At 41.2% G+C, this 144,179-nt stretch overlaps 3 protein-coding genes across 7 annotated transcripts in view; 2 read left to right on the forward strand and 1 right to left on the reverse strand.

The window, feature by feature from the left end:
- Positions 1–39,104: 39,104 nt before the first annotated feature.
- CAPRIN1 (cell cycle associated protein 1) lies at positions 39,105–70,091 on the forward strand. Of its 5 annotated transcripts, none has more exons than XM_044436894.1 (19): positions 39,106–39,288; positions 39,753–39,956; positions 53,647–53,709; positions 54,512–54,598; positions 55,923–56,161; positions 56,284–56,366; positions 57,493–57,630; positions 58,192–58,244; positions 58,329–58,415; positions 60,835–60,990; positions 61,185–61,293; positions 61,990–62,051; positions 64,844–64,954; positions 65,485–65,634; positions 65,831–65,984; positions 66,520–66,714; positions 67,493–67,593; positions 68,120–68,183; positions 68,905–70,091. In XM_044436894.1, exons 2-19 carry the CDS (start codon positions 39,759–39,761, stop codon positions 68,967–68,969), a joined length of 2,115 nt encoding a protein of 704 aa, XP_044292829.1. In that variant the 5' UTR covers positions 39,106–39,288; positions 39,753–39,758; the 3' UTR covers positions 68,970–70,091. The 5 variants fall into 5 exon arrangements, with proteins under 5 accessions (XP_044292832.1, XP_044292831.1, XP_044292829.1 ...); XM_044436898.1 differs by having other exon boundaries at positions 66,520–66,567; XM_044436895.1 differs by lacking the exon at positions 39,106–39,288 and adding an exon at positions 39,456–39,515.
- A 5,951-nt stretch (positions 70,092–76,042) lies between these two features.
- On the forward strand, positions 76,043–107,190 carry NAT10 (N-acetyltransferase 10). The gene is made up of 29 exons (XM_044436893.1): positions 76,043–76,353; positions 78,095–78,217; positions 78,730–78,821; positions 79,489–79,660; positions 81,741–81,863; positions 83,841–83,902; positions 84,366–84,480; positions 84,698–84,805; positions 85,443–85,576; positions 86,817–86,910; positions 87,453–87,551; positions 88,399–88,535; positions 89,514–89,638; positions 90,536–90,686; positions 91,775–91,871; positions 93,072–93,188; positions 93,704–93,805; positions 93,932–94,006; positions 94,858–94,974; positions 95,082–95,215; positions 96,092–96,140; positions 97,997–98,093; positions 98,397–98,507; positions 100,292–100,464; positions 101,605–101,724; positions 102,836–102,934; positions 103,594–103,667; positions 105,007–105,090; positions 106,775–107,190. Exons 2-29 carry the CDS (start codon positions 78,110–78,112, stop codon positions 106,863–106,865), a joined length of 3,060 nt encoding a protein of 1,019 aa, XP_044292828.1. The 5' UTR covers positions 76,043–76,353; positions 78,095–78,109; the 3' UTR covers positions 106,866–107,190.
- Positions 107,191–123,632: 16,442 nt separating this feature from the next.
- The window catches only part of ABTB2 (ankyrin repeat and BTB domain containing 2), a 169,758-nt gene continuing 149,211 nt past the window's right edge, over positions 123,633–144,179 (reverse strand). The window contains exons 7-17 of the mRNA XM_044436323.1: positions 144,011–144,112; positions 140,379–140,475; positions 139,355–139,490; positions 138,079–138,305; positions 135,432–135,610; positions 134,576–134,681; positions 134,362–134,464; positions 132,541–132,631; positions 131,284–131,352; positions 127,600–127,713; positions 123,633–124,651 (exon numbers count right to left, since the gene is read on the reverse strand). Of these exons, the coding sequence (XP_044292258.1) occupies positions 124,454–124,651; positions 127,600–127,713; positions 131,284–131,352; positions 132,541–132,631; positions 134,362–134,464; positions 134,576–134,681; positions 135,432–135,610; positions 138,079–138,305; positions 139,355–139,490; positions 140,379–140,475; positions 144,011–144,112 (1,422 nt within the window). The 3' untranslated portion in view covers positions 123,633–124,453. The remainder of the gene's footprint in view (positions 124,652–127,599; positions 127,714–131,283; positions 131,353–132,540; positions 132,632–134,361; positions 134,465–134,575; positions 134,682–135,431; positions 135,611–138,078; positions 138,306–139,354; positions 139,491–140,378; positions 140,476–144,010; positions 144,113–144,179) is intronic.

Below are 144,179 nucleotides of genomic sequence, written 5' to 3' on the forward strand. Positions count from 1 at the left end.
CCAGTCACTGACTCTCAGACCAACCTACCTCACAGGGTTGTCATTGTGGGGATAAGATTGAGAGCAGCAGGAGGAGAATGATGTAGAAAAAGCAGAAAAAGTGGGACCTAAATTTTATAAATAGATATATAAATATCCTAGCTGGTTCTGCTTTGCTGTTTCTCATAAATTATTGTGCTGAGTTGCAATTCTATGCATGTTTAGACAGAAAAAGTCCAATACTCCCAGCATCCCTCAGCAAGCCTGCATGGAAGCGGGCCCATTTGCACTTACATCAGTCTTAGCACCGCTGTCTTAGCTGGGAGGCCATGGAAGAGGGAAAATCGCTTTTACCTCTCACTGAGAAAACATCACCCACCTTTCCTGCTCTATTACCTAGGAATCTGCTAAACAGAGATGGTCAACCTTGCTGATGCTCATTCATGCACAGCTAATACTAAACATTTTAATTGCACTTAGGATAAGAAACCACTGGAATGGGCAATGTCCTATAACAACATTGATGTGTGGAAACAGAGACTATAATGCACTAAGTGAGGGCAAAAATACCCAGGAAACTGCTTTTACCTATATTCTAATAATCTTGTGTTTCTTTAGTACAATCCTAAGTGCAATATTTTCACCTAGCACTTTCCCCTGCAGTCTGCCCTGAAATGGGCTGGATTTCAGCCTATATACATACCTGATCTCCTTAGAGAAGGTCTGAGAGATGACAACTCCCATAATTCCTGACTATTGGCCATGCTGGCTAGGTCCTAAGGGAATTGCGTTCTAAAATATCTGGAGGGCACCTGGTTGCCTACCCCTGCCTTAGAGAGAGAGATGTCTGAGCCTCGCCTCATTAAGCATGCTTCAAGCAAAAGCTCAGGTTAAAGAAACTGCTCAGAAATGCAGCTCTTATGGGTCAAAGTCAAGAGCCGCTTTGCTTATTTTTAACAGGCAAATGGGATGTGAACATTAAAGAAAGTAGAATATGAATTAATTTTTGAATAATTTTAGCAACTGAAACTGTGTTTTACTTTATATAAATATGAAATATAAATTTTATATTTATATAATATATATTTGATATTATACTGCAAATGTGAATATCTTTTTGTACAATCAGTGGTATAAATATAAAACATTATATTTTGTTCCAGAAAATTCTGCTTCAGAAATGCAGCAAGATATTAGCAAAAGATTATGCAGCAATGACATTACAATAAAGATCAGTCGAGAAGAAATGATGAGACTTGATGGAAGCAGCCTGAATGAAGAACAGCAGGAAAAATCTGGTGAATCAGTAACCTCAGTCCATCCTACATCTGTATATTATTGAGAACTCCCAGCAATAAAAGTTGAGAATGCCCAAGTTTGCACTGCAAACAACATGCTTTCTTCAAGATGTGACATAATTTATTTGTTCATTCAAATTTATAGCTAGCCTTATATAAAGTTCTCAGCAAAACATTGCCTTCTTATATTTTCACCACCCTTTGATTTAGGTTAAAGCAAAAGGTGAGTGCACACCTCATGACAAATGAAAAATCAAGCATAGCACAAACCTAATATTTATTCAAGAGTCCTGATGTATTTAAGTAAAATATCATTCATATTAGAATTTACATAATCAAACTTCAGGTCTGTCTTTGATAAGAATTGTTCCATCACCAAGGGCAAGTTGAAACATGCTGAAACTCTGAAATAACTATAGTTTGGCACCATTCTAAATTTCACTTTGGTGAGAATGAGATCTACTGGTGACTCATTTTGAGGGATATAGTCTGATGGCCAAGCCCACAGGCCTCATCTAACATCACACAAGCAGACTGCTTGTCATCCAGTGGGTCTGTCCAGTCTTCTATTTTCTTTGCAGCCCCTGTGTGCCCCCAAACTCTGCTCCAGAGAGACAGTCTCTCAACCCTCCTCAATGGACAGACACATTGGATTTCTCCTTACCCCTCACTATCAGAGAACATACTCTGCATGCATAAACTCCCAGATTCAGTCCCTGGCAGGCAGTAAATGATGGGGAAGACCTCTGCTTGAGATTCTTCAGTTCTGCTGCCAGTCAGAGTACAGTGTGTTGGCCTAAACTGACAAATTGGCAGCCATTGATGTTTATATTCTCAGTCAGCCTGCTTTAGTGCTGAAAAGTCAGTCTTCCATTTGCTGCATCTTTCCATTTCCATTTGCCTTCTCTTGCGGGAATTCCTGTGGTTCTGTGGCTGTCTGGCATGCCCAATATGCACCTCATCTTAATAGCCTTAACATACAGAAAGGACACACATATTCACTCAGGGTGTCTTACAGCCACGGGATTATTCAGAGCTCCAGCTTTGACCTTGAAAACTTGCTCTACTGGGAGTGCTTTGGCTGAAGTCCTGAGGCTGCAAGAGCAACCTGGGGACTGGCTGTTGTGGGCGTCTGGGGAGATGAGGAAAGGAGCAGACCTGATCCAGCAGTATGCATGGAATCATGGGGGCACCTCAGCCTCCTCTCCTCATGCTCGAGGGCAAAATACTTAGATGGCTAACCAGCCATCCAAGTGTTTTGCAGGGTGGGAGTGGTGCAGAAGAAACCTGCAGCTCTGTGCTCCTCTTGCCCTCATAGGACACTCATAATTCTCTGAATTCAGAGGTTTACGGGCAGCCTCATAACAGTGCAAATCTTGCAAACTTCCTGAGCCTAAACTCAGGCAAATGCTTTTCGCATGGATGGTTATAAAGAGAACATCAAGTAACATAATAGACAATCTCCTCAGTAACCGTTTTACAAAACTCACAAGAATACTGTTCAAATGGTAATTTCTCATAATAGCCTTCTAAGAAAGCAGGGGGTACACCGTTAAATCTTAATGTTGAAAAAGCATTGCTATGTGGAGTTACTGTAATAAGACACAGATAACTGGCTTTCTGATTATCTGTCTGTATTAGTCATGGCTCTGCAAGAACGAATGATTAACATATCACTCAGAAAGTATTTTTTGAACACGAACCATGCTAACTATGATTTGGGCATAGTTAGCATTATCTAGATTGGAAAACGAAATTTGGATACTATATATTTATGTTTAATTTAATGATAGGAAAGTAGGTGTATGCTGCTCTTTCTTCAAGGCACTGGAAGCCTAAATGTATCAGCAATACCAGTGTGGAGGGTGTTCCTCTTTCCCAGAGTTAAGGGGTTTGGTCAGCTATAGTGTCCATGACAAAACTCATTAATATTCAAATTTACAATTATGCAATACTTCAGGGAGCAGGAGAAAGAGTTTAGTGATTCATTGGGAATAATCTCTATAGTAGATATAATTTAGGAGATCCCTTTATTGGGAATAGCTAGACTCATCACAGGCCTGAGTTGCATAAAAATACAAAAATAACTAATGGTAGTGATTTTCAAGGAGATGCTCAATGTGCTTCCATACAAACCTAGGTATGGATAGCAAAGGTATGGCTTACAGAATTCTATATGAGGATCTAGCCTTATCTTTATTATCTTCTTTTTGGCATTATTTTAGTAACGGTCTACATTTTTCCTTGACTGTATTTTGTTCATGAATGCCAACCAAGCACATGTTTGAACAGGCTTCCCAGCTGGAAATGCTACATGGAATGCAAAAGATGTTCTTATTTACATAAGAAAAGCCCTGCTGGATCAGACCCAAGGTCCATCTAGTCCAGCACTCCGGACACTCCGTGGCAAAGCAGCTGCCCACAGGATCCCTCAAGCAGGACAGGTACAAGACCTCAGTCTGCCCTAGTTCCTCAGCAATTGGTGTACACAGGCATGCTGCCTCTGGTAATGCAGGCAGCACAAAGCCAGCAAGGCTAGTAGGCACTGATAGCCTCAGTGAGACAATTTCCAATTATGAACACTGCACAACTGCATCTATATTTATATTTAATACCAGGTGGATGATGGACATCATGCTATGCCTACCATTGGTAAGGCTTGATTGTTCCTTAGAAACTATCTATTGCTGTCACCGCAGGAGATGAGTGTACAGGCTTAGTTTCCTTAACTCCATAGTGTTTATGGCATATAATGCCAGATATGAATCCAGTAGATTGCCATGCTGGTAGATTGCGGAATAATTTTGCTAGTTTAATTGAGTTAAAGTGAAGGTTTCAGTTGCACACAACATCTGCTAACAATGGATTTCAGTGGCAAAAAAAAAACAGCACACAGAATCTTTCCCATTAGTTTGCCCAAGCACTTAATATTTTATTCTGCTCATACAGAAAGAGTCATGAATAAACCAAATTCAGACACAACATGTACTAACAGGGGAGCAATCAAAGCAGCAATAAGGAATCAAAACCATGATGCAGACTGAATTCAAGGACGATTACTATTTTCTTGCACCTAAAATTGAAATCTCAACTTTGTTATCAGAAATGAGGGAGCTGGGCCTTGATGAAAACTAAAACCTCAGACTATTACATCCACCAGCCTATTTGATAGCCATATGCAATCTGCTAGCCAAAAAGCAAACCTAAACCCATCCAAACATATCCTGAAGATCAAATTAGATGAGATGCCAAGAAAACCGTGTTTAGATTTCCTGCATTACCTTGGGGAATGATGGGAGCTGTAGGGTTTCTCCTCTGTAAATATGGGTAGGATTGCACCCTAAATCTCACTTCCAAAACTATTTGCTGTTCAGAGGAAAACATGGCAGGTATGTGTATGTTTTTACCTGAAAGGAAAATAGGCTGTAAGTATAATTTTAATTGGAAAATGGTATGTGTGCATGTGTTTGGGAGCAGGGGGCGTCAAACATCCATTTCCTGGCCAATTCTGGAGAATGTTACACCTTGGAGGAAATGACCATATGGTCCCACAGAGAATCTCTGAGGGCCATAGGTCAGGTAGTTCAGATTCCTAGCTCCAATATCTCAGCTAGGAATCAAAGCTCCAATCTCCTTCTCTGAAGGAACTGGGCCCACTTTTCCTATGGTTGAACATTCCAAGGCTGTTGAATCAGATTCTCATTTGGAGGAGAAGGGGGCAGAATTTACAGCTGAATTGCCAAGGGACCCAGATAAAAGCCAGCCAGTTGGTGAGGGCCATGCTGATCCGCAAATCAATAGATAGAACTTTCATTGGTTAAATCATGCAGTCATTGACATGTAACCAGGTCTGAGAAAAATAGTCTTTTCTAGAAATCAGCACGTGTGTATTCTTGAAATGTAGCTGACACTGACCAGACACTATTCCAGAGAAAACTAGTTGGCACTTGATAGATAACAACAGCTCAAAGGGCAATTCACACCAATCCACCCTATCTCCTTCTCTTCTATGTAATAGCACCCCATCATCCCCTCTTCTTCAGAGCATCTTCTTTGGTACGTGAGTGGGAAAGATCACACCTTGTAACTTTTTGCTTCTATAACTTAATAGAAAATGTTAACTGTATTATGTGTAGCCCTCTAATGATCAATGTATATAAGGGCCAACTGAGGACAGTTCAGATGCACCATCTGGAACAATTCATCAGTATTCAGTTATTCTTGAGAATAAATCCTTTAAAAGCAAACCTTCCCCTGTTGTTTATCTTGGGCCTTTTGGTCAACAATACCATTTCCAATTCTGTGGAAAACTTTGGTGAGGAAACTGATATGGGAGGGGTTAGACCCAATATCTTTAGTCTGATCATATGGCATCAGATTAAGAGGGAAGACCAACTGAGAAGCATCAGCTGCTCCATGTAGCTGTCTCTTAAGCAGCATGAAGGTGGGGTTAGTTCATTTCAGTTTGGAAGGGAGAGTTTAATGTGGAATCTTCTTCCTGTCATTAAGCCATATTTGTCTAATTGCCTTTGCTTGTTTCTTTTGCTATTACTTTCCTCTTCTGTACTACAAAACCAGCCTAGCTGGCCAGGTTTAATATATTCAAGGCTTTTAATTAGAAAGCCTTTGTTCTGATCTGTAGACAGTATGGAAAGAACCATCCCAAGTCCAACTTGAGTAACATGAGCGACTCGATTTGGACTCGTCTTGGGAGCAATGAGTGAATGACAACTTAAGTCGAGATTTCTATTGTTTTTATGACTGAGTCACTTTTTGGCACAAGGGAAGCAGTGGGAGGGAGGGATAAGGGGGCTGGGGGCAAGGAGAGGGGGGTTGTAATACAGGTAGTCCCCAGGTTACATACTTACGAACTCGCAGACTGCTATAAACCCTATATTAATATCTCCAACAAAAAGCTGTGAATATCTTTAGGGAACTACGCAAGACATCACGAGTGGTCATGTAGTACCCTGAAGATATTACCCAATACTATAGATAGATAGATAGATAGATAGATAGATAGATAGATAGGATTATTTTCTCTGTTTTGTTTTAGGTTTGGTTTTATTTGGAACTGTGGCATTTTATTATTCTCATGGTTTATTGTAAATTAGCAGATTGACTCAGAAATATATTCAGAAAATGAACAAACAAAAAGCAAAAACAACATAAAGTACTTTAAAGTACTCAAAATGCTTCATAGTCATGATTTTGTTATGATTTATACAGGAATGGTAGTGAGCTAGCAAATCTATAAGACACTGCTTCAGAAAGAACATTCTAAACTCTTTTAAGAACTATTTCTTTTATTTGGTTTTTACAGTACAGTATACACACACATACAACCTGTAGTTACTTTATAAGTACTGCATTATTATCATTATTAAAATACTGTATTGTGTTTAAGATGTTTTAGTGAATATGGAAGTATTTCCTAAGTGTTTTATATGCAGAGAAAGGCAAAATATATGCATATACTAAGACAAATATTTGGCTTACTCATGTGATCCACCTTACATACAAATTTGACTTAAAGATATTCTCAGGAATGGAACTCGTCCATAAACCAGGGACTACCAGGAACAACAGTGCTTCTCCAGCCTGCTGCCTCTACTCTGTTTCCTGCACATTTCCAGGGAGAAGAGCAGTGTCAGGCAGGGGGCCAACCACTTGCCTACCTTCTTCAATCACTGCATCCCGCCCACCACAGACCAGCGCACAGGCTAGCTGTGCCCTCCCCAAGTACTCCATCTCAGGGACCCCCTAAGATGAATGCCACTGAGGAGAGGCAGGGAGGCAGGGAATGACCATGAGCAGTCAGCCAGGAACAGGGAGCTGTGCTGCACCAGGTCTGCCCCTGGGTGGCGCCTCGAAGACTCGGCCCTTTTCTTGCAGATGCCTCCAAGGACAGCAGCCTTGGGTGGCAGCTGCACGGTGGATGCCAAAGGGCCTCACTTGTTAGTGCCCATTTGGGCCTGTTTGGGCTACCCTGCTTGCTGCGGAGCAGGTGAAATGCTGAGATGGGGTTGTGGTGGCTGTGCCAGCTAGCCAATCTGTATTGGTGGGTATGGGGTTCAGTGCCGAGGGGGAGGTGATGGTTGTAATTTATTACTATTTAGCACTGTCTATTACATTATTGTACTGTCATTTTGCTGATTATGCATTACTTTATAGCTAAACTTATTTGTAGTTGTAGTTGTATTTGCTTGACCACATTATTGTGTTTATATTGTAGTTTTTGTCTTGCTGTAAGTTACTCAGAGAGCCCTATGAGCTCTGGGGTGGCATACCAATGTAATCCATCATCATCATCATCATCATCAAGAAAATACTTTTTCTAAATTGCAGTCTTGATAAATTCAAATAACAGCACAGCTTTGTTTAAATAAATTTTGGTTAAAGTAAATGCATCACTGAGAGAATGCATCACTGAGAGAAGTGGAGGTGGGAACATTGTGGGGGTTTGCAACTCTCTCACCCCCCTCCAAACCCACCACGACCCAAAATGTTTTGCAAGTCTTGGAGTAAAGGACTTGAACACATCACTGGAAAGAGCCAGGCTGAAAATGGCTATTTAGTGAAAATGCAGGGTGGGAGGTAAAGACCCCTGTGCAGCTCTTCTCTGCATTTGGTGGATGAGCTCCTTGGGCAGATAAGCTTTTCCTCCATCACTCATACTCATCTTCATAGCATTGTGCCCTAAAACCATCTTAAAGGCAGCTTAGCTAGGAGAAACACTATCTTTCATGGGAGGAAATCCCGTAGGGTAAGGCCCATCACTGCTCACCAACCTTACCAATGGTGTTAATGGGTCGATGAACAGGGTCTCTGAAGATTTATCTTAAAATATAAACAGGCTGATACACTTGTAGGTGACCCTTCAAATAACCTGGACCCTGACTTGTGGCATTTGCAGTAGGAAAAATAAAGCATTTATAGGAAAGGGATTAAAAATAAAACAATAATATAATGCCATTCTCTAAACCCATGGGGCAACTATATTTAGTATATGCCACACTGCTCTGATCATTTGATCTCAGGAAGCCCATCATGAAAATGGTTAATGAGTTGGAGTACCATGCCAAGGAAGAAAGGCTAAAGAGGTTCTTTAGTCTAGAGAGAAAAAGGAAAATTAAGGGGTAGGGAAAATTAGAGAGACTTTCAAACACTTGCAGATGTGGCTTTCATGAACACAAGCAAAAGTTATTTCCAGTGTGAATACTAATTTCTAATCTGGCAATTTAATTATTATGATCTAACTGATGTGTGCTTTTCTGTGCCTGTGAAATGTCTCAGTCTTAAAACAGGTGACTTATCACCAGTACCAAAATATCCATGCTTCCCCTCCAAAAGTAGAGAGGTGGTAGAAGGGAAGGAGTGCGAAAACAGGCAGGCAGGCAGGAGGCAGGCAGGCAGTTCTTGCAACACTTTGCATTTCTTTCATAAAAGTACAAGAAACCACTGCCAGACTGGCCTCGAGCAGGGAAGAGAGGAGTAAGGCATACACTGTCTAACAAGGAATCCTAATTCCTAGCAAGGAATTCCTCCAGCCCCTCTCCTCATGAGTCAGTGTAAAACAGTTAGATGACCAATTGAGGCCATCTAAGTGTCTGGGAGGAGTTCTGAATAATCCTCACCCTTGTGCTCCAACTGCCCTCTACCAGGTGCCCATAATCTTCTGAGTTTGGAGGGTTTGGGATAACCACATAGGATGGTTATCCCAAGTCTTGTGTACTTCCTCACAAGGAGGACAGTCTAAGGAGCTAACCAAGCACAGTATCTTCGCAAAGCTCCATTTCTCCCCTTCTTACCCTTCAGAACACCCACCTAGTGCCAACTCTGAGGTCAGTCTCATGATCTTGTAATCACAACCACCATGGTGGCAATGAAGGCAAAGGGAAGCCACTTTGGATGCAAATCCCAGCTCTAACCTCGCATCACATTTATGAGGTCGGAAATCAGACCTGAATTTTCCTATGACTGCCCAGACAGCACGTAGCAACCGTAGGACTATGCCCTAAGAGTCTCATGATATCATCTCAAGTCCCTTACGTGCTGCATAGATAATAAATGTTGTGTTGAATATCATCTTCATTTCTTAATTCTTTGACAGTAAACCCTGCCCTTCCTCCAAAGGAGCACAGTGCAGCTTATAATATTAATTTATCCAGTAAAACAATAGCATCCTGCCATTTCAATAAAAAATTAAAATAGAATAATAAAATTTAAAAGCACAAAACCCAACAACGGGTGCTATTTGTTTTTTAAATAAACGGTCTTTTGCTTGCATTTCAAAGTATACACAGAGTATACTTTGAAAGAATACACAATTAAGTCTGCACATTTCAAAGTATACATAATTGCACATCTCCTGGATGAGAGTTCCACAACCTGGAGGGCTGCCACTAAGAATGCCCTGTTGCCCCACATCACTACCTGCCACATCTCATTTACACGAAGGGCACTGAGTAGGGCATCTCCTGCAGATCAAAGGGCTCTAACTCGGATTATAACAGTGAGCAAAAGAATGACCCTTCTCTGCCACACTGTTGCTGGACAACACCTGCTCAGAAACCAGATCCAGCCCTGCAGCTAAGGCACTAAATTTAGCATCATGAGTCACCCAAAGACCAGCTCAAAGAAAGTTTATTAATGTATTAAGAAGGAGAGAATGGATACAGAAAGAAAAAGAAAATGGGCAGGTGTATAGCAGCAAAATTATACATTATTAAGAGAGTACAATGGTTTAACCCCACACATACAAACTCCTTGTTAAACCACAGAAATAAAATAATGAAGCTAGCCCTAAGCTACTCTTTACCTACAGTAGGTCCCCTGTAATGAAGTCTTCAGTGCTTGGACCTCACACCAGGTTGAAACCCAATAGGAGACAAAAGATTCTCTCTAGTTGGGAGCTTTTAAACACGGTCACCTGGCAGATGGAATGATGCCAGCCTGCCAATCTGAAAGGCTGCAATTTTCCCAGCTGCTGGCAATTCACACTGTTACTGCCCAAGGCCAATGGTTCTCAGCCAGGTGTCCTTGGGCCCATCTTCAGTGATAACTTGGGGGTGCGAATCACTCCCTCAGCCTTGGCAGTTGACATTTCACTGTTTACTTAAGAGTTTAGTCTAACCCTTCCTGAGCCGTTGGTACAGAGATGGTGCTTTTTCAGTTACCTGAGTCCTTAGATCATTAAGGGCTTTATGTGCTAAAACTAAGCTGTTAAATTGTCACTAGCAACTCACTGGCAGCCGGTGCAGTGCTTTCATGATAGGTGCAATAGGTTTTCTCTAAACCATTTCTGCCAGCAGCTGGACAGCTGCATTCTGCATAACTGCAGATTCAGGACCATCTTTATTTATTGTTCTATTTACTAGATTTGTACTTTGTTTTTCCTACTGAGAAAATGGCACTCAGGACAGCTCAAGGGGAAGCACTTACGGGGACCCACACATGGAGCAGATTGCAGTAATCAGAAATGTTATCAGAGCAAGGACAACAGACTATCTTGAAGAGCCATTAACTAATAAGCTATCAAGATTTGGGCAAGAAGTACCCCCTACTACTGCAGCCACTTGGGCCTCCAGCAGCAAATTGGAATCCAATAGCACACCCAAGCTATGAACATGTTCCTCCAATTGGAGTCCTTTTCCACACTTCATCCAGAACAGGCCATCTAGCAAAATCCTAGACCAGAGGTTAGTCAATAACACCTCATTCTTGTCTAGATTAAACTTTAGTTTATTGGCCATTTATCCAGCCCATCGTTACCTTCAGACACTGGCCCAGTACCTACACAGCTACTCTTGATTCCATTGGAATAGAGTGATAAATCTGAAGACAGGTCAACCCAAAACTCTAGATAAAGGCTTCTGGAATTTTCATGCATATCGTTCCCATTTTCAACATGGGAAACTGGATGAATCCTTGTAGAATTCCACAGTGCAAGTGTCATGGTGCTGGACAATAATCTCCCAATGCTTGGATTCCTGAAAGTCAGATTACAACATGGAAAAATGGTGTCCCCAACTCCCCACCTGCAGCTTCAATCCAGATGGATACCAGAGTCAGTGGCATTGACAGCCATAGCAAGATCAAGGAGAATCAAGAGGGTGACACTCTGTATGAGTCCAAGAGAGCAAGGTCATCGACCAGAGTTTCACAAGCTTTTGTGCCACCCCTGTCTGAGACAAGGCTGGAATGGGTCTAGATAAAGGATTTCTCCAAAAATGCTGTAGTTATACCGTCACTATGCTTCTGAGTACCTTGCTCAAAAAGGGAATAGTAGCAACTGGGCAGCAGTTATCCATTATATCCATATATGTATAAATCGCATGTCGTACATTAATGGTTAAAATACAAATCAAAAGTTAAAATAAGATAAATATGTGGGACTGACTAGGGTAAACTTTGTTGTTGTATGAATAATTAACTTCACCAATGTAAGTTATGCCAGGCTACTGCCGCAAAACTAATTATTTTTACTACAAAAACACCTTGTTCACTTCAGGAATGAAACAATTTCATTCACTTCTGGGGAAGAGTATACTTTCTGCACAGATATTGTCTCTGGAAATATAAGAAACCCCCAAATCAAGGATCACATTTATAGCAGTAATGCTTTGATTAGAAAGCATGAAATCTGCCATATCTAAAAAGAATATTCTCAGCAGAATCAGTAAACAAAATGATTAAAATACTTAATAGTGTTAATATTGCCCATGCTCAATTCTTCCCTAAGTCGATGGGGTATATTTAAAAGGTTCAACAGAATATGACTTGTATGTTTATTTATGTGCTTTTAAGTGAAATGTCAGCAAAGAGAAGGGGTTTATCATATCGTAAATATTAATTTATCTGTTTCAGATTTCTTCATGTACAGAGAGAGTTAAAACTGGTGTCTCAGATGTGTTTGCTTGTCCTGTACTTGGCTTAGTACATCTTCCACAGCCCCATAAATCATTATCAGGCTTCCAAATAAAGATGCATAAATTAGTTCCAAAATTGATACTATATTATATATATTTACCATTGTCAAAAATAATGAATGTTTTATGTCTCTGTGATAAAGGGATTAAAATTTATAGCTACACTACTGAAATAATTAAGATTAATTTGCTGTTGAGACACATTGGCATGAACCAGTTGACAGTATTGTCAGAAACACGGTCATTCTGCCCCAACCATGGAGTTAACTCTCTGTGGGCAACTGGACATTTCAATGGCCGGGGATACATTTCCAGAGGGGTACGGTTCTGTGACAGAACTGTAACTTGCCCTTCCCTTCCCATCCCAACCCATAATCAAAACCTGAATATGGAATAGGGAAGATCAGCATTCTCCTTCTAATAAAAATGATCTATGTGATGTTTTAGGAGGGAGAAGATTAGACATCCTGTTCAAATGAGTCTTTTGATTTTAGTACTCCAGTTCACAAAGCCTCCTTGTTACATCGGAAGGAGACACTCCTGCCACCATCCCAAACCTGCTGTTGGCATTCCAGTGCGCTTAAGAGCTGAAAGGCAACATTGTCCGGCATGTCAGGGGTGAGAAAGGCCTCTAGTTCATGCAGTTGCCATCCATGGGAGAGCAATTATTCATCTGTAGCAGAGGAAACAAGGGAATGCCGTTTCTGTCCTGGCTGGAGCAAGCCTGCAGAGTGTACGGATTGGTGATTTCACACCAAGGAACCTAACCCCACCTCAACAGGGTGCTTGGCCTGTCATAGTGATGCCCCTCCAAAACAATATTTTTGGAATAAGAACAGAATATTAGGCTATGTCCGAACACATGGTCTGAATGTACTTAATATATCAACCATACTGAAGCTAAGCAAGTATGTACTTGGTTAGTGTGTGTGAATATGAGACTACTTGAGAATCCTGTTTAGACTGCCTTTTGCTCAGTAGAAGAAAGACAGAATATGAATATAAGCTATATGATGAATAAAATAAAGGGGCCCAACAGTGCCTCTCTTATAAGCAATATAAATTGCCTAAGCATGTTATTACTTAATACAGTTTACCAATGTACCAAATTTCAAATTGGTACACTTAATAATAAATGATTAGAGCTATGGCAAGTTTAACTCCAATGTCCGGGCAGGTATATGTCTTCAAAACTTAATGTTTTCCTGCCAATGACAGCAAGTGTTGACAAAATTATGCCATGGGTACTCAGTTTCATTTTGAAATAGCATGGCATCAGTATTTCAATGTTTGCAAAGGGATTCTATGTTGCAAGGAGATCTAATAGATCCTATGTGCAATGCCTCCATTTAGCTATGGAATGTTACTTGCCAGGGTCAAGCTACACAGTATTACATGGATTCGGGCTCTAACATGGGGAGAATAGATGGCTTTCATCCTGAATAGTGGCAGGCAGGCTGGAAATTGAGGAGGAAAGAAAACTGATCCATTGACTCCATTCCCCCTCTTTTTTTGCTTAGGGGTTTACCTCAAATTATACAGATATCTGACTTGTTCCTATTTCCCTTTTACTTCTTTTTTACTTCCTGATTTAGTTCCTGTGAACATTTTTTAAACTTCCATTAGCATTTTAATTCAATTTTTTTGAAGTTTCATAGTGGGGCTTTTGGTGGGTAAATATTTTTAAACACTAATATACAATTGTTATAATAGTTTATGTAGGGCTAGTAATTTTTTTAGATACCACAATCCTGTGCAAGCATAGAGAAGGGGCCTTCTTAAATTACAGGCTCCCCAGAAAGAGTCTTCAGATTTAGAGGAAGAGATGGAGGGATAGAGGGGAACAGAGGACCTGGCAGCTTCAAGGTTAGCAACTGAACATACTCAGGCAGAGCGTGAGAATCAGAACACCTTGGAACAGGAGGGGGACATTTCAGAACTGGGTGGGGAGGAGACTGAGAGGGAATTCAATCTGTAAGAACTGTGAGGAGACAAAGCAATGTGATAAGCAAAGCAAATGGACCAGTTGTTTCCGGTGTTCGACCATCTAGCCCTCCAGCGGAAGGTACCATTCTGAGAGTAGAGTCAGCATCTTTCTGAAAGGGAGGGAAGGAAGGGATGGTTCAGTGTGGATTCATTTCTTTCTATGAGCAGATGCTTTCCTACACCTCAAAAAGAACAGCTTTTAAAATGCATCCTGTTTTGTAACCTCTAATAAAGGACCATGCCTGTAAAGGTCTGCTAAGAGGGAAAGGTCTGTGTGAGAGACAACCTGTTCTTCAATGAGTGAGGAATTTCAGATTTGCTCAGCCCAGCTCCCTGGACTCTAGTCTGCCTTCTCTAAGCCCATCTCACACTGAGCATTCATGTGGGCATCTGGCAGGAAGCAAGTCCAAGGGAGTTTGTGAGGCTGTTTTGCACGCATGCCACTCACATGCCCGTCATGCAAGCAGAGTTCTGCTTCTGCACACACGACTTGTGGGATTTGCATACTTTGCGCAAAGAATGTCAATACTTTGTGTACTCTGCATACCCTTGTGCAAAGAAGCCACAAGTGTTCCTGAGCATTTGTGGTCTTGGTTTTATCCCAGTTTGCTTCCTGGCTAGGACCAAGCACAGGAAAGAAGTCTGCTAAGTGTAAGAGAGTCGGATTCCAGCCCGATCTTCACATCCCTACTCCTGACACCAACTATCACTAATACAAAATGGCCTCAATTAGCTGCAGTACTTTTAAAAGCAATGTTTGAGACCACAATCTTATTCATGTTTGGACAGTAAAAAGCCCGCACTTCCAGCTTAACTAGGGAATGCTCTAAGTTGTAGAAATATGTTCTAAAGATGCATAGCAATGCAGCACAAATCATGCTGTCATGAGATTTTAAATGAATGACAGTTTAGAAAAACTTTAAATAAATAAATACCTTTGAGGTAATCCATGTGCATGTAACATATGAATACCAGTTTTCAAAGTCATTCCTATACCACTAGGTTGATTTGAAGATGAAAAACATGTAGGCTGCCTTGAGGAGTTTCCCTGAAAAAGAAATGTGGGATAAAAAAATTTGGAGTTTTAGAAGGAATTTAATGTATACTCAACACATTCACTTTATTCCCAATTATAGCTCCTGGTTTGTAGTTATTAAATTGATCATGCCTAGTAGAGTTCCTCAGTATTCTGATAGAGAGCTAATAAAATTGGGAAGTGTGCATATAAAGAGAGACAGAAAACCACCTATTGACTAAAGAAACCATCATGATAATTATACTGCAAAGGAGCTTCCTCTTGTTAACAGCCACTAGACTTATTGGTCAAGGATTAGGAGTTAGAAGAAAAACATTAATGAGCTTGAAATGATTGTAAAAATTGGACCTTTCTTTTTGAATGAACAGCAAATAGACTAAATTTCATTGCTAGCAGCTCACTGTTTTTCTTTTTTAATTAGTTTTTAGAAGGCAGAGTCCAATCAAATCAACAGGATCTGGTTATTACAGAAGTCAAGAATGCGCCATGCAGTGCTCTTTTCAGAGTTCTGACAGCAGGGAAGGAGTAGCAGGAAGCTGCCAACTCTTATATGTGCAGGATCCAAATTATCATGTAATAGCAGTTATACCTCCGGGTTATAGACAAAGGGTATATTTTAACCTGTTCTGCATCACAGAAGTGAAGAAACCCATTTGTCATACTTCGTAAAGAAATACAAGACCAGGATAATGTAGGGCCTCTCTGCTGGTCCCAGATCCTCTATCCTCCTCCTCTGAATTTGGGCATGAAAGTTCACAGAAGTGTGGTTACTGGGAGGGGAAGTTGTAACTAAGTGCAATTTGTGACATTATACACCAACCTTATCAGAGGGCATGTTTGTTAAGCCAACAGCTTTGACTTCTAATTGGCTTTTGGGATCAATAGACTTAACTCCTCTCTTAAACCACCAGGTGTTATGATCACTGAGTATAATAGAAAGCATAAACTGTACAGATGTTGGCTTTGAAACTCATGTGAAAGAGAGATGAAGACCATGAGACTGCAGGTCTTGCCAAATCCTCTAGATTTTTCCAAAAACTGCATATTTGTCCATTTGTGAAACATTCTCCACCTCTGTTTAAACATTTATTAAAGCGACAGATGAGACTTTCAAGATTCTGATTCTAGGTCACTTGAAGAGAAAAACAGCGAAAACAGTCCTGCTTACAGGCATACTATGTGCGGCAAGAATTGCTAACCAGCTGAAAAACAGCTTCTATAGAAGATATTCCTGCTGTAAATAGATGTCTTGGTGTGTCTATTATCTGCAGCAGAATGATAATGACACGACAGCTATCCCTTCTCTCAGACATCCTGCCATCCCAGAACTGAGGATAAGAAAACAGCAAAGGAAGAGGAAAAGGCTACGTGGTCAAACTGGGAGTGGCAATTCTATGAACCGTCATGCCATTATCAATCGTAACACAGACAAACACTTACCATGAAGAAAGGGGCTTCAAAAGCAATAGAAACTGAAGAGAGATGCGATATCATGTTGTCACTTGAGCAGAGCACAGGGGTGTCTTCTTCCCCTCCCAGCCCTGAACAGCCAGCAAATGAAAGTTGCACAAACTAATGCTAGAAACACTTCAGCTACTTAGCTCTCTTCCACTTGTGCAGCTGAGGTGGCAAAATGTGTTTCAGCAAAGATGGTTTAATTTACTTCAGCATGGGAAAATATGTATGGCTTGCCAGTTAGTAAAAGGGCATCTAACAGCATGGCGTACTGGTTAAACTGAAAGGCAGTATAGCAGACGAGCATAGCATAACAGTTAGACTATAGGACTGGGACTAGGGAAACTCAAGCTTAAGCCCCCTTGAGGCCATGCAGCTCACTGGGGACTCAACCTAACCTACCTCACAGAGTTGTTGTGAGGATAAAAATGGTGAGAAGGAGAAATATATGAACTGTTGGGTTACAGGAGGAAAAAAGCAAGGCACAATTAAAAAAAAATAACAGTGCAATTCTAAATATGTCTATTCAGAGGTAAATCTTACTGAGTTCAATGGGACCTACTCCCAGATAAGTGTGAGTACAATTGCAGCCTAAATACCCAAAACAATTTATCTGCCCTCCTCTCACTTTTCAGAGAGACATATTATTTACAGGTTGTGGTAGAGGCACATGGTCCTGTTAAAATCTGAAATGATACAGTGCCTAATTTGCTTTCAATAAAATTATACTGGCAGAAAATGTTTAGTTTAAAATCCCAAAGAAACCAGAGAGCTCAGTGATTTCAACAAAGCACTGTGAACAAGAAAGTATAAGTTCAGTTCCACTTACAACCTAGGAGAATTAAGAAGAGGGAAATAGTGGGATTGTCGCACTGAGCTCATTTACCATATTCTATCTTCAGTTATAAAAAAGCTGTTCTGAGATTTAAAATGAGGAAAACATAAGGTTGTTTAAAACAGTCAAGGTGGGACAATTTAGTTTCAAATGAAAATATGTGCTATTTCTTTCAAGTTGTGGATAAACAATTTCTGTATCAGTCAGTTTTTTAAGCACTGTGAAATCTTTGGGATGAAAAATTCAGAAGGGATGTAATAAGATGGTGACATTAAACGAACAATAATGTCAAGGATATTCTTGTGTTAACTTCATATTCCATGTAATATTCTTGATCATAGTGCAGATAAAATCTTGTAATAGATGAAAGATAGGAAACTTTCACTTATATGAAAATGAAAGGGAGCTACATAGAAAACAGGATTTTTAAAAGCCTTAACATTATATATGGCTCAAATGAGAACACCAAAGTAAAAACAATACAATACAATAATATGTTCCACTCTTTTTTTCCAGATCTACTGATTTAGGCCAACACCACCTGTACAGGTCAACAGAAAAATGGTTATTGTATTAAATTATGCCAAATTAAGATGTTGGAATAAAAATATGATTCAAACTAATTAACTTTTATTATGAAATGTCATCAAAGCAAGAAAACAAAATGAAAGGGGAAACCAAAAAAAGGAGTTACATAAATTTGAATCTATCAGTTTCATGTGAAATATGTATGTGTGTGTGCACACACATGCCTGTGCGCATACATATACAATAAAATATTGCTAGGAATTATAAATAAACTTCAAAAATAGTAAACCAAATATCCAAACATGAGTTCATTTGTTGGAGGTATCTGTACACCTCCAGTGTATAAATGCTGAAAGCACTGAAAAGCTCTGATCCATTACATTAGAGGAGATGAGCATTTATCCTTCCAGTGTCATAATACAAGGCTTCAAAAGGGCATGAAATATCGAGCATGTATTAACTTACAGGAAGCAAGATTTTAAAAGATGGTTTTAAAAAATTTGTATCTAGTAAATGCTAAATAGCCATATGACCTCCCAGAAAAAGGCAAATATTGGGCATTGTTAAAACATATAATTAAAAGAAGCATTAGCTGTGTTACTCCTTCAACAATTGGCCGACTTACACAAACATTCAAGATCTGTTGTGGAGACAGAACAAGTGTTTTTGTTGATTAAGGAATAACCATTTTTAAAGGAGTAACCTGAAATCTATAGATTCTTCAGATGCAGACAATAAAGTAGTGATCCACTGATTACACAAAACTACACAGTCTGGTTCCATATTCCATTCCTGCTTAAAATCCAATATCTTATTTATTCACTAATAATATTTATGCACATGGATCATGAGTCAGTATAACTAATCAGCCTTAATAAATGTTTCCAATAGCAAAGTAGACTCTGCAGATGCAGAAGCAGCAGAGCCAAATGTAGAGTCTTTGTTGCAATTCAACCACAGCAAAAAGTTGTATTTGAAACACAAAACCAAGAATGACAAAAACTCATCAACACCCACTAGTTGATCCAGGGTTCAAAAAGTCAATTTATTTATCCAAGACTGCCACTGAAACATTTTTGTACTGATTTAAAACTGAGTTTCCCCACAGAGTCAAGTTAGCATGCGAACACAGATCAAAATGCAATTTTTATGTCACTATAGGTGACACATCCCTAGCAGCTGTAACTGTAGGAGGAACCCTATCCAACTGAATATGCTGAGCATCATCAATTTAGAGAGAAGATCACAGCATAAAGATTCCAAAACTGAGCAAGGGGGAAACTCTGATCTCAGTGGAAAAGCCCAAAATTTAGTACAGGTCAACAGACTTGATTATATAAAGCAAGATCTGGGAAACCAAATGTATATCCTCTAATTGGAAATTTATTCTTTAAGGATATTAATGGTGGGGAGACACTCCACCCTAATTTACAAAACAGACCATTGACCGAGCTTTTGAAAATGTTTGCTAAGTATAGATAAAGGAATACTACATATAACTTAATTCAAGGTATAGTTCTAATCTTGCATGGATTTATTTTACTCCATAAACTCAACTCTAAAGATGTCTAACTTGTTGATTTGAGATATCTCTCTTGGAATAAGCATTCTGAAATAAGTGATAAGATCTGGGCACCACTGAATTGCCAATTAGCTAATATACTATGAGATACAGTATCTCCAATCAGCTTCAATTTAGATTTTGACCAATTAATTGAATAGCCAGATGAATTACCAGAAGTATTAATCAGCTGCATCAAAGCAAGGACAACTGAAGTTTCAAGATAAATAATAAAATATTATCCACATAATATTTTTCAAGTCTAATTTTGCTACACACAGCCAATAAATACTGCTATTCTATCTAAATGCACAAGCCAGCTGTTCCAAATATAGATCAGATAGCAAAGAAGAAAGTGGACATCTCTGTCTAGTACCTCTCTCAACTGAAAACAAACCTGTAAAAACCAACAGTTATAACTTTAGGTCTTATAACATTCTAATTTATTTCAAATATTCTGTAGGAAAGTCAGAATTATTCCATGTAGCAAAAATAATTTTTCAGTGAATTTTGCAAAAGCTGTTTTCAACACCCAAACAATGGCTGCTTGCTCTGTTTTATCACTATTTAAAGCTATCAGATCCACAGCTAATTTAAGGTTATGAGCCTCCTATGTTTAATAAATCCCACCTGATGTGCTCAAACTGAGGTAGTGATAACTTATTGCAAACTATCAGTCAAAATTAATATTTCAAAATCTCTGTTAATAAAATAGGCACCACAGTACAGTAAGGATGATCCTTGCCTGGCTTATGAATCGAGTGACATAAGCACCAATAAATCATGAAAAAAGGAAGCCTAATTAAAAAATAATAAAGACAACAAAACCTTGTAACTAACAGGTTGGGAAATCATTTCTACCAGTCAATTGGAAAGCATCTAGATGAGGTGATCCCCCAGTCTTCATACTCCTAGGTGCTTTCATACTTTCCTCACTACACATGGGATTTGAGAGAATGTAAACATGGAAGACCAACATAAGAAAAGAACAACATGCATGTCCTGCTCCGATATTTCACTTCCTGTGCTACACAAATTGAAAAAAATCTTTACAATGGTGAATTTCTATCCATAGAAGAGTTATATACCATATCACTTTCATCTTTGATAGCTGAAATAAAGGTTAAGTTTCTTTGCGCATTGTTGTTGTTAGTCGCGAAGTCGTGTCCGATCCATCATGACCCCATGGACAACATTCCTCAGGCCTTCCTGTCTTCCACCATCCCCCGGAGTCCACTTAAGCTCACACCAACTGCTTCAATGACTCCATCTAGCCACCTCATCCTCTGCCGTCCCCTTCTTCTTTTGCCATCTATTGTTCCCAGCATTAGGCTCTTCTCCAGGGAGTCCTTCCTTCTCATCAGGTGGCCAAAGTATTTGAGTTTCATCTTTAGTATCTGGCCTTCTAAAGAGCAGTCAGGGTTGATCTCCTCTAGGACTGACCGGTTTGATCACCTTGCAGTCCAAGGGACTCACAGGAGTCTCCTCCAGCACCACAATTCAAAGGCCTCAGTCCTTTGGCGCTCAGCCTTCCTTATGGTCCAGCTTTCACAGTCATACAATGCAACTGGGAAAACCATAGCCTTGACTATACGCACTTTTGTTGGCAGGGTGATGTCTCTGCTTTTTAGTATGCTGTCTAGATTTGCCATAGTTTTCCTCCCCAGGAGCAAGCGTCCTTTAATTTCTTGGCTGCAGTCCCCGTCTGCGGTGATCTTGGAGCCCAGCAAAATAAAATCTGTCACTACCTCCATTTCTTCCCCATCTATTTGCCAGGAAGTGAGAGGACCGGATGCCATGATCTTAGTTTTCTTAATGTTGAATTTCAAGCCAACTTTTGCGCTCTCCTCCTTCACCTGCATCCAGAGGCTCTTTAGTTCCTTTCTGCCATTAGAGTGGTATCATCTGCAGATCTGAGGTTGTTATTTCTCCCAGCAATCTTAATTCCAACTGGTGATTCACCTAGCCCCGCCTTCCTCATGATGTGCTCTGCATATAAGTTAAATAGGCAGGGCATCAGTATACAGCATTGCCGAACTCCTTTCTCAATTTTGAACCAATCAGTGGTTCCGTGTCCAGTTCTCACTGTTGCTTCTTGACCCGCATATAAGTTTCTCAAGAGACAAATAAGATGGTCTGGTACTCCCATCTCTTTAAGAACTTGCCACAATTTGTTGTGATCCACACAATCAAAGGCTTTAGCATAGTCAATGAAGCAGAAGTAGATGTTTTTCTGGAACTCCCTAGCTTTCTCCATGATCCAGCGTATGTTGGTAATTTGATCTCTAGTTCCTCTGCCTCTTCGAAATCCTGCCTATACTTCTGCTAGTTCTCGGTCCACATACTGCTGGAGCCTAGCTTGTAGGATTTTGAGCATAACTTTGCTAGCATGTGAAATGAGTGCAATGGTGTGGTAGTTTGAACATTCTTTGGTATTGCCCTTCTTTGGGATCAGAATGTAAACTGACCTTTTCCAATCCTGTGGCCACTGTTGAGTTTTCCAAATTTGCTGGCATATTGACTGTAGCACTTTTACTGCATTGTCTTTTAAGATTTTGAATAGCTCAGCTGGAATACTGTCACCTCCACTAGCTTTGTTGTTGCTCAGACTTTCTAAGGCCCATTTAACTTCACATTCCAGGATGTCTGGCTTGAGGTCAGTGACCACCCCATCGTGGTTATCAGGGACGTTAAGCTCTTTCTTGTATAGTTCTTCTGTGTAATCTTGCCACCTCTTCTTAATCTCTTCTGCCTCTGTTAGGTCCCTGCCATTTGGGTCCTTTATCATGCCAATCTTTGCATGAAATGTTCCCTTCATATCTCCAATTTTCTTGAAGAGATCTCTGGTCCTCCCTAGTCTATTGTTTTTTTCTATTTCTTTGCACTGTTCATTTAAGAAGGCATTCTTAGCACTTCTAGCTATTCTCTGGAATTCTGCATTCAATTGGGTGTATCTTTCTCTTTCTCCCTTGCCTTTCGCTTCCCTTCTTTCCTCAGCTATTTGTAAAGCTTCCTCAAACAGCCATTTTGCTTTCTTGCATTTCTTTTTCTTCGGGATGGTTTTAGTTGCTACCTCTTGTACAATGTTGTGAACCTCCATAGTTCTTCAGGCACTCTGTCTATCAGATCTAATTCCTTAAATATATTTGTCACCTCTACTGTATATTCATCAGGGATATGATTTAGGTCATAACTGAGTGGCCTAGTGCTTTTCCCTAATTTCTTCAATTTAAGCCTAAATTTTGCAACCAGAAATCTGAGCCACAGTCAGCTCCTGGTCTAGTTTTTACAGACTGTATAGAGCTTCTCCATCTTTGGCTGCAGAGCACATAGTCAATCTGATTTCTGTGTTGACCGTCTGGTGATGTCCATGTGTAGAGTCGTCTCTTGGGTTGTTGGAAAAGAGTGTTTGCTATGACCATTGTATTCTCTTGACAAAATTCTACCAGCCTGTGCCCTGCTTCATTTTGTACTCCAAGGCCAAACTTGCCTGTTATTCCAGTTATCTTTTGGCTTCCTACTTTAGCATTCCAATCCCCCATGATGATAAGGACATCATTTTTTGGTGTTAATTCTAGAAAGTGTTGTAGGCCTTCATAGAACTGGTCAACTTCAGCCTCTTCAGCACCAGTGGTTGAGGCATAGACTTGGACTATTGTGATGTTGAATGGTTTTCCTTGGATTCGAACTGAGATCATTCTGTCATTTTGGAGATTGTATCCCAGTACTGCTTTTCCTACTCTTTTATTGACTATGAAGGCTACTCCATTTCTTCTGAGGGGTTCTTGCCCACAGTAGTAAACTTGATGGCCATCTGAATTAAATTCACCCATCCCTGTCCATTTTAGTTCACTGATTCCTAAGATGTCGATGTTCAGTCTTGTCATCTCTTGTTTGACCACATCCAGCTTGCCTTGATTCATGGATCTTACATTCCAGGTTCCTATGGAGTATAGATCTTTGCAGCATTGGACTCTCCTTTCACCAACAGATACATCCACAACTGAGTGTCCTTTCGGCTTTGACCCAGTCGCTTCATTCTTTCTGGTGCTACTAGTACTAGCCCTCCGCTCTTCCCCAGTAGCAAACTGGACACCTTCCGACCTGAGGGGCTCATCTTCTGACATCATATCTTTTTGCCTTTTAGTACTGTCCATGGGGTTTTCATGGCAAAGATACTGGAGTGGGTTGCCATTTCCTTCTCCAGTGGGTCACGTTTTGTCAGAGCTCTCTGCGATGACCTGTCCACCTTGGGTGGTCCTGCACGGCATAGCTCATAGCTTCATTGAGCTATGCAAGCCCCTTCTCCACGACAAGGCAGTAATCCATGAAGGAGCGCCTTAGGACTTCACAATTTTCCCAATCCGCCTTTCATAAACAGGTTAAGCTAATTCTGCCCACTGTAAAAATATTATTTTAATATTTTTATTTTTATTAATATTTTAAACTCACATTTAACATGTTCTGATAAAATTGTAGAGTAGAGCAAGTGACACTCCAGGATATAACAATTTCAACTTCTGAAAGATATTTGTGTTTTTCTTATAAAAAACGTAGGTAATAATTTGGCTCCTTAGAAGAGCTTTACAGCCCTCCCACTCAATCTCTCAAAGTCAACTGTACCCTCATTAATTATGAAATATTCGAGTAACCTAGCAGAAATCTGTAAGATAAACACCTCATAATTAAGAAGATAAAACTTAACATGCCAGAAACCAGAGACACTTGTCAAATCTAAAAATTGTGATTCCCAGCAAATTGCAGCATGGTTTCAAACTACCAGCCTCACTACCAATTATGAACATTTACTTGCTGTAGCAGAGATGGAGAGATCAAAAATGTATCTAATCAAAAACAGTTAGTATGACATACAAATGAAGAACTCTAACTGATGGCAGTTATGATGTGCAGTCGAAGTAAAGGTGTAGCCAAATTTTTCAAGCATCAATCAAACCAAGCCAGCCATCCATAATATTTATATTCTGCCAGGCAACTGGCATGGTCTTTATCCTCTCCCTTGTATTCTCACTGAAAGGGACATTAGGCCCAAAGTCACCCAGTGAGTTTCACAGCTGAGTGGGGTGAAAACCTTGATCTCCCAAATTCCAGTCCAACACTCTAACCACTATACATACTGCCCTGAAGTGAACATCTCAACCTGGTTTGCCTCTTTGCAGCAGCTGTCCACTTACCCAGCTATGAGTCTAAAAACTCACACCCACAATCAAATAAGAAAGATTGACCAATTTGATAAAACATTCATGAAATGCAACCAGAGAATCATGCTTAGTCCCATATAGATTAATCATGCCAAGCTGACTTACTATTTTTATTTCAAGTGACTTTGTACACGAAGTATTGCAGGTTGCAGTAGAATCAGTTGCTGACAAAAAGAAAGGCTAATGTACAATATTTTATTAAAAAGCCTACACAATTTGATTTCTAGAAGCACAAACCTAGGCATGTTTAGACAGAAAGCAGTCCTACAACTCCCAGAATATCCCAGCTGGTTCAATTTTAAAATACTGAACTAACCTTGTAAATTTTCTGGCTCACTACAGAAGATGTGTCTGACAGAAATACAGGGATGGGGACAAAAATGTCTACAAGCTCCTTTCCAAAGACAAAAGTTAAAACAATAACAAATAGCACCTTTGCTACACATGCTGATGTTTATACTTTTCTGATGATGCATACTGCTTAACCATTAATGGATGTTACGGAAAAATAAGAACATAGAGACAGAGGCCTTTACTGCTAGTTAATACAAGAAGTTTAGGAATGCATCCCATGTCATGGATTTGCAACATGATCAACTTATCAGAAGATGAAAGTCTAAACTGAAAACCTGCCTTAAGTAGCTTTGACTACTAGGTCATATAGAAATAAAATAAAATAAAATAAAATAAAATAAAATAAAATAAAATAAAGCTAATTGGTCTTTGTGGTGACATGGCAGATTGACAAGTATGAAGTCCAAAGTTCCATAGAGAAATTCTCTTGATAAAATAAATGCTCAGAGCTGCACCTAGCATAGTAGAAAGGCCAAATTCACATCATATCAAACAGGATGCCTGAGCGTAAGACAGGGAATAATCAAGTCAAGTTGTGACAACCCAGATTGAGGCTGGACATCAGGAAAAGCTTCCTCACTGTCAGAGCAATATGACACTGGAGCCAGCTGCCTAGAGAGGTGGTGGGCTCTCCCACACTAGAGACATTCAAAAGAGACCGGACAGCCATGTGAGTGGGATGGTGTAACGTGGTGTCCTGCACCAGCAGTGGGTTGGACCCTTCATGGCCCTTCCAACTCTACTATTCTATGATAGGACAGTAATATGTTTTCAGAAACAAACAAATCTATGAGGCAAACATGAGTGGGATGGTTCCTATTCTACCTCAACAAGTGATTTCAAGAAGGTTTAACCTTGCTTCAGAATTTATCTGCTGGTCAAAAGAATTTTTTAAAAAGCTTGTAGCAGGGAAGAGGTAGATAAAAACAGTTTGGGTTTCCCAACCATTTCTTTTCTGGTATCTGGCAAACCAGCTTTTGATATAAAGAGCATTCAGACAACAGTTACACATATTTGCATGTAAGTTGCAGCCTAGTCCCTAGCCCACATTTCATTAGGACATTCAGACATTCAAAACAAAGATGCCACATTTTCCTAAGGTCAAGACTTGGTTTTATAATTTAAACACTAGTGCCACCTGGAGGTCAACAGGGATTTGGATAACAAATAAATAAAACTTCCCCTGTTCATTTCATTAATGAGGCAAAGTAGAAACAGCTGCTTTCACTAAGCTGATTACAGCTACTAGATTTCAAAGGGGAAAATACAATATGGTAGCACCAAACAACTTGTTTATATTTTCTAACATTTGCTACACATATCACATATCAATTAAGTCTCACTGACTTGAATGCAGCTGACTCCCAGGTAAGGCTGCCAGTATTGTAGTCTTAACTTCCATCATATTTCACACAAGCCCTAAAAAGGGCCATTTTCAGTAACATTGTCATTAATCATTATTTAATTAAATAGCAAATACATTTGATAATTGTAGAGTTAGGATACATAACCTACACTATAAATATACATTAGAATTTTCATCATGCACTGAAAAGAAAACTTTTTCTCATGGGAAAATGATGTAATATTAGTTTGGCTATTAAAACAGTCTGACTAGAACATTTTGAAATTCCTGCTAAGATTATCCCTTCTATTAAATATCCATTAACTGTAGATATATTATAATGTCTGAGTGTCACTATGGCTCGCTCTTTCTCCCTCTCCCTCTCCCTCTCCCTCTCCCTCTCCCTCTCGCATGCATGTATATATGCATGCTAGACAAACTTGCTACCAAGGGATGAAAAGTTGCATAACTATCTTGTTGCCACACATTTCAAAGCTAGCCAGCTACAATCGCATTAGCAAACTCAAATGCAAGGTCACTATTCCTGCTGAAATACAAAGTATATGCATTCTGAATGTGTCAGAATATTCTATTGTTTTCCATATGGATATCTCACCCTCTTGTGGCAGAAATCAGAATGTATCCTGCTTTAAATTAAACCATACAAACTTTCTTTGGGGGAAAAATTACATTTTAATTCTTGTCATTAATTACTGGGCACCTGAACTGAAGCTTAGTACTGTATGAAGCTATTGGCTTTAAATTCATGTGTGCAGTTTTATAATTAATCATGAATATAGTGCAAGATGGCAAAGATTTACTTAGGCCAACTGACAAAGTCCAGATATAGACTTATATTCCTTTTTGTTCTGTTCACACAAGCCAGAAGTATTTTTACTACAAATTATGGAAGCTGAGGGAAGTAGGTTTTTTTAGGAAAATATGACTAAGCTTCCGCTTTCAGAAGTCTCCATTAGCCTAACAGAAAATGCTAAGTTTAACTGCTCAGCAGAAAAGCAGAGCTGAGACACAACTAAGTCATCCACTTCTGAAAATCTGGCAGCTTCAAACCCAAAATACAAGAATAAAGCTGTGGACAGACAGTAGACAGTAATAACAAATGTCCTTATTGTATTATTATTATTACATTTCTATGCTGCCCCTTGCCGAAGCCTCGGGGCGGCTTACAACACAATAAAATACATTGAAATACAATAGAACATAATAAATTACCACTAAATACAAAAATACAAAAAATACACTGAGATACAAACATAATAATATAAAATTAAAATTAACAGTATAAAATAAGTAAATAAAGAATATAGGAGGAGGAAAGAGAAGGAAGAAGAAGTTGCCCTGGCCAGATCATATGTTTTAACAATTAAAATGATGTTTAAATAAAAAGGTCTTTACCAGGCGCTGAAAAACCAGTAATGACGGTGCCAGGCGGACCTCTTTGGGGAGTGAATTCCATAGGTTGGGCACCACTGCAGAGAAAGCCCTCCTCCGAGTACTTACTCTCCTAATTTCTTTCATGGAGGGTTCCCGGAGAAGGGACTCTCCCGCAGATCTCAAGGGGCGGTCGGGCATATACGGACGTAAGCGCTCGTTCTGGTAGCCAGGACCCAAGCCGTTTAGGGCTTTATAGGTCACAACCAACACCTTGAATTGGGCCCGGGCTTCAATGGGAAGCCAGTGAAGCTGACAGAGGACTGGAGTCATGTGAGCATAATGCCCCGTCCCCGTCAGCAACCTGGCAGCTCTATTTTGCACCAATTGAAGTGTTCGGACCGTCTTCAGGGGAAGCCCCACGTAAAGCGCGTTACAGAAGTCTAGGCGGGAAGTCACCAGCGCATGTGTCACCGTCGCCAGGCAGTCGTACTCCAGGTAGGGGCGCAGCTGATTAATCAGCCGAAGCTGAAGGAAGGCGCTCCTTGCCACCGCTGTCACCTGAGCTTCCAAAGAAAGCTCCGGGTCGAGGAGTACTCCTAAGCTGAGGACCTTGTCCCTAAGAGGGAGTGTTGCACCATTCAGGACCAGGTCAAATCCACCCTCTCTGAAGCCCGATCCGCCAACCAACAGGACCTCCATCTTGTCTGGATTGAGTTTATTGGCCCTCATCCATTCCATTACCTCGGCCAAGCACCGGTTCAGCACAGCCACTGCCTCACCTGGATTAGTGGAAAACGAGAGGTAGAGCTGGGTATCATCAGCGTATTGATGATTCCGCAGCCCACACCTCCTGATGACCTCTCCCAGCGGTTTCATATAGATGTTAAATAGCAGAGGGGATAGAATGGAGCCCTGTGGTACCCCATGGCATAGCTGCCATGACGTAGAGACATGGTCCCCCAGCACTACCTTCTGGAATCGACCGTTGAGATAGGAGCGGAACCACTGCAAAGCAGTGCCTCCGACCCCCAATCCCGCTAGCCTATCCAGAAGGATACCATGGTCGATTGTATCGAAAGCCGCCGAGTTTTAGAGATTATTAATATTTGGCACGTCTCTGAGTATGTCCATGAATGCATTTTCATTCACAAAACTTTTGAAATCATCAAGTGAAACAATTATTTTAAAGCTCCAGTCTCTGCATATTCCCCATCTTTGTAGATTGCTTTGATTTTTTGAAATACTTCTCCTGTATTTGGACTTTGCCTGGCACATTCTTAATGTCATCACAGTACAAATTACAGATGATAAACATCTTTGGAATCAAGGGAAACTACATTAAGTTTGGATAAAAACTTGACAACAAACAAAGTGGCGAGTTGATTTAAGGTCACAATACAAACTTACAAAAGAGTCTATATAAGGCATCAAACTTACATTTAAGCCTTTTTTAGAAGAAAAAAAGCACATTTCTAGCACAGAATAATGAAGATAGCAATCTAATGATCCCTGATAGCATACCAGGAATCTTAGAATTCTTCAGACTTCCCGCTGAAGCTGTAGAGACTGTTCCAACCTTGGAAAGGGGCCCTAAAAGCCAATCTTTCTTGCAGGTCTTTTACAACTGCCATCGAAGGAAATGTGCTGCCTGCATTACGAGGTCACAAAAGCAACCTTGAAGGACATTGGAGAGTCCTTCAAAGGGAATGTTGTCTGTGCAGGGAAGGGAGGAGAGAAATCTATAACCTGCCCAGCCTCAGATGCTCAGGCACCAGCCTAATGTTCTTTTTTAAAGAAGGATGGCGAGGCTGTGGATAGTAGTCTAACAGGGCATTAGGTATTTGGAAGTTCCTGGGATCAGAGGGTTCTGTCCAAGGAGGGCATAACCCAAAGGACTGCACTTTCAGCTGGCTTGCATAAAGTAGGGAAGAACTCACTGACTAGCTACCAAATCTGGTGAGATGACACCTTCTAATTCCTATTCTCTTTGTGTACATGCTAATAGGTTAAGAAAGTCACGGCTGTTCTTTCATGGCAACATATTTATTTATAAAAATGTTTGTATAACATTCACTCAGTTCTGTTGGCTCTCTGAACAGTTTACATTCAGTAAAATACCAAACAGAATACCATATATTAAAACACAACAACAGTCAATAAAACATTCTAATTAAACTATAAAAAAAGGTAAAGGTTTCCCCATGACATTAAAGACCAGTCATGTCTGACTTTTGGGGGAAATGCTCATCTCTGTTTCCTAGCTGAGGAAGCCAGTGTTTGCCAGCAGACAGTCTCCGTGGTCATGTGGCCAGCAAGACTGAACACTGAAGTGCATGGAACGCTGTTACCTTCCCACCAAAATGGTACCTTTTTATCCACTTGCATTTGTATGCTTTCGAACTGCAAGGCTGGCAGGAGCTGGGACAGAGTATGGGAGCTCACCCGCTCTGTGGATTCAAACTGTTGACCTTTTGATCAACCAGCCCAGCAGCTCAGCGGTTTAACCCACTATGCCACCAAATCCCAGCAATTAAACTAAAAGTACAGTTAAAACAGAAAAATGAACCCTAAAATTTTGTTCGACACAGCTGATTTGCCTTTAGAAATTACGAATACATATCTGTTTTTAGCTGTTTACAGTCATAAGTTATTTTAACACACACATCAGCTCTAGCAGAGTCTAAAGCATGAAAATGAAAGAGGTGATGCTGTGGGGTTCTGTCAACATTGACACATTGGTGATGAAGCAGCACTCAATAACTCAAACAAAGCTTACTAATTAAATCACAGTCCAGTTTCCACATTGTTAAGCACTTATCAGATACAAAGTGATGACATAAAATTGACTCTTTCATTGGGCCAAGTTTGGGATAATTTTGCACATGAAATTGATTTTAAGGAAGAAATCCTATGATCCCTGGGTGATCATCACAGGGACAATAGGATTGCTCAGAAAAACCCTTCCAAGGATGGAGATGGTACATCACTCCTGGAATAGGGAGTCAGAGATCCAACTTCTGCCTCTTCAAAGCTGGTGTGGAAATACCCAAGCTTACTGCTCTCTGAGGCCAGTTTCCGTTCAGCAGGGCATAAGACTCACCAAAGTCTTTGACTTTGGCTGCACCAAGGATGCAAAAGACAGGATTATGAACTTAATGGCTCCAGAAGAGAACTATGAAGGATCAAATGAATGCCCCACCTAGTTCAGCATTCTGTTCACACAGTGGCCAACCAGCCACCTGTAGGAAAATCAGAAGTAGGCCACGAGTACAATTGCTGGTTTGCCTAGGCATACGGCCTCTAATATTGGAGGCAGCATATAGCCAACAGGACTCAAAGCCATTGATAGTCCCCCTTTCTATAAATTTGTCCAATTTTGTTTTAAAGCCAACCAACCAGTGGCTGTCATTACATTTTGCGGTAGCAAATTCTATAACAATGTCTGCATGAAGGAGTGCTTCTTTTTATCTGTCCTGAATCTCCTACTAAGCAGGTTCATGAGGGGTTTTAGATTCAGCTTGGACAAGGCAATATTATGCAACACAATAAGGAGCACTTCTGTTCTAACTGTAAATATTTTTGACCGATGTTGTAATAAATGGTTCAATGCTGGGTTACATGAACCCCCTCATATTATAGTTCAGAGAAGTACATACCAAAACAGTTGGCTTCTTTGTTTCTGTAAAAGTCTTGAGATTAAACTTTCATCATACCATTTAACTGATGTTCCCATTGAATATTATCATCCCTAATTCAGCTATTTTAGTGAAAGTGGTCTATTTTTCTCTTTCTAATGAAACTTTGTCTTGTGGAAAAGATTACAGTAGGCTGACAAATGTAAATGTGTAACCAGGCCTAAGATAAGCACGCCAGTATAAACAAAGACATGACAGCTAGTCTTTAGAGTGTTGTGTTTTCATCTGATTGCACAAGAATTTATGGATGCCAACATTAATGATTTTTTCTTCCAGTGGAAATGTTGGTGGCACTTTAAACTGATATTCCAAGAAAGGTTCTGTTACATATGTCAGCTATATGTTTCTCTACATGTTTCAGTTTCCTTTGTGCAAGAAAGGTATGAATAGAACTTTGTTTTTGTTTGTACCATGTATGCAGATTATTACACCTTTGTATAAGCCAAATATGTGAAGTGGTCTCAAGATTTAACACTCATGGAAAGCATTAATCCAGTTCCTTAGCATATTACATTTATGAAATAAAACAAATAAAGAGTACTTTGTAAGTTTTTCAAGGAACATGTCTGGTTCAATCAAAGCATGTTTCAATAAAACTTGTTAGTTAAGAACAATGCAATGCAAACATTCTTCTATTTTGTAATAGGTAAAAGCACAATATTTGCTGGAATAAAAACAACAGAGCAGAAAGATATACTTATCAGTGCAGAAGTGAATGGAAGCAAAAACAGCTGAAGTATAATCTAGGCAGAATATATGTGCTGTTGGTCAAAGTTCTATTAATCAGAAAGTAGATATATTTCCTGTTTTGGAGTTTCACTCATCCTGAAAGGCAGAGTAAGGAACTTGGGCAAGCTCCTGGACCCAGTACCATTGTAAAAGTGGTGGCCAGATCATTTTACTCGCTTGCTCCAACTTGTTACCTGTTCATCATGTATTCAACAAAAATAAAAAATAAAAAGAGCAAGGCCCTTCTAATTCTCATGGACTCAATTCTGCATGCACATTCTGGTAGTCTGACACAGTAAGGCAATTATCTATATGTTCATAAGTAATTCCACAGCACTCCCAAGCTAATAACTATAACTATGTCAGAGATTTGGACTACTAGGGTTCCCTACTGAAATCTCTTCAGCTCAAAATAAGGGACAAGGGTTTCAATTATTCTTACAATTAGCTTTCTAGAAAAAGACCTTGACAAATCCTCAAATGAAGAGGTTTAATCTGGTTGGAATCTTCCTGGGGACCATAGCATTATGTGGCTCCAGGTATATCACATCCAAGAGTCAAAACAATATGTCAAAGTCAAGAGTAAGTCCAGAGTACTCCCTTACTCACAAAAATTGAAATAATCACAGCGTCCATTTTGAATTCTCCAGGCTATATGAATCTACACAGAAAAGCCTGAGTCAGGATCAGTGCAAGCCCTTTGGCAACTCTGGGCTATCAACAATCCGCAACAAACAAAAACATTCTCTGAAAGGTGTAGCAGTATTTTTATGGCAGGTTCTTCACACTACTGAGTTTTTTTTATGTATGTATTCATATCTCACCTTTTTTCCTTCCGAGGAACTCAAGGTTGCTTATATAATTATCTTCCTCCTCTGAACCTTGCCCTCACAACAACAACCCTGTGAGGTAGGTTGGGCTGAGAGTCTGTGAGTGCCCCAAAGTCACCCAGTGAGCTCCATGGCTTAGTGTGACTGGAACCCAGATCTCCCGAGTTCCAGTCCCACACTCAACCTCTGTACCACACTGGCTCTCAGGAGTTCCTGAAGAGGCTCCAACAGTCATAAATCCTGATAAGATTTTAAGTAGTCAAGAATGTTCCTAGCACAGGGCATCTGTTTTACAGTGAAGGTGTAACTGCAAAAGCTTTCCTCTTGAACAATTAACTGACAAAAAATCTAGCCTATCAACAACGTGTTTCCCTTTGGCCCTCCTGTATTTCACCCTGCATGAAAACCTCTGAAAACTATCCACATCTTCTGTTAGGCTCTCACAGAGTGGCAGTCGGCTTTCTTTCCTGTGAAGGCTGAAGCTAGCAGCTGGACAGGAATAACTGAACTCCTGCCTGCTTTCCTCTGAGAATGTTGACAGAGATAAGCCCAGCCTGATTCCAATGTTCCATTGGCTGAAGAGGCCTAAACGCTTCTGACCCACTTCTGATCAGATTTTTCCTATAAACTTTAAGGCCAGTTGCAGCATAGGAGCTGGACCACAACCCTTCTTGCAAAAGCCACATACTTCAATGGTATAATCCTGTGCATGGCTGATTCTGATGCTGGCTGAGGCATGCTGGGAGTTATAAGCTTTAGGCTTTTTTTTTTTGGTCTAAACATGCATAACATTACACCTGTAAAAAATTAAACTATCTCACTGATTAAAACCTTTCTAAGCTTGTATAAATAATAAAACATATGATCCAAATTAGGTATAAATCTTATAGTTGTAGGCTGTTTTGCTTTTGCAATCATAATTTTTAAATAAGTTACTGTATCTACTATCTCAGAAGGCCAGTTAATATGGCCTTCTTCTTAGAATTACTATGAATTAAGGAATGATCCTAAAATTTACTCATACTAGGTGTAATAACAATGTCTCCAATTACTTTGGAGTTGTACAGTCACTACTGGCAAGTCACTGCTTTTTGCCATTGCTGCAGCAAGCACTAGTTATATTGCATGTTGGTTCACATTTGTGTAATGCCACGAGTACTAACACTGGATGGATGATATCCAGTAATTTAGGGCACTTCTCACAAAAGGATACCTCTTTATTCACCTTGTAATCAATATGACTGAAACAAGAGCCATTTAGTAAGGAAGCATTTTTCAACTGCTTAGGAACTTAATGTGATTTTAGGGGTCTTTCCCATGTCAGATTCATTATCTGTCACATATTTATTTCATTTCCAAACCAACCAATAGCCAAAGCCCTGTTGTGCTATAAACAGACAACACTTGGGGTAGCCAGAGTCTAAATTTGTCTGATTTTAAAACGTCCCTGTGATACAAATCAGAGGTGTTGGGGGCAGGTGTATTGTATGGCCAGAAGCCCACGTCACTCAATAAGATTCACATTTCTTTAATACACATATAATGTCTACCTATAGCAATGGCTAGAATTTGATTGTGAACTGAGCGACCAATCGCTGGCCGTCATTTTTTGCTGTGTTTGAGATGTTGTAAAACAATTTTCTTCCCTCCCTCTGCAGGTCCAACAAAATCTTTAAAGTAATTCCCTTACCTCTTCACTGCCCAAAAACAAAACCACCCCTACTTCCTCATCTGATGCTTGCTGCTTCTATACATTTTAGCTCCCCTCAATTGGTACATTTTGCAACATCTGTATTACTAAAGTTACTAAGATACTGATAAATAAAAGAAAGAAAACAGCACCTATAAGCAGCCTTCATACTTGCCAACTTGCCACCTCCATTTATTTAGAATGTGTGGAGGTTCCAAGTATCTACATCAGGGGTCCTCGAACTTTTCCACCAGGGGGTCAGGTGAAAAGTGCTGGTGCTGGTGCCGGTGCCGGGCGCAGGCAGGAAAGGTGGTGCTGGCGGCGCGGAGGCAGGGGTGGCGGGTGCGGTGAGGGAAGGGGAGGTGAGCGGGGGCAGGCACATGCCACAAGGTGGGCGCACGAGGCAGCGGCTTGCTTGGAGATCGTTTTCTCCGAGTGAGCAAACTGCTGCCTCCCCGTGCGCGGGGCGAGGTGGGCAGCAGCAGTCGCACACGCGGGTGTGCAGTGGGTCCAAATGGGCATGGCAGGCCGGATAAATGGGCATGGCGGGCCAGATCCGGCCACCGGGCCATAGTTTGAGGACCCATGATCTACATGATACGTAAAGCACTACAAGGATTTCTCAGATGTGTCTGTCTCCCTTTTTGTTTGAACCATTGAAGTCATGTTGTGACTGGCTCAGGAATAGACTAAATCAGAGCTTTATTGATTTGCTATTGCCACAGAATTGTTTCTTGACTATTCAAAGCACTAATCATTTAAAAGATTACATATTACCAGCTTCGGACAAATGTAATGAATGAGCATTTGTGCCAGTTTCAGCAGTCACAAGAAGGTGTTTCTAAAGCTCAGTTCCTTTACTGAATCTACTGTTAAAATGTTGGCCCTTTTCTGCCAGCAAAGGATTTTTTTTTCTTTTTCTTTTAACTATACACATTGGGTTAATCCTAAGGAGTCAGTTCCACTGGCATCAATGATGTTGCACTAGTAGAAGCCCACTTCCAAACTATGTGCAATGGAAAAATCTAACTGAAGTTTGGCTTGTAGACCTTACCTTTACAAAGCACATAGCACTACAAACCATCAGTGAGGGTGTTTCGGGAAAGATTGGACAACCACATGTTGGGGATTACATGAGCAGAGATGGCTGAACCCAGGGGTCAGATTAAATGGCCTGGAATCCCCCTTTTGACCTTTTTTCTATGTTTCTGTGTTTTTCTATGTTTCTGCAATAGCTAAATGAAACAGAGTTCTGCTAGCACGGCAATTTCCTCTGCTAACAGTATTTAGGCCTGAACAATTCTTTGACCAAAGTCCCCTTCCCAGAACTACTGACACGATGCCTACATTCAGTTAAACAATATACGATCAAAGGTCATTTTAGGACCAAAAACTATAAAACCTGATGTGAGTGTTCACTTTACTGCAATGTAAGTTCATTGTTTCACCACCTATTGACTCCATTAAAAGGGAACTGGTTCCCCAAACGTTCATTGTCTTTATAACTTCTATTACGCAACTATGCCTACAAAATCCTTTAAGAACCATCTATCTAAATCATGCTTATTTGTCTTAATTATTTACATCCACATACCATTCTTTTTCCAAGGTCTGTGGAGTATCATTCTGAAAAATCTCAAGGCCAACAACCTTGAAATTATTACACTGAGATACTGATTTGCTCAAGATCACGAACTCCAAAGATACAAACAGATATAACCAGTGCTTTTTTTGTCACAGAACACACCAGAACAGGGTTCTGGCACCTTTTTTCAACAGATTTTCCAAGTTTTAAAAGTAACTTTTGAAAATTTGATGTTTGGTCCACATGGATTTGAATCGCCCTGTCAAGCATAGCAGGTTGGCGGCAAAATCATTAAAACAGTGCATGTGGGCTGCTTGTGTGTCGAATCCGATGCATGCGTACTTTGTCCGCGCTGGTTGTGATGGTGCTGCTCGGCTTGTGATTGGTCGTGCGCTGAGTGCTTACTGCGGGCAGCAACCCTTGTGTTTCGTTACACAACTGACATTTGTGGGTGTGTGTACAGTGATTGTCTACGTGCGAAAGGTAAATAATTTCATGAGTTCTGGCACCGTTTTTCTTACAAAAAAAGCACTGGATATAACCCTGTTGCCAATGGTGACATTAGTTTGAGGAGCACTACTGTAGGCTCTGAGGGAACAATCCTAAGCGGGTGTTGGCAAAATCTAAGCAGTCTCCAGTCAGCCATGCTGACAGGGTAATGCTGGGAAAATGTGACTTTTTCCTGTCTAAGCACACATAGGCTTGGGCCTTCAGGTATTCCCAATAACTTTTCAAGATCCAGGAACAAGCTATATAGCACCTTGGCTTCAATAGCTTTTCTAAAGAAGCAAGCGGTTATATCAGCCTCTCTAAGAACACCATCTCCAATGCTTCTGCCTGGACCAGTCCCATTCGAACTTGGCTGCTGCCATTTCACAAAATAAGACCACTCTCTTCCACCCCTACAACTCTATGGAAAAAAACAACAGGCACCAATTAAAGAACTAGTGGGTAGGGTCGAGCCCTCAGCAATTTAGACCACAGGCCTATACCCACTTTTGCACAAGCTTAGAATCATAGCAGAGTTGGAAGGGGCCAAGAAGGCCACCGGGTCCAACTCCCTGCTGATGCAGGACACCAAGTTACACCATCTGACTCATATGACTGTCCAGTTTCCACCTGAATGCCTCTGGTGTGGGAGAGCACAGGACGCCTTACTGGTTCTACTGTCATGTTTCTCTTTTAGGAATTTTTTGATATCTAGTCTGAATATGGTTTGCCGCAACTTGAATTCATTGTTCCATGCCCTACAGTCTGGAATGAGGAAGAAAGATCCTGTCCTTCCTCTTTGTGGCAGCCTTTCAGGTACTCATAAAAGTGCTACACTATCCCCCCTCAGGCTTCTCAAGGCTAAACATGCCCAGATCTCTCAGTCTCTCCTCATAGGGCAGTGTTTGCATCATCTTTGTTGCCCTCCTTTGAACTCTATTTTTTTCTGCATCTTTCTTAAACTTTGGTGCCCTGAATTGGACACAGTATTCTAGATGAGGTCTTACTAGTGAGGAGTATAGGGGAACTACTACTATTCATGATTTGGAAGTGATACTTCTAGTAACGCATCCCAAAATAGCATTTGCCCTTTTAGCAGCTACATCATGTTATTGGCTCATATTTAGCTTGTTGTCCACAACCAAGATCTTCGTTTTTTGCAGTACCGGTGAGCCAAGTATTCCCCACCTTGTATCAATGCATTTGGTTTGTTTTTCTTAGGTAGAAGACTTGGCCTTTCCTCTTCTGAATTCCATTCTCTTGCTTTCAGCCGGGAGTTCTAGCTTATCTAGATCACCCTAGGTCTTCTGTCTTCCAAGGGGGTTGGCTATTCCACCCAGTTTTGTGTTATCTGCAAATTTAATTATCGTTTCTCGTATTCCTTGGTCTAGATCATTATTAAATATGTTGGAGTGCAGTGGGCCCAGGTCTGAACCCTGTGGCACCCCCTAATTACCTCTGTCCAGTTTGAGAAGCTGCCCTTGAGCACTCATCGAGTAAAAGGTTTACCTCTCCATCGACACTAGACTATCCCATAGATGTAAACTAAATATATTTAAGTGATACCTATCCAAGTGTGCAATCCTATGCATGTTTAGACAAACAGGAATCCTACAACTCCCAGCATTCCCCAACCAGGATGGCTTTGGGGGAACGGTGGGAGTTGTAGAACTTATTTTCTTTTAAAACATAAATAAGATTGTGCCCAAATAACTCGATCTTGTACATGTGTGCTCTGAAATCCCACTGAGTGAATTGGAATCTCTTTTTAGGTAAGTAAATATAAAGAACGCATGTACATCTGAGGAACATTGCAACTCTCACAAAAAGGCCCACCCTACTTCCCACCACGCAGGAGCGAGGCTCCAACTTGCAACTCTAGGGAAAAAGGGGCAGCTTTCCCCAAAGCAAGCCGAACCCCACCCCTGGGTCCTTCAGGGCGAACAAGCCTCTCCCCCTCACCATTGTATTCCGTGCCTAGCTGGCCGCCGCGCCTAAAAGATCGGCCTTGGGAGACTCGGGCTCTTGCCAGGCTAGGAGAGACCGGGCATGACGTCTTCTACCCTTGCCAATCAGGCATTCTGAACAGACAGCATCAATGAATGAGGACCCCATCGCAACCCTGCCCGGTCCGTCTTTCTCGCGCGCGCGCGCGCTCCGCCTTCTCGCTCTCTCTTCCCCCCCGTATCTCGGTGCAGAGGTAGCAGGAGGCGCGGTGCCAGTGACGGGGCTGGAGTGGGCAGAGGCCGCCTTCCCCCCACAGCAAGAGTGCACTTAGCCATTCCCTTGTCCCTCCCGGGATACTCAATTCCGTTCAGACACACACGCGCGCGCACGCTTCTCACACGGTGAGGAGGGGAGTAGGGGGGGAAAGCAGGATCGGGAGAAAGCAGGGGTGGTTCTTAGATGACCGTTGGAGAAGGGAGTGGGGGGAAGAGAAAAGAATGGGGGAATAGCGCTGCGGCGGGGCTGCCAGTCACGTGGTCGCCGAGCACGCGCCCGCGCGCGAGGTTTTGCCGGCGGACCTTACGAATCTTAATCGGGTTGCCTGGAATCGTTGGGCGCGCGCTGACAGGTGCGGTCTGAGGCACGCGTTCGAAGAAGGGCGGGGGGACAGAGGGGATGAGTGCGGGGCGTGGGAAAATCAAGGACGTGAAGGAATAGCAATTCCTTCCCTCTGCCAGCTCCGCGTTGTGTCCCCTCTGGCGGCCCGTCAGTTCATCCGCTCTGCTTCCTCTTTCTTCCCACCCACCCGCTCCCCCTCCCTTTCCTCCTCCTCTCCGAATCCCGTAACGCGTTGTTCTCTCTTCAGTAAGCGATGCCCTCGGCCACCAGCAGCGCGATGGCGAGTAGTGGCAGCAAAGCGGGAAACGAAGCTGCGGCATCGGCGGCCCCTTCTCAGGCGGCGGCGGCGGCGGCGGTTCCGGGAGGTAGTACGAGTTCGGTGCAGACTGAGGCTATGAAGCAGATTTTGGGGGTCATCGACAAGAAGCTGCGCAACCTGGAGAAGAAAAAGGTGTGGAGACGCCGCTTTTCCCTTCCCTTCTTTCCATTTGGCGCTTGTGGACGAATGCTGGGCCGCAGGCCCAGAAATAGAGACGGGCACCAAGTGTCCTTAAACTGGGTGGCTCCCGAAACGTCACAGAGTGTGGGGAAATCCCTTTCCCTGAGGACACCTTTCGCGTGCCCCTCCCGGCCTCCGCCTTTTGTTTTCGAGGCCGAAGTGGGGGAGGGGAGACGGCGGCATGGCCCTTTTCCTTTGTTCTCTGGGCCCGGACGAGCGTCTTCCGCGTCGTTTGGCCCTGGAGGCTTTCCTTCCTCCCAGCCTTTCCACCCGTCCCGCAGCGGGGCTCGATTGCAGCTCCTTACGAGCGATCCGCTCTCGCCTCTCTCAGCCTGTCTCTGCCTTGCACATGGAGCCGGCCAGGATCCAACATGGCGGCGGCGAAAGGCAGCGGCTTTTCTGCCAGGGAGGGAGTCTCATTGTGTGATCGGCTGCTGCACAAAGGCCCGGCTGCCTGCCTTCCTACTGGAGACGCAGAGCTTTCGCTCTGTTTCTGTGCGCTATCCCCACTTCAACCCACCCTTTTTAGTTACTATGCCCAGTAGTAGACAGGAAAAGACAGCCGCGCTGCCCCGGGTGAACAGGCATATTAATTACCTTCGGCGTATATAACGCTTCCGATAGTTTAGTGGACGCTTCAGATTGGATATGGGGAACTTCAGACTTATTTGTGGAAAAAAGCAGCAATAGGTGCCAGGAAAAAGTGTGTTACATCAAGAATAGTTTGTGTATGGTGTTTTTGAAGGAGTTGCTATTAAATGCCACGTTTGGGGTTGCAGTTACAGGCTTCTATTTACGAACCAGGAATACACAGGGAATTGTTCTCAACTCAGCATGCATGGAATCTAACTTTATAACAATTCTAATGATTTTGTGAAAGCTTGATTAGTATTGGGCCTTGACAGCTATACTGACACTGCCAGAAAAACTTTTCATGCTGGAGAGTTTTACTTCTCTCAGTGGTGACTCTGCTGAAAACTGCATATAAATAAAATGAAAAGTATGCTTTCAATCCAGAATTCCTTTCTAAGAGATGGAAGAGTTTTCTGTCCACAGATGTCTTCTGATTCAGTGGAGATATCTTGTTGGTGGAATGGAGGAAGGGACAATCTTTATTGATGCTTTCTTTCACCTGTATTTCCTTATTCCTGTCTCCATGTGCTGTGAGTAGTTGGAAGACCTTTGAACAGTGAGAGAGATTGTTGAGGGCTCCAGAGGGATGGGGTGAGGGATCAGCGAAAATTGCATCACCTCTCTTTCTGCTATTGGGAACATTCTGAAGTAAACTTCCCTTGGGGAATTCTTTCACTTAAGGAAAAATAGCTAGATCTAGCCTTATGAAAGCTTGCATTGGCATGGCATACGATTACTGTCCATAGAATCATGTAGATTGCTGCATGTTGAGTATACTTTGTTTGACCATCGGTGTTGCAATGTAAAAAGTTTGGGCTGAAGTATTCTAGTTAACATGCTTGATATAATGCTTACTGAAATTGGAATTTGGTATCAACCTCTTAATTTTCATATTTATTCCCTGCCATTTCTTTGTATCCCAAATGTCTGTACTGTCTTACATTGTGGTGAGAGGTGAGTGGATTGTCAACGAGGGTGCTCTTGCACCAGCCCTGTTCAGACTTAGTGACAGGGATATGCCATGAGTGTGAGGTACTTCCAGTTTCTGGCAGTAACCTATGAATATTACATTTGTAGGTGGTTGCTGTGAAATCTGAGTCCAAGCTCTTCATATTGTTTGTGGGCTAAACAGTTCCAAGTGAATGCAACTGAATTTGCTTGATCTTGATAATAAAGTATATAAGCAAAACCATGTTTAGGCTCAGATACTAAAAGTTAAACTTTAAAAGTTGAATATTTTCTCAATATGTTTCAAGAGACACTTTACCTTTTAAAATGTAATTTTCTTCTTTTATTGCTTTGCACAGCAAACTTTAGTTTTTGTACCTGACTAATTCAGTTTTATTGTGAACAAATACATAAAAGTTCAAAATTGCTACAGATTTGTAGATGTATAGATTATTCTTTGTTATAGATGTGATCTTGCAGACCCTGCTTTTCAGCATAGTATTTGGTGGAATTTTCAGTAGTTCTAAAAATTGCAGTTACGGTAAGCAGTGCATGGAAATAGCCAAAATAATATCAAGATTGGCTCAATTAATGCTTAGGAAATTAGAAGTTAAATACCGTATTTTTCGCTTTATAAGACGCGCTTGACCATAAGACGCACCTAGTTTTTAGAGGAGGAAAACAAGAAAAAAAATTCTGATCAAATGGGCACATAATCACAGGCACATTCCCCATCACTTCCCCATGGGCTGCACATCTGACAGACTTACTGCACACACATATTCACTCTATAAGACGCACAGACATTTCCCCTTACTTTTGAGGGGGGGAAAAGTGCGTCTTATAGAGCAAAAAGTACGGTATATGTGGTGGGAAACTGAATATGTCTCTATGCTCAAATCAGCCCTGCTAAATTTTTCCAGTTTTACTGCCCCTCTGCAGCCCCTATTCTGCCTAATCTGTTCCAGAGCTCCCTTTACATGCAGGATCAGCTTTGGCATGTGTCTGTACAAGAGGTCTATAGTGAGGCCAAGAGAACAGTCAGGGTCTGTGAATGGAGCTACAGGTCTGTTGCTTGATGAAAGCCGTAATGCTAATTAGATATGTTAAGAGTTGAACCTGAACAAAAGGTCTAAATTTTCTATTTCCTCTTGGTAACTGTGGGCTGGTTTGAATGTGATGAGTTCAGCATTGAAATATAAGGAGTAGCCTGCCCACTTGCATATTCCCACGTCACTTTCTGGCATAGCTGTGAGGAGGTGATTTTGAAAACTAGCTTATTGTGTCTGGAACTTGGACAGGCTCTGTTTAACTACCAGTAGTGGAAATTAACCAGCTTCAAGCCATAGTTTACAGAGTGGTTTCTTTTCACTTACAGTTAATCTCCTTGTAACTGTACTGTAGTAAGGAGGAGGGGTGAGATAACACATGCCTGGGTGAAGCTTGGACAACATGTTAATATGGGCTGAGATGGGAAATGTGGATATGTGCTGAGAAAATACTATCTTTAAAGATTGCATTTTCATGGGTGGGCATGTTCCTAGAGTGATGGAAATGCAGGTATCCTTGAAATAGCTTGAAAGGACTTGGTGTGAATTGTTTCATTAAATGCCAGGAAAGCGAAGATGACTATATTTTTATGACTTATTACACAAATACACTATTTAGAAATGATTAATAATTTGTATTACTTATCATTACTGGTGTAGAGTATATTTGATTGACCTGAGCAATGCCCACTTGATTGACCGGAACAAAACTTAGATTTAGCCTATCAGCTTTCTGTCAGCAGTTCCCCCAACTAAATTTCCAGATCGATAGCACAGGGTTTGTATGAATATACCAGCTCCCAGGATAGTCTCCATTGTGTAAGAAATGGCATATAGCTTAGTGATAATTATAAATAGTCCCTCAATGTAGGCACAGAACCATTTTTTAAAGGTAAAATCGTTTCATTGGCAATCTAACAAAGTAGAGTGGGGGTGGAGATTGAATCCAAACCACATCCTCCAAACAAATGGTTGTCATGATTTTAGCTCAGATCCTAGGTGAGACAGGGGAGCTACACAGTCAATACTTAGTTCTGCATAACATTCTCTCCAGGCAGGGATATTCTCATGGAAGCTTATTACAGTGTATATAAAACCTGCCCTCTCACAGGGGTATTGCTATGTGTTTTTTTACCATTGTTACTATGGATATACTAATTTTACATTGTAAATAAATATAGTTCAAAATATCCCTGAAGAGGAACAAGTACCTTGTTTTAATTAATTGCCAATTTTTTCCTGTGCAATCAGATATGACCAAAATTATAGATTCATTCGCTGAACACTTGGGATAGTTAGAAAATGTTATGTTACATTTCTGTTTAAAAATTTATAACTTATTGAGACAGACTACATTGATGCTAATAGGATTTGAACTAGGTACCAGTGTACTAGTTCTAGGTATGCTTGACTGTATCTGAACAAGTGAAAAAAGTATTTGTCAAAGTTACGCTGCTGTGAACACAGAAGTATTTCCCTGAAGTAGAGACTTCCTGTGCAAAAGTGCCAGTGTTCATTATTTAGTTAGGGATGAAAGTGGAATGTTTAGCCCAATGCTTTGCTATTATGTCTTCATGTTTTCAGTGTGTACCCTAAAATGTAGAATATAAACAAATATGCATGATCACCATAAGATCATGCAGGTATGCCTTTTATGAAGCCAGTATTAGCATTGGTCCTTCACTTTGTAGAGCAATGCAGATGCATATTTTGGGCACTATTACCATGTGCAGGATATGTTTACCTTTAGATCGCAAGAGATTGCAGCAATTAGTAAAATTACTAATATGTACTTAGTACATTTTGAGGGATTACATCAGAAAAACAATCAAGCTAAATCTGCCATGCTTGGAAGCCAACAAAACTGGGAAGGTAAAATCAATTGTGCTGTTAACATGATTTCATTCTAGGGTGAATTAAATTCTGACATTTATCCTCTAATTCAAAGGTGAAGAAGCAAATCTTTCATATGACAACATTACTGTTTTTATTGCATGGTATCCTTTCTTAGGCATGCCATTTTCTGCTTACCTAATCAACAGCTTGAGAGAGAGGCAGATGATAACCATCTCCATGCAACACTGATATAATGAATTTTACCTTACAAGTTTTGTTGGTTTCAAAACACTGGAGATTTTTCTAACTCTGCATCAAGTGATGCCCATGTAGTTTGGTATGAAAGCTAATTTTCTTCTGCTTAATAGACTGCTTCCTTCTTTGCATAAACATTTTATCTTAGTATATTTTATTAAAAATTACACATTTCTGCCCCCCTTCCCCCATAGCCAAGCTCTTTGGGCAGTTCATAACTGTCTCAGTAACACAGCTTTGAATCTACTTGAACTCTAATAATAATTTTAATAATTAATTTTGACTGAAAGGTATGAGAACAATAAAGAGCTAATTATGAACGTAATGTTAAAATTTATACTCAGGAATTTACATAAATATTTATACCCTATGTTTTCATGAATTATATCCAAGGATAATTTTAAAAATCAATAAAGCAAATAGAAGACAACAGCAAAAGTATCAAATGAAAAAAGTAGCAGAAAAATAACAGTAGGAGCAGTTGTGAGGACACACAATGTATAGTCTTGACTGATCAAAGACCTATCAGGAATGTTTCAATAAGTGACAAAAAGCTATCAATGAAGGTTGAGTTGCTCTAGAGAGAAAGTGTCACATTTTGAGGTGCCATTGAAAAAGCGCCTTCTCTTATTCTTGCAACTCAGAAAATGGTGGGACATGCAGGAAAGCCTCTCTGTATTCAAGTCTGCACAATTGTATAGGTTCTTAGAAGGAGCAGGTATTTTACCAAATGTCTTAAGAACATAAAAACAGCCACACTCATCTAACCCAGCTTTCTATCTACATAGTGTGAACTTCTGTACACCTCTATATGTCTTGATATTTTCTAAAATAAACCATTCCAGCTGTTGCAACCTTTCCTTGTAGGAGAGTTGCTCCAGCCTCTTGATCATTTTAGTTCCCCTCTTCTGAACTTTTTCCAACAATACAGTATTCTTTCCTAGCTACAGTGCCCAGAATGGTACACAGTATTCAGAACTATAGAGAGTATTCTAAGTGTGGTTGCACCATAACTTGTACAATATTATTACAAGTATAATAAACTTGTATGATATTGGCAGTTTTGTTTTCAGTCCTTAATTATGCCTAACATGGATTTTTTTTCACAACTGCAACATACCAGGTTGATGTTTTATCAAATTGTTTATCACAACCCCAAAGTCTCTTTTTTGGTCAGTTACCTCTAGCTCAGATTCCATCAATTAATACTTGAAGCAGCGGGGATTCATTCATTCATTCATGTGGCCCACAATAGCTCTGGTTGGTTGGGGATTTAACATCGGCTTGTGTCTGAAAATGAACTGAAAGTTGGTGCAAATATAACAAGGCAGTGACATCCAAATAATTCTGGTTAAGAGTCTGTCTCTTTCTGTACCAGCTGAGGTTTCTAGAAACTGACAGTTCCCTACTTTGAAAGGCTGCAACTTTGTGCAGTAGTTCATTTTGACTATAATAAAGGCATGGATCACTGGGGCCATCTGTATGAATACATGTATTTGGTGCATTTGTCTAAGTTGGGCAAAGGCATTCCTGACTGCAGCTGACACCTTGGTACCCAGGCTGAAGAAGTAACCTAGACTACAAGCTTGAGTCTTCAGGTGGAGTGCAAAGCCATGCAAACAGAATTACTTTCTAATAGAAGAACCATTATGCTGACCAGGAACACTTTTGCCTGTCTGGCTTAGGTTTCATTTTGTTCATCTTCATTCAGCCCATTACTGACTCCAGACACCAGTTCAGAAACTCAATAGCTGGTGTAGAATCAAATGACACGAAAGGGAGCTAGGTGTCTTCAGTATACTGATGGAACCACACTGTAAATTGCCAAATGCTGTCAGCTTTCTATATATATGAAGGCTTTCCATAATTTTTCTAAGGGTTATGAGAAAATGAAAGTGCACCTAGCTGCTTGTGAGTGGCAATAAGTTGTTGTGTTCCTGTGTGCAATGATTTAAAGAATTATGAATGTATTTCTTTAAATGTTGGTAAGTTTCAGAAGAGCCAAGGGGGGCAAAAGAGAGGGTGAGTGAGTGCGATGATTGGCTGGTGCCTGAGAAGAGTGTGTGGGTGTGGGGGGAGAGAAATAGATACTTGTCAGTCAGCAGTTAACAGAGTTGTGGTCTGTCAGCAGTCTACAGAACCTGAAGAAGCAACTTTCTCATTAGAATATCATATAGTGCTGTGAAAAGCACCTAAGATTCAAAAGGAAAGAGAAGGAAGTAGAATGCAAAGGCATTCCTGACTGCAGCTCTCCTGACTAGGGAGAGGCAAAACCTAATATTGTCAAGTATTACAAGGGTGTGAGAGATAAAAGCTGACAGACACCTGAGTGCAGGAAGGAAAGATTGATCTGAGATAAATAGAATACAGACTGGTCAAAGAACATTCAAAAGAGAAAGGATCTGAGAGTGAGGAGTGATTGCGAAGGGAAAGAGTGAAATACCTCAGCCAGAAGTTAATATATAGTTTTATTTGCTAAGGAAATAAGTGGTGGAGCAGTGGTTTAAACTGCTGTGCTTCTGGACTGGTTGATCAAAAGGTCACTGGTTTGAATCTGCACAACTGGTTGCATCCCCGTTGCTCCATCCCAGCTCTTGCCAACCTCGCAGTTCGAAAGCATGCAAATGCAAGTAGATAAAAAGGTACCACTTTGGTGGGAAGGTAACAGTGTTCCGTGCACTTCGGTGTTTAGTCATGCCGGCCACATGACCACGGAGACTGTCTGCGGACAAACGCTGGCTCCCCCGGCTAGGAAACGGAGATGAGCACCGCCCCTGAGAGTCAGGCATGACTGGACTTTAATGTCATGGGGAAACCTTTACCTTTACCTTTTAAGTTACTGGGCATATTGAAACCAATACACTTATTGTACAAATAAAGTTTTATTTTATTTATTGTTAACTCAGAGTCATAGTCTGTTTGAATGCCAGTGTCTCATCCTCAGGGCCACATAGTCCAACAAAGGAACCTTATAGCTTGGGCACAATGTTGAGGAACAGGTGAATTAATAAGATTGGAATTAAATTCCTGGTGGCAGCAATACTTACTGAGAAGAGAGGACAGGTGTAAGATTGATGACCTCCCTTATTCTATGTGGAATTAGTAAGTTTGGAATTAAATTCCTGGTGGCAACAATACATACCGAGAGATTGAGAGGGAAATATCAAGATGGTTAAAGACACAATATCTACATAAATTATAGGAGAGTACTTGTGACCCCGTGAATTAGAAATGTGATCAGCCAGTACCTGGATTCATCCATAGGGTGTGCAGTAGGATAATAAAGCAAGCATACAGCCAAAGTTGTATTCTTGAGTTTGTGTAAATAGAACATCCACAATTTTCCAACAGTAATTCAGAGATCTTGCTACAGTTTTACATGCTTTGCCTGTTCTCCCACAAATTTTGTATTTGCAGTGAGCTAGTTATGTATACTGATACATAACCTAGTGACTGCTGTGCAGTAGACACAAACACACATACACACACCCCTATGCATAGTTTATCTCTGACCACAGGATGGCAATAAAACAGTGTACTAATACTCAGGATACAATACTCAGGGACAGAAAAAGGGCCTGCAACTTCTAGCTACTTACAGCATGCCATGGCCAGCCATGCTAACCAGGCTAAGCTGGAAACTATAGAATATTTTTCTGTCTAAACATGTATATGGATGGGCCCTTAATAGCACTTAACCACAATTGTGCTCATAAGCAGTGGCTTTGTATATTACGTATTTAAAGTAGTTGGCTAAGATTTGTAGACCTCTGCTGCATGCCCAGTATTTGTTTTTAACTGAGTGACAGACATGTGCTATATTACAAACTGCTTTTGAATATTTTTTTAAATACATTTACCTTATGGCATGTTGTGGGGAGAGAAGAGAGCTCTCATTCAGGAAGCAGGAGTCCAAAGCTTTATTGTGGAGAATTAATTTTGTGGACTTTCAGAATCAGACCCATAATAACTGGAAAAAGATTTACATTTCTTACCTTTAGTACTTCTGGACTGTAGTAAAATTGAATCTGGCATCTAAGGAATGGATAAGCTACAAATTGCTAACCATGAAAGCTTTTAGATAATTTTAATCAGGTATTCCTGGTAATTGATTCATAGGTCATCACCCATTGTGTGCCCGTTTGGTGGCTTGCTGGGGCCAGAATTTTAGTTTGGGCTAGACTAGGGGATAAGGGCTTTGATTTTAGTATAACAATTTTGTGATGTATGTAGAAGTAGAGGGGAGGCTAGGAGCATGGCCATCAGGGTGGTGATAGGTAGGGGAAGATATTGCGGTGGGGGATTAACAGGTCCACATAGAAGAAGAGAGGTCAGCGATCTTACATCTGTCCTCTCTTGTCCCCCCCAGCCAAAGGGTTCCAGCTTAGGGGTACTGTTATTAAATGCCAGGTCAGTTCAAAATAAGATTTCCTTCATCCACACTCGTGGATGATGAGGCCAACCTGATGTGTATCACCAAGACCTGGGCGGGAGAAGTGGGCAGGGTTTTCCTCTCCCAGCTATGTCAGCCTGGGTACTCAATGCAGTACCAACATTGCTGATGTTGGGCCAGGGAGGGCCATGGTTTGTAAAGGCTCCCTCCCCCCAACTTCCTGTTTGCTTGGTTCCAGGTCTAGAGTGCTTATAGCTTATGTTGGGCCTCCAAGACAAGTTAGGGTTTCTGCTGGTCTCCTGCCTACCCTGCTGTCCAGCAGTCTCCCTGCCTGATCTGACAGAAAAGGTCTCAGACTTATTGTTGAGGACTCCCAGAACCTCAACCCTGGGGGACTTCAACATCTACACCAAGATCATGGTCACCATGAAAAACATCAGGCTGTCTGAATATATCACTGGCCCAGTGCATGAGAACAGGCACATTCTCAACCTGGTTTTCTTGATTGGGCAGGAAGATGGTGGTCTTGATGTGGAAGGGTTAGTATTGACCCTGTTGTCATGGTCAGACCACTTCCTGGTGAGGTTTAGACTATTGGTTCCTTTTTTCCTCTGCAAGGGTTAGGGACCTATTAAGATGGTCTGCCTTCAGAGACTAATGGATGGTGTCTGGTTGATATGATTGGTGCTTCTGTTAAAGCCTAAGTCACCTTGTGGAATATGGAGGTGACTCTGTCAGTCTGACACGACTGCATCTAAGTGCATTCTCTGCCCCTGCAGAACCTGACCAGCTCCATGGTATACTTCTGAGCTTAGGGCAATGAAGCAAGAGGGGAGATGGCTAGAGAGTGGATGGAAGCGATCCTGCGATGAGTCTGACTGAACACAGCTTAGAGCTCATTATTGAGCCACTATTTTGCCACCTGTATTGCATCTTCACAGTGTTGTCTAGCTGAGTTTTTTTAAGTAGTATGGGATCTTTTACATCCTGGGCCAGTAAATTACATCCTTCAGGGGCTTGCTCTGCCAGATTTGCTCGCTGTTTTGAAGATAAGTCACTTGGATCCACTGTGAATTGGACTCCACAGCTGATCTAGTTCCTTTAAGTGGTGTGTCCAGAGTACCATTTAGTCCAGTTTTAATGGATGAATTTCAGTTATTGTGGCCTGATGATGCAGACATGATACTTAATTCTGTTCATCCTATCACCTGTTTATTCCATCCTTGTCCATTGTGGCTTATTAATAGATCAAGAAAGGGGGTGCGCACCTGGGTCCAGGAGGCAATCAAGACTTCTTTAAGAGAGGGAGCAGTTCTAGCTTCTTTAAAGGCAGCTATGGTAAGACCACTCCTGAAAAAGCTGAACCTGGATCCAGGTGATGTGATCATTTATAGACCATTAGCAAACATCCCCTTTCTGGACAAGGTGTTCAAGTGGTTGGTGGCCAAGCAGCACCAGGCACTCCTGGAGGAAACAGATTTATCTAGATCCATTTCAGTTGGGCCTCGGGCCTGGTTTCAGAGGGAGACTCGGATGGAGACTGCCTTGGTTGCCCTGTGATATGACCTTTGCAGGAATGAGGCAGGGGAGTGACATCCTGTTGATTCTCCTGGACCTTTCAGGAGCTTTGGACACCATCCACCATAGTGATTTTCTGGATAGGCTGATTGGGTTGGGAGTTGGGAGCCCTGCATTGTGGTGCTCCTGCTCCTGCCTGGCCTACGATATCCAGAAAGTGATGCTGTGGGATATTTGCTCTGTGTGATGGCATTTATGCCATGGAGTTCCTCAGGGCTCTAAACTACCCCTCATGCATTTATATGAAACTGCTGGGAGAGATCATCTGAAGGTTTGGGTTGAGATGTCAACAATAGGCTGAAGATACTCAGCTCTACTTCTCCTTTACATCAAATCCAAGTGAGGTGGTATCTGTTCTGAACCAGTGCTTGGGCTCAACAATGGAATGGATGAGTGCCAATAAACAAACTCCAGGAAAGATGGAGGAACTGTTGGTGGATGCATCTTCTGACAGGTTAGGAGCCTCCAATCTGTTCTAGATGGGATTACACTCCTCCTAAAGGATGGGGTCTGTAGCACCCTAAGGCTATTTCTCGAGTCTCAGGTAGATTCAGTGGCCAGGGGTGCACCTTCCTTCATGCCTGGACAGACAGAGCCTGGACAAAGTTACCTTGCCCTGGTAACATCCTGGTTGGACTGTTGATATGGGTGTCCTACTGTACTGTATTGTGTTTAAGATGTTTTCATGTATATAGACATGTTTTATACACGTATGAAAGGAAAATATATTCCTATAAGAAGTCAAACATTTGGCTTATTCATGGAAAATACAACACATATGATTTAAATAACAATTTGACTTAAATATAGAACTAGATTGCAATCCAGGGACTTGCCTGCATTGCATCTTGGGCTTTTCTGAAATGGAAACTAATTCACTGAAAATAGAATTAGTTGGAAAGAGGATAAATTTATTTGCAAGCTGTTTAAACATTTGAAGAAGCCTAGTATGTTAACCTAAAAGGAAGAGAACTAAGTGGTGGCCAAAAACATTTTTAATGTGTAAAACAAAGATTAATTTAAATATTCAGGTCCTAGGAAAATACTAAAGATTTGCAGCATTCCATAGCACAGCTAGAATGTTTGAAAGCCCCTTTTGTGGTAACTGTCGTCATGCTGATGGTGGATTTTATTTATTCCAATATTTATAGGCTTTCTTTCAAGGTAACCCTTTCCAAAGCAACTTGTGACCTTTTAAAGCAAAAATCCATAATATAATCTCTAAAAGCACATTCTGTATAGGGCATTAGTCCTGCAATCCTTTGCATGTCTTCTCAGAAGTAAATTCCATTAAAATTTCAGTGAACCTTACTATTATGTAAGTAGTAAGTTTAGATTATCGCTTTAAAACATCTGAAGATACAGTGGAAGTTAAAACAATGACTTGATTTGCACAGAATACTAACTCATTGTATAGTTTGTTGAATTCAGTGCTGTGATGTGTGAACATGGCTGTGCTAACTATGGTTTGGTAACCACAAACTAGAAAGAATCTTTGGTTTGTTGATTCCAGGTTGTTTAAACCATGGTTTGTTTTGTGTGAACTTACGGCCATGGGTTGCTTACTGGTACTTTTGCTAGTCTACAGTGCTTTGGGCCAGTCACAGACTCTCAGCCCAACCTACCTCACAGGGTTGTTGTGGGGATAAGATGGAGGAGGAGACATAAGCTGTCTCGAGCCCTTTGTAGGAAAAAGGCAGGATATAAATGGAAAAATAAATAAATAAATAAAATCTCTGCTTTCATGTACCCTTTGCTTGACCTAACGTTAGTGTTGACATCTGCCTAGTAACAAAAGCCAGGCAGATCTGTTCTCCCCCATCTATAACTCAGTGTTTCCAAGAACTAATGACTGAGTGGGGCACCTTTTTCTGAAACTGCAGATACCAAGCTACCTACTTCTCACCCCTTGGAGGTCAAAAACTTTAGACTTCCAGAGCTTACCTTAAACACATTTCTTCCTTTTGTAAGGTGTTTGCATGAACTATCTCCATGATGTGAAAGATTCATATTCTCTGAAAGAGATTTCCAGCACTTTGACTGGGTTTACAGGAAAAGAGCTTTTTTTTTTTCAGTGAGCTGTGAACAGCACCTGGGAATAACCTATTATTCTTCTATACCATGTGTGGAACAGACTTATGGTAAGCAGGCTGCTGACATGGTGAAGTCTTGCTAGTACTTCAGTACCACAAAGGCATTTGGGATATGAGAATTGAGTGGACAAGGTGACAGAGAAAAAACAATTCAGGGATCAAGAGAATAAATTGTATTTTCATCAATAGTCTGCCAGACAAGTCCTGAATAGGACAACAAACATTGTGTTGGCTTGAAGTTCTAGTTCTAATTCAGCCTATGGCTTGGATCCATATATAGGTGCATGCACTGTGGTTGGCAGAAGCAGACTTCTCTGCTTTGCAGTATGGAAAATGGTACATATGAAGGTGGGGAGGGAGCTGAATGCAGCAAGCTGTGGTATGAGGAGAGGTCAGTCTCTGAAAATCGGAACAGGCACATTCTGTGAGTGGAACATGAGTGAGTTCGTTGATGTAACTTTGCCAGGCTAGATACATGTTTAACACTTGATTGTATAGCTTATAACCTATGTAGAATCATAGAATAGTAGAGTTGGAAGGGGCCATGAAGGCCATTGGATCCAAACCCCGGCTGTTGCAGGACACCAAATTACACCATCCCATTCAGTATATATTTTTCTAATTTTTGTTACATTTTAAAGAATGCAAATGTCATCCTAGCAGTGTTCTGTTACAATAGGAATTTTAATAGTTAATAAATTCTACCTTTCTACTAAGTACGACGTTCTTTTGCCCATGTATAATGTCAGTTGGTTTCTCCATTTAGTGTGGACCATGAATAACTGGCCCTGTTTGTTTACAAAGCATATAATATAAATACTTTTACATGCATTGTGAAATATATTCTTTCATTACAGGGCAAACTCGATGATTATCAGGATCGAATGAACAAAGGAGAACGCCTTAACCAGGATCAGTTGGTAAATGTTTTGGCTGACATATTTTGGATTTTTAAAAATGAAGTATTGGTTATTTTAATTCTCGTGTTTCATTCTGTTCTAGTTGTTGCAGTCTTGTAAATAATGCAGCCTTTGATAACAGTGTTTCTCCATTAATTTTAGCAGAGGAACATTATAAATGGATATGTGCACATTTTCCTTTTATTTCCACTGTCCTTGGAAAAGAAAGGAAACTATTATCTACACATTGCTAAAAAATAGCATGCATGAAGATAGCCAATTGGAAGGAATCTTAAGGTTTTTTCCTAGATGCTGGAATGTTGAAGATGCATGAATGACTGGAAGACAGTAGTGATTCAGTCTTACAACATAAGCATTACTGCCAAATCTGGGCTGGAACTGATTTTGCGGTGATGTAGGTATGCTATAATGTGTTAAGAGAAGAGAGTGCTTCTTAATGGCTTTTAGTTGTTCACAACTAACTGGTGGGTATACATCACCTGTTTGGGTGGGAGTTTAGGGAATGAGTTTAATAACACTGCTTGCTGGTAGAAAAAGAGAAGCTTTTGAGATGTTTGTAGGTTGTTAAGAAATACTGTTGGCAGAGCTGCTGGGGATGTGCTGTTGGTTTGATTTCCTTTGAAGTCTGTTTCTCAATAATTTTGCATAAAAACATCATTGTTGCTAAATTAGTAGACAACTACAATATATTATCAAAATAACTAAAGACCAAAGTAAAAAACCAATATTATTTTTGAGGTTAAAGTAATGTAAAGTCTATCTTAGAGATTTCTAATATAGTTTATCTCACCCTTACCTCCAGGATGCTGTGTCCAAGTACCAAGAAGTCAGCAATAACCTGGAATTTGCTAAGGAACTACAGAGGAGTTTCATGGCATTGAGCCAGGATGTAAGTAAACATGGATGATTTAGTGCATATTAACCAGAAAAAAAGTTAAGGATTCTGTGAAACAGCAGAATACAGATTTAATAGTAAAGCAGATTTTAAAAAAATATTCTTCAGTACTTTAATCATGAGTTGAATAGCAAATATAATCCTGCATGTGGAAGGTGCAACCTGTGGGGCCATGGCCAGATGAGCATTCTGCCTTACCCACTTGCTATTTATATTTTGCACCCAAGTTTATTAGACAACCCAAGAATATCCCTTTTGGAATTGTTTACTGCATTGTCTGAACCTGGCACTCAGGGTTTTTGCAGGAGAAACAATGCAGAGTTTTATTGTTGTGTTAAAATTCTGGATTGTTTCTTTCTGAACAAGGTTCCAGGATAGATGGATGCAAAACAGAAGCCGTGCACATGAGTTAGTTAACCTGTGGTCAGTTGTGACATGTGACCTGAGTCTGTCTGCAGAAGCATTGGCCTGATTGATGTGTCACAGCAAACTATACCTACAGGGAACCAGAGTGTTACAGGAGGAACTGTATTATTGTAAAATAATACTGTAACTGTAAAAACCCATATTTTACTACGTTTTTATTGCATAGCTGTCCTGAGAGCCCTGGGCTAATGAATGGCATGTAAAAACTTAAATAAGTGGTAGGTCCAATAAATGCAATGAAACACGTCCTGTTGGATATTGTGAATTTAGACTAAAACTTACTTTCTGAAACACGTATGACTCCATTGGCTGTTTTCTTTCATTTGTAACATTCTGAGGTTTTGATGTACACATTAAGGACTGTCATTCTTGAGGAAGATCAAGGTGCTTGTGAAGCTCAGTCTTCATCTTTAATTTTCATTACTATTAACTGGACACTGATAAAAGACAGCTACTATTTTGGCAGTCAACAGTTAGCTAATATAAGTGGTGAAACAGCTAATCTTTATATGCTAACAACACAAATAATACTGTAAGATTGTGATCTGCATGTTTTGGGGTACATATGGAGCTTCATTCAGTGGCTTTGCTGTTTGAAACATTGAATTTGCTGTTTTTTTCTACAATTCAAATCGAGTGTGGGGAGCAACCTTGTGAAACCTTCCACTGTGAAATTTCATATGATGAGAACCTTTTCAGGAAGCATAGAAAACATCTGAAATCCTTCAGATATTGAGATGATTGTAGGATTTTTAAAAGTTTGCTTCTGAATCTTTTGCTTCTGAATCTTTTGTTACTGCAAAAACTTGAATTTTATACATTTATTAATAAAAATAAGTAACAATTTAAACTGGCCATAATTATTTGTTAATCAAGCTCCTTTTTAAACTAGATTCAGAAAACAATAAAGAAGACAGCTCGACGAGAACAATTAATGAGAGAAGAAGCGGAACAAAAACGTTTAAAAACAGTACTTGAATTGCAATATATTTTGGACAAGTTGGGTGATGATGAAGTGCGCAATGATCTAAAACAAGGAACAAATGGAGTGCCGGTATTAACAGAGGCAGAACTGTCAATGCTAGATGAATTTTACAAGCTAGTTGAACCGGAACGGGACATGAATGTGAGGTATTGTGATAGATTACACTGTCAAAATAATTCTGATAAGGTTGATAAAGCAATCTAATTAGTCCCTTTGCAGCATAAGAGTTTTGAGATATGTTATGCTTCCATTAATATTTTTGTTCAAGGTTGAGTGAACAATATGAACAAGCATCCATTCATCTGTGGGACTTACTGGAAGGAAAGGAAAAACCTGTATGTGGAACAACCTGTAAGTATGTTAACCTTCCTTAAGAACAGTGCTGAAGTGCAACTGTTAAGCTCTTATGTCAGACTGATTCTTTTACTTAGAATTTTCAGCATCTGTGGTTGTGTACTAGCTGGCAAAATGCTAATATATGGCATAGAATATTCTGTACTCATGCAGCCTTGCTCAGCACTTGATGGAAGGTAGTTTCTGCTTATTCATCAGCATTTTCTAGCTAATGGTGCTAGAATCAACACTGTTTTCCAGAAATTGGTTTAGGAAAAGTAATAGAAGTTTGATATGTCTTCCATTAAAGAAGAATAGTAATAGCTGGGAAAAAATCTTACAGCAAATACATTTTAAAAATCTGGATGATGAATCAGGATTGGTTTATTAAATCTCCATGTACAACCTACAGACACTGAACTACTAGTGTAATCGTATTTAGAAAGATCAGAATTACAATGAGAAAGGTGAGAAAGATTTTAAATATGTGACAAGAATATTAAAATAGCTGAAGGAAGAAATTATGGAGGCAAGATTACAATTGGAAGTAAAGAATTAAACCTGAAGTGACCATAACTGGTTTTCCATTTTTGGGAAAGGTAATTGAGTAAGTGGATGCTGATCAGCTCAGGCCCTAGTAGATGATGCTGGTGATCTGGATCCATTTCAGTTGGGGCCTGGTTTCAGGGTATAAACTCCCTTGATTGCCCTGCGGGATGACCTTTGCCAGGAGAAAGACAGGAGAATACACTCCATTAATTCTTCTAGACCTTTCATTGATTTTTGATATTGTTGACCATAGTATTTTTCTGGGGAACTTATCCTCTTACAGAAACAGTGAAGGGCAAACATTCAAATACCCTGAAATTGTCACATCAGCAGAAGATGTGTACACAAAATTATTATGGAAGAAACAGAATTTACATTCACAAGCTATTCACTTTAAGTTCATGTACAATTTTTGCAAGGTACAGACATTTGTGTATTGGACTAGTTGGATTAATCTGGAATAATTTTCACAGGACTTTTAAGTACTTTGTAAAAATAAGGAGTAATTAGAACATTTGATAAAATTAAGGAAAAGTGAAGCAGAAACATAAAAATATTTGACAGGTGAAACAGTTGAAAAACCTATTATTTACAGATAAAGTCCTAAGGGATGTTATTGAGCGCATCCTTCAGACAAGTTACTTTGACAGTACTCACAACCATCAGAATGGATTATGTGAAGAAGAGGAGGTAGCACCTGCACCTACAGTTGAAGATCCCGTGGCAGAAACTGGTAACTAAAAAGTATATTTGCTGCATAATCCTAAACAGTAGATTTGTGGGCATATTGAAATCTTAGAAACCAAAATTGAACTGAATATTTTATAGTTGGTCATATATATTACAATCATAGAACTGATTTTTAAACTATTAAATTTCATTATCTTTCCCCACAAAACATTTGGGTCAACAAACCAACCAAAACTGTAGGGTAAATGTGCTTAGATTGCACTGTTGTTGTTACAGCAAATGGTTTTATAAGTTTTACATTACTACTGTTTAACATTTTTATTTGGATATCTGAATTTTGCTTTCTGAAGATGCAAATCAAATTACTAAGCAATAATCTTACCAGTTCCATTTTCTGGATTGAAGTTGTTCTGGTGGCTTAAGATTCCACTTCATTTAATTAAAAAGTAGGTGGTTCTTTTATGAGTAAACACTGACATTGTTTATAGAATTGCAAGCAGTTTATTGAGTAAAATTATTTTCTCTATGGACTGAGGGATGGATATTAGAAGAAATTGTAATGTTTTAATGCAACATTATTTAAAGTAGTATATTTTCCTCATAGAGCCAGAACCAACAGAAGAATATACTGAACCCAGTGAAGTCGAATCAACAGAGGTACTGTTCAGTGGAAAGTTTGTATTCACCTTTTAAAAATTAATGCAGCTGTCTTACTGTTATACTCTCTTACTTTTATTTTAGTATGTAAACAGACAGTTCATGGCAGAGGCTCAGTTCAGCAGTAGTGAGAAGGAACAGGTAGATGAGTGGACAGTTGAAACTGTTGAGGTAAGGTGTTCTGTATGCTTAGGTAAAGTTGCAATCTCTTTTCATTCCCTAATAACTCGTACACAAATGTAATCTAAACAGGACTGGTTTTTTAAGAGGCTTGAGTGATCTGGTAGGATATCCTAATGAGAACAGATTTGAAAATAATGTTCTACTTTGTAAGCAAACAGATTCGAAGAACAATTTATAGTGAACTTTTCAGAAAAGCGGGATTTCAGAAGTAGGTTTAATGATAAAAAATACCTTTCCAGTGTTATACACTTTTATCCTTGGTTGTGAGCAACATGGTGTTTCATGTTGCATTTGAAAATTTCACAGGTAAATTTAATCACATTTCATTAGGTAGAACATAACTAAGAATAGGCTATCATGGCAAAAGAAAATGGCTTAGATCCAAAGGCAGTCTTGCATGACTAAAAGGCATTTCTGTTCTCACAACCTGCCTCTCAAATTCTGCCAGTTTTCCACGCTACTGTAGCTTGCTGTGCCAAATCTGACAGTGTTCTGGAGAGTCCTTTTAATCCATAGAAGGAATTCTTAAGTGGCATAAAGCTACACTGGGGAGTATGATCAAAAAATCCTTTCAACGTGAGAAGAATTATGCTTGTGTATCTTGAATCCGGTACTTGATCTTACATCATGTGATATCTAGGTGGAAGTTTTCTGCATTATCACTTCCTCCTATATTCAGTGAGCCTTCCAGCAAATGCAAAAGAGCTTAATAAATGTGTGTACATATATTTCAGAAATCCTATTATGGTTGTAGTATTGGAAACTTAGCATGGTCTTCTATTTATTAAAGTTTTCTATTTACTTGTTATCATTTTAATTAACAACTTGAAATAAACCTAGCCACTAGTTAGAAAACATGTTTTTTGGAATGCTTGAACACATTCAAACTAACCCTAAACCTAATCTAGAATAGAAACTAAGGTTTATAGTTTCAGCCACTGTTGTATTCAACCTTTGAAGAAAAGGTGTAACTGTTTGTTGCCTCACTGGAGTAGACTTCTAGCATTGTTAGTATAATAGCCAGAAAACAGAATTTGGGATGGAGTGTCTGTATACTTGGAAAAAAAACTGACATAGGTAGTTTGAGGCTCTCCATGATGAAATGTTGATTATTTTTTATAACAATTTCATGTTAACCTGATGTTGTATTAGCAATCTCCTGTGCATATCTGCATGTCCTGAAAGAGAAATGTGATGCTTGAATTTCTCAAGTCAGTACAATGGAGTTGTTGTTCTTTGTGATCAGTGTGCAGTCCCACATATGATTTTGTACAAGGGGCCATTCAGAACTTTATAGAGCCGTGTGAATGTTTTTGGCAAAAAACCTGCTTCAATCCTCAGTGCAGAAAAGTTAAATTTGAACAAAAACTGGACATCTTAACCATGCATGTTTTTTCACAGTCCCTTTTTTTTTAAAAAAAATGCATTTTAGGATAACCAAATTTTGAAGTTCAGTTTTGCACTATAGAAATTTCTGTCTTGCAAGGTAACCTAGGAATATTTTGCATAAAATAATAAACATTTGGCAATATTTGTTAAATACTACTTGGTTTCATACTACTAACATACAAAACATGGAACACAAGTCATATTTTTTAGATGCAATAGGCTTCTTTGTTGGTCTGATTCCTACAACCTCCCTTCATTCATTTGAAATTCAAGTGGCCCAGAGTTGATGAACACAGGTCATTTTACCAGATGTGTAATGCTAGGTACAGTGGAATGGACACCATCAAATAATAGTAAATTCTGTTGGGTTTTGCTTCTGTGAAAATCAGAAAAAGCTATAGAAGTGATGCAGCTTAAAAGGTGACTGGAATTATTGAGAAAGGTAGTATGGAAGGATTCAAATTGTAAATGTTTACCAAGGAAATGCCACATCTATTATTGTTTAAATGAGGCAATATCACATAGATATTATTTAACTTAGTAATAGTATTTGAGGATCTCATCTCCTTGCCCTCCAAACCCTGGTTAAACATACAAGCAAACCTGTAGGGTTATGTGCCAGCTTCTCTCTGTTAAGTTCTGTTTTGATCATTAGTATATAGATGAAAATCCAAACCATGGACAAATCAAATGTTGACGTTAAGTGTCAACAGATTGCTAGGTTTTAACGCCTTGGCTTTTGTTGCAGCCAGCATGTATTTCTTCACCTTTAGCTAAGCTAAACAAGCTAAAATATTAGCTGTATCTAAACTCTTTTCACCTCCCTCTTTTTTGCAGGATAGCTATTTGTTTCAAAGAAAATAACCAAAGCACTAACTGTTTGCAATTTTATAAGTATGAACTTACCTTTGCAGGAAATATGTTCTGTTGCACAGAAATTACCATCAGTTGTGAACATAGCAGTGAATCAATAACTGAAGCTTCTGTCACATTGACTCGCAGTGTATTTTTTATGTAGGTGGTAAATTCACTCCAGCAACAACCACAGGCTACATCTCCTCCAGTTCCAGATGCCCATACGCTTACTGCTGTGGGACAAGCAGATCCTCTTGTAAGGCGACAACGAGTACAGGACCTTATGGCGCAAATGCAAGGCCCCTACAACTTCATGCAGGTGTGTTGTTTCCTTTGCTCAAAATCAGTGATTCAATTAAAAGAGATTCTCCATCATTAAAAAAATACTACAATCCACTTGCATTTGGGAGCCTTTGTCTCCCATTGATTTGAACCAGCGTTCAGCTCTGGTTGATATAAATTTTAAGAGATATCTTTTAGTGAACCTTGTATGTATTCTTCTTAACTATCTAGGATTCTATGCTGGAATTTGAGAATCAGGCACTTGACCCTGCTATAGTTTCAGCCCAGCCTATGAATCCGGCACAAAATTTGGACATACCACAGATGGTTTGCCCTCCAGGTTGGTAATATAAATTGTATTTAGATGGAGATTAAGTAACTAACAACTTTTACTCTTTATGAAAGCTTAATGAAAACTCCTATTTTATAGTTGGAATTTCAGGTGGGCTTGTGGATGTGAACTATTATTTGAAGTTTGATACTGAATCTGCTCCCCCTTATCAGCCCGTGGGCTTTCATGCTCAAGTGGGAGAGCGTAAATGCTCTACCTGTAGTGAGCCAGTCATTTCTGCTGCCAGTCAGTAATGTACATTTGACGTGTTAATAGGTTTTTTGTGAACCTGGAGTATCTGATTGTTTAGGGGCTTAGCAGTCCAGCCATGAAGCCTACAACAACCATGGGATGTTTAGTGTGAACAAACGATAAGTAGTCAATCGCAGGCTGTTGTTTAAAAGTGGAAGTGGCAAGTGCACAGGAAACAGTGTGTTTCCTTTCTTCCACTCCGACACAACAGTCCATGCATTGTTTGAGATATGGGCTGTTATGTCTGAACAGGGCACTATCTTCAATATTTCTTCCAGAGAGATTTATAAATACTAGTCAAAGATTAAATAATTAACGACATAATGAAATACATGATACAGTCTGAGGCTTATCTTCTGTTAGTTTTCTGTAGTAAAGAAATCTCTTAATTTTACAACACAATACCTTAGCTGATAAACTGATTTTAACGTGGATGATTATATGTATTTCCAGTTCATACTGAATCCAGACTTGCTCAGCCCACCCAGGTTCCTGTGCAACCTGAAGCCACACAGGTAAGAATCCTTCCTTGAAAAGTATTGGAGAGAACCTCTTCTCTCTCTGCTCTCCAAGTATTAAGTTTTGCAAAAAATTCTGTAATATATTGTGATTAGCAGTGTGTAAAACCTTGAATTGATGGCAAAAGAAGGGGACGGCGGAGAATGAGGTGGCTAGATGCAGTCACCGAAGCAGTCGGTATGAGCTTAAGTGGACTCCTGAGGATAGTGGAGGACAGGAGAGCCTGGAGGAATGTTGTCCATGGAGTCGCAATGGGTTGGGTGCAACTTCGCAACTAACAAAAAAAACCTTGAATACTAAAAGAAGTTGACTTCAGAAAGTATGGATTGGATATGGTTTCACTGGTGCTGGAGGAAAGGAGTGGGGTAGTGATTTTATCCAGTCTCCTTCCACCTTGTATGCCCTAACACCGGCCTGGCAGTACTGTGGAAACTATGGGACATGGTGCTGAGGGCTATGAGATGAAAGACGTACGTAAAGTGCTTCCCTACCACCCTTTCTCTGCCTTCCAGGTCTCAAAAAAATTTAAGGCTCTTGTGGACCCAACCAGTTGTTCAATTTTGTAAAATGTTTAAAAACAAAATCTGAAGCATTTAATGTTCTGTGTGTTCTTCAGTAACTATTATGTCAGTTGCCTTGTGATAGTTCATCACAATTTTAAAAATTACATTTAATTTACTAAGCTTATTGGGGACACAGCTTGCTCCTATTTAAATGAAAGGGAAACTACCAAATGCCAGACATTTCAGGTCCATTCTTTGTGCAGTAGCTTTTTAAATTAATGGAAATTAATATGTTTGCAGGTATCATGCATTCTCTTTTTATGTCTATATGTTTTTCTGTACATTCTTCAGTGTACAAAAATGTTATTTTGCCATTTACACTCTTGGATAGTGCAAGCTTGCAGCACTGATTTCTTATTTGTCATGTTTTGGAATTTAAACTATGAAGTTGCTGGGATACATTGGACCGCTTCTGTTATTTAGTCTAAGGCTAGTATTTTGTTTAGGCTTATTTTGTTTGATTTTGATTTCTCTTTCTCCTGCAGAATTGGTGGATTGTATTGCATGTCACAATGAACCCCAAGCATTTTTTGTTTGCTTTTTAAAAAGTGTGATCTATTGTACACTACTAGTTTGCCTTACACCAGGTTTTTGGAATGTGATAGTGATAAAACACTTTTTTAACGTTTAACTAGAGTAGGTTTGAAATTGATCTTTATTTCCAGATAGAATTTTAAAGGACTCTGTTGGCCCTCAGTAGGAGGTCGATACTATCCAAACAAATGGTGAATGAGAATTAAACCTCTAACAGAAATAATGGTAGAATAAACTTTATTTTGGAATCTTGTTCATCTTGGCTACATCCATATGGAAGAAAATATGCTTGGAGGGCTTGATTTCATGTATTGAGAGATATTTTTAGGAAAAGTTACAAATTTTCATGACTGTAATTTTAAGAATAAAATTTTTGAGGTTCTCTGACTGCACTGAATTGTTCTGAGTTATTTATTTATTTATTTAGAATTTTTGTATGTCGTCCCATCGCTTATAGCCTTGGGACGGTAATTATTACACAGTCCTTTAAAATGTATGGATACTACATTATCTTGATCAGAGTTTATAGTCTTTAAAAGTTTATCAATACTTCCTTGAATTTAAATTCATTTTTAGGATGGAAATAAATACTTCTTTTCATTAAAGTCAGATGCAGAACTCACTCATTTGTATAACCTCCCCTCTCCCCCCACTTTCATATGTCAAATTATGTAGAACAACATTGTAATTAGAGATGAAAGTTTTCTTTACTCTTCTTAAGACTTCAAAAATACCAGAAAAGTCTTTGCGTTAATTGAGTTAGCCTGTTTCCTGAAGTGTCCTTTATCATACCTCTGTACAGCTGATAATAGTTCCTTGGGTATTTCTGCTAAGACAATAAATTAACTGCTTCATAGTTTACTAATTTAACAGATTAGGCAGAAATTAGGGATTCAGTTAATGAATTTCAGAATTAGTTTCAGTCGATATCCTTCCTGTTAACAATAATAAAAAACCTAAAATTCAGCATCGCACTAGATAACAGGGAAACTTGCTTACTGTCTCTCATCCTGCAAAGCTGCTATTGACTTCAGGAATGGATTGAATAATGCCTGGGTCTGTGATCTCCATGCTGGCCTACTAACATATTATCATGTCCCTAATTTACTTGTTTGCCTTGGTTTTGACAGTGTGCATGTGTTTGGGCCTGGAATTCAGGTGCAAGTGTCCTGGCAATCTGCATGGTTTTCTCAGACCTTTAGGAAATAGAAAGGATTGTCCATGCCTGGCACATTGGATATGTATCTTAAGCTCAGTTGGCACAGCGCTCTCAAGACATTCTAGTGATGCTGGCATAGCTGGCTCTGAGGCCCCATGAAAGACTTCACCAAAAAACCAGATATTTGAAATGAGTTTTAGCTTTGCACAATCTTGAGTGTACCTTAGCAGGCTGTGCTGTACTATAAGAGAAGATTGCATGCAGGCCTACAAATGCTAGAACATCATAAAATTTAAATGTTTCTTTGTATCTGGCCTTCCTAGAAACTACTGGCAAATAATACTTTTAGGTCAGAGCAGGGCTTACATAGATAAGCTACATGAATACTTTTTTGAGTTTTTAAACATAAATAAATTAATATAGTAGAATGTTGGTAGCCCAAATGACAATTTTAAAAAATCACAGGATTCATGGCAAGGATTTACCCAGAGGCCCTGGCAGGAGTTTCTGCTAAATTTTAAAACTTTGACAGGTCCCCTTGGTTTCTTCCACAAGTGAGGGATATACAGCATCCCAGTCCATGTATCAACCTTCTCATTCAACAGAGCAGCGGCCTCAGAAAGACTCAATTGACCCAATTCAGGCAAGTTGATTCATTTTGGTTGGGAAGGGGAAACGTGCTGCATTCTTGCATATATGGATCATGAGAGTGCCCTCTAACTTGGAAATCACTTTGCTTTAGATAACAGATTCCTGGCCATTTTCCTAGCTTGTTCCTGTTTTTATTCCTGTTCTTCCATCTTCTAATGTTGGACAGCTACCATTTACCAGAAGCGGTTTCTTTACTATTTTAAACATGTTTTTGTGCATTTAATTAGAAGTTGACTGGGCAAAATTAATGCTTTCTTGATAGAGTGGACAAGTTTTGAAGATTCACTGTGATGTGCAGAAGTACTTACTTCCCACACTCATTTTAAGCAGTAGGATACTGCAGGAGGAAGAGTGTCAGCATCCTATTCCCCAATTATATAGAGCAGAATAATAAATGTTAGATAAATAGTAAGCCTCCTTACCTTAAGAATATTTGATGAACTAGTGCCTCTGTTTCATGATAGAATATCACACAGTATTGATTCATGGCTCATTAATATCATACTGAATTTTAATTGTCAGGCTTCAATAACCTTAAGTGCAGATCAGACACCAACATCATCACCACTTCCAGCTGCATCCCAGCCTCAGGTATTTCAGGCTCCCTCTAGCAAGCCATTGCATACCAGCGGAATCAATGTTAACGCAGCTCCATTCCAGTCCATGCAGACAGTAAGTACCAACTAATATTGAACATTGATTATGGATGTTAAAATTATTGTAAATAGGCAACTTAATAAATAATAATTATGCTGCGAATAATGTTGGTAGCTTCCTTGCTTGTGTTAACTTCACATAAGTTTCAGAAGAGTGGTGAAGATTTAAGAAAAATATGGACTGTGTTTGGTCTTATTTATTTCTCTTGCAGGTATTTAACATGAATGCACCTGTTCCTCCAGTCAATGAGCCAGAAACCCTAAAGCAACAAAATCAGTATCAGACCAGTTACAGTCAGACTTTCTCCAGTCAGCCTCACCAAGTAGAGCAATCAGAGCTTCAGCAAGAACAGCAGCTTCAGACAGGTAAAATTGTGAAAGATGGAAACTTTAAATGTTTCATCTTGAAAAACAAACTTTCAAGATATGTAGACCAGATAAAATCAAATCCTTACATTATTGAAATAATGTAATGGGCATATATGGTGAGGAGGAGCAAGCTTATTGCATTTGTAGGGGACCCACAAAGGAAACATTTCTGTGGAATATAGTTACTGCTGGTGCCTGCATGTGCCATATCAGACCAAATCCATCTCCCAACTTGTAAGAGAAAATAATTAACAGAAACACTAGCAGATTCTATCAGTGTGGTTATACTGAATCCCTGCACAGACATCTAGGGAACATTCTACACGTTAAGGGAATTCAGACTGCCATGTTGGATTTAATTCTGCAAACAATCTTTCTTTAGGTAGGTAAACTTTTACTGTCCTACTCTTGGTGGCTCTTAAGCAGAGTACATTGGTGAGTTAGCTTGATATTATTTGAGTCTTTAGAAAACTGGCATATAAGTTCAAGCTTTTTGTGCTCTCTTGGTTTTTTCTTTTTTTCTCTATTTTAGTGGTTGGCACCTACCATGGTTCCCCGGACCAGTCCCATCAAGTGGCAGGTAACCACCAGCAGCCTCCACAACAGAATACTGGGTTCCCACGTAACAGTCAGCCTTATTATAACAGCCGAGGAGTGTCTCGTGGTGGATCACGCGGCACTCGAGGCTTAATGAATGGATACAGGGGACCAGCCAATGGGTTTAGAGGTAAAAACTTAAAAACCTTTAAAGACTAATTCTGAATGTTTTTCAGAAATGCAGACTGTCCAGGAGCTTAAGCATTATAGTGGCATGCTTTAATTTTTAATGAAGTTGTGGGCTGAAGAGTTGTCTAAGCTTGCTGCATTTGATTTGCCAAAGTGGTAGTAAATAAGCAGCAGAATACATGACAGCAAACCCATGAGAAAGAGCTAACATTGCAGCTGTTCCAGTGGAGGCCTGACATAACATAAGAGGAACTAACTTCCCAAGTGTAACCAGCCAAATGGCTACATTTTTCAGGTCTTGTTGTTTCCTTTAATATTTGGAGAAGGACTTTATATTGTGGTGCCTGTGTTTATCAAATCACTTAAAATAGTTATTTATAAATATATATAATATGAAATATTGAGCAATACTGAAGATATTGAGTGGTGTGCAACAGCCAGGTGCAGTTTAAACACCCACTAATTTGGTATCAGAAAAGATTAAGAGTGGCACAGGTTTAGGAAGTTCATCCAGTATTTTCTGCCATGCAGTATTACATTGTGCAAGGGTAGCAAGTGGTGAACAATGTTGCCACTGTTTCATGTATAATAAAACACTTGCTAGCAGGAATCAACAAGTTTTTCTTTCCCAGACTTTTCTCAGTCTGTTCGATGATGTATGGATTCCTTTCTCTGATACAGAATACTTTTTTCCTTACATATTCCCGTATAATTCTGAATATATGTATATATTTTCAATAAAGTAATATTTTTAAGTAATTCTTTATCCTGATTTTTAGGAGGGTATGATGGCTACCGCCCTTCATTTTCCAACACTCCAAATAGTGGTTACACACAGGCACAATTCAATGCTCCTCGAGACTATTCCAACTACCAGCGGGTAAGTTGATTGAACTGTGAGAAAACTAGCTTAGGGTGTTTTTTATTTTAGATCTACAACAACACACAACATATACATTTTTATACAAAAGTATTATATTCTTATATGACTTCAGGGTTAACCTTAAGGGTTTTCTTTTGGGTAAAAATTGGGCACAGCCTTAATATTTTCTACTTCCTGGTTTGCTTTATTAGATTGCAGTCATATCATTAATGATTGTTCTCATTAATAGTGAATTTGTGTAGTTGAGTGCCTTTCGGTTCCGAAGCGGAAAAGTGCCATCCAAAAATAATGATTTCTACACACACTGATACTCCCTAGGTATACAGAAATGTAAAAGTTTGGAAATTAAGTATTTTTAATTATCCCAAACTGCCTGAGTAGAATCTTTGCGCTTACAGGATGCTGCTACAGTTGAGCCAAGAGAAAAAGACTTGAAATGTGAAAGTTGGTCTGGATAATATTGTTTTGACATATAAAATATTTGAAACCTAACTGCATTAGTGTTGCTCTTTTTAAATTGCAGGATGGGTATCAACAGAATTTCAAGCGTGGCTCTGGACAAAGTGGTCCTCGAGGAGCCCCTCGAGGTAATGCGCTTGTAGCAAATTTCTGATTTCAATTTCTGTAGAGATCCTGTCAGGTTGCAGACTCACAGATATGTCTGTTCAAATGTGTTTAACTGTTGTTAGCATATGTTGAAATTTGTTACTGTATTTGGCTTTTGAGCTGTTAATTGTATTTTTTTCTTTTTAGTGTTATATTTAGGCTTCAAGGTTGCTTTGTAATCTTAACCAGTTGTGAGGTGTGTAATATTACCATGAAAAAATATCTGCCATGTCTCTAACCCTTTTTACTGGTCCAGTACTGTCTATATTTTGTTTCAAGTTATTGTTTGAATTAAGGTGAAAAACTGACAAGATCTCCAGGCAAATATCGAAATGCTATCTGCAGCTATTCACAGTTGAAATCATATATGCAGCAGTGCTATACCTTAAACGGTAAAAAATAACTGTGCACAAAACTAATACTCAGTTATAACATTCAATATTAATTGGTAGTAGTATTCAAGTATCTTTCAATGCAAATCTTTCAAGACTTATTGCTAGCAATATGGCAGACATTTGGTATCCAAAGTCTGTCTTCCTCTGATAAGCGAACAGTATCAAACCCTGTCACTTGCTTCTAGGCATTTAAACAGATATACTTGGAGAGCAGACTAGATGAACACAGATGCACACATGCACAGTGCCATGATGAATGTTACTGGCTTTCTTGATCTAAAAATAAAGTGCTATTTTTGTTTTCTAGGTCGTGGAGGTCCTCCAAGACCCACCCGAGGGATGCCTCAGATGAATGCTCAGCAAGTGAATTGATCTAATTCACAGGATTTACATTTAAAACGCCAAAAACACACTGGCCAGTGTACCATAAATGTTACCAGAAGAGTTCTCTTTGTTCTCCTTTATAGGAAGTTCATAGTAAAGGGATTATTTTCATTGCCCATAAAGACAAGACTACAGTTGTCAGCTTTATATTACCCGGATATGGAAAGAAGCGGTGTTTACTCTGCATGTTCTATCCTAAGCGTCATCTTGAGCCTTGCACATGAGATCCAGAATTTTTACCCTTGCTCTGATTAAAAGCAAAAATTGCAGTTTTGTGGGGATGAAAATCTCCATAGTTAACTGCACTGGCAGAAATAACCTTGACTGACTCCATTGATGTTATATAGTGCTGCAGCAAATTTGGATATAAATCTGTAAATCCCTAAAGGTTTTACTCAGACAATTGGTATATTTAAACTTTTACATGAAAGGAAGATGGAAGAAGTGGAAGTGTGGCTTTACAGAGCAACTACATTTCAGCTTTTTCTGTTAGACTTGAAGCACTGAACATTTAAATGCCTATACCCCTAACTAGTTAATAAGCTGATGGTCAGCTTAGGCATGCCCTTAGTTACAGCACTTTCCTATTAGGCCTGACTTGCTGTGGCAAAGGGATGCATTAATTGTTTTGTGTAACTGTTGATATAATTGTGTAAACCCAAAATTAGGCTTTGATTGGCACTTTAAATTTTTTTGTAAGGAATAGAAGATGTAACCTGGATGGCCACCTGTGTTTTTAATGTGAAGTGTTAAAGAGTTCTCTCCTGAACACATTTCTTTGATAGCAATGACATTTGTAAGGATTGGTATTCTTTATCTTTCCTTATGACTTGCGCATTGTCTGTCACTAATACTTGATCTTGCTGTATTATCTCCTTAATAACTGATGCCGGTACTGAATGGATATTCATAATACTTCTGGTCACATGTTTTTTCTTCTGCAGCCTAAAGGTTTTAAGAAATCTCAGATTGCTGCTGCTGCCCTTTTAAATTGCTCTCTTTTGAAAAGCACCAGTATGTGATTGGATTGGTTTCCCCTTTTAAGGGAAATTACAGCCTGCAGTTATAGATCGAAGCAAGATAAATAAAACATGTTTATAAAAAAATGTATCCTTTAACATACCTTCAGTTACTTGTGCAAACTTAATAGAGAAGTAGACTTTTCGCAAGTATATATTCTGTACTTTAGAAACAGAGCAAGTCAGAAGGGGTTTCCCAGACCAACTAGTCTGGCCCCCAGCTCTAGCCAGCTCCACTCATGACACTTCTTTACATGACACAGATGCTCAAAGATATTTAAATAGTTAACACATGGGCTGTTACTGACCATTTCAGTCATCTTACTGCAGCTATATTTAAGTTTCTGAGCCAGAAGTGTGAATTGTGTGCATGGTACCTGATGGTGGATACAGGCTTCAGAAACTTCTGAAGAAGAATTTCTGAATTATTTGGGAATGTATTTTACAGAAGCCTGTTCTTGTGTGAACAGTGGTATCTTCTTAATACAAATTAAGGCTGTTTCTTGCTTAAATGAGTTTTTTAATTGAAAGAGAAGAGTTGCTGGATTTCATCTCAAGTTGAGGAAACTACTTCTAAGTCATTTGACATCTGTTCTTGATCCTATACATTTAGAAAGGGTAGAATCTTCAGTTATAGCACAAAAGCTGTGTAAACTATTAGTTGGGGATGTCCTATGCTGTAATTACTAAGTAGTATTAGGATGCAATGCCCGTAAGCCCGAATTCAGACTGAAAAGTAACAACCATTCTTTTTTTTTTTTTTAAGCTTAGTAACAGCTTTGAATAGTATCTAAAGCCAAAAGTAGACTAAAGCTGAACAGGCTAGGGCTGTATATTCTGTGTGATACATTAGGCCAAAATAGCTCAAACTATGATCAATAGAAGAAGCAACATATATAAATCATGTAAATAAGTTACCTGCTTGCTTATTTTACACAAATGCTATTGCTAGCTATGGATTATGGGAAGGAGCCATGCAGCAGAGTGATGCGCAAACTGTCTGAATACCTAGATAACTTAGTTCCCTCTTTGGCTACTGTAATACCATCTGACTATCCTTCATGATTTTAGATCCATAATTAAAACTGTAGGGTCAGAAGCACTTGCTTCATTTTTAAAAAGAAAAGGTGGGGAGAAGAAAGCACTGATATTTTCATGCTGTTGAATTCTGTGACACAAGGTCCTATGGTGGAATAATTCAGAGACAAAACTTGAGGAAATGAGTTAGATGACTAGTCAGTGTGTTTATTTCCATGATATAAGTAGGCACAGTGAAATCTCTTCTGTTAAAGTGAAACCAAATTAGCAAATTTAAAATATTAGTGCTCTTCTTTCCGGACTGTCTCAATACAACCCAAGAACTATGAGCTTTGAGACTGGAGTGGTTCTATTCAGGGTTCCCTCATACTATGCCTTATATTCAGAAAGTTTTAAATGGAGATATTTATTACATTACCTATGCACCCCACCTTTAGTAAGGAAATAGGCACTCTTATTAATAAATTGGAATAAAGCTAAGCAATATGCAGGAAGAGCTTGCCTACGATAGAAAAGCTACTGGTAAAGCAACTTAACACACACTGAAAAAGAATTGATTGCATTTGCCTGGATCAGAATATTGGTTCAGCAGCAATCAATGAAGTAGCAGTCTTGTGCCAGTTACACATCCTTCAGAATTTAGAAGTCTGAGAGTTCCCACTCACTGATACCATGCTGTCCAAACCCTTGTAATATCTTGATAAAAAAGATGACATTTGCCCAAAATAACTGAGTGCAGCTGAGCTATTGACCTGCACAACTGTCTACAATAAGGAAATCTACAGATACACTGTAGATTGTACAAGAAAATATTTTCATGTTGCACAATCTCTAGTTATATTTTGTTACAAATAGAAATTCCCTGTTCAGTATCCATGTTCAGTTTACTGTTTCTTCTAGAAGTTTTCCACATGAAAAAGCAAAAACACACCTTTGAGTTCCCTCCTGCTACTATACCTGCTTCTAAATGGTGCCTAAAAAGTGTAATGAACAGTTCAAGAGAAATAAAATTGAAGCCATTTAAACCCTTAACTGATACCAGATTACAATGTAGCCAATCAGTTTACACTTGTAAACAGATTTTTAAGGAAAAGTCAATTTACTTCTCATGTGTATACATCAGGCAAATAGAATTTCTTGCCTTGGTGTTTAATTGCACCTATATTGTTTAGGGGGTTATTTTAAACTGCAGTACATTTGAACTGATGACTTTTTATTAAAAATATATATTTTCTAACATTTAGAGTCTGACACACTGGATGTATATTAAAAACCTACTGCAACCAATTACACAAGCCTGCCTGAAGTATTGCCATAGTAATTTCCTTCATCTTTTTCCACCCATACAAACTGAGTTTCATTTTTTAAAACTTGCACTTCATTTCATTGGGAAAGGGTGCTTATAGTCCTCTCCTTTAAATATAATAGTGTCTTGTGAGTATTGCTTAATCTTGGCTATTAAATTGTATGTGTTTAAATTTGTTCAAAGCCACTTTGGTAATATTTATCTATGCAAATATTGTGAGCTTTGAGGCTATTTTATTTGGACATTTCCTGCAAAAAATGCAATTAGTGGCTCTGCAGTTGTTTTGTGGACTTTAAACTGCAGAACATGTTGGTAGCCACTGGCTTTTACTGCTCCTATCCAATTGGCATTTATTTTGTCATCCTTGTATGGAAAAAGCTTTAGAACTGGGAATTCTATTGAAATTATGACATTTAGATTATTAGAAGCTTTACTTTATGTTTACATGAACATCACCAGCACTAATGTTACTTGGGATGTTTCCACCAGTGTCAATATTACCACAGATAAAATAATGGGACATGGTTTAAATGTGTGGTGTCTGTATGTAAAACAAAACTCTTGTTTAGCATGTTTAAACCAAGCTGTGGTTATTGTACAACATTAACACACCAGAACAGGAATCCATAGTGTTAAGAGTGTTAAAGTAGACACAGTTTTCAGCAGTCCAGATTAAACATGATGCTGAGTGTGTAGGATTGCCAGTGAATAAGATTTTGGTATACATGTCATCTCACGCTTGAACTGAGAAAGAGCTGTGAACAATTGTAAGTTGCATAATTATGTACATTGCATTGAGTGTTTTTCGTTGGGGGCAGGGGTTATCCAATAGTAGCTACACAGTAAGATGATGTAGAAATTTCTGACCAGTATGCCTATAGATTACCTTATATGGGAAATATCATCAGCAAAAATGTGGCTTCTGCAAGTGAAAGAGCTTAAAATTCATGCATGTCAGTGCTGAACTGTCCAAATGGCTTCAGCTGCTAACTTGAAAGTATAACTGAGTGAGCAACATTTTTGTTTCAGGGCAGTAATACTTAAAGAACCAGTTCAGACCTTGCACAGGGAAGATGCTTTGGCTTACTAATTTGGATTTTCATTCACCTTTAATGTCCAAAGGTGAATGCCCTCAGTTTTACTGCACTGCCATTTTACAATCTTTTAGTAAAATCATTTGATAATAGCATCACTGGCTACTGGAAGATAAGGCTAAATGTGTTTATGTGCTAGACTTTTTGCAAAAACGTTGCAAATTAAACCTGATTTTGTTTGCTCATAGTTGGACAAATGTCTCTGCTCGTGCAATATCAAATCTATGCTTTGAATAAGGCATGCAGAATCTCCATTTTTCAAACACAATTCTGTGAGGTTGATACATGTTGATATTTACAATGTTTTTTAAAAATACACTTTGATGTGACTTGTAAGCTACCTTGAAAGGAGCTGATTCTTGGATAAAGGTGAACTATTACAGTAATACATACGTAAACATGGCTGCAAAGACAGCAGCCTCTGGTTAACTTAAAAGTACCAACCTGGCAGCAGCATCTGTAAATAACATATAAACAGGGTTGATATCTGAAAAACCAGTGAACAAAGCTATAAGCAATGTTGATGCATTTACCTTCAGCAGTCATATGAGATTGCTTACTGTAAATTTATTTAAATTTAGAAATTAAGGCTATCTTCATAGAGTAGTACTGTGAAAATAAGGGCTAATACAAAGTAATTAGTTTTGAATGATTGAGCATATTCTTAAGTCATTGAGTCTGCAAAATAACATAGAACTAAATAATAATATTTGGCAAATTGATTTAAAGCCTAAGCCCATTTATCAGTATTTATCAAATACAGTTAAAATGAACTTTGTTGTACTTGAGAAAAAAATATGTTTATTTGTGCTGTACTGTTACCTCAGCAAAAAGCACCTTGGAAACAGATTGGCCTTAAGTATTAATAATTACAGTTAGGAGTTATCTTACAGCCAAAGGTCTCAGGGATATGTACATAATAAAAGCAGAACAAGTATAAGGCTAGAGATCTGAGCAGGGCTGTGAAAGAGGATTATTTTGGAGAACACCCAGAGTTGCCATAAATTGGAAAGAAATAAGTGAAATAAGCATTAAAATAAGCAGCCAATACAAATCATTAAGCTAAAATAGATTTAAAAGCTGCATGGGAGATATAGGTCATCTCTCTCTGAACTGATCCTAGTGATGGACTGACATCCAGTATCACTGTTGCAATCCAGAACTTGCATCCAATCAACAAAGGACTTTCTGAAACATCTGAGCTGTCTCAATATTGCTCAAAGGTAGTCCTGCAAAGAGTGTGATAGTAGTATGTGGCATGGTAATGGCATTTGTTATGATGGCCAGATTAACCACCTTTAGGAGTGGGCATAGTTGGACCAATCTCAGGTGAGTAAAGGTACTGGCCACCACTGACATCTGGACGTGCAAGTATAGGAGTGAATCCAACCTTACTTCAAACCACAAACTTTATTTTTCAGGGGGAAGGCATCCAGTCACCCATTTGACTAGAATTTTGTCTTGAGTTACGTTTCACTTTGCTTGGTTTTGTCAATACATCTTCAGATATTGTTTTATCATTTGCCTTCCAGCAGCTTCTAAAGGGAGATGAGGCTGCAACGCTGCACACATCGCAAAGTGGCATGATAGATGCACGGCATTGTGCTGTTAAACTCCATCCCACACTTTTATAAAAAGATATTGGTCTAAAGAGTTCATTAGCAAAATCAATTTCTGTAATTTTTCAGAACAAGGAATCAGTTTCCTTAAATTGTTTTTAAAATTCAGTTGTACAGTGCTAAATGTATACACAAAGATGCAAACATAAATAATTGCAAATTATTCAGCCTATGATTCAAAAAGTTGCAACTGAGCAACAAAATGGAATCCTATAGATGTTTTATAAGAAACACATCAAATTTCAGCCACGATCTTATACATGCCACTATTGGCTTACAGCACAATCCAATACGTGTACATGAAAATAATTTGCTCGAGTTCAATGAAACTTACTCGCAAAAAACGATATGGGATTGCAGCGCGAGTTAGCTTCCTATTTGTGTTGTAATCGCTACGATGCCGTATCTCACAAGGTTGAGGGGAGAACTGCATATAATGCACAGAAAGTACTTTGAACAATTGAAATGGCTAATTGGCTCACGTCCAAACCGATTTACAGTTCCACTGGTAATTTACAGCAGGCTAGGGCTGAGCATGGCTCCTCCTAAATTAAGACCCATTGAATTAATTTTGCAGCCCTAATAGTGTAGGGCTGCAAAAGCAAAATCCTAAAGGCACTTGCGTGAGAATGACCACAGTTAATGAATGCTGGGTCGAGGCAAGGCTCCATCTGCCCGTATGAAACAAGTAGGACATGAGTACGATCCTGCTCGCGGCAACTGGTGCACGTCGGCATACTGACCCAAATGCTAGAGCCATCTTACAGCCACCAGGACTAGTGACCACTAACATTCTCGTGGTGTTAGTCCTGCTTAACTATTGAAATTAATGGGAGTTAAACTGAATACCACCCGCCAGTGTCCCGCCGCAGAACATAAGGCACAAAACAGCAACACAAGCAGAGCCGAGCCCACTTTCCCGCAGGATCTTCCGCAAACCAAACGCCTGACGCACAGGAAAAGCCTCGTGTGCCGGGAGCTCCTCCCCTTCCTGTCTGGGACTAGTCGGCGGAAGGCAGAGCGCAGGCGAAGGAGAGACCCGTGGCTGGAGGACCGCTTTCCCTCCTTGGCAGGCACCCTTGGCAGGCGTGCGGCCGGGGTGGTCTCAGTGTAGCCGGAGCCTCCTTCCGTGCCCCGCCTGTCCCTCTCCCGAGAAGACGTCCTCGTTGGCACGGTCCTTTCCGCTGCGCGTTCCACATGGTTTTGCACGTGGGAAGGTGGTCCTAGACCTGAGTTAAAAGACGGTGCTAGCAGCTTCGCTTGCATCCTGGATCTAGAAAGAAAGGAGCGGAAAACGTAAGAGGAGAGTGACGGCTCGGAGCTGTGTTTGGAGTTTTCAGCCTCCACGTGTTTTGAGGTTTTGTCTTGTTTGTGCCTACAGTATAGTCCTGTATGGGTCTGTTCAGAAGAAGAATGCCTGATCCTAGTTTCGAAGCGGGTATTGTATATTGTAGGCTGTGAGCCTGAAGAGGCTTTGGAAGCAACCCCATCCCTGTTGAGAGAGGGAGAGAATGAATGAGAGAGTCCTACAATTCCCAGCATTCCTCAGCCATTCCCTACTGGCTGGAGGTTGCTGGGAGTTGTAGGACTTTTCTTCTGTCTAAGCAAGCGTAAGACTGCTCTTAACTTGAAATGTTAGTGTGTGTGAGACTTTATTGTAAGAAATTTTGCTGTTTGGCTTGGAACTGCATTTATTATTGTTTATATGAAATGTCTTGCTATATTTGAGAGAATTGTACTGAAGGCTTTATAATTTAGAGCCTTTGCATATTCATGACAGGTGTGTTGCAGTCTTATGCATTTGAGAGCAAGTGCCCACCAAAATCAGTGTAATTTCCTTTACAAGAAAGGTGTGCAGGAAGTGCAAAATTAGAACTTTGTGAATAAGAGATTCCAGCTGCAATCCTGCTTGCATATTTTGGGGTAGCTCCTATGGAATTTAATAGCACTTTCTTTTGCATAGACATGCACTGAGTTGCATTTTCAGTAGATTTGAGGCTATAGAAGGCCAATGCTTGCATTTTTAAAGGAAAGGCAACTTTAAGATTCCAAAAGTTAGGATATTGTTTATTCTAAACAAAAATCAAGTCATTTCCTACTTTCTTCAATCATTTGTATAGTGATTTTAGAAAGTTTCAAAGCATGATTATTGGTTCAGAAGATCTGACATCTCTTGTTTCTGCACTGAGGCATAGGATGGATGAGAACGGGATTACAATTTTGCAGTCGATGCCTGTCCCAGGACTCGATGAATGTAATTGATTTGTGATTGTGATCTTCCAGATGTTTTGAACTCTATATAATCAAATCAAACTGCTAATCACATCATAATCCCTCACTGTTGGCTATAATTACTAGAACTGATGTTACAAGTCCTAAACCTACTGGGGAGTGAGACTCATTGAACTTTTTCAAACTTTCTTTTGATTGGGCTGGTAATGCAACACAGTCATTCGTTTTCATGATTGCTATTGCTAGGAAGTGCTACATAGCTTAGATGCTCGTACTTCACTATGATTTTGAGAGTTATGTGCTAGCTTCTGTTCCCATTCATTTACTTGGCTGCTGCTGGGATCATGAAAGAATCCTGGTTCTTTCAAGGGAAACATTTCTGTTGTTAGAACACTGGAGACATTTGTGCTTAGATATCTGAAATGTGTCTCCTTCTCTCTTCATGAAAAAAGGATGGCACTTAAAATATTGTTTCTTGCCACATCTGCCATAATCATGCATGCAAAATACCTTGTTTGCACAAGGTTCTTAATAGAGCTTTAAGTTTTAGCCTGTGATCCTAAATATACTTACCGGGAAGCATACGCTTACTAGAGCTTGCATCTGTGGAAACATGCATAGGGTTGTGGTGCAGCTTGTATTACTGTCACTGAAAGCATTCTAGGACAAGAAAGAACTTAGGGTTCTGAGTTGCTGGATGAGTAGTGCTTCTATAGCAAGGCTGGGGAATTGATGCTTATCACCATTCAACTGCTTAAGATATAGTACCTAAATAGAGTTGCTGGAATGTCTACAAACTTTACAGGATCTGTGGCTGAAAATGTTGCGCAAGAAAGTGGATAATCGCATTCGGATACTGATTGAGAATGGAGTGGCTGAGCGGCATAGGACACTCGTCGTTGTAGTGGGGGATCATGGCAAAGATCAGGTGAGGTGTAATTCATGACTCTTTGGTTTGTTTGTTTGTTTTTTTGCTAATATATAATAGCCTTTCTTTTCTTTCAAGAGATGGGGATCTGTCAGTTCATGTCTTTGAGTAATTTTGCTTTGGGAAACTCCCAAGCACAAAGTGTTGTTTTATCTTTCTTTTTTCTTCACATCTGATGCTCTGCCTTGTGAAGCAAGGGAAGATTCTGTGTCAGTGTTCCCCAACCTGGTATTCCCCAGGTGTATTGGAATGTAACTCCTAGCATCCCATCTGGCTCCCAGAATTTCCCATGCTGGCTGGGGAATGCTGATAATTGTAGTCTAGCAATTCTGTACTACACCAGTTTTGAGAGAGACTGAGCACCAGTCTGTGTGAAAGCTGTTTCCAATATAGAACATCTGACATAGCAAAAGCAAAATTCTAGCTTGGGAACCTTTTTCAGTTAGATCCCCCAGGGTGCTACTTGCCTTCCTACATCACTAAAAATGGTTTTTTTTACCATCACTTGACAGGTGGTCATACTCCATCATATGTTGTCCAAAGCAACTGTAAAGGCTCGTCCATCAGTATTATGGTGCTATAAGAAAGAGCTGGGCTTTAGCAGGTAAATATGTTTGCATGTCCTTTTTTTCTTTAGTTTTCCTTTAATTTGGTCTCATAAATGTGTGAGCAGGCTACAAATTAGATGCAGAAGTTGTTAGATTTTTTTCTAGTATTTGTAAGTAAGTATTTTGTGGCAGGGGATGGGAGTTACTTGTATTCTTGGACCAGGCCTGGGAACAGTTTTGATACTTACTCTGCTCTTTCTGGCTAGGCCAGATATATCTCTTTTCTGTTCTGTGGTGGCTGGGGCATGCAGGTAGGTGTAGGATTTTTTTCTGTCAAGATATGCATAGGATTCCACCTTGGATTCTATCTTGTTTGCTTAGTAATATCAATACTTAATTCCCCTTTGCTGTCTTATGCATTCATCTCCTCCATGAAACCTTTTCTCAAGTCTGTTCTTTCCATTAAGCAATTGTTTTTTCAATCTTCATACACAGTCAGCAAAGAAGTCCAAATTATCTTCCCATCAGTTCCCAGTCACAAAATTAGAATCAGGTTGATGAGATGTCAGTGCTGATCATAATCATAAGGGTAGCAAACCTATGCTTACTTACCTAGGAGAAGACGATGTAACTTATTTCTGAATCAACATGCATGTGACCGCACTGTAAGTTTCATGATTTTCCATTGGGGCTGTCTAATTTGTCCTCCTCTCCTCCCTGCAGTCACCGTAAGAAAAGAATGAGACAGTTGCAGAAGAAGATTAAAACTGGAATGTTAGATCTGAAGCAAGATGACCCCTTTGAGTTGTTCATTGCCGCCACAAACATTCGTTACTGTTACTACAATGAAACTCACAAAATTCTTGGAAATACTTTTGGCATGTGTGTACTCCAGGTAGGAAGATACCTGCTTGTGTGTGTCTTTACTTAAAACATTTTATCACACTCCTCAACCAAAAAGGGTCTCTAGGTAGCTAATGCTCAGTAAGTAAAAACAGTCTCTGCCTACAGGTTTACAATCTAAAATACATGACACAGAAGCGAAAAAGGGACAAGATGGGGAGATGAAAAAAGCAAGTTCTTTTTCAGCAGGGATGGTGGAACAGCATAACCCTAACCCCCATCTTCTCTTCGTATGGCGGTGACAGTGGAGGGAGGAGTCTGATGAAGGTTACAGATTTAGGGCATCCATAAGAATGTTAAAAATAGGAAAGTCTCTTTGTGGAAGTCATTTGGGTGGGTTGTATACACTGTACATCAGCTTCATTTGAACTGCCAGCAATGTACTTGCAAAGATACGACAATGCTTGTGTTTACCCAACGTATATTTTTCTATATGGCATTTCTCTGTTGCATTACTAAAATCATCCATGTTGAAACTTCCATGACATATACAATCTGTTCAGAAGAACATATTAATGCAGTCTCCCTTTTTGTTTGAACCAGGGAACTATGGCCTTAAGCACTTACTAGGTTTGCACAATGCAGTAAGCCACCTACAAATGAGATGCACAGCATGTATTGTACATGGAAGGAGCCACAGTATGTCTGACAGATGGTCAGGCTCACTATGGCTCCTTCACCCTGAGTCCCCCAGCCAATCTCCCAGTGTCCTTTGCGGAAGAACTAGTATTGCCCTCCCTCTCTGCTCCAATTGTTACTTGTTTTTGTTTCAAAAATGCACAATTTAGCTTGTCTTTTTTCAGAAAATTGTACAGATAACTTCACATTTTTAAAGACTGGGTTTGTTACCAATCTTGCACAAGTGTGCTCTTAGAGCTCTTCCATATATTTAGTGTTGTTTAGTCAATTTCTTGAATATTTCCACTATCAAATGTTACCAAAGGATTAAGTAACATGGATTTTGACTCGGCAAGACTATATGTATGAGGTAGCCATAAGAATGCACCAGCCAAAGACAGTTAATAATACGGAATAATAATAAAATTATAGGCACATTTTCACAATTTTCTGTAATCAATTTTTTAACTTGGTCATCAGCAACATGGGCAAAATTATGAGCAGCTCACTAGCAGATCCCTAGAACCTGCAGTGAAATTGTTTTCCTGGGTTTGCCATCCTATCAACATCTAGAACTATCCATAGAGGGTGGTTTCTTGCTAGTTAGCCACAACGGATTGTCAAGTTGTATGAACTAGGTCAGCATCTTGAAATTGGTTTAAGGTTGTTCCAGTGCCAATAAGTATTGTTTTTTGATTCAGATAAAAAAGCGCAGAGGTGATTCAATAGGAACTCCAGCACTGGCACACACAGCACTCCGGTGTGCTGTGAAGGGAGGGGTGGGTGCAGCACGTGTGGGAAAAAGGTTGTTCCGAACTTATTTAGCTGAAATGTGCTCCTCTGAACCAGGCCTCAGTGTTGAAGATGACTGCATGTGACTAGTAGAAGTCCAGTTTAGATTGACCAGCTGTATATGTACAAGAACAACCAGGCTTGCCAATTAAGACAGATACAGCTGTCAATAAATATGTGCTAGTGGATTCAAAGAATCAGCGTTCTGTTTCCTCCTGAGTTAGCACTGAACTTTATATTCTCCCCTCTCCTGTAAAAACAACCAAGCAGGTTCTAAAGGTCCAAAAGTCTTTTCAGAAGAGCACGTCTGTGCACAGAATAACTGAGTTTTACAGTCATTGAGTAGTGAAACATTCATGCCTGCAGAACCCCAATTGTTTGAGGTTTCTGGTTCCATCTGGCATGCGGGTGAGGAATGTGTGGCCTTCCAGGAATTGTTGGGCTGCAGTTGCCATCGGCTCTAAGCAGCATAGCTAGAGGTGAGGGATGATAAGGATGGTGGCAATATCCGTAGGACCACAAGCAAAGCTAGTGGCGCTGCAGGCAGGCATGGGAAGGCACTCGCTGTCTTTTGCATTCTGGATGGTGCTGATGGTAGCACAGCCGTAGATGCATAGCTCCGCTGGGGCTGACGTGTTAATTGTCTGCATCATTTCCTCCAGGACTTTGAAGCCTTGACACCAAATCTTCTTGCTAGAACAGTGGAAACTGTGGAAGGTGGAGGCATTGTTGCAATTCTTTTGAGAACTATGAACTCCCTGAAGCAGCTCTACACCATGACCATGGTATGGCTACTCCGAAGCTTCTTCGTGTGTGTGCGATGGCAAGTTGGCTTTCCCTGGGAGGGGCTCCAAGCTCCGTGTTAGAGCACAAGTCCTGCATGCAAAATGTCCCGGGTTCAGTCTTTGGCATCTCTGGTCAGAAAAGGACAGGGTCGGAGGTGATGAGAAAGGCCTCTTACCTGAAATTCTGCCTGCCAGTCAGAGTAGGGCATACTAGATGGGCAAATAGTCTGACCTAGCATAAAGCAGCTTCCTCTACTCTGTTTTGGATGAACAATTGGACTAGGGGCTTGTGCCTACATGGATGCATTTCAGTACCGAACTACTGCTAATCAGTAGCTTGATGGAACCTAACAGCTTCAGGCATCCTTTTCAGTCTTGGACTCTGTCTGCAGTGTCCAGACTTGGCTGTGCAATGTGTTTATCTAGTGCCTTCCTTAGCTACCTTTCCAAGACTGCAGTCTTCCCCCATTGGCTTAGCATATCTCCATGGGAAGAGTGGCTGAAATAAACCAGAGTCCAGCCATATGCAGAATGCCTTCTGTGCCTGCTGGAGTTACCAGGACTATTCTTCGGTATTGGTGGTGGTTTGGGTTCGAACAGGGTGTCTCTGCATATAGCAGCCATGAAGCAGGCAGTCCTTCTGCATGAAGACAGATTGATGCAAATAGCTTTGCCAGTCGTGCAGGCGCCTTGCCAGAAAAATTAGTTGACTAACAGGCATCAGCCAGTCAGTCAGTCCCCCTGCAGGATTCCAGGCAAAGTTGTACCTATGTACCAAAAGCATCTGCAAACTACTCTAGCCTCCTGTGTGAGGAAGGTAGCAATGGGTGCTTGGGGAAACCGGTTGTTTACAGTAGGGTTGCCAGATGTTTCTTAGCTCTGAGGGCCAAATTCTGTTTCTGAGAAGCATTTGGAGCTGTATTCCAGGAGTGGGTGAGGCCAAAGGGTATGACCCAAATAACAAGTCCCCACAAACACCCAACATAATGTAGTTTTCAGCTCTCACTGCCAGTATCCCAGCTGCAAGGAGAGGCCCGGCCCGGTGCAATTGGCCGTGTCAAGCAAAGCAGCAGTCCTGTCTCTGCCACCCAGCTGCTCACTTGGCCAGCCGGCTAGGGGCCACACAAGCCATGCCTGCCCACTCATTCTTTCCTCAGAACTGACCCTTTGTAGCAGCTCTGTGCTTTGGGGCACAGAGAAAAGCAGCCAGCTGGACTGACTGGCCGAGCGAACAGGAGCAGACCTGGAGGTGGCTCAGGCAAGGAGGAGGACGTGGCTCTTTTGCAGCAGCTGGGAATGCAGGTTTCTCCCAGCGGCTCTTTTGCTGCAGCCAGCGCCGTGCAGTCGCTCTGGACGACATCTACTGGGTGTGGCAGTGAGCCAGCGACTGGCCTTCCTGGCAGGGAGCAAGGCAGGAAGGTGCAGTGCACTCTTCCCATTCCACTTCCCGCTGTGGGTGCATCAACTTGTGTACCAGCAGGGCTGGCTGTGACCCGCAGAAAAGCCAAAAACCCCCCAAACAGTTGGCTGGCAAGGCGAAGGCCTTCTGTCCTCTCCCAGTGGGCCATAGTTCATTGCTCAGCCTGCGCTTCTGCACTCTTGAACATGTGCATGAAAACACAAGGCAGTAAAACAAAATGAGAAGTAGGCATTATTACTCCAGTTCAGCCTCTCTAAATCTGGTTCTTTCCAAGACTCTGAGTCATCAACTCCCACCAGTCCCAGCCAGCACAGCCAGTGGTTGGGGATAATTGGAGTTGTGTGGCATAACTTCTGAAGGGTATTAGATTGGAGAGAGGCTTCCCTGGAGTAGAAAAATAATGGGAATGAGAAGAGAAGCAAAAATCGGGGTGAAATGTAGGGTTTGGAAGGCAGTCAAGCCAGCATAGGAGCCGTGCGAATCTTGGCAGCTCTGACTCTGCCATTAGCTTCAAGAAAACCCTTTGGGATTCACCAGACTTACTCTTCCTTTTCCAGGACGTGCACTCTCGCTACCGGACTGAGGCACATCAGGATGTGGTGGGACGATTTAATGAACGGTGGGTCATGCAGTTTGCAATGGTTTTGAACACGCAAACTAGCAAGGGTGCTTGTTCATGGAAAATGTGTCTGTCTGCCTAGCAGAATGATCTGTTTTTTGAGCCTTCTGGTCAGAGTAGCAATTCCATATTGGCCACAATGCTCTCTGTATTGAAGAATTTAGGTGTAATGCTGGTCATATAGGTGACAATACTTAGCAGCTCAGGTGCTGCTACACTTTCTCCCAGTGTGCCAGGTAAGCTGATAGGTACTCAGTACATTTTTGTAATGACTGTGTGAGATTCTGTCATGGCGCCCTGAAGTCCACTGGGGCACTGAGTATTCTGCAGCTTGCATGGCAGGATTGGATGGGGAAGCCGTTGCAGTGACACCAAAGGAAAGAGGGGTGAATTATATCTAGAAGTTAACATGTTCCATTTCGATGGCGATGGCACTACAGAGTCCTCTTATCTCACCGCACAGGTTCATTCTGTCTCTGGCCTCTTGCAAAACCTGCATGGTTGTTGATGATCAGCTTAACATCCTCCCAATCTCTAGCCATGTTGCAAACATTGTCGCTATCCCACCACGGTCACAGGTAAGCACGCTTTTGAGAAAAATAGAAGCTTCAAAATAAAATAAAGCCAGGACCATTTTCCCACAATAGATCTTTGTAATGGTAAATTTGTTATAGGGTAGGCTGTAAATATGGTAAGTAGAACTGGGACAGACAAACTTCCCAAGGACAGTGTCCAGTCTTCTGATTAATGATGGCAGCTGCTTTTTGATTTAGAAAACTCTTCTTTTGCTTATAGGAGGACAGCCTGAGTCCTCAGGATATGGAGCTGAAGGACCTAAAGGAAAGCCTCCAGGATACCCAGCCTGTAGGAGTGTTGGTTGATCGCTGTAAAACCCTGGATCAGGTTAGTATTCCTCTCAGCCTGGAATGAGATGGACATGGAGAGCCAGTGTGGCATCTTTGGCATGGCTAACAGTTCTGGACTGGAATGCAGAGGTCAGTCTGGGTTCTAGTCCCCGCTCAGCCAGAAGTTCAACTTTGGGCCAGTCACGGGACTCTCAGCCTAACCTACCCCACACGGAAGCTGGTTGTTGTTGGGAGGATAAATGGAGAAGAGGAGAACCTTGTAAGCTCTCTAGGGCTCCTTGCAAGAGGAAGAAAGGCAGGTTATAAATATAATTATATCTTAATAATTACAGTGTAGTGTAATAGTAAGGTGATGTGGTTGGATGAGCCCTGTGTCACCAGGCATTAGGCTTGTGGATGCCTTGAGCTGGTGAGGAGATGCTGTGTATGAAGGGAAGCAAAGCATCAGTAGCCCTTGGAGATTTTCCTTCTCCCCCAGCATGTAAGCTTTCAGGTATGGAAGTGGGGCCTACTAGAACAGGTCAGCCCCAAAATAAATGTGCATCGCTCCTTTTGGCTTCGTTCTCCTTCCTCCTTTATTTCTATTTTGATTACATTCTTTGTATTCCTTCGCGCCCTTGTGGCCTTGTTCAGCCAAAATAATTGCTTCTGACTGCTTGTTTTGTCACTGCTAGGCAAAAGCTGTTTTGAAATTCATTGAAGCAATTTCTGAGAAGACGCTAAGAAGCACCGTGGCTTTAACTGCGGCCAGAGGACGTGGCAAATCAGCCGCCTTGGGACTGGCCATAGCTGGGGCAGTGGCTTTTGGGCAAGTTACTCCTAGAGATTCTAAAATCTATTTCGTGTGGAAGTTTAGTTTTGTTTTGTTTTGTTGTGTTGTGTTGTGTTTAAATTCAGACAGAAAGGTAACATAGAACTGAAATCTTCAAATAAGCCTGAGAAGAATTTATTGAGTGCTAGTGAAAAACACTGAGGTGAACTTATGCTTGTTATCTTAGGCTGAGTGAGTTGTGAGTCAAATGCAGAGAGCTGACTGTTAGCCGTCAGTGCGGAAATCTAAGAGTGCAGGCAATCCAATGCACTTTTACAGACAGAAAAAAATCCTACAGGTCCTAGCATTCTTCAGCTGGCTCCTGATAACCACTTCCTCCTATTCTGAGAAGGAAATAATCACATGCAGAATCCTGAAGGAAAGGTCGAATAGTGCTTTGGGCATGAGTTTTTTAAAATTATTTTTGTTGTGGCTTGTGGAATTTTTTAAAAAATTGACTGTATAATTTCTGATTTTTCAGCCTTAACTAGGTCAGCAGATGAAAAAGACCTCATTACCCTGCTCAGTATTACTTCTGTACCTTAACCTCTCAAGGGCAGTGGCATATGACTTGAATGTGATTACCTGAGCAGATATTTGGAAAGCGAGATGTCCCATATTCAAGCCATGTGCCCCCCTTCAGCCAGCCCCATGATAGAGATCTTTGTTCAGGTGAGGCTAGGTCAAGCTGAAATCAGAACCATATTGAATCCAGAAGCTGCCAACCAAAAATAATACAAAGTATTTAATATTTGCAACTTGCCCTTCATGGAAGCTCCAGCTGACATTTTGTCTACTTCTTAAGTCTGGACTTAATTGAAAGTACTACTGACAGTTTCAAAAGTCCTTATAAAATGGTGAAGATAACATAGGATTCATTTTGTAACTGTGAGCCTTAAAAATAAGTTGGCATGTGAGCACCTGGAATTGCCTTTCCATTAGAGGCATTTCATAGAAGCACTTGGGCCAAAATACACATTACATGAATTGTATTGCGCATAAGTGAGCCTAATAGTTTTATTTACTTTAGTGTAACTGCATGCAGCTCTGATTCAGAGCAGCAAGCACCATGGGGAGGCGAAGGAATTTAACAGCATCCTCCCTATTAGCCCCCTGAAATTATGCCCCCCCCCCGTGTCTGGGGAGGGCGGTTAAAAGAGGAATTGTGTCTACCTTTTCAAGAGATAAAAAAATGGTATAGTCTATATCTTATCCTCCCCTTCTTGCTTCTTTGTAGGTACTCCAACATTTTTGTCACCTCTCCCAGTCCAGATAACCTTCAAACTCTCTTTGAATTTATATTCAAAGGCTTCGATGCGCTACAGTATCAGGTAACATGAACAGATATTCGATGGTTCCACAGAACCTGCTTGCATGAGAGGAGCACAGTTCATGGCTCCTTTTTGGAGCATTTTCTGCTGCAGTTCCCTGGCAGTTCTTTGAAAACAAACAAACAAAATCCAAGAAACCCACTGAATGAATGGGAACCTATGGCTGAGGCAGGTGTAAGTACTGGCACCCCATTTGCTGTGTCCCATTCTGCAGTGTAAAGGTTTTTAAAAGCAGCTCTTGAGAATTATGGTTCAATTTATTGGACTGGGAAATTTACACAAATGTAACAGCGGGGGAAGAACACGAGGGAAATTGGTGCACCGTAGGAATGGAGCAGCTCTTATGTGATGCTGACAAATTACAGGGAAGATGCATCTGTAATGGGCAGATGAAATTCTGCTGTCCCACCAAGCAAGGTTCTACAAAGACAGTAGTTATAATTGCTGTCAAAAAGAGAAGAGTCTTTGACTTAAAATGTCTTAATGTGCTGAGTAGTGTATGATTTGGTTCTCATAATGCTTCTTATGTTCATTGTTTTCAGGAACACCTGGATTATGAGATTATTCAGTCTCTCAATCCAGAATTTAGCAAAGCAGTTGTCAGAGTGAATGTCTTCAAGGAGCACAGACAGACTATTCAGGTAGTTAATCTTAGACTCAACCCTAACCCCAGTGTGCCATACAAAGCTTAATACTAAGACAGCCTTTTCCCTCAGGCTTGCACTCTAAAAGACATAGCACAAAAGGAAAAGAAGTTGGGAGGGATGACGAAAAAAGGAAAACTCGGGCATTACTTAATTTTAGAGTTCCTATAGGCATTGTTCTGGCAGGCAAGGTGAGAGAACTTTCCTGCAGATGTTCCTTCCCTGGCCAGTGTTTGGGGCTCAGTTAGTCATCCCCTTGCTGTGCTATTCTTCCTGGGAGACCCAAGGTGCAGCCTCCTAGAGTCCCCCGGTTTTCTGTCTAACGGATGGCGAGGGGGTCTAAAGTCCCAGGAGATGGCCACTTGGAGCTTTCTGTTCCTTCTGGGAGGAAGGGTGGACCAAACTGCCACTGCCGTTACTCCCTCGTGGGAAGCTGAGGCTCAGTTCTAACTCCTGGCCACTCCAGCAGCACTCTTCAAGTGGCAGAAGGAGGGTTGCATGCATCTTCATCTTGCTTGTGCGTACAAGCCAAGATGTCTCAATTCCTGTTACGTGAGAACGTGACCAGTGGGACGTTGCTGGCCTGAGTGACAGAGACTTGGAATTACCCTTCCTTCTAAAACTACAAAGGCCCTTTAAATTCTGTTCCTGTAACTTCTGACCTTTGTAGTTGCCTATCCTTTCTTCAAAGCTCACTTGCCTTCAGATGAAACCAAGCTACCGTGAGCGAGGACAAGTGTGTATCTGTAGAGTGGTGTGTTTCGTTCTGGCGTGTGTGTAGCTCTCGGACAAGAGTGGTCATTGCCTGCGTTTAAACTCATGACTTTCCTCCTCTTTTGGCAAGTATATCCACCCTGCGGATGCCGTGAAACTGGGACAAGCGGAACTTGTGGTGATTGACGAGGCAGCTGCTATCCCCCTGCCCCTGGTCAAAAGCCTCCTGGGTCCTTACCTGGTCTTCATGGCTTCCACAATCAACGGGCAAGTGGTCCATTCTGGTCGGACATATGACCTGAAGCTACTGTAGAAATGTTTGTGATGAGGAGGAAAAGCATTTGGTTTGCCTGATTCAGCCAAGACATATGCAATACTTGCTCTGCTTATACAACACCTGGAGATTTTCTGCAGCATCCCTTGAAATGTATTGTGCTGGATTCACCATATCCGGCAATAGAACAATTCTGTCTACGGGGACTGAGCTGTCAGGGCTCATTCACACATGTAGCAAGTACCAAGGTAACAATGTATAAGGGTTGGAGTTTTGAGTATCTATTAGAGTTGGCATTTAACCGCCACCCCCTGCCAGCTATACACCACTGAGCAAATGGCATGAAATAAAACATTTGGCATCTGACAGCATAAGGGAACAATACCAGGAGAAGGTGGTTAGGTCAAAATTGTTGTCACCTTGTGCTTGTCTTCTGCTCAGCTGAATCTCTTAATTTAGCCTCCTGGGACTCTCACTTCAGAACACAGATGAGTTGACCTTCTGGAGCACTGCTGCAGAATAATCTACCTACACAAGAAAGGTAGAACGTCAGGGAGACATTTTCTGGCCTAGCTTTCCCTGGTGTATTCATGTTAGTCTCAACTCTTTCTTAGGGAGAGAAGAATTGGAAGATAATATGCATAAATAAGATAGTTCTGTACATTTCATAAATTTGCCATAGTTAACGTTTTAGAAATAAAATTTTCTAAGAAACGTTTTACATTTTTAAAACAAGTTTAAGTTTGTCAGTATTACATATAAGGATTACCTAGATTTGAGTTCTCTTCCCTGCCAAACACAAATACACAATTTCTTCCCTTCTGCCTGCAAAACAGAAACAAAAAACTTCTAGAAATGGCTTTAAAACTCTACAAATCTAGAAAATTAGGCCTTAAGTTCTGCTTAAAGTTAAACACAAGGTAATTTGTTAATTCCTGTCTCTGTTCCTATTTGACTATTGTTTTTAATAGATATGAGGGCACAGGTCGTTCCTTATCATTGAAGCTGATTCAGCAGTTACGGCAACAGAGCGCCCAGGCCCAAGCCAGTGTGACAGCAGAGAACAAAATGACAACGACAACTAAACTGTCCTCAGGTATTTTCCCCTTGCAGCCTGAGCATTTTTCAGCAGAAAATGTGAAAGAACATGCACACACCTCAGGAGAACTGAAAGAAATTAGCATTGTGCTTGCTTGCTTGCTTGCTTGCTTGGTTGCTTGCTTATTTATTTGTGGTGCTTGTGAGCTTCCCTACAGTCCAAGGGCTCTCTGGGAAGCTCACAAAATAGCAATGGCATCAAGAATAAAACCAGTAAGTTTAAAAATTATAATCCAGACATCAGAAAAATGAATAGTTACAATGGGATCAGGAGGCAAATGCACATACGAAGAAAAGCAAGCAGTGAAAAAGACATAATAAAATCATAAAGTATATAAAAACAAGTATGAAATAAAAATGTCTTCACCTGGCTACGAAAACTGAGCAATGAAGGTGCCAGTTGTGCCTCCTAAGAAAGCCATTCCAGAGACAAGGCACTTATCTCAAGTCACCCTTTCTGTTCGATGTTTTTCAGGTAAAGGTGGAGTGCCGAAACCAAGGCAACCCAGTATGGGCTCTTGAGTTTTCATAGCTTTTGCTAGTTTCCTTTGATATTTTGTGGGCTTGTTTATCTTCAAGCAACAGACAAGAGGGAAGGCTGTAGACATTAATGGCAATCTGGGTCGCAGTCTTGGACCCTGTGCTAGGAAAACGCTGGCAGTGCCTTCAGCACTAGTATTACGGTGCACTGCTGGCAAGCCTATGGAAGTCGAGTATGAACATGTGCCCTTTAAGATCATTCGAGAATAGAGTGGTTAATTCTTTGGTCAGCCAGCTAATGGTTTTGTTTGTCCCAGAACTGAAGTAAACTTTCCTTCTCCTTTTTTCCTGAAAGATACAATTTGACCATAAATTTAGGTCTTTCATGCGTGATCTTTTCTGTGTTGACTTCCAGCCCGCACACTGCATGAAGTTTCCCTCCAAGAATCCATTAGATATGCCCCTGGAGATCCTGTGGAAAAGTGGTTGAATGACTTGCTCTGCTTGGAATGTCTCAATATCTCAAGAATTTTATCTGGCTGCCCGTTGCCCGAAACTTGCGACTTGTATCCTTGTGACTGGAACCAGTGCTTAGGCGATGGGCAGCTTGTAGCAGCTACACACGGGAAGGCATGTAGGGATTCCTTTGGCATAGTTTTTCCCAGCTTCTGTGCAACCAGTTCACATGAGCACATGCTATGTAGACTTCATGGTACGACAGAAGGCAGAGATTTGGTAGAATATGCAGCAGAATAGGCTAGGATTCAGCTTCCATATTCTGGAGTAGTTTTTAGACTGTAGGTGTAAGATTGAATTTTAATGCTTTGCAATTAGAAAGCTAGCACATCAGGCAGCATGCTGACCTAGGACTGTATGTTTTGATGTTAATTTCTTACTAAAAGCTTATTTTTAAACATGGAGTAGGATTCAAAAAAGTCTGAAGGTGCCGTCCATTCTACCACTTGGCTTATTTTATTTTATTTATTTATTAAAACATTTCTATGCCACCCCATTCGCCGAAGCCTCGGCGCGGCTCACAACAGCTTGGTGCATGTGTAGACCATTAGAAGAAGCATGAGGGCTAGATTATTTTATTTCTGTGTCTAGTAGTTAAGAGGGATGGTGGCTGCTTTTTTAAGAATTGTTTTTATCCTAGAGTATATTCAGGGTCTTAAAAGTTCTGGATCATAAAAGCCCCTCAGGCTAGTGTCCTGAACAGGAATTTATTTATTTATTATTTATTAAAACATTTTTATGGAATGAGGCCCCTGCAATATTAAAACAATGGTGGGGAAGGTTTCGCACAAGACCCAGATTCAAAGTGATGCCTGTTTTGGCCCTGTGTGCTTGACTGAAGAGGATCACATAAATCTATTTTAGTAGTAGTGAGAAAGCAAGACTCACTGGAGAAGACAAATCTTATTAGAGAAAGCCAAAGGCAGAAGTTGGAAGTGGAGACCAAATATGAGATGGCTTGGATCCATAAAGGAAGCCATACCCTTGAACTTCGAAGAGTTGAACAGATCTGTCTAAGACAGGGCATTTTTGAAGGGTTTTTATTCATGAGGTCCTGCTAAGTTGGAGACAACAGCACATAACAGAGCAGTGAATGTACCGTGTTTGTGGCTTTTATCCCTTAACCCGTGGCACTTAGATACTATGTGAACAGAGACACCCTGTTCTGTTATCATAGAGCATCAGAAGCTTTTCTTCAGAGGCTCATGGCTCTGTATGTGGCTTCTCATTACAAGGTTGGTGGAATTGTTTTCTGTTGCCAGCCTTCTGCTGAGATTTTGCACAGAGGGGGGGATCTCTTCTATCCTTCCTCTTGGGCTCTAGCTCAGTTAAAATTGTATGCAAGTGCTTTTTTTTGTTTACTTGCATCCTTTACATAGCAGAGGTTCTTCCCTAACCCCTGTCCCATTCCTTCTCCCAGGCTGCTCTCTTCTTGCCTGTTCCCTCAGTGATTACATCATTTAAATGGTCAGAAATCCTTGGTGCATGCAATATAGTGATTTAAGGAATATTCACAGGAAGCAGATAACTGCTTTGTTTCTTCCATGCAGCACAGAAAAGAACATGATCCAGCCAGTTCAGACACCATGAAATACGCTTGCTGGCATTTGAGTGGATGCACGCTAAATCTAATGTTAAATTTAATTCTGAAAATAATGTTGGTGCATACAGGCCGGTCTTTGCAAACTTGATGCTCTCCAGCTTGATGTGTTGGGCTACAAAGCCCAGAATCCAGTAGGCCTTTGCCTCTGGAAGGCACTAAGTGAGGAATGTGATTTAGCCACCACGAGGCAAGGATTATAGAAAAGTCATAATTTGATCAGGGAAGAGTGACGCTTTTGTAACCCAGAAGCACTGATTCCTGCTGGCAGCTCTGCCCTTTTACTGCCTGCACGCTGCTACGTCCTTTGTTTCCTTGAGCCTGTAATGCCAAAAATTAAAGAAATAAAACCTCAAATTCTCTAACATTAAAAACTGTTCTAGCCTTGCTTGGGATTTTGGCCAAGATGACCTGTGGGCTTTATGCACATGGAGATAAATATTTGAGAGCTTTGTTAAATACTTAACAGAGAGCATTATAATAAAATACAGCATTATGAGAAAAGGAAAGCCTGGCCACTGTGCTGACAGTTTGATGGGAGAGAAAATCCAGTACTGTGCGCACTGTTGTAACTACCCCAAGTTGTCCGCTGTTATTAAAAATCTCTTCAGTGCTAATAACCTTCATTACTTTGAAGAGTCTGTTCTTTGTTTGAAAGGGAAGAGGTATAATACAGATTATATATTTAAACATGTATATACCATCTTACCTGCTTAGAGGTGGCTGATAAATCAGAAGTAATGTCACCCTACTTGCTGGCCAGGTCATAGAATAACAAACTCTGTGTGTGCGTGTGGTTGAGCGCTCATGCTGTGCCCTGATTGTGGCCTTCCAGAACTCTCCCAATGACCTCCAGATGCTTTCAGATGCTCCGGCACATCACCTGTTTTGCCTTCTGCCACCAGTTCAGCCTACCCAGAATTCCTTGCCGGAAGTGCTTGCTGTTGTTCAGGTAAAAGGGGGCAGAAAGTCTTCTGTGCTCTTTAAATAACCCTAATAAATTTGCCCAGAAAGGAAGTGACAGAAATTTTTATCAGGTAGTGTGTCAGAAACCTTTACTGGAGAAGTTTAATCATTTTAACATTAGCCTTTGGGGAAATTAGTTATCTGATGGGGTCTGTTCAGTTGCAGCATTTGGGAGGCACCTAATGCTGCTTCATAGGTATCACAGAAGAACGGTTCATGTGGATTCGCCGCCATGTTTTACATAGCTTTGGTGAAATATTTGACAGGATCCAGCTCTGCCCTTCAAGCAGCTTCTTTCAGTCGGGGGCGGGGTTATGTTATAGTTCTGCTTTCTGAGAGAAGATTAAGAGTTCAGACCAGCTGCATTCTCTAGACGTGCAGCATCACTACTTCAGATGAGGCATTTTTGATAAGTGGTTCTAGTCTCTGGAGTGCTGTGCCACAATCCGCCACTGAAGTGTTGAGCGTCATTTCCCCTTTATTCTCTTTCTCATTCTGCAGGTGTGTTTGGAGGGCGAGATCTCCCGCCAGTCAATTATGAACAGTCTCTCTAGAGGGAAAAAAGCCTCAGGGGACCTCATCCCATGGAGCATTTCAGAGCAGGTAAAGGGCCAACTTCTTACCTGCAACTGAGGTGTTTTCTGGTTCTGCCCTTTTTACATTATGACTGCTCTTTCAGTTCAGTTAATGCCTGTTTCTCCCTTGTTTTTTCTTTGCTTTTGCTTACAGTTCCAAGACCCTGATTTTGGCAGTCTCTCCGGAGGGAGAATTGTACGAATTGCAGTCCATCCCGATTATCAAGGGGTAATGCGTTTTGGCCTACTGCTTCAACACTGCAGTAACTTGCCATCTCAGAGAGAATGGGAGTCTTGGTCAGGGTAACTACAAGGGGTCAAGATGCTCTGTACTTCCTGTAGAGAAGCAGGGCTGCAAGAGAGTGGCTCGGGGCGGGTGTCCTTTCTCCGACAGCTCACTGTGTTCAGAGGTGGGGTGCAGCTTTCAGTCCATCTGTACCAGTCCACTCATTTGCCTGGATGCAGCTCCTTGTTTAACTCACTGCAGAAGACCCTGATGCTGGGAGCGATTGACGGCAAAAGGAGAAGGGGACGGCAGAGGGTGAGGTTGCTAGGTGGAGTCACTGCGGCAGTGGGTGTGGGTTTGGGTGGACTCCGAGGGATGGTGGAGGACAGGAAGGCCTGGAGGAATGTTGTGCATGGGCTCTTGATAGGTCGGGCACGACTTCGCAACTAACTGCATTGACAACAAAGCTCCTTGTTTCCTTTAGCTATTGAGCATGCTTAAACGAAAGGCTAGGTAGCTAATGTATGGCTGGGAGCGCTGAGGCCTACAGTCATCGAATACCCCACAAGAAGACTTACAAAAAGCATGGCTGAATGGTCTTTCCCTGTCTCAAAGGCCCTGGTTGTGCCAAAGCAGCCTCCTTTAGCCAACAGCTTCACTGAAGGCCTGCTAGGTTGTGTCCTGGGGCTACCACTGTGGTTCCAAGTGGAACCTGTGTCCTGCGTGTAATTTATTACATTATGCCATTGTCTGTGGTTGCAAAGTGACACTGAATGGTTTCTTTAAAGCAGGCAAAATGCCAGGGTCTTTTTTTTTGCCTAATGTGCATTCTTTTTCATCATTTTCCTCCACAGATGGGCTATGGCAGCCGAGCTCTTCGTTTGCTGCAGATGTACTACGAAGGCAAGTTTCCTTGCCTAGAAGAAAAGGTCACTCCAAAACCAAAAGGAATTGCTACCGTGAGCAGCGAGGTACAAAGTTTGCTGTGCAGTGAAATATCACAGCCGGATCGGACTTTACCAGAGTCCTGTAAAGCATCCTTAACCACCCGTCAGCCCTCTGTCTCTTGTTGTTTTAGGCTGTCAGTTTATTGGAAGAAGCTGTGATGCCTCGGAAGGACTTGCCGCCTCTGCTGCTCAAACTGAGCGAGAGACAGGCTGAGAGTCTGGACTACCTTGGTGTTTCCTACGGCTTGACACCACGGCTGCTCAAGTAGGCAGATGGCTAGATGCAGTTGGGGATGTGTGAGGAATCCATTTTAGGGGTGGGAACCAGTTTCCCTGTGCTGGACTCCCTCAGGCAATGGCCTGCTTTGCTGTGGCCGTAAGTCGGACTTCTTGGCAGGAGAGCTCAGATTTTGTGCTGCAGTTGGCAGGAACTGAGCCACGTGCAAGTGAGATCCCTCTCCCATGTCATGTGCAGCAGCCTTTGTTGATGCTGCACGTGACGTGGAAGATCACTTCGCAACTGCTGTGCATGCAGCCTTCATTCTGTAAACATGTGCAGGCTTTCACTTGGCTCAGTTTGCGTTCTAAGACAAGGCCAAGCACAAGAGGAGGTCTGTGGATGCTGGAGGGATGGATTCCGTGAGGCTTTGTTGCAACCCTAGCTGCATTTGTCCGGGATACTTCTTATTGCAGGTGTGGCAGAAGGTGGATCTGCAGAGGTTTGGGACTTCATGGTCCTGCCTGCCTGGCCAGTGGTCAGGAGCACTGGAATCACAGTCCATGGCATCTGGAGATCTGAAGTGGTGCATTTTTCAGAACAATGACCCTCTTGGTGGTTCATCCCAGAGGATGTGTCTAACTGTGTCATCCTGCTAATAGAAGCGGTTCTGTCAGTGCAACTGAGCAGTGTGCCATTTCCCCCTCCCTCCGTGCATCCACCAGCTCACCCTCTGCTCGATATTTTGGGTGATACAGAGGGCTTCAGGGAGAAAAAGAGAAAAGTCCCATCACAGTAGCAGACTTCTGCTAATGTGTCACTGGATTTAATCGCAAATGTCTGTCTGCTTTTTATTTTAAAGACATATAACCAGTTGTCTCTTGGCAGATGATAAATATGTTTTTATTGTTTCTCTCCTACCAGATTTTGGAAAAAAGGTGGATTCGTTCCAGTTTATCTCAGGCAGACTCCTGTAAGTCTCAGATCGTGGTCAGAGATCCCAGCAGTGCTTCTGTTGGTGGAGCTCCCATTGACTTTGTTTAAATTGCATAGAATGTGTAGCATTTTATCAGGGTTTATTAGGCTGCTTATGATTTAGTGGAAATTTTTTTGGTAGAGGGTGGTAGAAAACAGGAGGAATGAATAAACCCATGTGCATTGTAATGTCATTTGTCCATACACCTTTACTGTGTTTTCAGTATTCCTACTTCCTATGTTATTCTCCAAACACACCCTCAAAAAAACCTCCCTTTTAAGCCTCTCCATTTATCCAAGTTTTAAAAGATACAGATGTAATTTTATCCTAAGGGAGTCTGGTTCGGTCCCTCTGCATTTTATTTGCTTCCCAGCAGGGGCAACAACGGCTCTCCAGTCTTCATATGAGCTTCAGAACAGAAACAACCCACATTGGAAATGTAGCTCCGTAATGAAAGCAATCTGACGAGAGCCTTTCCACAGATGTCAGTGGAACTGGGAGAGTGCTTGACCTGCAGCTTATGGTTTAAGACTTCTGAGAAATGGCATTAATCTGCATGTTGGCTTGGCATTCCTTTTTAAACATTGGCTCTTCTTCCTTTCCAGTCACTATGAATTAATGACACCTAATTGATGACTGACAGAACAATGTTATGCTTGCACAAAAAAGATGGCAGAGATATTTGGGGCACAATTCAATGCTTGCACACTACTTCCTATCTACTGTACTATAAAAACTATACGTCCTATCATAAAGGCTAGCAGATCATGTTCAGGGGTGCTGGTTAGCTAATAAGCTATAGAAGCTATCATTAATTAATCAGTAAGGGCAAATTTTGTTTGTAGGGTTGCAAAGTATGGATGTGCTTGTTATTGTTTTCTGAGGTTATTTTGGTTCTGACATGACCCTTTAAGAGGTAATAACAAAAGATTGCTGTATAAATTTAGTAGCTTTTGATTATTAAAATGTGGATTATCTTTGAAAGGGCTTGGGAATGTGCAGGTTTAAAACTGAAAGGGCTTGGGAATGTGCAGGTTTGAAAAAAAAAATTAACCAACCAATCAGCTAAGCATTTAAGTAATTAACTGCAGGAACTATAAATCCAATAAGTATCAGTGTCTTACCTAGTGAGGCATGTGTTGCCATAAATCAGGTGGTCTGTTTTTAAAATTGATCGCTTCAGTGGGGGGGGGGTGACAGGTTGTTTTTTGCAGTTGACCAACTTGACTAGTGCATTCGTGGTTTGACTAGTGATTTGACTAGATGATTTCTAAAAGTCAGGTTTGCAAAAGGTACTGGTAATTATTGCTAGAGCTCACCAAGATTCATAATTTTTTAGCCCAGCATTCCAGCTTTGGCCCCTTTGCAATGCCCATTGACAGTCTACAGAGAGCAACGTGACCCTGCTGTTTCCCCGCAGCTTGGTTGCGCCTCGTTGTAGGGGGCAGCTGTTGGAAGTGGCTCAAGCGGGGGGCGGGGAGCCTCTAATGGACTTGTTGTTGCAGTTGAACTGGGTGTGGGGGAGACAGATCTGCTTGAGTAGCTGGGTATGGGAACAGTGGTGGGGCAAAAGAGACCTGCTGGGGTCAGAGTTGGATCTGATCAGAAACACAGCATGGAATGAAATGGGCTTGTGATTTGGTTCAGAAATAGTCACATTCCTTTTAAGGGAAACAGCTTGGCTAGCTGAATGCAGTTATGAGTCGAGCGTCAGGGGGCTGGTCCTCCCCTTCTTCCTTCCTCTTGCGACTGCCTCCTTTGAGAACATTCCCTGAGAGAAGCAATTGCTTATTGCCGAGGATGTAGTGCTGCTCATGGAATGGTGCACCAATGACCACTGCCTTTATTTCTAGAATGATCTGACCGGGGAGCACTCGTGCATCATGCTGAAAGTACTGAATGAAGAGGAAGACAGTGAGCAAGAGAACTGGCTCACCGCCTTCTGGAAAGGTGACTAGGTTAGGGCATTTCAGAACTGGTTCGAGCAGCTGTTTTTAAGCTGGAGAAGTCCTCGCATGGTAACTTTGCCACTTCAGTCCCACCTCAGGAATCATACATCTGAAGTCACTCTTGCATGGAAAGGTAGCCATCAGCTTCACATATTTGATGACTCAGTTTCATGTGGAATGCAGGAGGCCCAGTCTCCTTAAAATTTGGTCCCACTTTAAAGTTGCTGGCTTTATTGGCCTTTAGAATGATCAGGGGTTGCAAGGATCTTTTAAGCAGTAACAGTGTTTTCCATTTCTCCTACAGATTTCAGGAGGAGATTCCTGTCTCTCTTGAGCTATCAGTTCAGCACTTTCTCACCTTCATTAGCTTTGAACATTTTGCAAAACAGGAATATCAAGAAACAGTCACAACCCTGTAAGTATGTCTTCAGCCTCCTTGAATTGATTATTTGTGAAACTCAAAGAGACTCAAACAAAGCCCAGGAAATGTGCGTGCATCAAATAAAAAGGGTTGGATCCAGATTTACACTGAATCAAGTGCATTGAGGGAGGTGGACTTCCTCATCCCCTCCTTTCCATGGCAGCTTCTCCATTCCCGCTGAACACGGTATGCAGAAAATCAGAAGACCTTGATAAAAAGGGTGAGCTGTCCTGTGGGGGAAAGGATGTACAAAACTCAAGCAGCAGAATCTCACACATATGGACCCTTTCCTCTTAGGGAAAGAGGATCCTGGATTCAACCCAGTCCCTTTATAGATCTGCACAGTGCTCTGCATTCTGAAGACCAGCATTTTCATGGTTTTATCAAGGTTTGTGTTTAGGGGGAATACGTATTTGGCTGTGAAAGTCAAATTCTGAAAGAGGAGTGCAATGCACCAAGTGTAGAGGTGGAACTCAGAAAATCTGGACAAACTCAAGCCTTGCTGATTATCAAATCTACCTCACACCCACTTCTAATTTTTTGAACCACATTTATCCATCTGTCTCCTTCCTTTCTGTGTTCCTTTTGTTTTTTCTTTCCTTTCTGATCCTTACTCCCTTCTTCCTTTTAAAATGAGCAAAGGTTGGTGGGGCAGTTTTGACCTCAGAAGGCTCCCTTCTCTTTCCAGTGATTGATGGTACTTGGGCAGTCCATTAGTGCAGTCTCCCCAGCCTTCTGCCCTTTAGTTGTGATGGACAAAAATTTCCACCAGGGGATTCTGGGAATTGTAGTGCAGTGCATGTGGAGAAATGATTCTGTATGACAGTGGAAACAGCTAGCTAGAGAGGTGGTGGGCTCTTCTGCACTAGACACATTCAGAAAGAAACTGGACAGCCATGTGAGTGGGATGGTGTAAATTGGTGTCCTGCAACAGCAGGGGTTGGACCTGATGGCCTTCGCGGCTCCTGTCAACTCTGCTGTTCTCTGATTCTAAGTATCAGGTTGGGAAAGACTGTACTGGTTTCCAAGTAAATAATTCAAATGTCATGTGACTGGGTCAAGTTAAGTGCAACCTTTAATGACAGTCATTTTGCAGTCTTCTTGAACTCCCTCCCCCCCCCCCCCCTACAACTTGGGAGCAGAATAATTGAGGGGGTAGTTCTACCTTTCAACCTGCCCAAACACTACAGTCATCAAATGGCATGCTCCTGATGGTTTCCTATGGGCATATGGCCCAGTTGGAGTCTACCTGCAGAAGAGCCTTCAGTGTGGTGGCCCCATTTCTCTGGAATTCCTTATCTGTTAAGGTTACACAGGCACCAGCATAGTGTTATTTTCCAGCACTTCTTGAAGATACCAATATTTCAGGAAGCCTTCCTTGGTTGACCAACCACTTATTCCCTCATTTCTTGTTTTATTTTTTTATTTGCTTATTGCTCAATGCTCCAGGATCTGTTTAGGTGTGGAGTAGTATATAATTGCAAATAAAGAATATATTGTCATGTAATTCAGGTCTCAGCCAACTATTTAATGTGGGTTAAACCCTGATTTGGCCAAATGTTAAGTAGACCAATTGAAATTAGTGTTTCTGAAGTTAGTAATGACTCACATAAGTCATGGGACATAAGTCCATTGATTTCAGTTTGTCTTAAGTCTAATTAAGCCTGGATCCAACCAACTATGTGAAAACTTTAGGCTAGTGGCTATTTTTGGCAACTGGATAGGAAAGGTAATTTGTTTGTCTTTTTCGCTTTTTAACTTTTTCACGGTTTGCTCAGTAATCAGTCGCAATGAATTAGATGCTGTCTTCATCCCGTATGACCTGAAGAGGCTGGAGATGTACTCAAGGAACATGGTGGACTATCATCTCATTATGGACATGATCCCCTCCATTGCTAGGATGTATTTCCTCAAGCAGCTTGGGGATATGACCCTTTCTGCTACACAGTCTGTAGGTACCATTATGTTTAGTTACTGTTATGTTAATTTAACTCTTCTCACACAATGGACAGTCTGTGAACCTTCAGCTGATACCATGTTTCCTTCGGTGGTGTCTTATTGCCAGTGTTCCAATACAGTGTGCGTTTCATTAGCCCTCAAGTCTTTGTTTCGCTTGTATCTGGACTGACTTCCATGGAGTTCAGTAGCATGCATGGGGCTCTTCAGGTAGCCTCTTAACCAGAAACTTGTCAGGACGAAGCCTGCTTAGCTTCCAAGCTGGACCTACATCATGCACCTTGCAGCCATTTAGGCTCACTTTTTGAATCGAACAATAGCTGTGATTTAATTCCTGCAGGCTGATTTTAGCACCCTTTTGAAAATTCCAATTGTCATCATCTGAAGACTTTCTCCATCTTATTTTGTGAGCATCTGTGGATCCCATGGGCTATCAACACTGCGAGTTGAGGGTGGGAGAATACAGAACATAAGGCAGGCATTGGAGCCGAGGCCATAGAGGATCCTGTGATCCCAGATCCTGAGTGTGTAATTCAGTTGCCCTTGAAATCTTGAGGGACTTAGCAGAACAGAAAGAATGCTATGGAAGAAAAGGAGAAGGCGACATGGTGGGGGCTGCCAGGAGGCATTTCAGTGGAAAATTAGCAAAGGGGGAGTAACAGAAAAGAGCATGGCAGCCTGCAGAGGGACTTAGAAAAAAGAGCATGAGCGATGTGCTGTGGGGTGCAAATGAAAGGAGTGCACATTACATAATGGATACAAGGAGGAGTAACACGATCTGTGATTGTTCAGAAAGAATTGTGTGTATACTATGTGTGTGCAAAGAGGGTAGAAGATTAGCAAAGAACGAAATGAAAGAAAGCATGGTTAAAATTGCAAGAAAAACGTTACTCTGCAATTAATGAGATGTGGCTCTCTTGATGGACTAAAAATGTTAAAATGTTCCTCTGAACAATGTACTCCTAAGCTAACTTCTGAAACCAAAGAAATTATCCTGGTCACAAACTGATGTGAATGAATATGTTCTGGTACTTCCAGTCCAAGGCCCAGAGTTTTCATTCCGTAATACAAAAGCTTCATTCTATTGTTGCATTTCTGTTCTGTTTCAAAGCAGTGAAACTTTCTGTTCCACCAGGCTCTTCTTCTTGGAATTGGTCTGCAACACAAAACTCTGGATCAGCTGGAGAAAGAGATAGAACTGCCTAGTGGCCAGTTGATGGGCCTCTTCAATAGAAGCATTCGCAAGATTGTGCAGGTAAATACCGTTTTAGGGCTTGCATTTAGGAGGACTAAGCATGTGCTAAACACTGCAGTGTCCAGATCAGAACTGAAGGATCCTTCATTGACTATCTCCAGTGTGTTGTTCTGAATGCACTCCAACGTTGTGCAATAGGCTCTGTTAGGATGGCTCTTAGGTGTTGGATAAACCTAAGATTTCTGAGCTTAAACTATGTAAGACATTCAGTTATGTCCAAGTTTTCCATAACTTTTGTTTTTAAATCAGAAAGCCAAGGTGTGTGGCAGGGGAGGGGAGGGGTTGTTTAATCCCTTTTCTGCCGATTGTCATCTCAAAACTGTATTTAGGTCAGGAGAAAGTTACATTTCTGAGTATCATGTATTGTTTGAGTCTGATGATGAGAAAGACTTTCTTTTGTTACCTGGGTCTGAGAACTTTGCTTTTTGGTTATGCAACTGGAACTTGCCATGAACATTGCAGTATGGGGTGTTCCAGTAGCCAACCACGACCTCTTCCAAGATATTGCATTCCATGACCAATGAGCAAGCTCAGTCCTTATAAGACTGGTTTTTGCCCTTCCACACCCACTCACCATTTAGGGGTCTTTTACTGTGTTCTGCAGACCCTGGAGTTGGCCTGAACCTGTTGATACCACCCTCGTGTGTGTGGATGGTTCCCTTTTGACTGCTTAAAGATTTGAACTTGGATGATGAAGTTTGCTATTAGAATAAAGGATGAAGCAGGGAGCCCAACTTACAGCCCTCCAGACTTTGGCTTACAAATCCCACCAACCTTCACCACTGGCTAATATACTGTTGCTGATGGGAGTTGTCGGCCAAAATATCTGGAAGGCCTCAATTATCTTGCTCCTAGAAAAGAAGTAGTTGCATGGATGTTCACTTTAAAGGCACAGTGGACCTACCTATGGAATATATCAGGCTTGTGATTTTATCATTATAAATATGACTTAAAACTTCTTTATAAAAATGTAACTCCTTTTTATTAATCAAATGAGAGAGGCACACATTGCAGAAGTGTCACGCTGGATGGCCATTATCTATATCAAAGCTTGTTTCTCTGGAAGTGAGGGGATGAAACATTCCATTGCTCATTGTTGTTCTTTGTCTAGTTGTTCAATACTATCCAGGAAAGGGCTGTGGAAGAGCAGATGACAGCAACAAAAGAAGTTGAAATGGAGCCAACCCTGAAATCTTTAAATGAGGACTTGGTAATTCTTCTCCATGTTAAGATGCCATATGCTAGTAGTGTATGCAGCAGATTCTCCGTATCTCCCCCAGCATCAGTCTAATATTTCTTTAATCCATAACTTGATGGAGGATGGAGATACCAATAGCCATTAGCCCTGGCAGTTAAATAGAACACCCGTGTATAGAAGTGCTCCCCCAGGAATACTGGAGATGGGGAGGTGTAGCTCCCCCTCCCCCGAAAAAAAATCCTAGTGATAGCTGGTACCATCACGCTGGGCTTCTGAACACCCAGAGCCAACTGGCGCATCAGTCTTGGGAACAGAATGCTGGACTGGTGGGGTGTCTCTCTTATCCAGCAAGGGCACTTTTGTGTTTTCTCCCCATAAGGCGTTTTGATAACTTGTAACTTTTCAACTGAACAAACATGTAATTGAGTGCATGGTGTCTGAATATTAAGGAGGGATATTCACCCTGAGAATGCCTACCTCCCGCTTAAAATGCACAGCTTACACTGTGCTGATTGAAATACATCAAGAAGCAAGTGGGCCTCTAGGAAGTTAACTTTGTGGCAACTTGTGGCTGGTATGATTGTGCTTGGCTTGGGAGCTGTTAACTTTTTAATTTTTTAAAATAACTGCATCAAGAATGCATTGCTAATACAGCTGTTTTCCCGATGCAGGAAGAAGCAGCAAGAGAATTTCAGGAAAAGCACAAGCAAGATATAGGGAAGTTAAAAGACCTGGACCTTTCACAGTAAGTCCTCCTTCTGTGCCTCCCCCAGCCCTGCAAAGTAAATAAACAGTCTGCAGAAGAATCATAAGGTCTCAGCTATTTGGCTGCAACACCCTCCAAAGACCAAGAATGCTACCTGTGAAATTTAGTCTTGTTTTGATTTTACATAGGATGACCACCTGTGGGGCTGTGAATGGCAGGATATTATCCATTAGGTTGGCAAAGCCATTCTGACATGGTACTTTGTTTTGGAGATGAATGCCTCCCTAATGGGCCTAAAGCAGCTCAGAGTTGACTTTGAAGTTCTGCCAACTCTAGTTAGTCATTCTGCAGATGGTAAAGAAAGGATATCCTCAAAATCCCATAACCACTTCCTGAGCCAGGCAGCTGTCTAGCAGGGGTCATCTTGGCCTGCTCTGGGTGGAATCTTACGCCTTGCTGAAACAGGTGTGCCATCATTCCTGTGGTTTCTTAAGGCACAGACTTGAAGTTGCAGTGGCTTCGGTGCAGCCCAGGCAAGGACAAGACATCCCATACTTGTTTACTCTCTCCCAAGGGTGGTGACCTGGGGGAAGGCATCGGATGCATGTGTGTTATTCTGGCTGCAGTATAACTCTTGATATAAACCCTGGAGCTTTTTGATAAGAGTGCTGTCAGATCTGGAACGCTCATCACTTAAGGAACCATATCAGGAAAGTGATAAAAGCCTGGGGATAACAGTCTGTGATCCCCAGCCTTTGCAACCATTTTAACATCTGCCTATCTGGCCTGGCTTTTTTTTCTTTTAAGATCACTTCTTGTGAGGAACTGCAGGCAACTTAAATAGCTCCATTTTATCCGCCCAGCAGCAGCCCTGACTGGTCTAAAAAGCTTCATGGCTGAGTGGGGACAAGATTCTGGATCTCCAGTACTCAAAGCACTATTATGCAGGAATAGCTTGCTTGGGTGTAAACTATCAGTCATGGAGCAAAAACAAACCACTCTACAACTTCTCCCCTGTTTATGTATGACTTCTGACCACCTAATCCTTAATCACAGTTAAATTTTAGGTCTGATTGCCATTAATTGGCTTTTGGAGCTGATGAATAATGAGGGGGCTTATTTAATTTTGAAACAAAAAATCAATGTAAAGTTTTTCCAGTGTTCAGTAGGGTGGCTGTAGCTTGGTGATCAAAGGTGATTTGGCACCTTCAGGACTGCTTCTGATTTGCACTTTCACCTTAGCCTACCTGGCCATGTTCTTCTTCACTTGCACAAGCATTATCACTGAAGTCAGGGTCTTGGTTGCAGCATCAATTGGAATCTTCTGCCTGGGTGGCTTTGACTGAAAAGGTTTTTTAAATCTTTTCTTCATACTTAGATACGTGATCCGAGGTGATGATGAAGAATGGAATGAAGTGCTGTCCAGAGCGGGACAAGGTGCTTCCGTTGTCAGCCTGAAAAGGTTAGTGTGATAGCACACTTTTCACAAAGGATTCTGCCCTAACCTGGTGTGTCCAATTTCTCCACATTACTGGGAGACTGCTAGTGCCAGACAAAGAGTGTCAGGCCATTGGAAGAGGCAAAAGTGCCTCTCCAACAGCAGCAAGAAAAGCCTGCGGGATGGCACTACACCCCTGGAGAACGCCCCCACCCCCCGGCCAGTTTGCCAGCAGAAACCTTCAGTAAAGATGTCCCATGAACAGTGGAGTTGGAGTGCAAACAGGCATGGGAAGCGGGGCAGGGGGCAGATCCTAAACTCCTTTGTTCCATGACTTACCTAAAAATTGGGCCCTAATCTATGCCAGCGCCAAAGCATCATGAAATCCCTCCCTTTGACCACACAGGAAGGAACGTGCAAACAAGCATGCGGCCTCACACAATCTAATCCAGTGGAAAGGGTGGGAAGGCTCCTCCGACCTTGGCCACAGCGGCCTGGCAGGGCTTTGGGTGTGGCACTTCCTCTGCCATGAAATTCCACGCTGCTGCCATCACCACAGGATGCCTCTGCCCACGAATCGGAAAGAAACTATGTCACTGAACTTCTTCAAAGCAGACCTTTGAAGTTAGAGATCCTAGGATGGGTTAACTTAAGGAATTTTCCCGAATAAACATTTCCTGTTCCTCTTTCTCCCAGCAATCCCTCATTCCGATTTGTTCAGAAGGGCCCCAAAACACTCTCACCCTACTCCAGAGGTTGTGGGGCAGCACAGGCAGCTGCAGAGCAGAGGGGTGGGAAATGCGCTCCCTGTGACATCGCTTCCCTTACGTTGCTTCATATTAGGGTGCAGACATTAGATTATCCAATAGTCATTCTCAAAAGTGACCCCTATGTGTTGACTTGGACTTCTAGTGTATCTTCTTCCGGGCCTCCTTAACATAAGGATAAATGCAGTTAGGGCTGCCTACATTTTGCAGTGCCAAGCACAACAGAAACAGTAGAGAATGTGAACAAAGAAACGGGCATCCTGAGAATCCACGCTTCATTGAGAAAGAAAGAAATCGTTCCTAAACTATATTGTTGTAAAAAGCTCAATACATGTGTGGAAGAAGGACTGTGAGTTCTAGTAGTTTGGGCAAGACTGTGGTGTCCTTGAATAACTCCCAGTACCTGGCATAAGGCAGAATAAGTTATCTAAAGTAAGCAAATACAGTCATACTTGCTGAAACCATATGAGTATAATGAAAACAGATGGTTTGTGGAATTTCTGGCCTGTGGGCCAAATGCAGACTTCAGGACTCTGCTCAGCCCTATTTCAAGTAATCGGTGCTCTGTCCTGCTCTTCCTCTGATGGGGGAGCATTGCACAATTGGAGGAAGGATGCAAATGTCCATTGTTGCTGTTGCACACTGAACAAAGGTAGGTGTCCGCTTGTCGTGTATGGCCATGGATGCAGTCACTGCTTGGAGCACTGAGCTGGAGCACTGAGCTGAGGTTTTGATGAAGGCAGCAGAGACTTGGGCCAGAAAGATTCCCATCAGCATAACGGATGATAAATTTGCAGTTTGCAGGTTAGCTTTCCTGGTTTCAGAATATTTGTTCCTTACATAGAATTGTGATCCCCTTTCTGGTTTTAGCACTGCATACACTATGGTTTTGGGTGGTTTGATTTCTTATTTAGTGACCAGTGCATCATGTTCTCCCTCAGTGACAAGAAGAGAAAATCAGAAGCCACAACAGGACCAAAACAGGAGAAGAAATTTAAGAAAATCCCCCAGAAGCAGAAGTGGAAGAAATAATCCAAAAAAAAATCACATGTGGACATGGAATTTGTTTTGTGAACTGATTTCTTTTCCAAAGAAAATGGCTTTAAGCTATGAACAAAACCATGCCCTGGAGTGGAAAGGCCTGAAAGATTTTTTAATATAGAGGCAGCCTTGAAGCAACACAGCTTGGAAGATATTTTTTTACTGGCTGCCAGCTCAGCATTTGTGTTATGTTAAAAGGAAGTGTAGAGCAGCAAACTGGATTATTACCAGGAGTCATAACTCTTTACTGTTTAGCCCAGAAAACCCTCTGTATTGTGTGCCTAAGAGACCTATAAACATCTTTGCTTTCTCTCTACGGTTTGTTGTTCTTACTAGTGATTTTGGAGGGGAGGCCTGAGGCTCAGTATCGTGTCTTTTGTTTTTAATTAAAAGCTGGTATTATTAAGTGTTTTAATACAATGAAGTGTTGAAACATTCCATGGGCGTTGAAGCTACTTCAGATGGCTTGCTAACCATCATTATACTTTTTGGATGATAAAAAATTAGCACCTTTTATGCATGAAGTTTTGTAGTCAGTTTTGGCCATTGTATCATTGTATCCAGGCTGGCTGCTGGTACCATTCAAACTGGAGAATATGGCAGGAAATGAATTAATGTTTCCACAACTTGGTCCCAAAATTGCATCATTCTTGATTTTTATTTTTTGTGCACAGTATCATAGTTATATCCATGTCCCACAGTGTATCAGCAAAGAAGTGATTATAATTTATGTGTGTGGTCTCAGGTAATGGCCTTTTTGGGGGGCTGTGATTGATTTGAATCCAAAACTACCATTGGCAAGGAGAGCCTAGGAATGCCTTATTGCAGCGCCTCCATTTTCTTGCATAGCGCATTGCCAGTGAGGCTTTGCATGTATCCCTGTGCAGCTTCGTGGATATCTTTCAAAACATAGACTCTGATACAGAATTCAAAACTGAATTGCTCTACTTCATTCCTACATCAACACTAACACAAGTTGCTAGTCCTTATGGCTCCAAAGAAAAGCTATTTGCTGGCCTGTAGTGTTTGGTAAAATCTCAGAAGAAAGAAAATAGCTGAGAAGAAATGATGTAATGGTTTGTGACCATGAATTATGCGGTGTGACTTCACTGCTCTCCAAGGCTGTGCTCCTCTGGCTATTATTCCCCGGGGCATCCCACCTTTCTTTACCCAGTCAATGTTATCCAAAAAAAGCAGAATATTAGAATAAATATTCAAATTGAGGTGGGTAAATTAAGTTGGCATAATATTTGTACTTTTCTTTGAGTTTCTGCCTGTAGACGAGGGGGACACAGTTTCAGGAGCCCAAGCTGTGTGTTTATGTTGGCCAACATAGGAGGAGCAACGCCTTTTACTACTACACATGTTTAAAGCATATTTTCCAGCTCATTTTAGCTTGGATTGAGCCACTTTCCCTTGGCCTGAACCATTTAGGGTTTGAGGTCTGGCTTGCAAACAGCAGGTTTGCCGGGGATTAGATATGATTGCAACCCCAAAGGTTCCAAAACCCACAGGCCACCTAATCATGAAATTAGCTTTACAGTGTGAGATTTTGAGAAATGCTTCTCGATGTGGCTTTTTGATTTGGGCTTGGAGTAGCTGTGAGTTCCCTCCGCACCGCCAAGCTTTCCCCCTAAAGCTGTAACAACTCGAAAATGCTAAACCATCATGTTCTCAGGCCTATGAATTGCAACATCTGCAGGAATGTGAGACTTGTGATAGCCATTTCAAGTTGTTCTATCTTGACAGAAGGAGCTGGTAGCATTTCCGCAACAAGCATTACAAAGATACCATCTAGCCCAGCTTTTCAAGGCTATGTACCCACCTACATGGTTGTATGGGGGAATTAATAAATGCTCCATGTCTATAGTAATTTACTCAGGCTTCTATACTATCCCACCACTGGAACATCTGGTTCCATGTCCCATCAGCTCTCACAGAGACCTACCACAGCCTTCCAACTTGAAAAATTGAACTAGAAATGGCAAGGATTAGCCATCTTCATTTTTTGTTTTGTTTGGGTATAGGCATGGAATCAGTGGGGTCTTAGCCAAACAACCTTATCCTGGTTGCCATTACTGTGTGAGGGGGCATGAGGGGGGGTCCCGCATTGCCACAGGCTACTTCCCATTTCTATCCATAGACAGGTGTTTGGACAGCAGCTTGCCACTGGACAGCTGTCTGAGAGGAATGGTTTAATTTGGTGTCCTACCCAGAGCAGGGGGTTGAACCCTCTGGCCCTTTCCAGGCACACTATGCTGTGATTAAATTCTTGGGGTGTGTGTTGAAACAAAACAGAATGTAGGCTTGCATGGACCGTGTTGGGGGAGACCTGCTTCCTTATCTGTATTCTCACACAGGAAGGGAGTCTTTTTTCCATGAACATTCATTCACAGATTCCCTTCCAGCATCAGAAGTGATACAGTCCAGCAGGGCTGGCTCAGGGCCTTTTGGTGCCTCTCCCTCCTCAGGCTGAGGTTTCTAGTTCTTAAGGTAGGCCAGGTTATTCTAGCAGGGAAAAGACACCCCCCCCCCAGCACCTTTGATTAAAAAGACAACAGCAAAAGTAAAACTACAGTAAGAGTACAAATTATTGTCTGTATGACACACAAAATCAGTGGCCTGATCTGGCTGCCTACCCCAAAACAGGCATAGTGTTGTCTCCTTAACAAAAATGAAGTCTTAATATTTATTCTTGGTTGCTAAGTATAATGGTCACTGAAGGATGCTGTCAGACTAGTGAGAGTATTTTAGAAAAGGCTAGAGATATGATGTGTGTTAGGCTAGCTCCTTTTTTAAGCAGCAGAAATGGATCGGGCATGGCAAACTTGTAAGGATTCCAAAGCAGCAGTAATGGAATACTGCTGCTTTGGAATCCTTTATGCTTTTATTCCTTTATTTGGAAAGGAATAAAAGCATAACATAAAAAGATGAGGGGAAAGCTAGGAAAGGCAAGGGAAGACTGAGAAGAATGAATAGAATAAGCAAAGGGAGAATGATCATTGCAAAAGATTTAGCGCCTTATGTACACCAGATAAATAATGGCATTTAGAAACATTTTCGAGTTATTTTTTTTTTCGAGTTATAGCCTGCCTTTTTCCTACAAAGAGCTCAAGTCTCCCAGGCCATCTAGTCTGACCCCTGGCTCCAGTGAGCTTCACTAATGACATGCCTATCATGTGCATGTCCAACCTGTCCTTAAACATCTTCATCGATGGGCTTCAGCCGCCTCCCTTGGAAGCTCCTTCCATACCCTTAGGAGTCCTAACCATCAGGAAGTACTTCCTGGCATCCACCCTAAATCTTAGTTCCCTGAGCTTTGCTGCATAGGAACACATCCTGCCCTCCACTGCAGAGGAAAAACGGTCACAACCCACCTCTGCCTGATGCCCCCTCACATACCTGTATGTCGCTAACAGGTCCCCTCTGAAACTCCTGGAGGCTGAAAAGACCCAGCTCCCTCAGTCTTTCCCATATGGCTTACCCTGTAAACCAGTCACCATCCTTGTGGCCTTTCGCTGCAGTGATTCCAACATTGCTATATTCTTTGGGTATAGCAATGAGGGGCCCCAAACTGGACACAATGCTCCAGCTATGGGCGCACCAGAGTCGTCTAGAGTGGTGGTAATACCTCTCTCGATCTAGAAGCCACACTTCTGGCTATGCGTCCAAGGGTGGCGTTCGCCCTCTTGACCACCGCATCACACTGCTGACTCATGTTCAGCCTGCAGTTAACCAGCACTCCAAAATCCTTTTCACATGTGCTGCTCTCTAGCCATATGTGCCCTAACTTGTACTTTATTATGATGATTTTATTCATTCTATTTGGTTACATATGAGACTCAAGCAGAATTTTAACATTGGTGGTATTCTGGTGTTACTACATATGTGAAAATCAGTGTTTATGGGGGCCAGGAGAACTTGAATGTCCCTGGTATACTCTTGTGTCTTGCATTGTCAATGACTGGAGAAACAGCTGCTGCAGTCCAGAGCTGTGCACAGGTTTGTGCATGTTCTGAGAAAGGAGAAAACAGCCTTTCATCCTCAGATAGCTTTAAAGGATTTAAAAAGATGTCTTAAAAATCCATCTCATTGTTCTACGCTGAGTCCAGGCCACAGTTACATGCTGGGAGCATAGCTTAGCAGTAAGAAACAGGCTAGTAGGGTTAGCAGTGCAATGCTGCAACAGGTAACACTCAGAACTGCCCCTGCACTAGCTGTAATTCTATTACACTTGTGTAAACCCATGCTAGTTTTACGAGCATTTGCTAGGGCAATGGGGAAAAGCAATGATTTGCCATTGCAATTTGCAGTGGTACCAACATTGGGCAGCAAATCTTTTTTTCCATTGCCTGAGCAAGGGTTGATAGTGTCCTAGTATGCTAGTGTGATGGCCTTAGCTAGCACTGACCCCTTAGCTAGCACTTCTATGGCAAGTCTAGACAGCATACTAAAAAGCAGAGCCATCACCCTGCCAACAAAAGCGCGTATAGTCAAGGCTATGGTTTCCCCAGTTGCAATGTATGGCTGTGAAAGTTGGATCATAAAGAAGGCTGAGCGCAACAGAATTGAGTCGCTTGGACTGCAGGGTGATCAAACCAGTCAGTCCTAGAGGAGATCAATCCTGACTGCGCTTTAGAAGGCCAGATACTGAAGATGAAACTCAAATACTTTGGCCACCTAATGAGAAGGAAGGACTCACTGGAGAAGAGCCTGATGCTGGGAACAATTGACGGCCAAAGAAGATGGGGATGGCAGAGGATGAGGTGGCTAGATGGAGTCACTGAAGCACTTGGTGTGAGCTTAAGTGGACTCCAAGGGATGGTGGAGGACAGGAAGGCCTGGAAGAATGTTGTCCATGGGGTCGCAATGGGTCAGACACAAGTTTGCAACTAGCAACAAGTGACATGCTAGTGTGATGACCTTAGCTAGCAATGACCCCAGCAGGATACTACCCAATGCGTTCTTGGGTCCTAAAAGAAGGAATGGGAGCCTTTTGATGCCATCCAGATCTGAGGAGGGAGGCATTTCCGGAGTGGAAAGGGATAAACAGGCTCCTCTTACCTCAGCTTTGTAGGCCTTTCCCTGCTATATTACCCAAGAGAACTGCCAACCCCACACCCTGACCCATTCGCAGCTATGTAGTACTGAGGTCAACTCCTGACAGTGAGAAAGGGAAAGGTTCCTTTTCCTTTATCTCCTGGAATAGATTTAATATGGAGGTATGGGGCATTAAACCTTAATGAACTGCACTCCCTCATCCCACAGGATGCTGACTACAGACTGTGAAGGGCTTCAGCACATCACTTCCCTCCCTTCCTGGCCCTCCATTTTCTGTTGTTTATTCTGAAATGACATTGTAGCATTCCAGGGCTCAGCCATAAGCTTAAGGCACAACCCTATGCCTACACAAAGTGCCTACAACTCCCTGCATGTCCAAGGCAGCACCTTGGTGTCCATTCAACTAGAAAGGGGGAAGGAAAAAAATAAGGCTTCCTCTACCTGACTCATGTTCCCCTCTTCCTTTCTAGGTTCAGCAGACACTAAGATCCTGAAAGTTCAAAGGCATGTATTTCTTTTTCTTTTCTGTTTTACATTTCAAACATATATATGCCCACATAACTAAAGAATCCTTGGAAAACAGTGCCTTATTTTTACTAGCCCACTTACAGTGAATGGTGTCACATCTTTTAGTGGAACCTGTTGATAGAGGCATTTGTTCCAGGTTCCAGATAACCAGGCCTTCCTCCTTTCCCCCACTTCAGAGTATTATCCTTCCCCTCCACAGTCAATATTAACAGCTAATATTCAGTGGCTATGGAACATGTTCAGCAGGACTCATTGGGCTGGTTTTCGGTTATTCTGCACCCCACCTCACTTCATTTGTCTTTAGGATTCTTCTGCAAACAAATACTCACCTTCCTCCTTTTTCCCTCTGGCTCCACTTTGGCTGTATGCTGTTGACATCTACCACCTGAGTTTGCTATTAGTGGGAATGGTGATGATACCTTGAGCACAGGTCAAATTTCTTGCAGTTAACAGGCTAAATTACCTTCCAAGCACCTGGATAGCAGCTGCCGGTCTCAGAAAACAACCTGGGTCAGGTGGGCTCTAATTCCCCAAATAAGGTGCTTAAAAGGTTCTTGTGTGTGATAGATCTTGTGAGGCAGTGAAAGGTGCTTGTGCTGTGAATGAAAGGCCCGGGCTGCCTTTGCTGCAGTTGGAGCCAGAGGTAGCAGAGCTTCAAATTGTTTCCAAATGCATCCTTTGGCCAGCGCTGACTGTTGGGGCTAATGTACACAGCTGTTCTCATTTTATGAACTGTGCAGCTTATTGCCCATTAAACCAAAGCACTAGGAGGCGTCTCCTTGTGCATATCACTGTTTGGGGGTAGTAGACTCTAATTGAAACCCTGGCTGCTAACTTTATATTAAGACAAAAGGAACTTTGGTGAATGGTAAGGTAATTAAACCCCTGTAGCTCTGGGAGGAGCTGGTATAAGAGAATACTTAGTGGCTGAAATGAAGCACAGGTGAAGAAAGAAGGTATTTATTTAAAGAACTTTTAAATAATTGCTGATTATGTAAGTGGTGGTCCCTTGCTTCTATGGCTGCCCTCTGTTAGTGTGCCTTAAATGCTGGGTTACAGCTGCATGTTAATTAAGGGTGCAATTCTGTGGCTTGAGGGTTACTTGGAAGCTCAATTCTGTGACCCTGCAGTAGCAGAGCTGGAACTCTGGAGACAAAACCCCTCGCTGCATTCACCTGGTGGATGTGTCTCGGAAGGGGTGAGGTGGCCATAGAAGCAAGTCTCAAGGAGGATAAAACAAGCTGTCTAGCTAAAGATCAGGGTGCAAAGTGCAGTGGCAGCAGAGAGCTGTGCTGTCACATGTCGCTCCGGTGATGGGATGCATGTGAATCTCCGAGTTCAGAGGCTTATGTGCATTCTGAACAGGGTGGGGAGGGAACAGAATTGCATCCTAAATAAGCAGTGGTTCTTGTATAGACACTCACACTTAATTTCACCATCAGGCATATTCTGTGTGTATATAAACTCTTAAATTGTGCTTACTTAGGTTTTATATTTCTTTTCTCTTCCATATTTTAAGATCTTTTAATAAGATATTTTTTATAATATCTTGGTGTCATAAATTTTGTAGGGATTTTTTAAGCTATCTTACAGGTTGCAAATGTTTAAAGTACTGTGCTGGTATTGTTTCATTTCACCTCTCCTGTTTTTTTCAGTATTGAATAATCGAGATCTTTGTAGCTGAACCTTTTTTTGCTTGTTGTCATAATTGAGTTCTTTCCATATTTTGAGACATCAGATTCTACTGACTTCATGTTCACCCGGAAATCCTTGAACCATAATCTGAAGTCTGCTGCTAAGTATAAAAGTTTATCTTGCATTGGAATACAGTTAAAACACTTTTTTCCTCTTGTCATTGCTCATAAGAAACTCGTTTTCTGTTGCATTAAAAAACAAAAATAAAATGTAAGAGCAGCCATTCTGAATTAGACTCTTGTCCAGTATTTCCTTACTAACAGCTAGCAAAACAGAACCAGTGGCTGCACAGCCATTAAAAATAATGGAGTTCAAAGAAGTAGCAGATCAGACCTAAAGGAGCAAGCTCTAATATTAAACCTTTCCATAGAAAAGCATCTCTGTTTCATATTAATTCTCTAACTCTAGACATGTTTACACAGAAGCTAAATGATATCTTGTCCAGTTGAAATATTAACTCTGCATGACATAGCATTTCCCTCCAAACTGATGGGAAACCGCATGCAATTTCCATACATGTTGTTTTCTGCTTTCATTCAGGAAGGTGTCCCATTTAGTTTTGCACCTGCATAACCTCCAACATTGTACCTGTTTTACACATATGAACCAGCAGGGGGAACTATGATGTCCTAAAAGGCCACCATTTTTGCTGGGAGGAGGATCTTTTAAGGCCAGAGAACAGTCCTTCTCCTGCCTTTCCTGTTCAGAGCTGACAATTCATTTGAAAGATTTGGCAGGCAGCTTCTCGTGTGTCCCTGAGGCTCAGAGCACCACCTGCACCTGAGTGATCTCAAAGGGGTACTGGCCTTGCTGGGGATGATTGAGCACTCTCTGACTAATTGGGAGTAAAATGGCAAAGCTGTGTAGGGCTGGCACAGTTCTCAGAGGGAGGTGATGTGACCTAGTTGTCAATGTGATAATTCCTCTGCATCAGAGATCCTTACATGGTTTTGACAGCTGGTGGTAGCAGCAGTGTCACCTATCTGACTTGTGGGAGAGGCGCTGGATGGGAGGGCCACATTACAGAGAAAAGTGCCCTTGAGCTGAAGGGTGAACCTGTTTTTCCCTGGCTGAAAAAACCGGCCTGGTGAGAGTGCTGAAAATAGAGGGGAAACTGGGAGAACCTACATATTGCTGCAGCACAAGTGGAGTGATGCTGAAAGAAGTGAGGAAAGGGTTTTTCTTGTGGATGTCAATCAATGGTTGAGTGTTTTAGGGCACAGTTTTATGCATGTTCAGACAGAAAAAAGGCCTACGACTCTCAGCATGTCCCAGTGAGCTAAATGTGGGCCTTTTGTCTAAGCATGTGTAGCACTATGCCCTAAGCTAACCAATCAACATGTTTGTGGTTTAGTAACTGGTTTTTGAGAACACTGGGTACTAACATGTTTCTTTCTACTGGCCCTACATCCTGATCCATCAGGTGCTACCACTGCCTGTTCTATCAGGTTCTGCTCAATGACTTGCCCAAAATTCAGTAGCATTCATCCCCTGCCTGGATCCACAGGTCATGCAGTAGTAGAGTAACTCTTATCCACAAAACCATATACTAGACCAAAACCTTTAAGGTGGCCAAAGACCTTTATTTTTGCTGCAACAGCTTTGCATGACTACTTTTCTGGAAGTGGTCATAACCTGAAGTCCTTACAAAAGCTGAAGTAACACTAGAACTGCTTCTCTACGATTTTAAAGATCTGGTCAGTGAATGAAATCCAAGGGAATTTAAAAATCATAAATGGTCAGCTCTGGTGTTACTTGCCCATTGGGTCGGACCTTCTGTGCCTTTGTGCCGATCATTTCCTGTTACTATTACGTTCCCTCCTTTCAATAAGGCATATCTGGATGGGTTAGGCAGTTTTGATTGAACTTTCATACAATGGGCTCAAATCTCTGCTTGACTTCCCTGTATCCCATTAAGAAGGCCCTAAGCAGGTTCTTCCAGTCAGCCTGATAGCTGCAGCTGTATCAGGAAGCATGAGGATTCTGAGGGAAATGTAGATGCCTAGTGGAGGTTTTCTAGGGGATGTGCCTGGCATTGGAAGCTCATTTAGCAGCTGTAGCATATAGTTACAGCAATGGCCCCTGGAGAGTATGGTGTGATTTCAGCTTGCCTGATTTGGGCGATGCGAGCTTACCCAACAAATGGCATAGGTTGGTTGCTCTTCTAGACAATGGGCAGCAGGGAGTTGAGCAGCTTGCATAAGGGCCACCATCTAAATGCATACAAGAGAGAGTAGCATCTACAGTGTGAGGGTTGCTTGGTGCCTTCATTATAATGCACTAAAACAAGGAACTGATTTTAAAAAGTAAATTAACAGCTTGTTGTCAGCAGAAAGATGACTTGTAGAAAAACTGAGGAAAAAAATAAAATTACATATTATTGTCTCCCAACCCTAGAAGCATCCCTTTTCTTCTTGGGACTGGTAATTCCATCCGACTGCTGGTGGGGGCAGGGGGAGAGGTACCTGCGGTCTTTTGGCTGAATATGAATGTCCAGGTGAAATTAGAACCGTAGATTCAAAAGGACTTCTTCCTAGAGAACCATTCCTTAAAAGGGCTGTGAAACAAGGGAGCGGTATTCAACAGGGATCATCTCCCCATCTTTTCAGTCTTGTGTGGGTAGAAGCTGAAGTTATGGGACTCAAGGAGCTTTCAAAAGGAGCAAGCCGTATTACCTCCTTTTATGCATGTTATTCTCCACACTTCCTCTTCTATGGAATTGGCAAGGATGTAGGAGCAGGTCACTTCAGCTTCCCAAACCGCACTCTTCCAAGTAGTAGCAAGGAATCTTATGACCCGTGTGCAGGTGTCTGCTTTCTGCAGCTGAAAGCCAGTGCTTCTGATGGGGGTGGACAGCATGCTGTGCAAGTGTGCAATAGCATCAGCTGTGAATTTCCACTTGTGTAAATTTCAAGGCTCCAGGCCTTGCTTTCATTATGCTGCCTTTCTACAGAATGGCATTACCACAGGTTAGTGGGGCATTAATAACAAACTCGGCCATTTCAAAGAAACACATTTAGCTGTGGAAAAGCAGCGGGAATGTCCATTAAATCCTCACACTTCTCAGCTATGCCTCTGCCCAAGACATGGGAGGAGAGGAGTAGGGCTGTGGTCCTTGGCTTAAATGACTGCAGTGCCCAGCAGTTTCATTTGTCATAGTGTTTCCCCAAGCATTGCTACAAATAAACAAACTCATAACAGTGTAAAGTTTAACAAAGTTATGTTGTTAATAAAATATGGAAAATTTACATAAGTGTCAACATTAATGTACAGTTAATGTAGCAGACAATATTACAGCAATGCAGCAGAACCTATACTTCTTTTGTACAGATAGCTGGAACAGCTATATGAAAATTATTTTCCAGAATTACAAACTCTTGCGGTATTTCAAACAAGCTAGTGAAAAACCTTAAACCATTTTTGGAGATTTGGATAATATACAGTGTCTATTTCAGGTCCAAATTCGGAAAGTGAGCGACAGGCTATACATATTGCAATCAGTTTTAATAACTAACATATACAACTACTGTGCAAGCACATGGGCTTTCATAATGATCCACTTATGTGCAGCTTATGAGGTTCCATCAGGCTTTTGCAGGACTGAACCCTGCAAAAGCCGAGCATTATGACATTTCAGCACCATGCACCCTTAGTGTGTGAAGCAAAGAGATGAAGCTCTGTCAGCTTTCCACTGGAGATGAAAATGGTTTGCTGATGAGACCAGATTTAGGAAAGGAGACTGAATATCTGAGCATATTTGCCTTCCTCTGTGTAAATCCTCTCTCTTCTTCTGTGCCGTGATTAAGGTTTACTTTGTTGCTGAACTGCTCCAACTTTTTGAAGCTTGGATCCAATGTAATAACCAGTTAAGGATTTATGAGGATGACTGATCTTGCACTGAACCGTTTCATCTAATGGTCTCTTAAAACTGAAATGCTATAGCCCTTCAGCACATCAAATATAGTATAGAGAGAACTGCCCCCCACCCCAGCTAGCGGGGCTAAAGCCCTCTTGGTTTCACTTCAAAAATGTATACTTCATTTCTATTATACTTCCACTTCTTTCTAGAGGCTTTACAAATAGACCTAGACCTAAGAAAAAGAAAAGGGACCTAGGAAAAAGAAACCAAATGCATAGTTACAAGGTACTTGGTTCAACAATACTGCAAACAGGAAGGATCTTGGAATTATTGTATATCACTAGTGAATACGAGTCAACAATTTGATGTGGCTGCAGATCAATTTGATGTGGCTGCAGAAAAAGCAAGTGCTTTTTTAGGCTGCATTAATAGAAGTATCCTTTCCAAATCACATAAAGTACTGGTTTCCCTGCACTTGGCACTGGTTAGGTCTTTTCTAGAGTACTGTGTCCAGTTCTGGGCATCACAGTTCAAGAAAGATGCAGATATGCTGGAAAGAGCTCAGAGGAAGAAAACAACGATGAACCAGGGAATTGAAACAAAGCCCTGTGAGGAGAGATTGAAAGAAGAGCAGGTTGCTTACCTGTAACTGATGTTCTCTGAGTGGCCATCTGTGCATTCACACATATGGGTGCTGCACCTGCGCAGTGCCTAGGCCGGAAGATTAGAAAGCTAACGGTTTTTGGCGGGAAAATGCTCCGCTCCCCTCCCTCCTGCAGTATAAATACAGTGGAGCGTCCACCATTTTACTCAGTCTTGAAGACCGACGTTCGCCCCCTAACGTTCGAAAAACAGCATCACAGCAAGAAAAATCGGTACCGTAGGAATAACACGGAACCGACAGTAAGAAAAAACAGTCCACTCACCGACACCATGCGGGGTCGGCGGGTGGGTTGTGTGAATGCACAGATGGCCACTCGAAGAACATCAGTTACAGGTAAGCAACCTGCTCTTCTTCGTCGTGGCCTCTGTGCATCACACATATGGGTGATTAGCAAGCTTACCAGACTTGGAGGAGGGAAGGTGTCATCAGTGAAGAATGGCAGAGAGCACAGCTCTACCAAAGGAACAATTCCTTCTGGCGCATACATCAAGCCGATAATGCTTGGCGAAAGTACATGGGGCAGCCCAAGTTGCAGCCTTGCAAATATCCTGAATTGGAACCCCTGCTGCAAAGGCCGACGAAGTCGCTACTGCTCACGTAGAATGCCCCCTCAGAAGTGAGGGTAAGTCAAGTTTTGCCAATTGATATGCTAGGACTATGGTCTGCACAATCCATTTGCACAGTCGCTGAGATGAGACTGGAGAGCCCTTGTCATGAGCAGCATACTTGACAAAAAGTCTATTGGAATTCCTGAACACTTCTGTGCAAGACCTGTAAAAGGCTAGACAGCGCCTAACATCCAGCGTATGGAGAGAGCGCTCAATCAGAGTCGATGGAGATGGAAAAAATGCAGGGAGGATGATGTCTTGGTTCAAATGAAACGGTGTAGCCACCTTGGGAAGAAACTCGGAGTCCATTTGGAGGATGACTTTTTCCTTGTGAAAGTTCAAGAACAGTGGGTCTGTGTGCAGAGCACACAGTTCACTGGCTCTTCTGGCTGAAGTAACTGCAACAAGGAAGGCAGTTTTCCATGAAACTAGGCGTAAATCCGCTGTTGCCAAAGGTTCAAATGGAGGTTTTGTAAGGGCCTGAAGTACAACTGAAAGACTCCACGTTGGCATAACAGGTCGAACAGACAGGTGCAAATTTTGTAGCCCTTTAAGGAAACGGCGAATCAGGCTGATATTGCTGGCGTCCATGTGGACCATGGCCACTTACGTTTCACTTGTGGGAGTTCCATTCGACGCGCCGTCATATGGGACTTGTGGATGGCTTTGAGTTTCTGATCGGTCTTCGTGTGGAAGAGGCTGGAGCCATCGAATGGCATTTCTTCTATCCTCCTCTTCATTTCCTCAGGGAAATTGCAGTTCCTGAGCCACGAGTGTTGTCGGAGGGAGATAGCATTGACCATGGCCTGAGAATCAGTGTCTACGTGATGTCTCGTGGTAGACAACTGTTGAATGGCCACCTGCTTCGCTTCGTTTAAGAAGACCTTGGCTAGGTCTGCTTGCTGGTCCGGGAGGGAGGAGACAACATTTTCCAGCTTCTGCATAATGAAGTACTGGTAACATGCAAGTGTAGCCTCATAATTTGAAATACGCAAACTGAGTCCTGCAGCCGCATAGACCAGGCGCGCACTCATGTCAACCTTCCTCCCTTCCTTATCTTGGGGTGTTGAATGTCCCCGAGCCTCCCTGTCCTGGGACGACTCGACCACCACCAAATTAGACTTCGGGTGGCGCAGCAGGAACGGAATATCGTCTTCTCAGAGCTGGTACATAGATTCGTACTGGCAAGACGTCGCCTGCAGCTGAGCCGGTTGGTCCCAGGGCTGAACCATTGTCTGGCAAAGTGTGGTAATCAACGGTAAGGCAACGGTGGCAGATTGCTCCCCTCGGATGATGTCATAAAACCGGTCTGTGCTGGGCCCAGGGTGGTGGTAGGCCTCTATCTCCAGCAACCGGACTAGACGAGAAACCAGCTCCGAAAAAGAAACATGGGGCTTATCCGGGGATCCCAGGTCTTGGGAAGTAATAGCCATGTCCAGAGACGTGGAGTCTACTTCCGACTCATCTGAGTCTTGATGGTAGCAGTAATGCTCACTGGACGAAGAGCTTTCAGGAGATGGTGGAGGTCTGCGTTCCGTACAGCCAGAAGTGGACGGTGCCTCTCTCGGGATCGACAGCGAGCGACGGTCCGGAGGAAAAAAGGCATATGGATGGAGTCCACTCCAGGCAGGATAGCCACCATAGCCGTGCATAGCCCAGTCATCTGCATGGCGCTCCGATGAACGGCTCCTACGCCTAGGAGGACAGTCTGGTCCCTCAGGTGGCCCAACAGCAGGCATTGGCATCAGGGAGCGTTGCCTCGGCGGGGAATCGCTAATTTCTCCATCAGAGATGGACTCCCTGAGCGGTGGCTCCTGTGGAGGAGACATGCTCTCAGGCCGAAGAACAGGCCTGGGGGATCCCGGCGGCGTCACCTGAATTGCGGACTGCAGGGCCGGTCCCGAGGGAGTCGGTGCCATGGCGGCAGTCGGTACCGAGAACCCCGACGAACCCGAGCCTCGGTGTTTGGGGCGATCGGGTTTCTTGCCCTTGAGGGCTGCCTTAGCTGCCTTTCCTTCCTCAGCTTCTTATGGCCGGAGGGCCTTTCCGGCTCTGAATGCTTACGCTTCTCCTTTTGTTTGGTTGGAGGAGAAGGTAACTGTTGCACTTCCGTTGGAGCAGCGCCTTCATCCGAAGGGTGCTGCGGCGGCGCGGCTGAAGTTGAGGCGGGGCGCTTAGGGGGCGTGGCCGGGGTAGAGGTGGAGCACTGAGGCGGCGCAGCTGAGGAGGGGGTAGGCCTTGAGACTAGCTGGTCAGATTGAAGCAAGGCCTGGTCCCAAAGTAACTTGCGGAGACGATTCTCCGTATTCTTCCTGGCCTGTTAAAGGCCAGGCAATGCCCGCATTTATTGGTCCTATGCCCCTCGCCGAGGCAGAGGAGGCATAAGTCGTGCAGGTCTGCGAGAGACATTTTGGAGCTGCACTCACTACACTTGCGGAATGCCGCCTGCTGTGCCATCGCGAAAAGGAAAAAAGAGATGATAGTACAGAGGGTAAGTAATATTTTTTGGTTTTTTTTTTTTTTTTAGAAAAAGAATGAACAGAGGAACTACAACAAGGGAAAGAGAAACTGGGATCTATAACGAGGAAAAGGTAAGTTGAACAAGATAACCGTAAAGGAGCACGTGGCGAGATCTAAGCGAGAGACGAGCAGGCACGAGGCACAGCGAACAGCGGTCGCAGAGACTGAGTAAAATGGCGGACGCTCCGCTCTATTTATACTGCAGGGGGGAGGGGAGCGGAGCATTTTCCCGCCAAAAACCGTTAGCTTTCTAATCTTCCGGCCTAAGCACTGCGCAGGCACAGCACCCATATGTGTGATGCACAGAGGCCACGACGAAGAACTGGACATGTTTAAATACTGAGCAGAGATATGATAGCACTCTTTGAGTACTTGATAGGTTGCCACAAAGGGGAGGCCAGGATCTCTTCTCGACCATTAGTGCAGGACACAGAATAATGGATTCAAGTTACAGGAAGCCAGATTCTGGCTGTACATCTGAAAGAGCTTCCTGACTGTGCAATATGACAGTGCAATCAATGACCTAGGGAGGTTGTGGGTTCTCTTACACTAAAGGCATTCAAGATGCAACTGGACAACTATCCAAGAGGGATGGTTTAACTTGGACTCCTGCACTGAGCAGGGAGTAGGACCCAGTGGTCTTCTTGGCCCCTTCTAACTCTACTATTCTATGATCCCATGATTCTACTGTTCTATATAACATAATCTCTCCTCCCAGTTTCTTTACCTTGCTTTTTTACTCTTTTTTAATGCTGTTCAATTAACAATGCATCCTTCACTTGCGAATGTCCCACATATGGTGAACTTTGAACAATTTGCATAGATGGCATGATGGATCAGTTTTGAAATATTTCACCCTAAATGCTCTTCAAGTTAGGATTGCAAAGATAGCAGTAATGCCCCCCCCCCCTTGGGAAAATGCTGGGCATTAGGGTTTTCCCCATATAGGATAATTCTCAATGACATAATCTAATATGAATTGTACTACTGTTAATGAAATCCAGTTTACTCACACAAGAGTAATCGGAGAATAGTTCTGCAAGAATATGGTCTAGAATACAGATCAGAAAGCATATCACAATGTGGACTGTTTCCAAGAAATGCAATTCAGGTAGACTGCAGTTGCTCCTAGTGTTAATAGTCAAACAGCATTAATACAGAGGCAGCTATTTCACATTTTTCTCTGTATTTTTGGGAGGTAAGAGTAAGACAGAATGGGTGGGAAATAGGTGGGAAAACCAATGAGGCAGGGCAATGGTGACATAAAAGCTTCGTCTGGAAGCACCCCGCATCTCTTTGAAGAGCATTCAAAAAGAAACTGGACAGTCATCTGAGCGAGATGCTTTAACTTGGTGTCCTTGGACCCAATGGCCTTCTTGGCTCCTTCCAATTCTACTATGCTATGATTCTATGCACCCTTAAAGCCTCCAGCCCAAATAATGATTGGAAATGCAGGTATACATCATAGGAACAGATTACTAGTGCTGACCTGGGGCCATCTCTGTGCCACATGGTTCAGCTGAACAATGGTCAGTGTCAAGGATTTGGGGAAATTATTGCTTAAGTACAACATCGACAAAACAGGTCCCAGCCCTTTATACACCACAGTATTTGCACAACGTTTTGGGGAATTCTGCCCTTGCAGCAGTCGATGTTGCAGGTACCACAGTGTGATGGTCTTAGCCAGAATTACTTGGACAGCCTGAGATGATGATGACAGTATAAGTAATAAGGAATACTTGTCCAGGGCAGAAAAGAATGTGGATCCTAGCCAGAAACTGCTGGCCAGTGCTCATCACAACTAAAAATGGATGCAAATTTAGTAAGAATGTCAGTTAGGTAGCACATAATGTGATGTTTTTTTGAAACTAGCATTACAGTGCAATCCTATGCATTTCTAGTGAGAAGAAAGCCCCAAAGAGGTCAGTGTGTGCAGGATTGCAGCATTAGCCCTTCTAAAAACATTACTGAGCTTGTCTGCCTTAATGAATAAACAGCTTAGGAAGACAAAAACTAGATTTGTTTGCAGTGTGGCAATCTGGTATTAGTAACTACACCTAACAACAAGTTTGTTCTTATATGGATGAATGAGACCAGATTGATCTGAACAGCCAAAATCTAGAGAGATCTAGCAGATTTCTATACTCGCAGTCTGCATCAGCATTTCTCACAGTTAACAGTCAAATACCAATTATGTTCTGTGCACAGATGTGTGTGTACGTGTGTTTAACAGCAGTCTTTTGGAAACTTTTATTGTAGGCTTTGATAGCTCCCTTGAGTTCTCCAGTGTCCTAGAAACCTCTGCATGCTGGACTTGCACAAAAAGGCATATAATCTTTGGGCTGACTTAAGGCAGCCACTTTAAACGTTTACTGTACTGTGAGGTGGTGTCATTCTGGCAGCAACACTGTTTTTCCCCTCCCATCAGTTTTCAGATAAAAACGGTATGGCAACCTAACATTCTCCCCAGAGTGATCATTTGTTTCTTGGAGTACTTGCTGCAGTGTTGGAAGAGGAGTTTTCCGCTCGAGCTCCAGAAGCCACAGCTGGGCAAAGCCCCTTCCTAGTGCAGACAGGCAAGCAGGTGCTTTGATTGTAGTTCTCAGCTTTTCCCACCAGGGTGACTGTATTTTCCTCTTGTCGATCACACCCTTGATGTGATGTAAATGGAATGAAGTCTGCTGGCTAGCGTGGACTGCAGGTCCTGCAGGGGATCCAGACCCTGGACCTTACTATTCTTGCCGTAGATGAGCTGTCTGAATGGCTCCTGCTCCAGCAGGGAGCTCATGTGCTTGAGAAAAAAGCCTTCACAAAAAGAGACCAGCTCCGGGGCATTGTGGATCTATAAAACACAAGGGGATCCAGTCAGGCAGGAGGGGCTTTATGCAGCTGTCAGTGATCACCCCCCCACAACAGCTTCATTGTGCAGGAAAGCTTAAAGCTGGGGTTAAAAGGATATTAATCCTGTGCTTAAAGAGTGCTAGCTGTCTCCCTACGGCTGCTCCGCTGGGATGTTTTAAAGAGGTTAAAAGTCCCATCCCCCTTCCTAATCTTTTTGTGTTCTCCTGCTGCTTGTTGAGCCAAAGTCAAGTAACTCTTCAAGGAAAAGAGCAGCTGGTCAATGAAATGGCCAAGACGATACCTGTTTTGTTACGGGAGGATGCAATTCATGTGGCACAACATGACAGAATAATGAGTGGTACCAGATGGTACACGATATTAGCAGCCAAACAAATTCTGTGCATATGAGATGAGCCTTTGGAAAAAAAGGGATTAATGAAACGCACGGGAACTAAGGTACCCTGCTTCTCTGTTGGGATAGATGGCTGCAAGTCCTTGGTTTTTCATAAGAAGGATCAATAAATATTTGAGTAATTGTGACAGAATCTTACACACATCCATCTTAGTCATTTGCCACAGCCTGATACAACACCAGCATCATAGCCTAGTTTCTGCTACCTAGAAAGGCTCTGCTACCTCAGTCAGTTCAGTTTAACTTGAATCATTTTTTTGCTGCAGCAGCAAAGCTGGAAACCTGTAAATCGTATCAAGCATACAGCTCACAACAATAATGCTTATTAGCTCTCTGTTGCAGAAAATGAGATAACTATGAGACCTAATTCTCAGAATCTGCAGAAAAAATGGCAAATCTTTGTCTTAACTGCACTGCTTCAGCTGGGAAGCTCAGATGATAGAATGCTCCAACACACACACTACACGTATAAAATTAGCATTTCAAGGGGAAGGCTGGGCTGGAAACCTTCTCCCTGGCAACCCTGTTTTCTACTTACAGAAAACTGTTCTGCATAGAGGAGCCCACAACCACGTGCTTGTCCACCTGCAGTCTTCAAAGTTTATACCCCTCATCAGCTATATTTGAGGTCCAGAACTGAGAGTCCATTCTTGCCTAAAGCTATCTCAAGAGCATATAGCTAAGCAGGCACCAAGAATCTAAGCTTCCTATTTCCATTTTAATGAGCAGCCCACTGAAAGTTGATTCTCAGCTTGCTGAATTTGGCAGTGCCCAGGCCATGAGCTGCTACTTGCCACCATGCATATGATACAGCATGTGAGACATGCACAAATATTTTATAGGCAACGTCTCCCTGTCCTTCAGCCACAAGAAGCAAATGGAAAAATGACTGCATGAACTGGGTACACCATGTGCATGGTGAGTTAGGTGTGCGTAGCTATTCCACGGCTTGCTTGACCAAACACCTTGAGCATTTTGTGAGCACCCGCTGAGGTCAATGCTGTTCCCCTACTTTCCAGCTGAGAAGATGCTCCAAGAACCTGGAATCTGTCCTCATTAAGGATGGGACTAGGACTACCAGCCCCAGATTTTTTGCTGGGAAAATGCTTTATGGGTACCACTTGCCCTGCCTCTTTCTGGTGTCCCAAGGTAAGTTAGGCATAGATGGTGGCAGGACTTGTATGCACTGCACCATTCAAGCAACACTCAGGTCCCTGTGACATCTCAAGCATGGATGTAGGTTTTTATGTATACACAAGTTGAATTCAAGTTGGGTTGCTGGGTATGTACCTGATCACATGTATGGGGCTACCATATCCACCAGAACCAGAATCAGTATGTGAACCATAACTTGGTGGTTGTGGTGGACACAGATTGCTTTCTAATGTTTTAGTCAAAAGGTGAGATAATCCCATGATTGAAGCTGTGTCCCACCATCTATGAAAGTTGCTTCTAATGTTTTTTTTAACCGTAAATGGTGTGTGAATGTAACTTCAAATAATGATAGTTAGATGCATGTTTACATCCATGCCAAGATAAATATGCGGTGGAAACAGACACAGTACATTTCCCAACCATGACTAAAGCAGCTGTTTAGCCAGTGGTAAAAAAATGCATCAAACCACTCTCATATTATAGTAATATGCATTTCAGGATGCTGCTTGATGAAAAATAATGTTTGAAATGATTTAAAATAGTGAATACAGCTCTGTGTTGCAGTACGATCTGTAACAGATAAACAGGGTGGAGGAAGTCAATAATGAAAATGTTATTTTTCTCTTGTAACAACAGATTTCTAATCAGGTTACTTGCCAATACGTTTAAGATGGACATAAGGAAGTAATGCACACAGTGCATATCATTAACTCTCAAAATTCAATTTCATTAAGAACATAAGAAGAGCCATGCTGGATTGCGCCACTGGTCCATTGAGTTCTGCATTTTGTTCATGGGGTAGCCAACCAGTTGCCTGTGGGAAACTCACAACCAGGACATGAGTGCAAAAACACCCTTCCATTATGTTCCACAGCAAATAGTGTACATATACATATATACTGCTTCTGATAGTGGATGCAGCATATAGCTATCAGGACTGGTAGCCATTGCTCCATTGCTGTCTGTATCATGAGTTTGTCTAGTCTCTTTTTAAAGGGATTCAAATTGTTGGCCAGAACTTCATCTTGTGGTAGCAAATACTATTGTTTTTACTGTGCACTGTGTGAAGAAGTATTTCCTTTTATCTGTCCCGAATCTCCCACCAAACACCTCCATAGGATGATCCATAGGAGTCTAGTGTCATGAGGGGGTGAATTTATCCATTTTCTCCATTCATGATTTTCTATACTTCTACCTTGTCGTTTTCTGGAACCTTTCATTGTAGGAGACTTGCTCCAACCCCTTGATTACTTTAGTTGCCCTTTCCTGCCTCCTTTTTTCAAACTCAGCAATATCCTTGCTCCTGTCCAGCAGGGCTCCTCTGTTCGTAATAGCCAAAAGACTTAAAATCAAGTATGAATTGAAGATGATGCAGTCCTTACCTTGGCATATTTATAAATGTTAACACAGCTTTCAGTGCTGATGGTCTGAGCGCATAGTATTTCACAGTGTCTCTGGAGGCCATCCAATTGGAATAGACTTGCAGCTGATAGCAACTAGTGGGAATGAGAGCAAAGTATTATTTTTATTCATTTTAAAATTCATTTATGGGTATGTCTGCATCACCTTATAACCAACATTATATTGGTGGTGTATATTAAAAGTTGTTAAAATACAATAGAAATGCTTCTTCTATGTAAAATGAACCTTTGCCACTTCTTCACCACTTGAGGCCCAGGTGACCTCAGTGGGATGGAAAACCTCCTCCCAGCTTCTACCTATGCTATTGCTTGGATAGGGATGGTCTAGTTTCAGTAACCTACAGTACATTCATCTCTAAACTGATTACTGCAATGCATTCTACAAGACTGTTCAAAAGTTGGAACTTGTGCAAAATTTGGCAGCCAGATTAATAACAGGGACTAGAAGGTCCATGAACATAATACCAGATCTGGCCTATTTGTGCTGTCTGCCTATATGCCTTCTGACCCCAACTGAAGGTGCTGGTTTTAATCTATATAGCTCTCTATGCCTTGGGACCACAACCCATGAAGGAATGTGTCTTCCAACCAACTTCTACCTGTACCTTACGATCAACATCTGAGGCCCGCCTCCAGTTACCACTGCTCAGTTGGTGGCCTGTTGCAGCTCCCCATTATACAGCAAGCTTCCCATGGAAGCTTGCCTGGTACCAGCTTTAGCATTTTTCAGCATTAGGTTAAGGCTGTCCTCTATGACAAGCATTTAATTAGTTTTATATTATATTGGGCATAATTGAAACTGTGTAACAGGTCTTGTTACTTAATTTGTATAAGCTATTGCAGCTTTTTAAAATTTGGCTTTTATATTCTGTACAGAATTTTTTGAAGTTTTATTGATATTTTATATTTTGTACTGCACTTTTATCTTATCTGCTATTTTGTTTTATCTTATCCCAGAGAGCTTTGGCTACTGGGCGGTTTATTATTAATAATAAATATTAATTATGAATTAATTATGAATTAATATTAATAAATAATACTAAATATTAATAATAATAAATGTAACAAAGATTGATCAACAACATTAAACACAGACATGTCTTTAAAATAAATCAAAGAGTCCATTCCAGAATACATTAAAAAGAGCCACTAAAATGTTCCTTAAAAACTCAGAAGAATGAAAGACTTTAGCACTAAAATAATATAAAAAAGGCAAACTTCTCTGAAGAGGGTATTCCACATGTAGAGAAGGCCCTCTGCCTCATTTTCATCTGCTGGATCTCACTTAGCGGTGGTACTTTGAGAAGGCTGCCAATGAAAATTTCCACAGAACATATGGGAGGAAGCAATCCCTCCAGTAACCTGGCCCCAAATTATTTAGGATTTCAGAGGTTACCATCAGCAATTTTAACTGGCCTGGAAATGGACAGAGATCTGCTGGAGATGACACAGTACCAGTACAATATTTTCGAAATGTCCAATCCTAGTTAATAACCTTGCAGTCCTATTTTGGATCATTTCTCAATGAAATTTCTGAATCATTTTCAAAGGCAGCTCTATGCATAATATATCATAGTAGTCTAAAGAAGGAGTTATCAAAGCATGGTTAACTGGGGCCAGGTTAGCTCTGCCCTTGTTGCGGGCACAACCCTAACCCTAACCCAACCTCTGCCAATGCTGGCTGTATGATCAGCCCCAGATGGCACAGCTGATTCTATAAGGGATCTGTAACCTGCTACAGAACAGGTTAAATGCCCTTCAGCTGGGCAGACAAACCACCATGCTAACTCCTCCTCCATCTTGTCTGGACTGAATTTCAGTTCAAAAATAGCAATGAAAGAAGGATAAGTAAAGCCATACACAAACAAGCAAAATCAAATTAATTTCTTTTTTTGCATAACCACTCTAGACTCCTGTAAAATTGAGTTGGGCTGTATAGTCAGTTGCCCTCCAAATAACTCACCATCTGCTCAGATAGCCAAATGTTCAGATTTATTTATTAATTTTAACTGTTTTCATACTGGATTTCACCTTTACTGATGCTAGGCGGAATACAAAGGGCATGTCTAAATACAGTTATAAAAATAGAAAGAGATACCATAACACAGTAATACATGCAATACAGATGGGGATAACTTGTTAGAAAATGTCCCTTGTCAGGGAAATATACCTGTTTTCCTTTTTCTCCCTGAGGTACAAGAGTCATCTTACAAATTACATTAGATGAGTTGGAAGACTGAATTGGCAGGGTTCCAGGCTATTTGAGATTGTAAGCAAGACTAGCTCTCTCATGACGTGAGCAAAGCCCCCTTCTCAGGCAGCAGAGTGGGTGGGAAGATGAATTGCACTGCTCCCTGTCCCCATGGGAGGAGCCACCTTTCCCCCAGTGGGGCGCTGGGAAGCCCAGATATGGCATTTGCTACAGCAAGAGAGTGACTGGCAGGGCTTTCTGAAGCAGCTGTTCTCTGGAAGCTGCTCTCTCATTTTGGCTGAAGAAGAAGCCAGCGCAGCACTTCAGAGAGCTGGACAGGCCACAATGCTTGGCTCTCAGCAGGACCTGCCTCAGGTTGACAGTGTGAGAGGTGTGTTCTCTGTACAGATTTGGAGGAGTAAAAGGAACAGGTGATAGAGAGATGGCAAGGGTCATGTTGCAGGTGCATGAAGTGGAGAAAGGAAAGGTGGTGTGATGCAGTGGTGTGAAGGAGGTGGAGGGTGCAACGGGGAAGGACTGAGACACAGTAGGGCATGCACTGGCTTGCCTCAGGAAGTGGGAGAATTTGTGCTGTGGCTGATTGTGTGTGTGTGGGGAGGCTGGCTTTTAAATGCTTCGCCAGCACAGCTCTGTCCTTGAATGTGCTAATTTAACTGTGCAAGACACTTTCTATTTGGTGCTGACTGTTTTGTGAAGGGCTGCATTATGTACTGTTTGACTGTCTGCGGTGGCCTTAAGCTTTTCCCAGGTGTAGGCAAGTGACACAGAACAGTATTGCTGTTCTGTGATAGTTACAGTATCACAGAACAGCATTGTCCCCCTGCAGGGCCTCTCCTCCTCCAGTTATTTGTCTGATTTAAAAAAAATGCAAGGATAACAGATAAGCAAAAAAATGTAGAAAGGAGAAATTTATATGGCAAAGTCAGCTTTGGAAAGCTCACCAGCAGGGAGAGGGTAGAAAAGTCACTCCTGTTGTGAGGTCCCTGGGATACCCACGAAGGGATCAAGGGAGCTGGAGGGTGTGAACAACCCACGGTGAGTCCCATTGTCTATTGTATATGCTGCAGAATGTTTGCAGTACAACTTACTGTCAGGGTGTGTTGCGTTGTGTGAATGCACCCATTTTCTGTATCAGCTAGTATAAGAACTGGACTCTGAATCAGCCCAAGCAATATTCATGCCACATTTCCATCCAAAACTTATCAACACTGAAGCATAAAGTGAATGACACATTCTTCCACTCTCAAACAGAAGGTCTCTTTTCCTTCTTATCACATCAAACAGGCACACAGTGTGACATTTTCATTTGAGAGTACATAACTCATTCCGACACTTGGAAATTATTGGTTCTACTGCTTGAGCTAGTGTACTTGCCGAGCCATCAATGTATACCATCCTGCACAAGTGACTAGGTATAGGAGGAATATGCTCACCTCTAGGATATCAACAACAGGAATTTCCATAGATTCTGTTCCTCCATAATATAAATACTGCATCAGCATCTGAAAGAGGAGCAAAGCCAAAGTAGTGGCGATATGAACGAACAGGTTCATCTTGAGAAGTATTCAAATTTTAATTCTGCTCTTACACAGCAACTAGACTTCTTTTAAGAAGGCTGCCACTATTTAAACAAATGCAAGTGCAATATGCAGTATTAATCTCCAGTAATCTTTACCAGTTAACTTTAGTGATCGACAAGTCTGGATAGCAAAGCCTGGATCCAAACACAGCAATTACAGCTCACTTCAAGGGTAAAATACAGTGTGTCTCCAATGCAATGTACTGTATCCTTTTGGTATAGTTTAAATATGAACATATCTAGCTGATTAATCAGAAAGAGAATAATCCTTATGTCATTTCTTCAGAGTGTCACTTTTAAGCTTTCACTTTTTCCTCTTCAACATATTTTCTTCCTAATCTGTAAAAGCAAATCTGGAAAGCAGAAATTGCCCATGAATATTGGATTTTGCTGCCCTATGTTTTTGTTTATATATCAAAGTCAACTTTGTTCTCATGGAAATCTATATCCTGGTCATTTAGATCTGCATATGGTAAAAAACGTAAAAATTCACTTTAAGGTGTGTGGTTTTTTTAAAGAAACCACCATAAGCTTTCAGTTGTTTTCAGCAGATTTAATATGAAGTTTTCATAGTTTCCAAATTAATTTGCTGAACATATGAAGCCTATGCCGGGAAACTTCTGGAAGACTTTGGTGACGGTTAATGCAATAAGCTTTGGCCTGCAAAAGAGAACGTAACCATCCTGCAGCATGCCTTTGCATGCCATGGGCAAATGTAACACATAAACTGCATGGGCATGAAATTAGTCAGCACAATTTGTGTGCTTGAGGTAGCAGCAAAATATGAAAATTTCTCCTGATTATATCAGAAATCTCAGGTTCAAAACATATGGAGTGACAGAAAATAATGTTTGGCTGGACAAATGTGTTTTGTGTCAATCAATTCAATCATGATTGACTAATTTGAGAACTTTTGTTAGAGACTACTTATTTTGGACGCTCTTCTTGGATGTAAGGATGAACTTTAAATGATGTAAAGATGGGCTTCCCCAAAACGTGAAACATATCCGAAATTAGACACTTTCAAACCATGATGTATTTGAAGAGTCATGTCCCATTTCTGCTTTCAAAAACTGGAAGTTTACAATGTGAACTGCTCTTAAAAACTTACCTTGAAAATATTGTATTTCATATCACTAATTTCCACAGTTTTACTGCCTTGGGTATCTTGTTCTGTTTTATTGGTCATCAGTGTCTTAAATCTGTAGAAACAAAAGAATTTCATTGAGAATCTTTAAAACATTTGCTTGGAATATTTTTAGTTGGTAACATGAAAACGGAAATCCTGTTTTTAAGATTTTCAGTAGTACCACTTTCCTGACAAAAGTTCTTTAACATCTGCATGACCGGCAAAAATCCAAGACGTGCAGCTTTCCCCAACATGACCATACAGTTTACACTGATAGGAAAAGCTATAATTGGCTAATTATGGCTGTTCCACATAGAAAGAGCCACTTTCTGCTACCCTCCAGTATATGTGTAAGAACTGATAGAGGCTTAGTTCAAATTTAACTTGAAATTTGGTAGGGTTTGGAGTTTTGGAGCAAGCTGCAAGATTATATATAATCTTTCCTCTCTCTTTCTCCCCCTCTCCACCTCCCACCCACATGTGGTCAACGTAGGTTAACTTTATTGGGCTAGCATAGCACCCAATAGCTGAAGCTTGCTGGACAGTCTGCAACAATTCCAAAACAGGGTCATGACACAATAAAAAAACCTGTAAAACATTCCACAATATAAAAATAAGATCCATTCTTAAACTGATTTTTGGAACCGTGACTGAACCATGACCGAAAATAGGTTCTCAAAATGAATTTAGAAATGTATTCAGGTTCTTTTTAACCTGGTTTAGCAACTGCTGTAAAACTGGTAGATGACAATGGGAAATTCAATGCGAGGGAGGAAAAGGCCTGTGATTCCACCACTTGATGCCAAACCCACTACACAGATGCAGTGATAAAACTACACTGTAACTGAGAAACATCTAGTGGAGTTTTCTCTCAGAGCTAAATGCTTTTTTCACCCCACCTCTCCACATACTGGGCCTTTAACTGGAGTTCACCTGCAAAGTCTCATTATGATAGAATATTGATTGGATTTTTCTGTAAGTTTATCCTGTTAGCCACTATACTTTTCACTTAGGACTATGGCTGATATTTCAAGTGAATTAAAACAATAACATTCCAGACATTCAAGAAAAAGAAACTCCTTTCTTGATTCCAATGGACCAACAAAAAATCTTGAAATCTCATGTCAGTTCTCCAAACTTATGCAACAGTTTTCTGCTATTTTGTGCTACAGCCAAGTTTTCCCAGAAGAGTATACCAATATATCAATTTGTTACTAGGGTTTGTTCTTAACCTAAGGTACCCTAAAATTCCCCTCAAATATATACCAACATTTTGTGCCACACACACTCAGTTTTGTGTAATCATCGTACATGCCTACGGGGGGGGGGGGGGTCCTGGTGAACACTTAAAAATGAACAAAACAGCTGAGAGGGTGTGACAGTGCAGGTTTTTTAAAAATTGCCACTCCTGTTCTCCAGGGATCTTTTGTGGGTACATCAGTTTGGAGTTTGTGGCACAAAATTTTTGCAAGAGTTAGATAAGTTCTATGTTGTATAATTGCACCATTGCATTTCCTGTTTCAATAAACCTGAACAGTTTTCCTGTTATGCCTTGCAGAACTTTGTAGGCACTTTTTAAAGGGGGAAAAAGTGGCACAATTCACATTGCACTAGGTAATTTGGGATTGTCAATACACAGATACTTGATTGGATACCTACTTGATAAAACTACTATCTGGTATTGCAAAAATCTGAAATGGCAATTATGGGACTGAGTGACATGTTAAAGTCATTCAATTAATTTCTTATCTCTGAATGACTTAGCGGAGGAGCCACATAACATTTGCCATGTAAGTGTCTCACCTGTTTGAAGCAGTAACCAGGAGAACTTTATGTGCATAAAACAGCTTCCCTTCCACTAGAAAAGTAACATCAGACATATCTTTGTTATTTAAAAAGTGAGGATCTGTGCGGGAGAACAAAAAATGGAAAAGGAGAGTTTAATGTTACACTCTGGAAAACATAATAAAAAGCAAAAGTCTTGAAGACACTGCTAATGAAAGCTTTGTAAGTTCACCTAGCCGGGCTGGGAGTGATTTTCTGATTTCAGGAATGCTGGGGACAGGGCTGCTTCCATAGCAATGAGTGAAGATAGCTGCAAGTTGCTGGTTGATAGAGTCATTCTGTGAATGAGAATGAATGGAGATCATTAGAGTGCTAGTAAGGCCCAGTCTCAGGCATGTCAAAGCAGTTTATTTTCTCTGATGTTCTGTTATAATTCACAGAGGAATAGAAAGGAAAATAAATTAAAATTCAGCTCTCTGCAGAGACTGCAAGGCTCACATAGAGGGATAATTTTAAAAGCTATCCTTTCCAGAATCTCATTCTGTTAAGAAAAAATAAGTTATATGAATCCCACTGAGTTGGGTAGATGTGTTTTCTGATACATATGGGGATGTAACTCCCCCCTCTCTCCAGGAGTGGCAATCTTAGCAAAGAATTAGTTGTGCATCACTAGAGCTGGATGGAGACAGTATTACAAGTCAAACAAGGCCCCTATTTTCTCCTGTAAAAATAATAGGACTATTGTTTTGCCAGTTGCATATACTAAATTACATGCATACAAATATGTAGCAGAATTGTGGAAAGAAATACTTAAAATAAATAATATTTACAGGGGTATGTGCGTATTTGTGTGCACATGCATATGAATAAAACCCTTTCCTACACTTCATCTCTATTTCCATTGCACTGAGAGTCTCTAACTGGGAGCTTTTCCTTCTAAACCTCGCTAATGTTCTACTAAATGATTTCCAGTGCATTCAGTCATGGTGATCCCTGCACCCAAAATTAACGACAGTTTTACACTATTCTTGTAATATCCTATATTTTGAACTAAAAGCTGATATCTGCATAGTTTTAGAATGGATTACCTTGCTAGTTCTGAGGATTTCAAACATAAGCTCCAGTCCATCGTTAACCAGCTCTTCATTGTACTCTTCCTCCTTAATGGTGACAAATTCCCGCAAAAGATTCTGTACCACTGAGTAGCGAGACTGATAAAATGTTGTTCGGAGTGACTCGATCCACACGTGGAGCTTCCATGGGATTCCTGGAGCCATTTAAAAACAATTATTGAAATGACTGGATATAGAACAGGAAAAAAAATACAAAAGCATGAAAGACATAATTCTGTTCTGAAACTGGATCAAAGCAAATTATTGATTTGCACATTCTAGTCTCTGGAAGTTGCTAGCCAGAACTCACTGAGGGTATGATTGGTCTGGTAATCTTATGTTTGCCCCCTGCATCTGACCTGGTTTGCACAATCAACACAGTCCACCGTGACTTATTAAGGTCACAGTGGGTTGTGGCACACGGCAGGCAACTTCAGGACATACAAACCACGACTGTGGTTTCTTGGGTAATATCCTTACCCAACAACTGTGGTTGTTGGCACGTTTAACAAATGATCCAGAACCCATGGGCTGTTTTAGGCATGTGGGTGGGTTGTTTAATCATAAAAAACCTATCTTTATCAGATTATATTAGAAGCCACATATTAGCAGCATTACACATAATCAATAATTGTACATACATTACTGCGCAGTCCACCATAACCAAGGTATGTATAGAAGCTATGTCAGTCTTGCCACTGAAGGCACTGGATAAGCAGGGTAAAGTTACATATTGCTTTAAAGGCATAACTAGTATTTACAACTTTGTTTATATAGGGTGGTTAAAATACCCTGCATAGAGCAAGGAGGCTTAATGTTTCCCTCCCCAACTGCAATAGTACTAATAATTCTTTCTTCCTAAATACGTGTCATAGAAAAAAAAGGCCCCCATAGTTGGTAAAACCAGGAAAGGTTTAAGCCTCCACACTCTGTGCAATGGAATTCCCAATAAATATTCCATACTCTCCTAGTGCTAAAAAGAAGAAAGAAAAAGGAATGGGGCGTAACAACCAGCTCCTTCTTAAAGGTAACACATAGTTTGACTTGAGCATCCTACCTACTGTAAGGCAGAGTAATTTATACCCCAGTTCCTCTTGATAAACTGGAAAACCATTCAGGCCACAGTACACAGTACAAAACCGCACTTGTAGACTTCAGCAAGTTAGCCATGTTCCATACTACTGGTTAGGTTAACTCAGAGATCCCTAACTTCTCAATAGCTAGCAATCAACTCCCACATAATCTTAGTAGTGCAGGAAGGTGGATAAATAATTTCTATTTTTAACATATGAAAATATGTAAAACTGATTTGCAACTTGCTTAATACACTGACCTACACTAAGATTAGAACCCACATGCTTCCTTTTAAAATTTCCTTTTAACTATAATGATCAATTGATCAAAGCAAGACTGGACTCCTATAGCTGTAAGAGCTGTAAAGGAGAGAGAATTTACCATATGTGATTTGTTATATAAGGTTGAGAAATGCTACCAAAAATGACCCCTTCTACATGAACCATTAATCTACAGTATCCTGGCCTTTCTTTGTCTCTGAATACTGCATAATTCTTCAGCTACTGCTTTCAATCTTGGTTTAAAAAGATGGCAGACCTTTTTTTTTTTTTACAAAACATGTAACACGCAAGCTTTCATATGAGCTTTATGGTAATTCAATACTGTATTTTCTTGTCCTAATTCTAAACAAATGCACTTTTCAAGGTATTCAGCACTCTCCAAAAAGGTGAAACAATAAAGCTATCAGAAATTTTAAGAACCAATTTCATAGCACTTAAGAGTGTTCACAGGTGTGTGGCTGATCAATTCTGAACAGTCAATCTTGATTTCAGGAAGATTGTGCTAATGCTAAGGCTAGATTTCCCATTTATTTACTGCCAGGGGTTTATCTGATCACTGAAGTGCAGTTAATTTATTTCAGGAATAATATATTTCTCATAGCACAGAGGGGTTGTAATAATAGTTTCACTATTAATTCAATGCCATATGATCAGTTCTTCAGCTTTCCTAGATGACTTTTCTCATGCACTGCCTCTGAAATAAATTACTGTTTCAGCTAGATGTTTACAACATACACAGTGAGATCTTTTGCATGGATCAGATTAGGGACAGATGTAAAATCCCGGAATCTGCTTTTATTTGTTTGGTATACTTTTGGAACAAAGTGCAAACAAATGTTGAAAACTGCAGGATAACACATCTTACATATCTCGTGTACTACTCTACATGTAAATTGTTTTTCAAGGCAGTCCCACAAATCCTGTAGCTATATTGCCTAGTCTAGTGGGTCCTTTAAAAAGGGTCTAACAAGTTCTTTGTTAGGTTTTTATTATTTTGGTGCTGTTATTAGTGATACTTCAGTACGGGCAATTAGGAAGGTACAGTTAATAACGTGTGGTTTGAGGGGGCATTTCTACATTACAATTATTTAGGTAATTATTCCTTCAAGTCACTACTCTTTCGGGACAAGTCTTGTCAGAAGGCCCATTACAGTAACTAATTCTAACTCAGACATGCACAGCAGTGTTTATAGCCTGAGAATACTGCCATGTTTTAAAATGGTGAGTGGAGTCTTGAAGCAAACTTTTCAGGAAAAAGCTTCTCCTACCAATTGCTCGGAGCTCCATTGTGATGTCAACATAGCCATGCTCGGCACTGTAATACATGGCCTCCTGCAAAGCCTTCATCCGGGTTTTGCACAACTTAATCTGCCCCTCATTGGAACTTCCTTGGCTGGAGGTGTCACTTTCCACTCCCTCTGCTAAAATCTCTTCCAGTGAGAGAACATCTCCCTTTGACTGCTGTGGCTGAGTTAGCAGCTTGCGTAGAACATTTCTGTAAAGGGAAAGCAAGAGATTCTCAGTATTAATAGGTTTTACATATTTCTGGAGTGTGTAATATTTCAGTTTATTCTGGTAGCCTCTGTTAATAAATTCCTACTACAGTAGACAAATTTTTAAAAAGTCATGGAGAAAAACATAAAGGTAGAATTCAACCAAATTAAATCCTTTAAGCATTCGCAAGTTGTTACAGGTATGTTTGCTTGCTCACGTTCATCGGATAGCTGTGTGTTTCCCTTCTCAAACTGGTATCTCTCTTTTTCTCCAAGGAACAACAGGAGCATACATCAGCTTATCTCATTTCCTTATCTCATCACAGCAACAGCCTCCTAATAAGGTTCCTGCTTCAATTTCCATCTAGCGCACTCATTTACACTCCAGGCATGCCAAGCAGTATTGGTTGTTCTAAATCACCACTGGCTGCAACAATCTCCGCACACAGACTGGGGATATACTTTTCCTCTTGGGCTAAAGATGGCACAAACTGATCTATCTCCACTTCTCAGAAACATTATAAAGAAAGATGTGCGAGTCATCTGTGGTCAACAGTGCTCCCTTTCTCATTCTATGTTACCGCACACACACCTGTTCCCCCAGTTCCTGATGGTGGGAAGTTATTTTTAGGTTGGTGATGTTTGCAAGATAATTACAAATGCATTCATTTGGGAAGCAGGGTCATGATGCATGCATAGCACCTTGGAGAGATTACGGCTCTTACCACACTGGCATGTGTTCAGTGTAAACAGTTTAAGGATAAAAAGTTTGGATATCTTTATTGACTGCAACTGTAATGCTGTCCAAAATCCACCACTTTAACCTGTACACCATTCTACCATCCAAATCAGGGTTTTCACCATCTTTTGTCCCAGTATCAGACTAAAGCTGTATTTGTGTGCTTATTCCAGGCCAAACGCATAGAAAACTGTGCAGGTCCATACTTCCTGCCCCGCTTCTCACTGGGCAGCCCCCACTGGTCCTCCACACATCGAGCACTGGTGTTTGCAAGCAAGTATATTGCAGAAGCAGCTTCTGCATGCAGTTTACCTATGTCCATGTGCAGCAGCATGGCTAAAGCAATTCATGTCTTCATGAAGTGAAGAAGACATCCCATTAGCTTCCAGCATACTCAGAATGGGATCTGCCCCCCTGCTCAGCAGCAAGCTGACCAGTTCATAGTTGCCTAGAAAGACAATGTAAGCTTTATTGGTATTCATTAAAGATGTAATATGGCAGTCGTCTATTTATTCAAATCATTAATTGAGAAAGGAGTTATGCTTTTTTGTTCAACATTATGCAATACGATGGTACATGGCAAAAGCCATGCAACAGAGAAAAGGTCCTGCACAACAGGTATTTATGGGTACAGCTGGGTGATAGGTATTCTGTCAGTAACAGTATGAAGATTAACAAGCATACTATTTTTTAAAATATTGACTTAGGTACAGAAATGTTCTTCCACCAGCAGAAGGCTACCACTTTGCAGAATAGTGCTTCCATGTTCTCTTTCCCCCCAGCAAGGGTCCCCCGTGCACCTCTGACATCCAGAGGAAGTGAACAGAAGGAGATGATGCAGAAGTGCCATTGTACAAGCAACAGTCTTCTGCTGGCTGAAGAACACTTCTGGACCTCAGCCATTGGTTTTTTCCTACTTTATGGGCTTCTCTGCATGAAGCATGGTAGTTTATGGGTGCTTTATGCAATCTCCTCTTCCTCCAGGGCCTCTCCCATGCCTTTCAAGCATTCCCATAGTTCATGCAGAGCAAGGAAAGATGCCAAATAACGTGGAATGAGGCTCATGTATTGCTGTAATTCTGTTGTACTGTGCAACAGAATATATAGAAAGATATAAAAAGAAAATCTTCAGAAAAAGAACATTTGTAAAGAATTTAATCTTGTGAGAAATCCAGAAACAGAAGGCTTGGCAAAGTGGTCAGATGAAAATCTCATTTAGCGAAGCCCTATCTGTTTTGACACTGTCAAACTGTAATGCAAACATGTATTGTGTAACACAGTGCATCCCCAAACTTCTGTTTCTGGGAATGTCATGAAAATGCTTGCTCAGACTTGCCTGCTGCTGAAGCCAGCTGTAGTGGGGTCTCGGCATAGTTGTCTTCTCCACTGTTAACAGCTGAGCCTTCAACGTGGGCCCCAGCATCTAGGAGCAACTGCAAAAGGGAACATAAAGAGCAATGCGAAAGAGAAAGGGAAAGAGCATTCACCCGCTCTTTATCTTAGACTGCTGCGCAGCAGAAAGGGTCTGGTTCCTTCAGGTTGACTTCATGTTTGCTGGTCACAAATTTATAGCTGTCTTTTTTTTTCTTTTTTTTAAAGCACACATGATATATCAGGCAATTCAATTGTATGTTAACATGTGAAGACAGCATCACAGGAAGACAGGAAAGGCAAGATTCCTATCTAGTTCTGAGAGAAGATGTATATATGTATCTATGGAAAATTATCTGGAAATATTTAAATTAAATATTCCACCTATTTTTCCTTAAACCGCCCCCATGCCTGAAACATTCTTCCTAATAGGATGCAGTCTTACTCTACCTGCTCACTATGCCTGCCTGCATAGCTCTACATCAGGCTGGCATGCTGAATCACCTTTGCTAAGCTAGAAAAGCATGCGCCCACAGTGAGATAGGTGACCCAACTCTATTACCTCTTTCCTTCCCAAATCTCAGCTTTTCAATTAACTTCTTATGCCAGTAGTGGCAAACATGTGGCTCCCCAAATTACTTTAGACTACAACTTGCATCAGCCCTAGCCAATGGTAAGAGATAATGGAAGCCAGAGTCTAGCAACAACTGGAGAACCACATGCTGCCCACCCCTGCCTTAAGTTTTTCGTTAAACCTGTTGATTCTCTTCCTCAATTGTAACCAAATTAAGCAAATATTCTGCTTAATATTCATTCCTTGTTACATTTGTCTATCCTTCACTTCACTCTCTTACCCACATGTAACTTTATTAATGTTCTTGGGGCAGGAATCTCCTTTGCATTTTATTTGGTTTGTTTTGCTTATAAATCCCATTTATTAGAACATGGGGAGCAGTGCATGGGAAAAGAAGAGAAGCAGAGCTACAGCATTACTTGTGCTGAGACACCAGCTCTGTTTGGCTTGCCCAACCGTCTCTCAGCTAGCAGTGGTTCCAATCTAGCTGCAATAAGAACAGCAACTGTTAGAACTAGTGCTAAAACTTGATTCTTTCCTCTTTCTTCCCAATTCCATTATCCTTGTCTGCATCTCTTTTAGATTATAAGCCTAAAACCAGGGACTGTCTTAATACTGATATTTACAAGTTGTTCTTGGGAGACTTTTTGATGGAAGAACATGGTTGAAATGCTTGAAAGGGAGAAATGTAAAGATTATACATAACTGTACAAATTACAAGCTAAAAATAATTATGGGAGTTAAACATCCTCTCTGAAACATTTAGCATTTTGAAGATTTCAAGCATTTAAATATATGGGTGTGGCCCTTAAGGCTGGATTTAAAAATTGCTCCCAGCTCAATGAGAAAGAAGAGTAGGGAAATAACCAGGTGATAGCCAACTACTACAGTTCGCTTTCTCCAGATACTGCTGAAACATGATTTTAAAAATCAAGAAAAAGTGAATACTATCAATCAAAATGGAACATCTGATTGGTTTTTCTGTAGGTTCACCAGGTTGCCTGTGCCAGTTGCAAAGTTGTCAGATGAGATCAATTTGAAGAAGTGCGTCCACAGGAACTGCCCAAGACATGTTTATTTAATATCAGAATGCAATGATTCCCACAGGTTGCTAGAAACATCTGAAGATTTGAGCTTCCAAAGATTAAATGTTTACAGTTGAACAACAGGGAGTAAATAAACACGGCCTGTAGTTAACATAAATAAGGCTTAGAGAACCCAAACTTAATTCCCTCTAAGAGGTTCTCTTGACAGAATTCTCAATGGTGTTTCTGGGGCAAAACACATTTATTATCACAAGTGTAAATTAAGCATGCCCAACCTTAGCAATACTAAAGAATGCACTGGCAATGCTCCAAGTCTTTGAAGGCAAAAATCTCATTTGCATGGACATTTACATAAATGTATAATTCAAAACTGAACCCACACCATCCACAGTTGCTTGTTACTTATGTGAACTGAAAAAGCTTATTTCCTTAACCTCAGCTGACAACTTGCTGTTGTTCATTCTTAATTCCTATTGACATTAAAAGAAGATGGCTGTACTTCAAGAGCCCACAATGACTCCATGGATCTTAGTTCTGTATTATCTGTGACAATAACAAAGAGCCTCAAATATTAACAAGAAGAGGACTTGCACAAGAGGGTACCTGATGTATTTAGGAATGGCTGCCTCTGCATTTTCTGATGAGAAATTAAGGACCATACAATGAATGACAATTTTAAGGCCCTGACTATGCAACTTATAGATATGCCTCCAAATCTCATTAGGTAGAAAATCCAGTTTTGATAATGTAAACACATCACAGCTACTGAACTGACACCATCTCACCAAGGCATCAGTTCTTATTTCCTTGTTACCTTGAAAAAGCAAAAAGTAAAAGTAGTATTAACAGTCATGAATGTAGTGCAATTCAGCATGAATGGCTGAGGTGGGAAACTACCTTCAGTTGAATGGCTGAATTTTATTTCAGAGAAACTCTTGTTTTCTGCGTACTAGCATTGTGCAGGGTTGGTAAGGCAAAGGGGGAAGAACCCAGAAGAACATGCAACCAGGAAACCACCAAATGATCTGTGGTTGAGGGGAAGAGGAGGATGTGAGGCAAGGGGAAGGAGATATGGACATTGAGAGAAATCTGAAAGGCTGGACTGAGGCTCCAGCAGGGCTGGATTTCACTTCTGGGCTTAAGTTCTTTGCCCCTGATTTATTGAGCCAGTGTTACAATTCTACATACACTTACTTCCAAATAAATATGCTTAGGATCCCCATCAAAACATTGTAACTCAGGGAAGAGGATGGCAACTTTTAGACTTCCCTTCTACACACTGAGGTCAATTCTAATATATACAAGGTAAAAGAAGTAGGAGTAATTTGAATACTTCTGAAATCACATATATGAAAGGTCTTGAAAACCCCTGCTTAAATTATTGCTTTCTTTCTTTATCCACACATAATTTAAATATATCAACAAGCACACATGATTAACAAGCTTTGATTTCCAGATGTCTCCAGCGACCAGCAGTAATGAATCACAAGATTAATTCTGATCTTAAAATAATCATATGGTAGGAAGAGCCCTTGGAAAGACATCCTCAGATCAGTGATAGCACCAGTGCAACTGGTCCATGGCAACTTTATAAACATTCAGGAATAGGAATGGTCATGTATAAACAAATAGTGAGTGATGCTATCTCTGCCCTATGGACTGAACCTACAAAGTTATTTATGTTAACATACAATGAGACTTAAAGTCCTTACATTGTCGTCTCACCTTCCTAGGGCGCTGGATTTCCTCAAGAGAAGGTTGGGATCTCTAGCTGAGGATTCTCTGAATTCTCACCAAATTACAATTGAGAATTCTTAACTTAGGACAGTTATACTGCTACCAAACTAATACAGGTTCACAGATTAGAAATGCCCTTGGCATAATACAAAAAGAGCAGAAATAACTGATTTCACAGACTGCACATCTTACAGCATGTTCTTTCCAATTATGAAAGATGGGTGGTTTGCCTTTGCTCACCTGAACTACAGAGATATGTCCATGTAAGACAGCAAAGGTGAGCGCGGTCCAGTGCCGGCTATCAGGATGAGCTGATGGGTATCGGGATGAACTACCAGGGACCTGGGGAAAATTAAAAGAAAGTTTACCCATTGTAATTCTTCACCTTAGATATGTCTGAGAGTGGCAC

The sequence above is a fragment of the Varanus komodoensis genome, unplaced genomic scaffold, assembly GCF_004798865.1.
Source record: "Varanus komodoensis strain SLA01 unplaced genomic scaffold, ASM479886v1 scaffold3, whole genome shotgun sequence".
NCBI classification, from domain to species: domain Eukaryota; kingdom Metazoa; phylum Chordata; class Lepidosauria; order Squamata; family Varanidae; genus Varanus; species Varanus komodoensis.

Bases quoted from the DNA above. Each gene is read 5' to 3' on its own strand.
- CAPRIN1 (XM_044436894.1), top strand. From the start codon at position 39,759: ATGCCCTCGGCCACCAGCAGCGCGATGGCGAGTAGTGGCAGCAAAGCG. The intron at 58,245-58,328 runs GTACTGTTCAGT...CTTTTATTTTAG, and splicing joins GTGAAGTCGAATCAACAGAG to TATGTAAACAGACAGTTCAT. The intron at 65,635-65,830 runs GTAAGTACCAAC...TTTCTCTTGCAG, and splicing joins CATTCCAGTCCATGCAGACA to GTATTTAACATGAATGCACC.
- NAT10 (XM_044436893.1), top strand. From the start codon at position 78,110: ATGTTGCGCAAGAAAGTGGATAATCGCATTCGGATACTGATTGAGAAT. The intron at 98,094-98,396 runs GTGACTAGGTTA...TTTCTCCTACAG, and splicing joins GCTCACCGCCTTCTGGAAAG to ATTTCAGGAGGAGATTCCTG. The intron at 98,508-100,291 runs GTAAGTATGTCT...CGGTTTGCTCAG, and splicing joins CAAGAAACAGTCACAACCCT to TAATCAGTCGCAATGAATTA.